This window comes from Brachypodium distachyon, chromosome 2 (assembly GCF_000005505.3).
Source record: "Brachypodium distachyon strain Bd21 chromosome 2, Brachypodium_distachyon_v3.0, whole genome shotgun sequence".
NCBI classification, from domain to species: Eukaryota; Viridiplantae; Streptophyta; class Magnoliopsida; order Poales; family Poaceae; genus Brachypodium; species Brachypodium distachyon.
In genome coordinates this window covers 44152538-44274433 of record NC_016132.3, presented here as the reverse complement: position 1 = coordinate 44274433, position 121896 = coordinate 44152538, and the positions used below count along the sequence as shown (strand labels likewise).

The 121896-nt window shown below is 45.0% G+C and overlaps 12 protein-coding genes and 2 long non-coding RNA genes across 27 annotated transcripts; 9 read left to right on the top strand and 5 right to left on the bottom strand.

The window, feature by feature from the left end:
• Window positions 1–1646: 1646 nt before the first annotated feature.
• Window positions 1647–2697, bottom strand: LOC100837876 (desiccation protectant protein Lea14 homolog). The gene is made up of 2 exons (XM_003569344.4): window positions 2131–2697; window positions 1647–2042 (listed from the first exon to the last, which is right to left on the bottom strand). Exons 1-2 carry the CDS (start codon window positions 2412–2414, stop codon window positions 1793–1795), a joined length of 534 nt encoding a protein of 177 aa, XP_003569392.1. The 5' UTR covers window positions 2415–2697; the 3' UTR covers window positions 1647–1792.
• Window positions 2698–2730: 33 nt separating this feature from the next.
• Window positions 2731–5472, top strand: LOC104582813. Its single transcript, XR_730839.3, has 2 exons — window positions 2731–3279; window positions 5187–5472. It is a non-coding gene; the product is annotated as an uncharacterized LOC104582813 (long non-coding RNA).
• Window positions 5473–7587: 2115 nt separating this feature from the next.
• On the top strand, window positions 7588–13951 carry LOC100837567 (neutral ceramidase). Of its 2 annotated transcripts, none has more exons than XM_010233742.3 (10): window positions 7588–8002; window positions 8843–9268; window positions 9665–9873; window positions 10376–10744; window positions 10842–11097; window positions 11185–11455; window positions 11534–11659; window positions 12107–12170; window positions 12490–12659; window positions 13146–13951. In XM_010233742.3, the coding sequence occupies exons 2-10, from the start codon at window positions 8922–8924 to the stop codon at window positions 13689–13691; spliced, it is 2358 nt and encodes a 785-aa protein (XP_010232044.1). In that variant the 5' UTR covers window positions 7588–8002; window positions 8843–8921; the 3' UTR covers window positions 13692–13951. The 2 variants fall into 2 exon arrangements, with proteins under 2 accessions (XP_010232044.1, XP_014755071.1); XM_014899585.2 differs by lacking the exon at window positions 7588–8002 and adding an exon at window positions 8146–8510.
• A 3263-nt stretch (window positions 13952–17214) lies between these two features.
• LOC100837260 lies at window positions 17215–18908 on the bottom strand. Of its 2 annotated transcripts, none has more exons than XM_024458361.1 (2): window positions 17798–18908; window positions 17215–17713 (listed from the first exon to the last, which is right to left on the bottom strand). In XM_024458361.1, exons 1-2 carry the CDS (start codon window positions 18631–18633, stop codon window positions 17545–17547), a joined length of 1005 nt encoding a protein of 334 aa, XP_024314129.1. In that variant the 5' UTR covers window positions 18634–18908; the 3' UTR covers window positions 17215–17544. The 2 variants fall into 2 exon arrangements, with proteins under 2 accessions (XP_024314129.1, XP_003569390.1); XM_003569342.4 differs by having other exon boundaries at window positions 17805–18907.
• Window positions 18909–24599: 5691 nt separating this feature from the next.
• LOC100836955 (cell division control protein 48 homolog C) lies at window positions 24600–29909 on the bottom strand. The gene is made up of 15 exons (XM_003569341.4): window positions 29467–29909; window positions 29075–29196; window positions 28900–28988; window positions 28777–28812; window positions 28279–28372; window positions 28012–28054; window positions 27830–27924; window positions 27166–27224; window positions 26578–27077; window positions 26432–26510; window positions 25774–26342; window positions 25543–25678; window positions 25384–25452; window positions 25086–25262; window positions 24600–24983 (listed from the first exon to the last, which is right to left on the bottom strand). The coding sequence occupies exons 1-15, from the start codon at window positions 29688–29690 to the stop codon at window positions 24870–24872; spliced, it is 2406 nt and encodes an 801-aa protein (XP_003569389.1). The 5' UTR covers window positions 29691–29909; the 3' UTR covers window positions 24600–24869.
• A 4066-nt stretch (window positions 29910–33975) lies between these two features.
• On the top strand, window positions 33976–36977 carry LOC100823870. The gene is made up of 2 exons (XR_002964032.1): window positions 33976–35994; window positions 36651–36977. It is a non-coding gene; the product is annotated as an uncharacterized LOC100823870 (long non-coding RNA).
• Window positions 36978–38290: 1313 nt separating this feature from the next.
• Window positions 38291–44650, bottom strand: LOC100823563. Of its 3 annotated transcripts, none has more exons than XR_002962871.1 (5): window positions 44256–44650; window positions 44028–44116; window positions 40683–40902; window positions 40111–40271; window positions 38291–38612 (listed from the first exon to the last, which is right to left on the bottom strand). XR_002962871.1 is itself a non-coding variant. In XM_010233741.3 (5 exons), the coding sequence occupies exons 3-5, from the start codon at window positions 40882–40884 to the stop codon at window positions 38601–38603; spliced, it is 480 nt and encodes a 159-aa protein (XP_010232043.1). In that variant the 5' UTR covers window positions 40885–40902; window positions 44028–44116; window positions 44256–44650; the 3' UTR covers window positions 38291–38600. The 3 variants fall into 3 exon arrangements, 2 of the variants coding, with proteins under 2 accessions (XP_010232043.1, XP_014753920.1); XM_010233741.3 differs by having other exon boundaries at window positions 40078–40271; window positions 40611–40902; XM_014898434.2 differs by having other exon boundaries at window positions 40611–40902.
• A 10266-nt stretch (window positions 44651–54916) lies between these two features.
• Window positions 54917–62871, top strand: LOC100836457 (S-type anion channel SLAH2). Of its 6 annotated transcripts, XM_024460323.1 has the most exons (5): window positions 54917–55207; window positions 55998–56096; window positions 60350–61083; window positions 61178–61945; window positions 62047–62871. In XM_024460323.1, the coding sequence occupies exons 3-5, from the start codon at window positions 60364–60366 to the stop codon at window positions 62461–62463; spliced, it is 1905 nt and encodes a 634-aa protein (XP_024316091.1). In that variant the 5' UTR covers window positions 54917–55207; window positions 55998–56096; window positions 60350–60363; the 3' UTR covers window positions 62464–62871. The 6 variants fall into 6 exon arrangements, with proteins under 6 accessions (XP_024316091.1, XP_014753859.1, XP_024316090.1 ...); XM_014898373.2 differs by lacking the exon at window positions 55998–56096; XM_024460322.1 differs by lacking the exons at window positions 54917–55207; window positions 55998–56096 and adding an exon at window positions 58260–58687.
• Window positions 62872–70343: 7472 nt separating this feature from the next.
• Window positions 70344–72324, top strand: LOC100823253 (protein TOO MANY MOUTHS). The gene has a single exon (XM_003566851.4). The coding sequence runs from the start codon at window positions 70702–70704 to the stop codon at window positions 72178–72180; it is 1479 nt and encodes a 492-aa protein (XP_003566899.1). The 5' UTR covers window positions 70344–70701; the 3' UTR covers window positions 72181–72324.
• A 2214-nt stretch (window positions 72325–74538) lies between these two features.
• Window positions 74539–77763, top strand: LOC100836151 (probable protein ABIL1). Its single transcript, XM_003569339.4, has 9 exons — window positions 74539–74851; window positions 75035–75117; window positions 76011–76161; window positions 76244–76343; window positions 76429–76512; window positions 76592–76664; window positions 76740–76798; window positions 76980–77068; window positions 77263–77763. Exons 1-9 carry the CDS (start codon window positions 74726–74728, stop codon window positions 77416–77418), a joined length of 921 nt encoding a protein of 306 aa, XP_003569387.1. The 5' UTR covers window positions 74539–74725; the 3' UTR covers window positions 77419–77763.
• A 2790-nt stretch (window positions 77764–80553) lies between these two features.
• Window positions 80554–83948, top strand: LOC100822947 (protein NRT1/ PTR FAMILY 8.3). Its single transcript, XM_003566850.4, has 3 exons — window positions 80554–81101; window positions 81865–82000; window positions 82124–83948. Exons 1-3 carry the CDS (start codon window positions 80808–80810, stop codon window positions 83674–83676), a joined length of 1983 nt encoding a protein of 660 aa, XP_003566898.2. The 5' UTR covers window positions 80554–80807; the 3' UTR covers window positions 83677–83948.
• Window positions 83949–84749: 801 nt separating this feature from the next.
• LOC100835847 (calcium-dependent protein kinase 1) lies at window positions 84750–88483 on the bottom strand. The gene is made up of 8 exons (XM_003569338.4): window positions 87691–88483; window positions 86942–87085; window positions 86686–86838; window positions 86256–86371; window positions 85998–86165; window positions 85510–85637; window positions 85327–85426; window positions 84750–85091 (listed from the first exon to the last, which is right to left on the bottom strand). The coding sequence occupies exons 1-8, from the start codon at window positions 88373–88375 to the stop codon at window positions 85005–85007; spliced, it is 1581 nt and encodes a 526-aa protein (XP_003569386.1). The 5' UTR covers window positions 88376–88483; the 3' UTR covers window positions 84750–85004.
• A 13535-nt stretch (window positions 88484–102018) lies between these two features.
• Window positions 102019–105776, top strand: LOC100835226 (uroporphyrinogen decarboxylase 1, chloroplastic). The gene is made up of 5 exons (XM_003569336.4): window positions 102019–102205; window positions 102289–102677; window positions 103759–104043; window positions 104683–104918; window positions 105382–105776. Exons 1-5 carry the CDS (start codon window positions 102079–102081, stop codon window positions 105545–105547), a joined length of 1203 nt encoding a protein of 400 aa, XP_003569384.1. The 5' UTR covers window positions 102019–102078; the 3' UTR covers window positions 105548–105776.
• Window positions 105777–112487: 6711 nt separating this feature from the next.
• On the top strand, window positions 112488–121451 carry LOC100822323. 5 transcript variants are annotated; one of them, XM_014899747.2, is made up of 14 exons: window positions 112491–113148; window positions 113270–113356; window positions 115544–115653; window positions 115782–115832; window positions 115971–116142; window positions 116248–116577; window positions 116683–116883; window positions 116999–117487; window positions 117573–117800; window positions 118734–118922; window positions 119330–119493; window positions 119813–119971; window positions 120308–120386; window positions 120674–121451. In XM_014899747.2, the coding sequence occupies exons 1-14, from the start codon at window positions 112666–112668 to the stop codon at window positions 121112–121114; spliced, it is 3183 nt and encodes a 1060-aa protein (XP_014755233.1). In that variant the 5' UTR covers window positions 112491–112665; the 3' UTR covers window positions 121115–121451. The 5 variants fall into 5 exon arrangements, 4 of the variants coding, with proteins under 4 accessions (XP_014755233.1, XP_024314230.1, XP_014755234.1 ...); XM_024458462.1 differs by having other exon boundaries at window positions 119327–119493; XM_014899748.2 differs by having other exon boundaries at window positions 112492–113148; window positions 117591–117800.
• Window positions 121452–121896: the final 445 nt, after the last annotated feature.

The window sequence follows — 121896 nt, the reverse complement described above, 5'->3', positions numbered from 1 at the left end:
TTCTTTAGCTTGGACAGTTGACAGGAAATACTTAGAGCCAGGATTAGACCTCCTAAGTTTCTGGCCATAATCCCACAGCAAACTGAACTGCAATGCCTCATCACCATGAATCTGTTGCAAGGCAGCCTTTTTTGCCCTTCCTAGCTTCCACCTGTTAGGTGTCATGTTGAATTCTCTACAGAGAAGTTAGAACCTACAGAGAAGATGAAAAGATGTGCAAATGAGATGGCCATATAGCTAGAACCTACAGAGAAGCTACATGATGACATTGTTTCCTATATCCTTTACTGGACTGGATGCAGAGTACAGGTTCATTTGTGTCTTCCATGTCCACCAAAACCGATCTATATAATCAAGCTATATGAACGTTCCTAAAAAAACAGATTGGAACTTCAAAATTTTGGAGAACCACATTATTCGTCTTCGGTGGACAATGCTTCCTGAGGCACGATTTGGAGGTCATGGTGGCAGGAGAGAATATCTAGTGTACCACTCATTTGGGTGAGTTCAGTACACATGTGTCTAGAATCTCACAAAATTTCTGATACAAATTCGTTTTACACTAAGAGAAAAAAACAAGATAAATCCAAACACGAGTAGTGTCTGAAATCTATATAACCTACAAAGTTGATCCTCACAAAATGCAGTTAATGTTTGCAAGCTTAACATGCAAAGTGTCGACATCATCATCCACATCATGCGCATTCAAAAGCTCCACATCACCATCCACATCATGTGTTGTAGTTGATCCCCACTAAATACAATTAATGTTTGCAAACTTGACATGCAAGGTGTCCACATCATGCACATCATGCGCATTCAAAAGCTCCACATCACCATCCACATCATGTGTTGTTGTATTCTAGGAATCCAAAGGCTCCACATCACCATCCACATCATGTGTTGTTGTACACTAAGAATCCATTTTGGTGGTCCATTCGAATTTAATATTTTCATACCTAAGATTTTTTGTCTCCACGATGCATGTGAATATTTCACCAAACACACATATTTTCATGATATGTATGTCAATTTTACTAAGATATGCAAATATTCAGGTTGACAAAACTTCACTTTTCGATTTCTTTGAAATTGTTAATGTTCAGGCACATCAAAATTACACTTATTATTTTGTTGCGTAGGTGTTATGAATGATTAAATCATTTTTCCTACAATATTCATATTTATTTTACATTAAATCATATTATTATCATTTGTTTCTGAAATCATATTCAGACGTGCATATAGAATTGCCGCGGGGAATCACCTAGTTTTTGTATTTATGCTTTTGTCCTTTTGACACTATTCATGTATGTATTTGTTTTTCATTTCTTCACAATTATAATAATTTGGATTCGAGAATTTATGAGATTGTAAACCCACACCTAACGACTCATTCAAGTTCTTAAATAAAATTAAAAATATTTAGAGATGCTATCTGGTAGCACCTAAAAGGATGGGGGCACATGATAGTCTTTTTCTCATGGTAGCAGAGGATGTCACAACGGTCATCATCATGGGTCGTGCGGACAATGAATGGTGGCAATTACCATTAAGCTCGATCGCCTGTTATACCGATATAAAGAACACATTTTGCCTGCCGATGGAAGAATGGAGCTTTGGGCAAATGCAGAAAAATGCTCAGATTCGCAATAAGAATCTAATTTCAAGGGGCATCCACGCGCAGAGGAAACAACGAAGACTCGTACAAGTTTAAAATGATCCTTATAATTGCCATCAGAATCAAAATCTAAGAAATGAGCAAACAAACCATCCTGTGCAGCCAAATTACTCAAAACAAGTCCCGGAACGTGGGGAGCTTCATCTCTCCCTGGGTGGTGACAGGGATGGTGAAGCTGCCGATGACGGGGAGGTCGATGATGATCCCGACCTCCAGCACGTAGTCGATGTCCCAGTCTCCGCCCAGATCCTTCATCAGCGACATGACGAAGTCGTAGGGCACATTCACCGGCAGCTCCAGCTGCGTCGCGCCGCTCGCGCCGATCCACCCCGGGTCAGGCATCGTGCCTGAGGCTATCACCCTGAAGAAGAAGAAAGAGATTCAATTCGATGGCCGAGCGAGCGACAGCAACATGCAATGCATTGCACGCACGGATCTACTCCACTTACTTGCCGTCGCTCTTGAAGGTGTAGGTGAGCTCGCAGATGGGGATGCGGTTCGCGTAGGGGTTGCTGATGTCGATGTGGCTGTGGAGCGTGATGCCCTCGCGGCTGACGCTCTGGAACGCGACCCGGTCCAGCGACGCCTCGGGCCTGGGGATCTGCGCGATCTTCTCCGCCACGAACCCCCTGGCCTTGCCCACCAGGCTCGCCACCACGCCTCCTCCGGCCTCCTGATCCTCAATGTCTTCTTCGGCGCCGCCGAATCTCTGTGCTTCCTCTCCGGTGCCCATTGTTGGGGCGCTGGATCGAATTAACGCCTCGCGGAGGTCTTGAAATTGGACGGATGGGGAGAGGAATGAGCGCGGAGATAGAAGAGCCAAGGGAGCCGCGCGCGTTTATGGCTTGCGCTTTATGGCACGCGGAGAACGCCGGTGACATCTAAATTAAGGAAAGAGAAGAAAGCTCTATCTTCCCAGAGATATACGACTCATAGCTCACTGCCCTATGCCATCGATCTAGTGCGGCACTTCCCTGCCTGCGATACTGCATTCTCGTTGTCTCTCCCAGTCGTTCCCTACCACGCCGGCGCCTCCCGGGAAGCCGGGATGAGCAGCGACCTCGTCGACGGGCCGCGCCGGTTGAGGCGCACACACGCATATCCGTTCCTGTACCGCACCCGAGCACTCTCACCTTCCTTTCCATCCCGGATGCTTCTGGTTAGATCCCCTCCCGAATTCCGCATATGCGCACACTTTTCTCTTGCGATTTGTTGTTGAAATTGAATTTATGATTTGATATGAATTGTGGAAATCTCTTCCTCTGTCTGCGTATGAACTGAGCTCGTTGCTTTCTTAAGGGAATCCGTTTTAACCGAGGTACTCGCTCCGACCGGTATTCCTCGTCTCAAATTTGCCCAAATACAGATGTATTTATGTGTAAAAAGCATTTAGATAAATGTAATATTTGACGAGTAATTTCATCCGGAGGGAGTAAAACAAAATTCATAACGGAATCGGTGTCAGATTCGGCCTGCGCAGAACAAAAGAGCTTCACACTCAAGACTCGCCGCCAACCAACCGCCGTCAGCAATTATTGTCTGAATCCGACCGAGGGTGCCCCAAATCACCGCCCCAGATCTCTCAATCAATCGCCGCGGTGAGGTTTTGCTTCTGCTCTCCAATCCCCTGTTTGATCGTGATGTCCTTGTGTAGCCATGCTTGCTCATGATATGTTTGTGATATTGCCTTGCCGAGAATATGTTTCTAGTATTTCCCTCATCTGTCTAAAATTAAGTATTATGCATGCTTATAGTTCTAAATAGCGTTGTACATGTTTTGAGTTATCTTGATGTGACTTGTGAGTGAAACAAAATCATGGTTTAGGTACTATAATTGCTCAAGATTTCATGTGAATTTGGATGGTACGCTGTAGGCATTAACTAAAGTTTAAACTCTTGAGATGGCAAGGCATATGAAACGGATGGTATTACAAAAAAAAAAAGTTCATTTGATGCATCATTTCCCTGCAACGATATTTAATCCACAAGACGGATCTCAATCTTCTCCTTTTGTTCCTGCAATTAGTCTATTTGTATATTTTTTTGAGGACGCAGTCTATTTGTATATATGCATGCCTTTTTGTTGTTGTGTGGTCGATACAGGTATATGCAACACCTCCCCACAAAAAAAAAGATACAGGTATATGCACTATGTCTGAACATTAATGATTTTTCCTATCAAGACTAAATTCAGTCTTGCTGGTCATTAGTAGCATGTGTGAAGCCCATAATGTCACTGTAGCTACTTGCTAGCTTCGTCAGTTTGTTTGTCCCTTTGCTCATAACCAGTAATACGTGTTTAGTTCCTATCCTACAGCTACAACTGATCATGTTCTCTTATATTAATTAATCTATGAGAATTGAGCATTCAGTAGTTTAATTTTGTCTTGTAAAACATGATTATGGGGTTATGAATGACAAAACTGCAGTAAGGATTGATGCTGCTGGTGGTTGAAATTCTTTTCGGTTCAATTTTAATTGGAAATTTCCACATGATAGAAAATATTCAGGAAATTATAGAAAATATCTTATGGCTTATCTTTCCTATATTACTTTGGTTTCCTCCCCACCCAATAAGTCTATCCAGCAGCGTCTTCTTAATGCTTCGATCAAGTCTTATAATATGCCAAGCTTGGATTTTAATCATCTTTATCTGTTTTTCTGGTTTCTTTTGTCGTGATTGTCCTATTTTTTGTTTATGCCAAGAAAGGGTATCGCCCTCAGAAATCTGTTTTGCTCAGCTGCATTTTAATACATGCACAGGTCTTTTTTTTTGCGAATATACATGCCCAGGTCATAACCTATGAACCTAGATGTGTTACAGGTTGTTCTGTCGTATACGTGAGATGGCATCAGGAAGTTTAAGGCTGTTACTCAAATATAGCAAATTCAAATCAACTTGTAGATGCACATACAATTTTTTGTTACCAGTTTATATTGGTTGCATGTGCTTTTGCAAATCCATGCACCTGCCAATGAAACTTATCCTTGTAATTGGTTTTCATTTGTCACATTCTGGACTGATCATTTACAATGCATATTTGCCATAGGCTAACAGTTGTTCAGGACGAGCTTTTTCAGAAAGTTTTTTCAAAGGCAATCAGTCGTTGCACAAAAGGAAGTGCAGAATCCAAAGTTTTATCTCAGTTTGAGAAGTGCAGAAAACACGATAATATGCGCTATTGTAAAATAATGACAGTAAATTTTAAGTTATTTAAAGTTGATATTTCTAATCTCGTTTGTGGTTAAGATCAACTTAAACTCATGTTTCCTCTATATATTTTCAACTGGTTCCTGGACGTGGCTCAACATGTACCCATGTTAGTCACTGCAATTCCTGGTTGTTGGCTTGTGATTATTTTTATTACAAGGTAGTATGCTAACACTTTCAAGTAAATTTAGTACAAATTTAGAATATCTTATGGCTAGATCAAAGTAATGGGTGACACTTGTAGAATGGCATTAATTTTGATCAAGGTCCAATATGTTCATCTTGTTGCTGCAGGGGAGCTTAAGATGATAGTGTCTATGGTGGCAAGGCTGGAGCAGAGGCTGTTGTTCTTGGGCAAGGAGAAGAGGGATAATGACCACCTCTACATGGTTGGGGTGAGGGACAAGGACAAAGTGCTGCTCCTTTAGGATGCATAACTAAAGTTACTATACACAGGTAGGCGAATTCTGCAGTGCCATTCCAAGTGCTGAATTGGTAGTGCTATTGGAATGAGGTTATGTATTTTGAATTGCATGCAGAAAAATGATTTTTATAGTGAATTGATGGTGCTATTTTGAAAGGTTTGGAATTGATCTAATGCCATGATATGTGTCTGCCTAATCACCATTTACCATCATCCGGAGGAAATGATGGGGAATGCAATGTCTAGGTCACCGCGGAGTAATGCTGTTCACACACAACGTACATCACCAGCTCGTCGGGACAACCTTACAGTGAGTGCTAAACCAGGCACTGGTTCTGCATGCATCTACAGAAAGCCAAGGCCAAAAATCTGACTAGTATGGACGGGTTTTTTTTCGAGAAAAGGCCATAACCCTTACAAAACTATTTTTAAAATAAAATAAAATTACACGCAAGTTATTATAGACAAACGTCGTTGTCTTCGGTCTTCCTCTTGCACTCGCAGGTGGCGCGTCGTGAGTGAAGCTCGATGCTGCCTCTGGACCTGAACCACGTCGGAGCTAGAAAATCGTTGTTGACATAGTAGCCGACAAGTCGCCGGTCGGAGTTAGAAGACGCCGGTGACAGTGATATGAGAAACAGACCACCATCGCGGAGAAGAAAACGTCGAAGAGGGTTGGATGACCATCCCAGATCTGGCCAGACGGATCTACCAAGACCTGACCGCATTAACTGCACGATGAGGTCGAAGATGACCGAGTCTCATCGATCAGAAAAGGAACCAATAAACTGATACGTGTGCCGACTTGCAAAGCATAAACACAATACCAGATCCACCACTTCGGAAGAGTAGCGACCAACCGTGCCACACTCTCCTCCGCCACCGGCAGGATCGCCGTCGAGGTGGATGAGGAGTCGAGAAAAACTTATTATTGATTGGCATAGTGCCACCATCACCACCATAATTCGGCTGCTGATTGACCAAACCTAATTTTGGAAAACATACTAAATAACTAAACGTAGAAAAAACAGGGACGTCTTTCCCGACCGGCCAGAAGACGAGATCGAGCTGTAGGCGGACGGCGGTGGCGGCTAAGGCCGGAGTCTTTTTCCTATCGGGAATAAGTGCCAGGTTTCCGTTCTACAGTATCGTGGACTAGCATGGACGTTGAACCAGTCTGCCAGCGATGTGTGTCATTAATTGTGAGTTCATGCTTCGTTGAAACGGGACTACGTGGGGACCCTGGATGCTCATCATTTTCCACGTCTTGTTATTGCGCTGGGCCACGCTGAAGCGTGCTCTGATCCTGCACCTGGAAGAACGAAGCTGGCAGAAGTGCAGAGCACGGGATGCACTCTGAAGCTCTGAAGTGAGCAATCGTGAGGACGTAGACCTAGATGTTTCGGCCAGGCGTGAAACCGAGAAAACCAAGTACTAATCGATCTGCATCGCTTCCTCTCATAGTATCATGGAAGAAATGCGCGTCGTCCCTACTCAGCACAAGAGTGGGTCACTTCGGCAGAATGCCATGAATCTGGCAGCAAAACCATTTGTCCACATCGAACATTCTGGTGACCCGTGTGAACACGTCACGACGGTGTACTCACCGCTTGATACGCCTGCGTAGCGTACAAGTTGGAGGACAGCTGATAAATACGACAAGGAACTAGTAATGATTAATCACCAGTAGCAATGAGAATGTAGCACCAGTCAGTCTTTGTCTCCGGGAATCACAGTAATCTGAAGGGCCAGTCCACTGTGTTTCTCGGTGCATGTCGGTGAATCTCTGAGTAGTAGGAACATGTCCTAGTCTGAATCGACCGAATTGGTGAAACAGCAGGCTGCGGCTGCCGCACGACCCTGCGCGCCCCCGTCCGGCCGGCTGATCTCTCCCAGGCTTTGGCCGCCGCGTGTCTGCAGCACCCTTCGCCCCGGTCCCCGGCGGCATCTTTAATCACGTCGGCTCCTCTCAACGGATCAGGTTGTCTGATGTGAGTACTTCCACAACCACCACCTACAGTACTATCCCGATTCACCAAATAATGATCTCGTATGGCCGTACAGAAGAAGTCATTAAGACTTCCTAGTCCTGCAGTTCCACTTCATTTAGTAAAGCATGCTGTCATCTTCTAGAGGGCGGGATGGACCAGATCTGATCTACCAAATCGATAGCCATAGCTCCTTGTTGGCCCACCCTGCATACTCTCAACACTCCCGGTTGCCCCCCAGTCCCACCAGAAAGCTCAGGTACCCGCAGTTTCCTCCCATCCCCAACCCGCATACACACGTTGAGTTGTTGACACACAAACAACGGAGGCCACGCCACGGCTAACGCCACCTCTCCTCTTCCCCAGCCGTGCCTTGGACGCTTCACCCTGTGCGCCTCCGTCCGTCCTTCGTGGTCTTCGCCACTTCGCCCCCCCGTCTCCACCACGACCCGTCCCCCTCAACGCTCGCCTGATTTGACACCGCCTCGGCCTCGCCCCTGAAGTACTACTACGGCAGCATAAGTTTAAACTGAGAACCCAAGTACACCCTGCGCTAGGACTACGAGGCGCCCTGCTCTTGGAGTCCCCAGTCGGTCGCGTCGTGTCTGCGGTTGCGCTATTAAATGGCGGCGGGCGGAGGCGACTAGCCAGTGCAGCAACTGAAAGCCGCCGGGGGAGTGGGATTCGCCGTTCGTGGGGTGAGTTCGCTTCCTTCAGTCTCCCCCCGCTTTCCTTCCAGTTCCAGGCAGGTCGCGTCGGTCGTTCCCATTTTGTTTCCCGATTTGCCGTTATTTTGAAGTGTTTTGTTGGATAAGGAAATTAAATTGCGCAATTGTCCTAGGGTTTGAGCATAATTGATGCGGAATTTGGGTTGATTTCGTGATCCAATGAGGGCGCGTTGTCTGCTCTGCTGTTGACTTAGTGTTGTAACTTGTACGTGCCCCCCGACTGTTACACTCTGCAATTGTTGCTTGTTTGGTTTGTTTGGTGAGAGAGTGGCTGCAACGATTGCTGCTTTGCTGCGGCTTTGCTTTTGCAATTTGGTATAGTGAGCGTTACAGGGGTTGCGTGCCTTGTGAGTGAAGCTGCCGTCGCCTGGGTGGTGTGATCCCTGTTTTAAGGATTTAAGGTGCGTGGTGGTTTACAGAAGAAAATGCAGTGCAGGGCTACATTCAGGCCTAAATGGTGCAATTATAGTACGATCAGGTCAGCTCTATATTCGGCATGATTTTATCGCTTGTGCCATGACAAGTTTGAGGAGTCCTTATGCTTGGCGACATAAATTCTTGGTGTTCAATAGATCTGCTCATATTGTGTTCATGACAATTGACAAAACTTTCTTGATGCTCAATAGGTCTGCTGATAGCTGTTTTTTGAAGAACACGGTGAAATTGCTTTGTCACTGTTTACTGTATTTTTCTTTCCAGAAAGAGATGGGCATGCTCTTGTGTCAGATAGTAATAGTATACACCCATTCCTTTGCATCATTATGATATAATGTTTGGCAATTTTTTAATAGGTCATGTTCTCTTTTGCAGTGTGTAGCTAATCATTTATTCTCCCGAGATTTTGGACTTGCATGAGTTGATCAACAAATCCATTATTCTCTGGTTCCTGATGGAGGCATCATCTTGCTTGCGCTACCAAGTCCATGGTGTTGGTTTGTGCAGGATATGGCTATGTCTTCTTCTAGTTCTTGTTCTTCAGAATTGCAGCCCAGTGCTCTCAGATTCTCCTTATTTGGTCGGAATGGGGAGCTATGACATAACGGGGCCTGCAGCAGACGTTAACATGATGGGATATGCAAATACTGAGCAGATCGCATCAGGAATTCACTTCAGGCTAAAGTCACGCGCGTTTATTGTTGCTGAGCCTAATGGAAAGCGTGTTGTGTTTGTGAACCTTGACGCTTGCATGGCATCACAGCTTGTGAATATAAAGGTGCTTGAAAGGCTAAAAGCAAGGTAAGAGTCAGCCCCCCTTGGATTTCACTGTCAGAAAATCCTGAAATGTTGGTTGCAACTGTGTGCATGATGTCTATTTGTAGATTGTGCATAAGGTTGAGCTTCCTATCATCCTTTGTACATTTACCTCTCTTCAAATATTAATGACATTATGAATTTATTTACTTAGTTATACCATGCTTACTTTCTTGATTGTGTTAAGCCATGATTTACTCATTGATGTATTTATGTGCATTATTTAGATTATTGAACTGAGATACTACCTCTTAGCATCCTTAGCCATTTCACAATGTACATACATACATACTGTACAAAGGCACTAGATGACATATTTTTTTAATTAGATTCTGCCTTGCATGCTCATGTAGCTGAGTTGGTTGTGCCTCAATTTGGCAGGTATGGTGATCTTTATAATGAGAATAACGTGGCTATCAGTGGCATCCATACCCATGCTGGGCCTGGAGGTTACCTGCAGTATATAGTGTATATCGTCACATCTCTTGGGTTTGTTCGCCAGTCATTTGATGTAATTGTCGATGGCATTGAGCAAAGCATTGTTGAAGCTCATAACAACCTTCGTCCTGGGGAAATCTATGTGAATAAAGGTATAAAAAAATGTATTTTCTTGGAGGTTTTTCAAACCACCATTGGTACTAATCTCACACATCCAATTGTTTGGTTTATTTGTAATTTCTTCCAACTTGATCTATGTATAATGCCATTTAGTTTCAAATTGGCTATAAATGTTGCTCAAGTATGGCTGCATTTTTTTTCTTTCCCAAAACCATATAATAATTTGTGAAATTTTACACGTACATAGAACATCACTTCTCCAGCATATCCTATTTTTCAGGACTTTTTTTAAACTTTCCAGTGATTTACATGGAATTGTCACCGTAAAGGTGGTTTTCACCGAGTACGCCGTCATAATAATACATGTCAGAGGGTATTACTTTATATTTCTATTTTCCATACGATGTCTTGTCCATTTTTTCCCCATATGATGCATGCTCTTGTTTTCTTTGAACAGTCTTGTGATGCCTGCTAATCTTAGTTGCTGCAAGCCTGCAAAGATTTCATTATCAACCTTAGACACTTGATTTTCAGGCGAACTTCTTGATGCCGGTGTGAATCGCAGTCCAAGTGGATATCTGAATAACCCTGCTGAAGAGAGAAGGAAATATCAATATAATGTTGATACAGAAATGACCCTCGTTAAGTTTGTAGATAATGAATTGGGTCCAGTTGGAAGTTTTAATTGGTTTGCAACTCATGGAACATCAATGAGTCGTACAAATTCCTTGATAAGTGGTGATAACAAAGGAGCAGCTGCACGTTTCATGGAAGACTGGGCTGAACAAAATGGCCTTCCAAAGCAGATGGGTCAAGCAAATTCTAATGAGTTTGGATCTTTGCACCTGGGATCTGTACTTCCGAGAAGAGTCTCTACAATAATTCCGGAACCAAATGAGATAAGTATGTTTCATGATTCTCACACTATTTGATAAGAGTATTGAAATGAAACATGTTAGGTTGTGCCTTAACTATTATTTTTTCATTTGCTTTTGATCAGCTGATGACTTAATGCAATTGGCATCGTCCTATGAGGCCTCAGGTGGCAGACGACTGGCAAGTTCGAATATCACTAAGCGCATTAGAAGCAGTCGAGAAAACAATGCCAAATTTGTTTCTGCATTTTGCCAGTCGAATTGTGGAGATGTTAGTCCAAATGTCCTGGGAACGTTTTGCATAGACACCCATCTTCCTTGTGACTTCAATCACAGCACATGTAATGGGAAGAACGAACTTTGCTACGGACGAGGCCCAGGGTATTCATCATGCATAAGTTAATAACTTTCCGTGCACATTAGCAACAGTATTTATAAATGAAGTTTTCAAATATTGCTGTCTTGCAGATATCCTAATGAGTTCGAAAGTACCCGTATAATTGGGAATAGGCAATTTCTCAAGGCTGTAGATCTCTTTAATTCAGCTTCTGAGGAGATACAGGGAAAAATTGACTATCGGCACACTTATTTAGATTTCTCGCAACTCGAAGTTAGTGTTCCTACAAGTACGGGTGGTCAGAAGGTGGTGAAAACATGCCCAGCAGCCATGGGGTTTGCATTTGCTGCTGGAACCACGGATGGCCCTGGAGCTTTTGATTTCAAACAAGGGGATGCCAAGGTTCAGTATATCGATTAAATACTTGCTTCAAAACTTTAGATGATGTGCTATTCACTGATTTCTACCTTCGCTGATCAGGGAAACCCTTTCTGGAGATTAGTGAGGAACGTACTAAAGACACCAGGGAAAGAGCAAGTCGAGTGCCAAGCTCCAAAACCAATATTGCTGGACACTGGTGAAATGAAGGAACCATATGATTGGGCGGTATGATTTTCTTTTTTCAATAATCATATGCAGACTTGTGACATTGTACTCTTCTATGTCTTTGTTATTTCACTTGGTATTTGACACCAAGATCACCAACAATAAGGACCAACTGTTGCTGCATCAAATTTGTACTGCATAGGCTGATATAACATATAATTCTCTGCATTACGGCGTTTGTCGCATTCCTTATTTTCCATGTGAAGCTGTGAGTTGTACAGCTTAAAATCATAGCCAATAATCCAATATCAACATATTTAATATTAACTAGGTTTTTGTGGTAGAGGTGATTGGATCAAATGGGTTGTCACTTGTGAACTGTAGGCCACCTGTTTTGTTTAAGCTCCGCAATGTGGTCAAATCAGAACCAAGATCTAGAAACCAACTTACTGAATTTACACAAGTTCTGTTTGTTGGCCTTGTATTGACTTCTGTTATCTTATGCAGCCTGCGATACTCCCCATTCAGATCATAAGAATTGGCCAGCTGGTTATCTTGTGTGTTCCTGGAGGTATATTCCATTTCTTCAATCCTAGAATGTCTGTCAAGTTAAAAGTGCATGTTTGAGTTACTGTTCTTTCTCAGCAAGAGTAACAACATCAGCATGCATGTCTGGCTTGTTTCTCTACTTTGATTTGCTACTGCTAGGCACTAGCCCACGTGAGCAATAGCTAAAGGAAGCAAAGCTAATGAATCTTGTGTGCAGAGGCTGGGGGTAATAAAGCTTCCATTTCTAAAAAAAAAATTGCTTGGGCTACAGCGCTAACAAGTTCATGCTCAGCAGCAATAAGCACAGCACTTCCCTAATTCTTTGGTTATTTTTGGATCAGAATTTACGACAATGGCTGGCAGACGGCTACGCGATGCTGTAAAAAATGTACTGATAAGTGGCAGCAATGGTGAATTTGATAACAATATTCATGTTGTTCTCGCTGGGCTGACAAACACATACTCTCAGTATATTACAACATTCGAAGAATACGAGATCCAAAGATACGAGGTATGTATCGGCATCTTTTCTGTCGTGGATAAAAAGAGAAAATGAAGTTGCATTTTTTTTGTAGTTGTTGTTTCACTGTGTGGTTAATTGATAGGAGTATGACTAAATGCCTAAATATGCACTTTGTCCTATGTCATATGGCAGTTCTTATATATACACAAATAAGCGTACTGTTATGATTTATTTTTTCATGTCCCTGCTCGATCTAGAAGTGTCAAAATATTAGTCCTCTACTCTTTCACTTGTTTGCATGTCTGCACTAGAATTAAGTTATTATATTCAAGCTGCCTTGCAATGGTTTCATGCAAACAAAAGGAAAATATATATTTGTTTGGTACTTCTTACAGTTATATCAATTGGCTTTCATTGACGTGTGCTAGCTAAAGATCATATATTTTTAATTATCTTTCTGTCTAATATATTAAGTAGTTCCACTTGGATATGTTTCAATGCATGAAATTCATTGGAATGAATATGTTCTTGCAGGGAGCATCAACATTGTATGGTCCACATACCTTGAGTGCATACATTCAAGAGTTTCAGAAACTTGCCACAGCTATGGTTGCAAACAAAGAGGTCCAAACAAACATCCAACCTCCTGACATGTTGGACAGGCAAATCGGACTACTGCCAGGTGTTATGTTTGACTCAACTCCTCCTGGTGTTAAATTTGGAGATGTCAGCTTGGATGTTTCTGCAAACTCAACCTTCAGGAAGGGCAGCACTGTGAACGCCACATTCTATTCAGCCTGTCCAAGGAATGACCTTCTTACTGATGGTACCTTCGCACTTGTCGAGAAGCTAAATGGTAACGACTGGATTCCTGTCTATGATGATGATGATTGGTCATTGCAATTCAAGTGGTCAAGGCCTTCAAAACTAAGCCCAAGAAGTTTCGCGACTCTGGAGTGGACCATTCCTGAAGATGCTGCCTCTGGCGTTTACAGATTGAGGCATTTTGGTGCCTCGAAGCCATTGATAGGATCAATCAAGCATTTTACAGGGACCTCTCGCGCATTTGCAGTGCGTTAGGCAGCACACCAGTAGCTTTTGATGGAGTACCTGTCAGAATTTACAGCCAGAAACCTTTTGGACTGTAAACGCGTTACTCCACCTACATGATTTTTCCCCTTTGGTATTTACATGTATCTCAGTGTCTGGAGTTGTAGCAATGTCTAATCATACGAAACTGCTGTCACTATATGCTTGTTTCAAGTGAAATACGAAGTATTATGTACATAAGTATACACTGTTGATATATGCTGAAAAGAGACTTCAGGATTTCTGTTTTACCTGCGATTCTCCCATATTACAGTCTTGTATAAGAGGTACATGTCTTAATAAAGGGCTAGTGACTTGACTTGTGCCAGTCGCTCTGGTATGAACTTCCTGATGACTGGTCTCTTCAGAATGAACCAGCGTGTATCCTACACGATGGGAAGGGCTCGGGTACTACGTACTCGCTTGGCCGAGGAAGATACAACATAATATTTCTGCTACCAACTAATGGTTGGGTATATATCTTCAGGCTGTTCTGTACTGATAACTGAACCCATCAACAGTTTAGAGCGATCTAAATGCTTTTCTTTTAAAAAAAAGTGCAGATGCGGAATTATTTGGAGATCACCCTGACCTAACTTGGGTTACAATGGTACCGCTCATCTCCGTTTTAAAGGAAAGGGCAGCCATTGATTCAGTAAACCAAATGCTATAAAAAAAATCAGTAAACCAATAAAATCCAAAATACAAGACGGTTCAGCCCATCTTCTTCCTGAAGCATCAAGTACACTGAATTGTATGATGTGGGTGGCAACACTACCACTCATCTCCATTTTAAAGGAAAGGGCAGCCATCGATTCAGTAAACCAATTGCTATAAGAAAAGATTCAGTAAATCAATAACATCCAAAATACATGACTGCTCAGCCCACCTTCATCCTCAAGAATCAAGTAAACTAGATTGAGTAATTTCAGTTCAAGGTTCAGAATTTTGGACTGGATATATTTGGACTTGCATTTTTTTCCAAACTTCAAATTCAGATTTTACAAAGCTTGTGAGGACGGGAAGATTTTTCGTGGCACCATCTGACGTCCACGCATCGCAGGAGCGAAGGGCGAGCTTTCCACGTGCAATTCTGTACTATTCGTAATCCAAAGCAAGCCCATTTTTTTCTTGAAAGTAACTTTTTAAAAATTGCAATTTGACTTTATTTATTCGACAAACAAACTAGGTTACAAAATAGATCGAGAATAAAATAAACATGAAGGACAAATATCCCTAATAACGGTCCAAAACAAATTAGAGTACAATTAATGTTTTATATATCCATATATTTGCATCACTCTTTCGTTCAAAATGACGGGTGTGGCAACAGGTGCCATCATAATCTAGAACATTTAACGGCTCATAAAAGAGATTGTCCTAAAAATTACAGTCCTATCTGCTACCGAGCAGCCGATAGAATGCATAAGTAACTCGCGTGACAAAATAACAGTTCGTTTAACGAAGTCTAATGATCGAGACCAATGTTGACCACCCGCAAGGAACAAAAGCAAGCACTCCTACATTAGTACTTGCAACACACACGTTAAAGAAAGAGCGTGCACGTTGTCCTCTCTAGACGAGGAGAAAGGATGGAGGCGCGGAAGAATTGGACGACACTTTGGGAAAAGCAAAAGAAAGAAAAGAAGGTTGAAATTCCTAGGCCGAAGGTAAAATGCTGCTTCTTGTTCTAAACATGTGGAGAGCAGAGGCACAGGTTGCCGCCTTTTCAAGCCAATCCATTACAGTGTAAGGTGCAATGGAGAGCCGAACTGTTAATGTAGCATTCCAAGGAACCCGCGCGAGCAATTTCTTGGCTTTGGGGAAGACTAGATCCTCTTATCATCCCGGTCCCATCCCTGTCCGCGAAACAGAAGCACGTCTTGCATTTAGAAATTCGAACTTGAGCAGTGTGGTCTTACCCGATGTGACAAGTGTTCATGCACCTCTGGAACGCCCCCAAACTCGCACAGAAACGAAGGTCCAAACACTTTGGTTACACACCAAGATGCATGCATATCCAAGGAGTCTGCCGGTTGTTCTGAAACAAGCTGATAGACTATTAGGCGGCCCCTCTGAATTTTGCTACCATCGTGTCTTCCGGCTCCTGTCGAGAACGAGCAAGATGAACATGACGAATGTGCTCCTTTCCTTTGAAAACATGTGCAGGCTCACGAACGAGACAACACCCCACGGGGGGAAAAAATCAGCATTGCACGCAAACGGGGGCCACAGGAAACACATCAGGAGCGAGATGCAATAATGCTTTCGCCGTTCGTTTGATGCATAAACTGACGGTTTGGATAAAATCGCATCAGGATTGCACGGCAGCAGATGTCATCATAGCCGCTCCCAGCTACTATCTCCTACAGTACCTACTGGCTACTACTACTCCGTCGTTCCACAGCCCCTACCGAAGCAGAGCATCTCCCTCGTCTCCAAGCAGTCAAGATCCGCGAATCCTACCCATCACATTTCATGATTGCGCCGGCCCTTGCAAGTCTCTGCAGGGGGTTGCAGTTTTGTCATCAGTAGAAAGGGCACGAACAAGAAAACCAAAAACCAAAACAGAAACTCCCCTTTCACAGCTTAATAAAGAAAATTTTCCCACGGCCATCATGCTCGTGTGGACCCCCACCGCAGACGCACGCCAGGCCAAGGCAAAGCTCCTCCTCGGATTCGCTGCTAATGCTGACGGCAGTGCACAGCACAAGTCACGCAGCTTTTGCAAACACTTTGGTTAGCTACGCCATGGCTTTCCTAATTACAACGGGATTAAAGGCCCAAAGCCGAGGCAAAGGTCAGACTAAACATATGCTTTTCCCACCCTCCCTTTTTCCCCGTCAAAGCTAGTGTAGCTTTGGGCCATTCTCGCGACCTTTTCCCGTCGCCTCCCTCTCCCCTCGCAGAGTCGCACACAGACAGACACAGACACAGGCCATGGGGGCTGTGGTGAACAGGTAAACGAAAGGCGCAGCACCGAAAAGAAAGCACGGCCTGGCAGCGGGTGCTGGACGGGAGATAAACAAAGCCGAAAGAAACGGGGCGCGGCGCGGTTCCCCGAGCGGCCGTGAATCATGCACAGATCTTTGTCTTCACCGCCACCCACATCGTACGTACGCACATCGCTCGATTTCTCCCTTGCATTTCTATGCCTCCCCGGTTCATCATGGCGCTGCAACGTGACGGGGCCCAGGCCCCGAGCTTTTCCGAGATCCCAACTTCCGTCCGTCTTCATCTGCTTTGCAGTTTGCAGTGCACTTGCGGAGAAACTTAACGACTTCCTTGCGTGCAGAAGACACCGGGCTACACACACATTTAGAACACATCGTACCGTCTGCCTTGCATTATACGGTGCGGATTATTGACCGTCTTGTTGCTAAGTGTGGTCAACCCGCCTGTTCGATATATAGTGATAGGAATTTGAAGGAGATACCATGATTCATGCTCCGTCCTCGTATAATATAATGGTAAACGACAGGTAGTAGCGAGAGAATCTGATGACAGTCAATAATAGGCAAAGAATGTAGGATTGGATCGAGGGCCTAACTACATGTCGTGTTGCTGCAAATCTCTTGTGTACAAGGCAGAGGAAGAAAAGAAAAGGTTTGAACTGACACATCTGCTGCACGCTTGTACATGTGGGAGGTGGCTAAAGGAGCCTAAAAGGAGCTCTTTCCCCACGCCTAAACTACTGCAAAAGAACTCACTCCATCACACAAACACACCACACAAAAAGACGGTTAAAGGTCTCTGGCTTGCTAAACCACCGCATGTTCGTCAAGCTTTAACAATTTGTACTTGGGGAGGATTCTTCGTCTTTTCCTTGCTTCCTTTGCGAAATTCAGCGCGAAGCTTCGGTCACAGCCGCTTCCTCCGGAACCAGAATTCCGAAGCGAAATGGTGAGAATGCAAGGCAAAAACCCATGGCTACATCAACGCTTGGAAGGGCGTTTATGTTCCTGGATCGCTCCGCGAACGCAGCAGCGATGAGTCGCACTCCGACACGGACGCTGCACGGTGCAAGTGAGACGCTCGTCAGAAAGTCTTTCCAGTTTTAATGCAAAGGAATTGAGTGGAAACGGTCACGAACATACTACGTACCACGGTGCAGCGACTCCTTGCAGTGCGCGATGGCGCTCGCAATGCCGTCCTGCTTCTCGAGGAGCGAGTCGTCCCGTCGAGGCGGCGACGACGATAACGATTGGGCCGCCGCCGAGGTCTGCGCCGCGGAAGCCGAGCGGCTCTTCCGAAGCCGGAGATCCCCGGCGGCGGCTGCGCCGGGCGCCACCCTCCGCAGCCGCCTCGAGATCTTCTTCAGGTACCGCCTGAACACGTCACGCGAGGCCGAGGAGGGCGGGCCCTGGGCTTCGTCCGCCTCTTGGTCCGGCAAGGGCGAGCCGCCATGCCCGCCATACGCCGCCGCGAAGAAGAGCCTCGCGCTTCTGGAGCTCCGGGAGAAGCTGGCGCGGCCGCCGTAGAAGGCGGCCTTGGCAGACCCGAAGCTGAGCGTGCGCAGCTTCCCCCCGCGCCTGCAGCTCGCGCTGAACCGTGCCGCGGCATCGTTGGGCTCTGACGCGCAGAATTTCAGTCTCGCCGGTGGGGGCGCCCAACCGCAGCCGCCGAAGGAGAGGCGCTCGTAGGACGACGACGAGTGTGAAGCGGAGCTGCGGCTCCGTTGCAGCGAGATGACGAAGTCGGCCTCGGCGGCGGCGCAGGAGGAGGAGTCCTCGGACTCGGAGCCGGACTCGGCGCTGGACGCCGGCGCGGAGCAGCAGGAGGAGAGGTCGAGGTCGAAGAACGGGCCCTCGTCCTCGCCGTAGCCGTAATAGCCGCAGCCGCACGGGGTGGCCGGCGCCGTCGCGCTCGCGGTGATCGTCGACACCGCGCGGCGCCGGAAACGCCGCGCCGCCAGCAGCCGGAGGACCTGCATTGCGTACGTGCCGCCGTGCCCGTGCGTGCGCGTTCTGTCCGGTTGGCTTTGAGGCGTGGGGACTGGGGAGAGAGCTCGGCGTTTAGATTGACAATTTGGTGGTGCCCTGGTGGTGGTAGTAGTGGCTTTTAAACGGGAGCGGCAAAGGCAGCGACGTGTGTAATGTAACGAAAGGTTCGGGGTTGTTCTTTCTTTGATTTGGCGGTGTTTGCGGGGTGATGTGCCCACTCACTCCACATGTGTACGTGTAGAGCCTTGGCACGGGCGGATTCTTTGGACATTTGGTGTGGTGCGGGTCACCGGGTGTTTAGGCTAGTCATAAGTTAGAGTACCTTAGATAGTAACATAAGATGCTAACTAAACATTTTGGTGATATAGCATGATATTAAATGAAGAAAGAGAGGAAGGTGATAATTAGATATGTTACCATAACATCACACGAATCAAGGTAAGATGAGTCTACAAACTAATAAATAATACTATGCATGACACCACATATATGTTACTATCCATTATGAAAGTAGTAATTTAAACTAATAACATATACATGTTACTATTATAAGTTACTCCTCACTACGACCAGTCTTAGGATCCGCCGCACGGGCCTTGGCTGGCAAAGGAACATGGCGACGTACACTACGAATAAGATAGAGTCAGAGATCGGCAAGGATGAAATATACTTCGATATTTCGATGTTGCGCGTTTCAGGTGATTAATTTTTTTTTCCCGGAATCGGTGAGGCTCACAAGAAATGCTGCGTGTGATTTTAGTATCAGCGGACAACCGGTGCCAAATTGTCAATGCCCCTGATTTTACTTTTGTCTCTTGCTCACCAACCTGAAATGAATCCAGATGATGCCTACCGCTTACCATTCCGCATTGTTATAATCATGTTGGTTACCGACTAACTAAGCAAAGTCCGAAAAATAAATTATGCAAAGTGAAGTACACGTGTCCATACTCATACGCACTCATTTTCTCGAAAGAAAAAAAAAGCACATACGCACTCTTCGATAGTACCGGTACTACTTGTCAATCTTTTCGAATTCTTTTCGCACCTTTTGTTTTTATTTTTATTTGGGAACAAAGGCGATCCGGCGATGTACGCTTGATTGTTTATAACTCCTCATGAGTCCTCATCTTATGATCGATACTAATGACTAGCGGCAGAAAGTTGATGCTAAACATAACCACTATCCATTCGAAGGGAAGCCGCACTTCTCACTTTCTTATAAAAATCATGGCTACGTTCAAATGATATTCTTGGGTTCCTGGACCCTGGGACTACTTATGTCCTCGTCCTGTGCATGGGAAAAGACTCGAGAGAGCCCATCCGAGGCACAAGTTGCTACAAGGCCACACACACACACCCAACATAGAAGCTTCACAAAAGTCTGCGAACAGGTTTTGCAAAGGAACGGAGGAGTGTGGGCAGCGAAAGAGCGAGCTGCTGCTCTGCACCACTCGATCGATGACTGGCGATGGGAATTGACGGGCACCAGCACCAGGGCGCAGCGCAGTGCAGACGGAGCGCAGCATCATGCCATGCCATGCCATGCACAGATGCACTTGAGAGTCGTTGAGAGATGATGAGTCCAAGTCCATAGCGTAAGCTTTTACAGCCTTTCTCGCCTGCGCGCCCGGTCTTCCCTCCCCCGTCTGGTCCAGCCCATCTACAGTATCCTCGGGTCCAAAACTCAAATTATTCTGCTTGACCGATCCAGCCGGTCGTCGAAGCGCGGCCAGCTCTTCTCATTCAAGACCAGAATATCGTTTCTGTGCGGTACAGTACGGTACTACTCCCCGGGATCTGTGGTGAGTTAGAAGTACAATCGTATGCAATGTTTAATTTCGTGGGTTCGCCGAGGTTATTTGACCCTAACATTGTTGTGATGTGGTCATGGCATGCTACGTTTACCGTTTGCTTAAGGAAGATTTGAAGATACGCGATGGATCATGAGTTGAAGCCAGCTCCGGCACACCCTTTCGTACACAACAATTTAGCTTGGAGCTGGGGCTAGAAGTATGGCTTTTATTTCGTCTGGGCAGTTCATTTTTGTCAGGGAATAGTTGGGGGAATTAATCCAAAGCCCAGATTTGTTCCTTTCTTGTGGATAATTGTTTGTTTATCGTTTTGTGAGGTGTACCGAAAAGAAGTTAGATGCGTGATATGTCACGTGGATAGATTAGTCTTTAAAACTAATCTCAGAGCATTAGGAGTGAGAAAAAAGAAAAATAATAATCATGATAATAATGCAGTGGATTTCTCACGTGGCACAAGATGGACATGATTTTTCAGCCTCAAGGATAGACCAGGTCTTTTGTGCGCTCACCGGAGATAAATCCCAGATTTGACATCTTGTTTTGCTTGATTTTAGTTATACTAGTACATTGCCCGTGCGTTGCCACGGCCTTTAAACATATGCACACGAAAATTCACGTTTATAGAAAAGATGGAAAGGAGAAAAAAATGAACTAATCTCAGCATCACGTATATCCTTAGTTAACCTGAACAGTGTGTGCCAAGGGCAATGTTGACCTCTTATCTCCTATAGAAAGCAAACCCAAGCTTATCCCTAATGATCCAAATACTATCTCATCGAAGTCATGTCTGTAATTAAGGACATAAAGGCAAGCACCTAACTGCCACAAATAACTGAGAAGCAAAGGTACCGGCAAGTCTGGCATACATATAACATGTGCACAAATTACAGTGAGATGATAATTGGCGAGTTGTGAGACATGTAGCTTTGCCTATCTTATAGGCAGGGAGCTAATGGAATGAATTTCTGATACATCATCGGCTATCTTATCAAAAGAAAAAAAAACCATCGGTTCAAATCATTGTTGTTCTCATGTAGTTCCATACTTCCATATTTTTATCTCTAGAAAGTTCACCTTTAAATAGTGGCATTTTACTAAATCTGAGACACTTATTATAGATCAGAGGGAATATTTGTTTACTTTTGGCCATTGTGATGTCGATGGGTTATATCAGTGCTGGATGAACATCTTTAGTAGTTTACATTCCTCGAAAAAATAGCTTGTTAGTCATACAACATGAACATGCGGTGTAAAAAGCAAGCGATGGTTCTAATGCCCTACGCCTCAGAAAAATAATACAAATCCAAATCTACAAAAAAGCAATCTATCAGTTAAGAAAATTCAAGTTACCTGGTGAAGTTCTTCTAGAGTAACAACAACCGAAGCTGCATATCGTGCAGATGACTCACTTAGTGGTGTACTAAGTATTGAAATTCTAACTTCACAAAATACAGTGACTGTGAACTGAATTTTTAGTTGTATTTAGCAGTCCCTATTGTAACTTGAACTAATCAAACAGAGTGAGAAACAACACCACATATAAAGCCACTAATACAAGATGTTCAGAAATTAGGAGAGGAAGTGCATTGTCTGAGAGTTGTTCTGATACTTTAGAAATTTATTTTCAGAGATGGAAGCATCAAATCACATTTTGATTTTGATGAACACACAATATCTTGCATCTTCAAGATCACATCTCTCGATCGACAAATCCACCGAGCCAACACATGGTATCTTGCACCACCAAGATCACAACACCTCAATTGACAGATCACACACCCAACACATGAAGAATGGAATTGCACATAGAGAAAGAACCTATCCATCAGCTCTTGGACCTTGGCGAGGTCCTCCTAGGCGCAGTCACCACCTCTGCAGCCTTCCTGTTCAGTGACTTCTTCGCCGGAGCTTCAGCAGCTGGAACAGAAGCCTCCACGAAAACAGCCGTCGTCTTCAAAGACTTGTTCGCCGGCGTCACAGTGGGCTGCTTCTTCCCGTCCGACTCGCCGGACTCCGAGTGCTCCTGACATCGACGACCTCGCGGCTCGAGCCTCTGGACCTGCTCCTGGGACTTGACATCCTCCTCCTCGTCCGTCGAATTGGCATCATAGTCGGAGCTGAACGGATCTAGTGAGGCTGGCTTCAGGCCGGTGACGCGGGACTTTGCCTTGGCCATGGCCAACACCCCGACGTCGCGGCGCGCGCTGCCGCAGATCTTGATGAGGTTACCCTTGATGGGCACAGCCCTGCAGACAGAGGCGCTCGGAGATGAGACCGCCCATGGTCCAGTGCGCCCCGCGCGCCCACACGAGGAGTAGGTCGGTGACCGGCGCCGGCAGGTCCATGCAGGGCCCACGAAGTGGGCGGTGGCGGTGGGTGAGGAGCTGAACCGGTGACGGGGCTGCGGAGGTGCTTGAGGAGCCGGCAGTAGGAGTCTGCCGGAGGGAGGTGCGGTGAGGGCGCAGCTACGGGAGGGCAGCCGAAGGAAGGTGCGGGCGAGCTACGGAAGGGAAGAGGCGACGTGAAATCAGGAAAATTGGGACGGACACGAAAATTGATGCATGACGGACGATGAAAGAAATGTTTCTTTTTATTATTAGGTGAGATTTTTTTCAGTAAGTTGCACGTACTAGCGAGGTGAGAATGATAAATTGTCAATCCTAAGACACTCCACAAGTCTGAGCAGGAGTGCGTCTGTACATGGCGTCCGTGGATGTGTAAGGGTCTATGTTGTCAGTGTCAAGTAAAACGGCCGATACACCGTGCATGAACTTTTACCGGAAGGAGAACAGAAGCAGCAAGCTGCTTTTGCTTGTCAGCTCGTGCATTACTTAAGAAAAATAAATAGAGAAAAAATGATCCTAATTGGACCCACTCAGTGGATTGCATGTGCTCGACATAAGATAAGATGGTCTAAATCACCGGAGCTCGAAGTGTCACCTTCGTTTCCTGCTGGTTTCGTGCAAACTGTGGGTACTTCCGTCGCCGAGGTTCTGCTCGTGAGATTCACAGGACAGAATACATCAGCAACAGAAGAACACAGTCGACAGCACCTAGAAACGTTTGCACAGGCTTTCAAAATTTTGGTCTTGAAGATGGGCAACGCGAACAGCTCAAACGGGCAGGCTACGTCTTGGTCCTGGACAGCGCAAAGCAGAGCAATAAATAGATCCAACGACGAATGACATGCTGTCCAGGGTCAAATATTGAAGCTCGCCGTCATCCACAGCTCAAACACTGCCAAAAGTACCGGCAGTTACTCCTGTCAGTTGGTAGTACAACTGTTGGTGAAGTCATGGTTGTAATCCGCCCTTCCGTTTGGAAGTGATGGAAGCCGAATGAAGGACCGGTGTACTGCTGCACTTCCCGCGCTTAATCCGAAATGGCAGGGATAATGATGATGCAGTTGTTGGCGCAGGTCAAAACGGAGACTCCAGGATCCTAGGCATGACTCAGGAGAAGGGACACCTGCAATTCCGGTCATGAACTATGAACCACACACTCCAACAAGGCCATTATGTTGGTGTTCTCCTTCTTCTTAACTGTAAATACTAAGAAAAAAAGGTTTGCCTAGAAAAAACATAACTGTCGCGCGCAGAAGGGGTGCAGCCCCTCGCGGGTCAGTGCAGCCCCTCTAAGGGTGGCTTTTGGCCTTTTTTTTTCCTTCTCTATTCTACATCGAAAATTCAAAACCTTTTGGATAGAAAACCAAACTACAATTCGGTTTTAACCTTTTGCTTTCTGGCTTCAAAACTAAATATCTTGTCGATTTCTTTGGAAAACAAATTATGGTGTTTTTGTATAACGTCCCATGATTATCCGATCCAACGGTCTTACAATTATCCTGCCTTGTGTCTTTGTCATGTGCTGTGTCTTACTGTTGTCTTGCCTTTTTATGTGCCATAATTAGAGTAGACCACATTACAGGTTAGGGTTCAACATATGTACCAGTTTAGGCTAGGGTTTCCCGTCGTAGGTTGGCTCCTGTCACCATCACGCTGCTGGATCTCCACGTCCACGCTGGATCCCGTTGCCACAGCCGCCTTGAATAAGTAACCTTGTGACCCCAAGGAAACACATCCTGAATTTCGTTAAACTCGTGACAACTGACAAGTGAATGTAAAATACGCCTTCCTCTACTCTGCAGGAACTTGTGGGAACTTTAAGCTCCAATGATGCATCCCCCAAAACACGATTCAACATTATTCAATCAACATAAGGGAATTTTCCCAACCAATTAGTACATGGTGTAGTGAGACCTATCCCTAATTGAATAGCCTCCGATGAATCCACGGGTGAACCTAAACATCGCTTGACAGCATTTTCATCTGCTCTCCAGGTGCAGGACAATACGAAAGAAGGCCAAATGACATACGGCACATACATCTGTATATACAAATCTGAATCCTCCACTACAAGAAGTATGTGAGTTGCTCCTTCTTTCTCGACCCGCCCTTGCCGTAGAGCTCGTTCCATTGCTTGATGGCATTCATGACAGCGCCTTCACTAGCCAAGCTCGCCCCAACCTGCTCGTAGGATCAAATTTATGCTTGTTTGTTTAGCTTAGCAGTCTATATTTGGGGTGATGACAGCAAAATTGAAAAGAAAACGAGTCAACAGGAACTTACTTGATCCTTTGCATTTCTCAAGTCGTCCATGGTCAGCGACCTGAGAGCAACAGTCTCTCCAGTTTGGCCTTGCATGCCTTTCTCTCCTTGCTTGCTTTCCGAGTTCTCCACGCTCTCTTGATTTTTGGGGTTCGCTCCTGGCTCCCCCTTCACCTCCAGTGCGTTTCCTTTCTTATCCTGGGGCATCAAATTATCTATCATTAGCTGATGTAACTGAGATGATGTAGTTGGTACAAGAGACATGATAATATGTGAGCTCGTCAAATTTGGTTGAGGGAATTGTTTCTCTTGGTCTCACCCCCTTCTTCTTTTGTTCTTCCTGAATTAGCTCTCTGACAGGGCGGTAAGCAGCTGTCACGCAAAGATTCTGGAAAAGAAAAGAGTTTTGGTCAGTCAGAGAGTGACCACCGAATACATCGTTCCTCATTCTTAACACCAATGGTTAAAGAAAGTGTACCTTCAGATCACTTCCACTGTAACCTTCAGTCAATGTTGCAAGCTCCTTAAAATCGATACTTTCAACCTTCTCTTTCGACAGGAGCTTCTTCAAAATCAACTCTCTACTGTCCAGAGTTGGGAGGCCGACCATTATTCTGTTGGGCACAATATGAAACATCAACTCATCTAGATACAGCTAAGTTTCTTCAAGACAGAGTTTTTCATATAAAAACAACACGTTTAAACACACCTGTGCTCAAACCTCCTGATGATTGCTTCATCAAGGTCAAACGGTCTGTTCGTTGCAGCAAGGACAAGAATTCTTTCAGTCGACTTCGATAAGAGTCCATCCCAGTGAGTCATGAACTCATTCTTGACTCTTCGCGGCAGCTCATGTTCATTGGGGTTATCGCGTTGCCCTAACATGCTGTCCACCTCATCCACGAAAACGATAGCTGGTGCAATTTTAGCAGCCAGACTGAACAAAGCCCGGGTAATCTTCTCGGCCTCTCCAAACCATTTCGACAGGATGGTGGACATGGAGATGTTCAAGAAGCTAGCACCAGCTTCGTTTGCAATAGCCTTGGCAAGCATCGTTTTCCCGGTTCCAGGAGGTCCAAATAGTAGAATTCCCCTGCATGGCTTCAGGAGACCGCCACCATTGAAAAGCTCAGGCCGCTGAAGTGGAAGCATGACAAGCTCCTGAAGTGACTCTTTGATATCAGCCAGTGCTCCGATGTCATCAAATGTCACTCCTATTTGATTGGCCGGTATAACGGTTGGTCTGATCAGCTTTTCGAATTCATTGTCTGGAGCACTCTGCAAGTTAAGATGGCAAAAATGTAAATTACTCGTACTAAGTAAATTAGTACTGGCCAAAGATGATTGCTAGTTGGAAATATGGATACCTTCTTTGTGTCATCCTTCGGTTCCACAGTATCTTTCCCAAGGTTGCTCTCTTGGAAAATGCTTAATCCATGAGATAAGCTGTCAAAGAATCATGTTAAGAAAAGCTGGAGAAAGAGCAATGGACCAGCTTGATAAATTAGCTAACCTCTCAGAAGAAATAATGAGCTTTCCGTTTCTGTATTCAGGGTCCTTGTTATTCATCAAATGGTAAGAGACTGCTGGGGCCATAATTTCTCCAATGTAGCTTCCAACAGCTGTTAAATTGTCATCCGGATCAAATGAGTTTAAATCATCACACTCCAGACTGTTGGCTGAGAGCACATCTGCAATTATATTTTTAGCTTTTTGGCCCTCGGTTTTCTTAGTATCTTCTTCCATTTGGGTTTTCCATTGTGCAAGATGGGTCTCCTCTTTGGGGGGCTTAGTCTCCAGAATGTACGGGAATAGAGCACTGACATCCTCATCAACATCATAACTATCTTCATCAGATTCGAGGAACTGCGAACCAATTATCAACACTTGTCCAGACAATTTGCTCAACATTTTCTGGAACATGGAATGTGCTCTATCTGAAATACCAAGTAATATGTTGACATCCCTTATGTAAAGAATAACTGGATTGCATTCAGAAACGGAAATTATGATCTGCAAAAGGAAAATCAATAATATCAGCTCATAAGTTATCACATAAGGAATGCACTTCATCGATGAGGCAGCTGAATGCCTGAATTACCTTGTAAAGGGACTGTATAAGAATTTTCTCATCTAAATTCCAGCTCTCTGTAACTGACTCTGCATCAAAAAAGGAATTGTAAGTAACTCGTGCAAGCAGAATCATTATAAATCATGTCATGAAGTGAAAATTTCTATTTTCTTGACAACATTGACCGAAAATACATCTATCTTTTCACCAAGTTTTAAACCATCCACGCCTCATGAAATAAAAAAATACAAATCCAGCTTGGAATAGTGCAAATTCAAGTTTCTCTACTATTCACGGCAAAAGTTTTCTTTTTCTTTCTATATATATGGACTGGATTTGGATTGCAATGTTTTATAGACAAATAGATGCATGTTATGCCAATAATTCTTCATAATCATTAGATATGCTATCAGATATCAAGTACATTATCTAAAACAGATATCTAGTACATTGCCATCAAAAGAGATCACAGCGTTGATAGAGAGATCATAGATAAATAGAGCAGGTGGTGGCCTTAAGCTTCCCAACTACAGTTGGATGAATGATAAATCAATATGGAGAACACATTTTAATTTTACGAATAATGCATTAATGAGACTGTTTGAATTTCTGTGGCTGGTCGAAGGATTTAGATCAACAAACACGTGAACTGTGGCATAAGTGATGAGAAAATATTAAAATACAGACAACTCACCAAACTCTTCCAAAGAATCTGAGTCATGGCCAAGGGCGCCAGGTAATAAAGATACATGTACTCGAACAGAAGGTGTGTAACTAGCACAGCAATTACTGCAGAAGCAATAGGGAAAATATTGATTAGAGAATCAACAAAATAATATTTGTCTCAAGTTTAATAGTCTCATGTTGATGTATTACCCCGTCCTTAAATCCAGAATGTTCTTTCCATGATTCAATGATTCTGCATTAGTGTTTCATCAAAACAAAATCAGAACAGAAACAAAAATTGCAGCAAGTGTGGTGCATCACATGCGCAGTTAATAACAGAAGGGAGAATATAGCAAGTTTGATAGGAATAAACCATGCCAAAACAAATAGAGCACATAGTGGAGCTTCCGTAAATACCAGCTTACAAACGATAAATTAGTTTGGTTTCTCAAAAACTGAAAATGTTGATTTTCATACCTGTTGGTTCATCTTTCTTGCGGAAAAAGTTGAAAGATCCAACCAGACCAGACACTTTGTCCAAAGCTGCCTCAGTTAACGATCTTTTACGGACCTTTATCAAAGAGCAAATCATCAGAAATCCGATGCTTTTGCAATCTAGTAGATGCAACAAATGCTCCTATGCGGTACAAAATGTACCCTAACGATATACCTAGTAGTTGAACTAAATCCATGACAAGAATTTAGGAACGGAGGGAGTAACATTTAAGGACGACCCTTCTTAACTTCCACGTTTTGTTTCCTGAAGGAAGAAATGACCAATGGCCAAAAACCTGGCCGCCGAAGGCCGTGGTACAGGGGCCTCAATGTACTAAAGATAAAAATTGCAGGTCCACACAACAACTGATGCACTCACTGAAAATTCGGAATGCTCTCTGTCCCCCACAATATGAAGCAATACCATACAAACATGGATATGAAAACTAATAATAATAATAAGGAATTTAACAAACCTACCAGGCTACTGCTTGCGCTCCCGTATTTGTGTTCGATCTGCAATGGCATTCAGTGAAACAGTTTAGAATCAACTAGAACAATGCATCCGCAAAATTACAATTGTCTAAGTAGTTTCAAACTGACCCGGCGAGAGAATTGGGGAACATCTAAGAGCAGCAGGCGAGCGTTGAAGTGGTATGCCAGAGCCTTCGAGAGCGACTGAAGGTATGGTTCTGCAACAAGAGACGGGACATGTAAAAAGGGACAACCTTTGGCGATTCAAAGAAGCAACGTTGGGATGTGCTGTTTCGAGGCGAACCTGAGGGGCCGCAGAGCAGTATGGTTCGGCTGGCTGCGGAAAGGACCCGGATGTGCTTGGGCAAGCTCATCTTGCTCAGGTAGGCGTACGCGGCGCTCGTGAGTGCTAGCTTCGTCTCCTCGCTGCAATTAAACCATGGAACACATGTGTGATGATCAGCTGCTTTTCACCAAACGCGTTCTAAAATTTCTGTTGACGGAATAACACCTATAACATGACTTGCATTGACGCCAACAATAAAGAAATCGTCTGATCCTACCCACTAAATACCAGCCAAGTCATATACTAATCGCTCCCCGCCCCTACCAATCGAACGAAGGGGAAACATCGCTGCTTCTTTAATTTAATGGAGATCTTTAATCTCGAGAAGCTGCGCGGAGAGCCCCACGGACCTGAGGTAGTACGGGAACTCGTCGAAGGTGACGCCGGTCTCGCGCCCGTCGACCACAAGCCGCCGCAGCTCCGCTTCCACCTCCGCGCCCGCAGCGCCGCCGCCGCCGCCAGCGCCGCCGCCTGGGGTCGGGGAGGCCGTCAACCGGGCCGACACGAGGCCGAGGCCGACGCCCACGCCCACGCCGACGGCGGACGCGAAGAGGCTCCCGTGCCCGTGCTCCATGTGGTCACAGCCGCCGCAACGCCCAAACCCGACCGCCGCCGCCTCTTCTTCACGCGCGTCTGCCTACTTGGAGAGAAGCATGCAACTTTTGGGTTGGGCGAGGGGCGGATCGATCCGGAGGGTGGGTGGCGGTGCTGACGTTTATATAGAGTCAACAAGTCTACTACGCGGCTACGCCGTGGTCGGCCTCTGCGGAGGATTCCGCAAAAACGGTGAAATTTCCCGAGGCTCCGTTTGGGTTGTGCGGCGTTGGACTGCGGATGGATGGATGGGCTGGTCCCGGTGTTCTTGCAAGAGTTGGTTTACATCCGGGATCTGGTCATATGTCTTGGGTTTGATCTCCTGCGTCATAAGTTGCTCAAGCGTCCGTGAATTACTACAAAGAAAAGACTTGAAACACAGAAAATATGAAAAGTAGAAAAGTTTAAATGAACATATTTTATCCCTCTAAACACAACTCTGCCCAAAGATTGATTCTAGGTCGTCTCTTCAACACACTTGATTGTTGTTGCGAGTGGATCCAACTGATCAGATACATACGGCAGGCTTGGATGACCAAAGACATGGTTGAGTGTGCAACGTTACGCATAAGGTACCGCTGCTTTTTAGTTCCACGGTTTGTTTTTAGCGGACGTGGTTAAAGATACGCTAGAACTGAGTCATCTAAGACGTTTCTTACGTTACCATACTTGTGGCCCATGTGTTTTGGGATTTTGGCGCCTTTGGTCATTGTTGGATGTAATGGACATATGTCATATGAGTTGATATTTTCATAGAAAAATCATAGTCGATTGGGCTTTTATCTCACACAAAACACAAAATCCATTTAATTAGTGCACTGTATATGGTTGGATTAGTAGAAAAATAGCACAATAATACCCTTCTACTCTATCTAGACCACCCACTATGTAGACCAGTACACTAGCCTACTTCCACACCTAGAATGAGCAGGGTAGCCCCATAACTAACCAAATAAAAAAAAACTCTGCAAATTTATCACTCATGGATCTATTAACAATATTCATCTCTTGCACTACTAATGAATTTTAACTTTCATCTTCGATGTCCCGATATATTTGTGCTAGTTCTATCACTCTATCGTGCAAATTGACATGTGCGACAACGTGCACCATTATAATCTTATTATACATTAAAGGAGCACTATCTTTTACTAAGCATCATTCTTTCTTGGTAACACTTTCTGGTGAGAAGATATACGACTTTCATGTGTGTACATTTTGACGCTTATTGCCTTGCATTCACATCCCCTTCCCCGTTCTACCCATTGATGTCATACATAGTTAAATTGAGGCAAGTAGAAGACAATCTTGACTCTCTTGAAAGATTACATGTTCGGTCTTGTTGGTGTCAAGAGGGAGGGGTTCACAGAGGTACATTGTTTTGTTTCATAGATAGTTTAGTCTTTATATGTCTGGTTAGGTTACAGGGTTTTGATTTCGTCACATTTTCAGGGAACGAAATTCTATAAGACTGGGCACACAGAGCCCCGTGAGGACCTTCCTCGATCATTGAAATTCCGATTTTTATTAATATTTTTTATTAATTTTAGAGGATCTTCACTAAAATTTCACCAGTTCCACTCTAATTTCACATTCAAAGTGGATTTATACCAATATATTAAATTGGAGTTGGTGGTGATGGTACGGTCGCCGTCGTAAATTAACTTCGTGAAAATTATAACCAATATGCCACTGTCCGTTATTTTTTTTCCTTCAGTTTTTTTCACGATTTCTCCTACTCCGTCTTACAACCGACGCCACCACACCCGCATGCCGACCTCGACGGCGCCATGAGTTGCCTACACAGAAAATAAAAATAAATAGTTTGTGATTTTGTTGACCCGTAGCAACGCGCGGGCATACCTGCTAGTATGTAGAAATCTTAGTGAAAAGAAAATAAAATTTTAGTGAAACTATAATGACCCATTAATAAATTTGAAAATTCTAATTTTAGTACTACACCTATTTCACTACGGTTTTACTAGTACTAAATTTGAGTAACACCGAGAGGAGCCCGTGGAAAACACGTGAGACCCCATCCCACCATCCCGATTTTTTTACTGTATCTGCAGCGACCCTCATGCTAATGGCAGAGCACAAAATAAAAGTTCTTCATGTATCGGTAGCAACACTCATACTCGTGGCTTCATGATAAACAATCTTTAGTTTTTCCTCTCCAACGATGTGACCACGTTCTAGATGTCGGTGAAACCGAGCACTTTATATTGCGCCTACATCTTGAAAGAAGCAGAAGCAGACAAAAGGATGTACCATACGGACATTGATCAAGGGGCCACCATAATTCATGAACGCGTGTGAGGTCCTAATGGCGTATGACACGCACTGACTTTGTCACTTGTCTCCTCCTCCAAACTGAACCTGCGAGAATACAAGGCGTATCTACTCCGTTGTCTGTTACGTCAGTCAGGGCAATTCGTTGTCAAGTCCATGCAGCAAAATTAATTCTATCCTCCGAAAATTCAGGGTGTATTCTCAGGCTCCATGGAATTGGTGGAGCTGGTCATTCATGTCTCTGCTTTTGGGGTAATTTCGAAGATATTTAGTAGTTCTATCTTGTTGCATTTTTGAGGTAATCACAACTCCACCTACATAAAAATAAGCGGAGCTATCAATGACCACCTCCATCAAATCCATGTAACTGGAATTGTCTCAAACAAACCTTTAAAATACACCTTAAAGTTACGATCTTTGCGTAATACATTTGTCATTGGGTGGTCCTCACGAAGGATAGTTTGGTCAAACACAAATAGAAATGCAGCGAGCTATGCCGCTTTTGCGATTAAGATAGACCATTCAGCATCTCTTCTCGATTACATATGGCTCGGATTGTATCGCGAGTCATTTTTGTCGCATATAATCTTCCACCGCCAAGTTCTTTTTCCAATATGTGGTTATCAGGGTCATCTAGAAGTTCATCGCTTACCCTGAATGAAGCGTGTACTACGTATTGGTCTATTTTTAACTATCACAATGATTTGGTATATCCCATAAGAAAAAGTTCCCATTTTTCGGATCATTTTTCAAGCATTGCATCGGTGTCGGGGGGATGACCCCGGGTAGGGTCAAGACGACACACATTAGCCGAAATGACGAGAGCAAAGCCGGCACAGGCATGTACGCCGGCATCCTTAAGCCGAACTAATACCAGGCCGGCATACCAAATGTATGCCGGCGTGTCTATTTTGTCTTATGTGATTGCAGGATATGCACGAGCAGTCCTATCTCGGCAAGCGTCGAGACGCGTCAATGGTCTTGTGATGTCCACGAGGTACTTAAAAACTGATAGGTACTTGTGATGTCCTCATCTCATCAGTTCATGTACACGAGGTATTTCAAAACTTATAAGGTACATGTGATGTATCATTTGATGTGCTCGTCTCATAAGTCCATGTACAAGAGGTATTTAAAAATTGATAAGGTACATGTCATATATCATAATGTACTAAATATTGACGAGTAACTAAGTATTGACGAGGTATTTTTTTTGTAAAAATAAAAAAATAAAAAAATCTGGGTGTCCGACGAAAAGCGAGAGAGAAAGAATAACAAAAGTTGACAGGAATCCCACTGTTAATTCTCACTTTTAGCCTAAAACATAATAATTAACTAGAAGAAAGAATAAAAGGGAGTTGGAAACTTGTGGACAGAAAAGATGGGACTAGATAGTTCTGGTGTCACAGGCTCCGCATTACATGTCCAAGCACCAGTCCAGAGCCCAGAGAAACGACGTTCATGACTCTGCCACTCACCACAACGCACGGGCATCGGCGCATCGCGGTAGGCTTCCGACGGCGGTGGAGATATGCATCCCTGTAGATAATGCGGACGCGCTATACACCTTCCCTAGGATAAACCATCCCTGCTTGCCCGAAACGAATGATCCAACAACCACGACCACTGTTGACGAACGTGGCCAGCGATCATCAAACGCCTACGCAAGCTTGGCCAACGTCATCACCGCTCATCAAGTTGGAATCAACGCAAGCCAACTGTGCCTCCAGGATTTTTAATGAGCAACTGGACGTAAATTAGCGAGTAGCGACAGCCGACAAGACATCCCGAGGATGATTTCCCCTTCGTGTATGGCTGGGCCTGTCTAGCGGATCCGTTGGGTTGTGTAAACGGGCTAGGTGTTGTGATGCCTTAGCAGGCCTACAGGCTTCCTCTCAAAAAAAAAGAGCAGGCCTACAGGCGACGGAGACAGAGCGGAGGGGCCTAAGCCCTAAAGGCTAGCGTCGAGTCTGGGTCTTTTCCAAAACCTAGTGCTACCTTTTTTCCTAAAAAAAAAAACTACTGCTATCTTCTCCGGCGGCGACGGCCGTACGAATTATTGTTCCGCACGGATCCGCTGCAGAAACCCTTGGAGGAAGACGAGACGAGGAGGATTACCGGGGCGACGTCTCCGGAGAGTTTCAACCGGCGCGCTGCGCCAAAGAAGGAGGCGACGCACAGCGCACCTTGTGCGTGCTCGCCGCACGGCTTCTCCAGCCACCGACGCCACCTCTGCCGCCGAGGCGATCTGATCCATCCACAATCCATCTTTGGCTCTGCCCCTGTTGTGATTTGTTTCTTGGTTCGGCTTGATTTGAGGTTAAGCTGCGGAGCAGAACTAGCAAGGCGAATTGGATTGACTGGAGGACCAAGAACAAGTGGTGAAGGAGTCGGATAAGGAAAATCGGCACACCAGTTAGGCCAAGCGTTGCGGCAGATTCTGTTTTCGTAGGCTGCTCTGCTCCTCCTCCGGCCGTAGGCACAGCCTGGTCTTCCTGAGGAGTCCCCGCCGAAGACGTCTTGTCCAGCCGCCGCTCCGCCCAAACCACAAAAGGAGAAAAGTAAGCAGTACCTTGCCCTTGATTACTGGTTTCTCGATTCAGTTTCGTCTTTGTTGTCCTTCCGGAAACAAATTTGGTGGATGAGATGGATTAGGATACAGACCTTAGCGCTGCAGCAACTTGGCATGAAACTTGCGTCAGTCTGCCCGTTCTGGTAGTGTTATTTTGCTTTTTGAAATAAAAGAAGAGCGAAACGATACATCGACCATGGATCGATCTCAAGGGATTTACCCACCTGGGGGAAGTAATTCGGTGGAGAAACAGGATCCAGCTCCAGCACCTGACCGTGATTGGTCTGCGCTCCCGGCGGACCTGCTGATCCGCATACGAATTGTGCCTTCTCCTGGCAGGAACCAGAGCCCTTGCCTGCTGTACTCCTCCAATGATCGTGAGCTTGCCACAGCCACCCTGCACAGGCTCTCCACGAATAAGCTCTACCACATTGTGCTCCCTTGACCCAACACTCCGCAGCTGCTTTATAGCCGGTTCCTCTCATGGTTGGCTTGTTATAGCCGACGAGCGGTCCAACCTCCTCCTTGTCAACCCGATCACTCGTGCTCAGATCGTGCTCCCACCGGCCGTAACTATCAAGAATGTGCAAGGTTGTTATACTGCAGAGGGAGTCCTTGATAGCTACACTCTTCTTGATCTTGATCTTGATCTTGAAACCCAGGGCTGCAACCTGCAAGCTTGCACATGTGACCTCTCGCTAGAGGAAGGTCGCTTCTTCTTCTACTGGAGGGTTGCCATGTCCGCTGATCCATCCAGTGGGAATTGCATCGTCATGATCTTACACATGCCTGAGAAACACATCTCATTCACCCGGGTTGGGGACACACAATGGACATGGATAAATGTGCATCCAGACTGCTTCGACTATTGTGATGTTTTCTATAATGACTCCGACGGCCTGTTCTACGCCATGCGACGCAGTGGTGAGGTTCACACCATTGATGTCAATGGACCTTATCCGGTGGTGAAGGTCATATTAAATCCCATGACGCGCTCCAGGGATAGCAGCAGGTACATTGTGCAAGCACCATGGGGTGCCATCCTTCAGGTTTGGAGGAATGACCAACCCATAAGGAGAGGGGAGTATCGATCGGACTGTCAAGCTTGAGGTGTACACGGTGGATCTATTTGGGCAAAAGCTTCTCGAAATAAAGAACTTGCAGGACCATGTGTTGTTCATTGGTTTCAACACCCCGTTCTTCCTTCCTGCAAAGGAGTTCCCCATGTTAACCCCAAATTGCATCTACCTGACAGATGACAACATGGCCTGCATCTATTCCCATAGATTTGCTCCACGCCAGGTGGTTGTTTTCAACATGGAGGATAGAAGCTTCACTGATCTGTTGCCTGTTTCCAACTCACGGCTGAATTGGCCAGTTCCAATTTGGATTAGACCATCGTGTAATCAGTACAATAAAGGTTAGTGCAGATTTATCCCGAAAATATATTATTTGGGCTCTTTTCTTCTATGCTTCTCTAGTTGTGGAACATGCAGGAGCTATTAGCATTTATTTCTTAGATATTTGTTATTTATGTTTTGTACTAGTTAAATCCATAAACACCACCTGAATATTTGTGCTTACTTGAGCACTTATTCTATAAAATAAGCATCAACATTATCGTATGTAGCAAGAAAAGCTGGTTTATTTTTCTAAGCAACTTTCCAAGCACTTGCATTGTACACACCCTAAGAAAAGAGGCAGCGCCCAAGTTCCATTGGGTATATATTCTTATTACCTGACTGGGTTATACTGCTATGTCTTTTTATTTTATGAATATCCACCTTCTTGTTGGGTAAAAGGTCAACTTTTTACCAGATCGCTAGAAAGTCTAGCTAACAAGACACCTTCAGTATGCTTCTTCTGAAATTTCGTGTCTACATTTGTCTTTGAGAAACTGCTAGTTGTTACGTTGGTGTGCAAATCCATTATTGTTCCATCAGTCACTAGACCTAACCCTTTTATGTTCGTAATCAATTATTACAATTATTTTTATTCGCTTTCTCTTAAAATAAATTGCTCATCACATAGATCTGCACATGATTATGCACTAACTTAGCCCTTTAATGTGCTCAGGTCGAGATATGAAATAAGCTGGCAAACCAGCAGTTAGTTTGTTGAGGGTATCTGGTTGTTTCAAAGGTTGCCTTCAAAAGTAATCTAACCAATATGACCCCCACCATCGGCGCCCCCAAACTCAATTGTTCTTGATTGGATGAGTAACATTGCATCTTGCACATGTGAACTTTTATGGTTCTATTTATTATTTATTTATTTATTTATTTATAGGACGGTTAAATAATTGGTCTTGTGCTCCTCATGGGTTGTCTAACATGGTTGCCAGCTTTGTAATGATTCCAAATTACACGGCAACAGTTAAAGTTACTCCCTCCGTTCCTTAAAGAATGGCATATTCGCTTTCATTAAGGCAAGCCTTTAACCACAAATTAATATGTTAAAGTGTGGTTTATATGACATGAAACCATAAGTATCATAAAGTACTTTTGATAACGAAACTAGTTATACTAATTTAATGTCATATAAACCACACCTTGGCATAGTAATTTGTGGTCAAAACTTTTGTCTTAATGAAAACTAATATGCCAATCTTTAAGAAACGGAAGGAGTATTTTTTTAAGTTATACTAATTCCATCGTGAAAAACAGAAGGTCCTGATTGGATGCTGTATGCGGATGCATGCTTTTCATTTCTCTTTGGACAGCAAATCAAATTTTTGATAGGATTTATTTGGTTCAAAAATAATGTTTGTGTGCCACGTGTTTTTGTAGACCAAGACATATCTAAAGAAATGATGCCTTCATAGAAGAAATGGGATAGGGTGTAAGTGTGACTGCGCGAAATTTAAGATTGAATTTTTTTTATCCAATTTCGTGCGACCTAAACAAGTTGGTTCCCTTAAAATTACATGATTCTAGGTTCATATGATAGGAACCAAACAAGCTCTCTCTCTTACAGTTGTTTCGTTGCGTTTTGCATGACGGTGTATCACCATGTTCAATGATTTTTGTTGAACCATTTTAAATAGTTTTTCACTTAGCTATTTGTTTTTGGTACAATCTGGCCAATTCGGCTATTGACTTGAAGGATGGAACGGCTGCATGGTTAGGCACATTATATTTGGTAGCGTCGCCCTTGTAAATATACCATTGGAAATAAACATCCCTATATTAATGAAGATGACACAGTTTTGCCCACGTAGCTACAATCTGACCCCTGGGAACAGTTCACATGTTGAGCCTTGTCCAAACAAGAAAATTACTAAAAGCTTGTTTGAGAGGAAATTGCACGTGATCATGGCAACGAATGTTCAGTTTCATTCATTAACTTGAAAAGCGGCTCCGTAAACTTGGTAGGTTGGTACATTTTAGTCCCGATCGACGAATTTCGGCATAATTAGGACAGTTGACATGGACGACTTGGCCGGCTCGGGGGTCCTTTTCACAAATTTCCATATTCTGGAATCTTGTGTTTAGCCCCTGGAACAATAAGATATCCTTTTGTTTCGGGTTTTTATGGATCTCCGCTTGTTTCAGGTTATCCAGGGTTAATCCCCTGGCCAATCGGCCATGAGCCCCTAAAAGATGGGGCTAACCGAACAAAGTGGCTCAGATCTTTACTCTGGTTTTCTTTTGTGGGGGTTGGCAGTGGCACGATCGAGTGTTTTCTTTCCAATGCTACGGCGTCATATAGAAAAATGAGAACCAACGCAACTGCCATTTAAGAGCCGAAATGAAACATGTGAAAAGCTGATTAGCCTGTAGTACAGACCTCAGGTCATCATTAGCTTAACAAACAAAAAGTTTCCACCATCCATCTTTTGTGCTGTACTATCAGTCTCCACGATTTCCATAATGCACGATGAGATCAGAAATATTCGAGTGACAAGACACTGCATAAGCAATGACAGGAACACCCATGTCTTGTTAGTCAACCGCTTGTCAAGCCTTTACATCATTATGACTCTCGCTCTGGAAGGAAACGCCCGCTTGTCGTGCATTCACATCATTAGGACTCGCTCTGGAAAATATGAAGACAAGTTAGTCCTCTTCTGAGCCAAATAATGCACCAGTGAAATGATATTATAGAACACATGGGAATTACGTTTAACAGTTCAACGCTAGGCCAGTTCTCTTTCAGCCAGATAACACAGCAAAATGAAATAAAACACAAGGGAACTAAAATAAAAGTACAGGAACTACATTGAACGGTGGAATAACACTAATACGTAAAATGAATGATTTATATTCCTTTATTTCATAAAAGTAAATGTTATGGACAATTTGAAGTACTCCATTACAATTGTTTCCAAGACACCTGGAGTATATGTATTAGTAATTCATTACCAAATGTGCGATACTAGGGAATGCAGATGGTCAGGTTTTGCCACCAAATGGGTCAAGGTGCCACACAAGAAAACAAGGGGTCTAATAGGGGAAAACCTTACGACCCTACTTCCAAATCGTCAACTAACATACAAAGGCAAGGTTTTCAAACAAAGGAGGCAGCGTCATCCGCCACACCACCTGTGCGACGTTAACCACCTACAGCAGCACTCTCCACCAACCCCCTAACTTCTGCAGCACCAGCGCTCCCTCCAGGCGTCCTAAATTTCAGCAAACACTAAGCTCATGATCGGAAATTCGGAATCAAGTTCGCTCCCTCCCGACAGCTCGTGTTTAATCCACCTGTCCAAGTCAACTGCGGTTGGCCAGTCGGAGTACATACCGGTCTGTCTTCTATAGCATATGCTCTTGCATATGCCAGATAGAACTAGAGCCACCTTCGCTTTCACCAATCTTTTGATCAACGTTTGTGAAAGTACAAGAAATTGATGGAAGTGAAGAGAAAAGTTGGATAAATCAATAGAGGTGAAGAGAAAGGATGAGAAATCAATAGAAGTGAAGAAGGATGAGAAAAGGAACCGAAAGGTAGCTAGTTTGTGTCTATTTTATAACATAACTTTTTTTGGTTATTGTGTTCAGCTGATCTTGTGGTATATTTGCTAGTGTGCTGGCTGTGCAACTAGCTACTGACAGGTGGCAGTCATAGCGGTGCAAGTGCAACTAACTAATATAGCTACTAGCAGCCATCAAATAGGGACGAACAAGCCAGCAGAAACTACCGAGACAACAGATCCTAAAGGCATGTAAGTTTAATTACTAAATTGTTACATGAGGTGTGGGCAAATCCTGTCATACAACCAATAAACAGGCAGGATTAACTGCCATGCATAAATGTTATGGAGTAAAAGGCATCCGACAACACGACAAGATAGGCAAATAAAGGAACAGGATAAGAGAAGGAATAATGTATTTGGACCTTGGGAGTTCAGGTAGAGGAAATAAGAATATTGAGTAAAAATGAAAAATGGGCAGTGCAAATCATCAATTTGAAGCTAGTTCTTACAGAAAAAGATCTAAGGTATACTCAATGTGTTCCAAGTTCCAACTATCAAACAGACCAACAGATATACAAATGTTACCTTGGAAGAATTCAGGTCTTTGTGAATACTTACATGGTGAATATCATGAAGTGCAGATGTCAAAAAGACATTCCCACAGGCTGCACAAGTTGCTCCTCTCTTCATGATTGTTTTGTGGATAGCACGAACAAGATCAACCATACCTTCAGCTGTATAGAAGTCATCTGTAACCCAAACCAGTTCATTCTTTGCATCTGCAAATCATTGTGCAACAATGATGAGAGGAAGAAGCAACTGGGAGTGCTGATGTTGTTGCCTAGGTCAATGAAATAACAGCAAAAGGAACTTATGAAATTTCTAGGGAAGTGAATATGGTACATAAATTTTTTACTTATCTACTTTTACAAAGATGTACTTTCAATATATTCTGTTCACAATGATTAGAGTTCATTATACGAATACGAAGGAAACATGTACAGGATTCTTATATTCTTCGTAACAGGCATCTGAGAAGTTCTGTCATACTTTAAAGGCAAATAAAATAAATTGTACCACTCCGCGCACTTCCCACAAATGCAATTTACAGTTCATACCTCTGTTCTGCAATTTTAATTTATTACCAATAATATATTTGGCGAACATGAGAACAGGATTAGATATAGTACTTCTCAAGCAGCATATCAAACAAGGCTTTTCGCCTTTCATCTTTGCTTTGTCATATAAGCTCTGAATTAATGTGAGTTCTGCCTTTTCCTGGTCAACTTCAACATCATCAAGCTTGTAGGCTGGAACATTGTTGTGAAGTTTTGGGTCCCAGAGCCAGATGACTGTGGGGTCAAATGCATCTTCATCATCAGAGGACGACATGAGGACAAGAGGAATGTCCTACATACAGCAGTGCACAGTCAATTCATGAACTACAAGCACCAGTATTCATTATTTGCGTCTAGCAAAGCACAATGTTAAACATGACTAATTCTATTACATAGATAAGAAAGTGGACAGTAGGCATCATGAAGAAAAATATAAAAGTAGACAGTTCCACAAATTCGACCTCATAGTTCTGTTTGACTGAATAAATTCTTCATAACATAATAATGTCAAAATTGCACATGAAATGAAATTAGCCAAAGTAACCCAGACTACAGATGGGCGTGCATTTATGGTGCACTGATAACATGATGGAGAGTTTGAGAAAAAAGTATGATGGATCCTAATAATAACATTCTGGCAGAAACCAGAAAGTATGATAGATCATTTTTTTTCCTCGAACACACCGAGCGGCGCGTCATTTTCATTGAGAAGAAAGCGCAAGTACGAACCGGCAGCCCAAAGAGCAAAAAGGTCAAAAGAAAACAAAACAAAAACCAGAAAGAAAGCAAAAGAAGGCCTTTGGCCACTATACAGGGATAGAACTAGGCCCAACATCTGGGGGACGCGCGTGACATACAATTAGATCATAGTTCACAATTTCTGTGTAAAGAAAACGAGCACACATGCCATCAACCATTCAAATCATGTACATATATGAGAAGTAACAAAGTCCCCTCTCAGTTTGTTGACTTTCTTTCAGAGATTACAAGCTTCGTAAAATCCTCAATTGTCACGAAATTCATATCAGGAACAGATTTCAGGGAAGAAATCACATGCTATTTTCTTTTGTGGGAACCCAAAAGAGTATAGAATTGATAGGTTACAGGTTACAAGCATATGGGCCGATCCAAAGTGTAAGATCCCAAGCTGGTATGACTGAAGTTATATTATGTTTTTACTTTTTAGTGAGTTAATTCACTGTACAGGTGAACCTCTATCATGTGTTGAGTTATTGAAACAAAAAGGCCGTGTACTACCACATTACACGAACGGAGCCTGTCTAGTCTATAAATCCTTGCACAATGCACATTGATTAAGTAGATAACTAAATACCGATCGATCAACATGTCAGACTTGCAGGGAGAAGTAAAACAGGGCCATGTTTCCCAGGATGTCCCAAGAGGCCCAGACCTACCAACAGCAGTTCCAACCCAAGTGTTCAAGGGTCAAAGGTAGAGCTATAAGGTCAGAGATGAGCATCAAAAGATTCATCGCTTCAAACCAGGGGATTGCCATCAGGCTGCCTGCTCGCATAGCACGTTCTGCTACGACAATGGTGATGTCATAGTGGTTGCAATATATGTCTTTGATGTGAAGGACAGCGCTATTCAACCAGATCCAATACATAAAGGGCAATTAATATAAGCTTAACTCATCCAAACTCAATATGACATCAGCATATTTACTATATTACTAATTTTTTGGACAATGAACTGCTAACATATTGATCCTTCTTAGTGAATTGCTTAAGATTTCTTCTTAGCTGGCATCAAGAGAGGCCAGCAAATGTACAGGTTTGATGTTGATGAGCCATATTGGAACATCTTCATTGCCATAAGCAGTGGGGTGGCAAGGCAGCTCCAGAGTCAAAATGACAGAAGAGGAAATAATTCGCATCGGTCATGAGGGGAAATAGTTCACGTCGGCCATTGTACTGCTCAGCCAGCCTCTTGGATTTCTAGTTTTCTGAAGAAGACACAAAGAGAATGTTGTGCATATATTGCAGTGAATGCAGGAAAGAGTTCCGGCTTACGTGCCCTCACAAATGATGCAATAGCAAGTGCAGACCATGTCTCAAGAGAGGAAGCTAAGAGTCCCAAGCATAACAGAGATGAGTTGGGTGTACTTACTCCAAGCCATATTTACATCCTAGGAATTTGCATGGTGTGGTTACATCCTAGGAATTTGCGTGGCTAGAAACGGTTCGCAGATAAATAACAAAGAAATCAAACTACTGATCAGTTAATTTACATGAACTGCAGAACCTTTCCAATGATGATAATAAAGCCTCTCTTTATTGCTTATATTTGCTTTTCCTTCTAGACTAGTGATGTTTCATATTAAACAATGATTTATCTATTCAAACAATATGCTTACAAAAATTTAAGAAAGGGTAGATTGTACAATGGCAACTCTTCTTCAGAACTGTTAACTCTTTGTATCTTCAGAAAACTAGAAATCATTTTCACAACATGTTAACTCTTGTTATGCCACCGTACAAGAGATACAATTTTCATACTCTTATGATAAGGGCAAGCCATCACTGAGATGCAGAAATGACAACCACCATTTCAAAGATCGACTACGTAAATTGGATATCCAAAGATATATTTACAAAATAACACAAGCTGCTAAGGAGCTAGAGACATTTTTTCTGTATAAGAAACAAAACATCGTGTTATGTGTTCGTCATAGAATCACAGAATGCAAAGCTAACAAGGTTCTTGTACACTGAACATGGACAAAACATCTTTATTATAGCTTATTTTTGTTCCATACATTGTTGGCAATTATTTGAAAGGCATTTATAATATTTCAATCGATGTTATGCAAACATATAGCCTAGCATCTACTCCCTTAGTTCCGTTTTAATTGAATTGGTTCTCCAAAATGTCAATTAAAACGGAACAGAGGTAGTAGTAAATTATTATCAAGAGTATATTGTACATCACAAGGGATACATGGGACTTATCTGACGGTATTTGAAGCATCAATGTTCTAAACTGTTTCAACCAAAGCACAATGATGGATATTCAGCAAAATAACTCATAACCAATAATGTTTACTTTCTCATATTTGGTTGCAACTCCTAACAGCCCCTAACACGGCCTTTTGGGTCCAGTCTCCATAATAGGATCAACGTACTACAGATGAACAACTTCAAAAAACTTTGATAGATGTTCCATAAAGGCCTGCAATCCTGGTCTCTCGAAAGTTCCCATCCTCTCATGCACTAGACAGTATACACATGAACTACACCCAGCCGTCTCACCAAAAATACGATTGTCATATCTCCCCAAGTCAAATTTCCTAATCTCATATGAGTACATCAAGACTTATCTTCATAATCGCTTATGCATTCACGGCTTCACGCTACTAACCAAAAATCAAGTTGAGAACGCAAGTTAGTGTATTACCTCAGAGCTGGACAGATCAGCAGAAACGACCTGCTTGGAATTCTCCTGGAAATTCCGCCACACTTGCTCGATCTCATCGACAGAATAGCCTAAGTACAAACACAAGGAAAACAAAACGAGAACGCGTAATCAAATACTCAAAAGGAGATCAAACTAAACCCGTGTCACATGAAAGGAGAGCAGAATAATAGCGAGATCCCCCGGAATGCTAGGGATCAGGGACCGCACCTTGGGTAACGTAGCCGATACTGCCAAGTGCGGCGGTGATGGCGATGAGGATCCCGGTCTTGACTCTTGAGCGGACCGAACGGCTTGCGTGCCCTCGGAGACGGCGCAGCGTAGAGGGTACCCACACCGCCAGATGATGACGCCGAGGCGGCGAGCGCCTCCCTGGTAGGCAAGGACGATGCGGCGGCGGCGGAGGTCCTCCGAAGGAGCGCCAGGGAAAGGCACGACCTCGCGATGCGTGACATGGCGTGGCTTGCGAAAGAAGGTATGGGATGCGCCAGGGAAAGGACTGGTTTGGCCGTTGCGGGAGGGTTTAATGAGGAGAGATGAAGGTCGGGAGGAGGCCCAAGGAGGAGGGGGAAGGAGGGGGGTGGAAGGGAGGAGATTGTGGTAGAGTGTCTCGGTATTCGAGTCTTCCGAATGGGGTTAAAAAAAAGCCAGACGCGATATTATTACGTCAAAGAAATTACCTTTTCTTAAGGAGAAATTCTTTAACTTTTTTTAGAACGGGAGAAATTCTACTTTTTTTTAGGGAAGAAGGCGCCACTTTATTATAAGATCAAATCGAGGGGATACAATTGGGATTTGGCGACTCTAAAAACCATACATAACGTCCAACGTGCCTGAAGGTGCTGGCGCGCAAGAGAAATTCTACCTTGCATACAATGTTTTTACTTACCCCGCAATTTTTGCGCTATGGCCCATGAAATTTGTCTCGGGGCCTCCATACTTACTGCAGTCCATGGCTACCGATCAGTTGGCCCGACTGCTCTATGGCTACAGGTGGACATCTGGGCTGGGCCGCTTCAAAATGCCCCAGGCATTGAGGCCCGGCACGGCACATGGTTAAACGGTGTGTGCCACTCCGCGATCCTATTGGGCCGTTCCTAGGCCTCGGCCTAGCAGGTTCGCACGCCTCGGCCCATTTAGCATTTTTTTTTTAAGAAAACACACTTTTCTTTCGTAATTTTCTCGCGGGCTGGCACGGCCTAGATCGTTTATAAACAGTCTCAGGGCCCGACTATTGGCCAGCTATGTCTATTATGACTGGTCCCAAGGCCATACATCAGTAAGCCATTCTCAAAGAAACCATAGCCGCCAGAGAGAGAAAAATCCCGTTTCGATCTTCATCGGTTCCCCTCGCTTCCGATAGCCTATTGGGCATCAAGAGGTGAGGGGAACCACGGATCAACATCTAGCATCGTTTCAGTACCTTCTTTGTAAGGTTTTCCGTGTCCTTGGCGGCGGCGTCCTGACGGTGGAGGCGGCGACGTGCGGATTTTTGGTCTCCCAGCTTCATCCCCGTTATGGCGTGTCTATCATGGTCTACTCCATGGAGTTTTGGGATCTCACGGCTCGTAATTTCGTGCTTTTGGTCATCTCCCTCATCGGTTCGGCGATGATTCAATGGTTCGACAACCTGTCTTGCGAGGGGTGTGTCTCCGGCTACCACGCGTTCAACGATATTAAGATCTTACCCACTGGGGTGGGCGGCTCATGCGGCTCAGTAAAACCTACAAGGTTAGTTTAGCTTATGCAGGTTTGGTCTTCTATTGTTTCGTCGCCAGAGATTTGGAGAAATATCAAGATGCGATTGGCGCAGCTAGAGAAGTTGGCTTCAAAGATTTTTTTTATGTAACTTTCGGTTTATCCGAAATCTTTGTTGTCGTTTTAGTTTGTTTGATCAGCTGTAATACGTTCGTTGAATAAATAAAGTCAGATCGTTGTTCTAAAAAAAAGTAATCGATCATTAATTTGGTGTTCTTTAAAATAATATATCTTTGCAAGCTATAAATAAAGGTCTGTAAAAAAGTTTCCCGCGCAAAGGACACCATGCTAGTTCATATCTATTATATACTAAAAGCAATATGAGGAGTACCGAGGGGAAGCTCTACGTTGATCCACATCATCTTAATTAATTTGACCATTGTCTACTATATACTAAAAGCAATATGAGGGGTACCGAGGGGAGGCTCCATGTTGATCCACATCATCTGAATTAATTGACCATTGTCTATTATATACTAAAAGCAATATGAGGGGTACCGAGGGGAGGCTCCACATTGATCCTCATCATCTGAATTAATTTGACCATTGGATCTTATATCTAATGGGTCAGAATTACTCAGAGGCATGTTTGATGGGCTATTACTAAACATTAAAGTTGTATTAGGCCCAACAGTGACATTAGAGATAATTAGAGGTGTATTTGTTAGGCTCTAATAAAGATTAAAATAGTTTCAGGCCCAAGTAGGCCCAATTTATTGTAATTAGTGGTAATTAAGTTAAATTTGTTTTTTGGTGCCAAACATAACATATTCTCTTACACGACAACATTTCAACTTTACTTCCGTTGTTTTCCTTCATAGGTCATGAAAAAAAAACATAATAATCTAAGTGTTTGTTTTTATGGTGCCAACTGTAACATAATCTACACGACGATATTTCAACTTTATTTTTCTTCACAGGTCATGAAATATTAAATAGTAAACTAAAAGCAATACGAGGGGTACGGAGGGAAGCCTCCACCTTGATCCACATCATCCGAATTAATTTAACTGTTGGATCTGATATCTAATGGCTCTTATTTAATGAGAAGGTATATTTGATGGGCTACCAATAAACAATAAAGTGATTTCAGGCCAAGTAGACCTAGTTTGTGGCTACCAACAAAACATCAAAATAAATTAAAATCCACTGAGGCCCAATACAAATCAATACATGTCCAATATGGACACAGATTGCTGATCGCAGGACATCTCATTGGTTCCCTTTGCCGTATGATATAAAACAAATAAATCAGATGGTTCGATTAAGAAAAAGAATCCGCTAAAAATAGATTAAGAAAAAAATGAGGGAAACCGAGGGGAGATGCCACATTGATCCACATCACCTAGATTATAGTGGCAATCGGATCTTATATTTTAATGGTTAAGATTTAATGAGAAGTATATGTCGCTTGGCTACGAACTGGTTATATACTAAAAACAATATGAGAGGTACCGAGGGAGGCCTCACGTTGATCCACATCACCTCAATTTTCTGATCTTGAATCCGAGAGTTGTTGATACACGGCCGTTAGATCTACGTGACACAAAAATTTGCTTTCAAATCGTGCGTTACATATACGTGACACGTAAATTTGCTAACGTGAAGCAACTAAATGACAGGTGAATCTTTTTTAACCTAAACGAACTCTTACATGCACATTTATTTTCCATAAAGTCTGCGCGGCATGCCTTCGCTGGAGCCGCCACGCTTGCTGCTGGAGCGCCCGCTACATGCCTTCGCTGGTGACGAGGTAAGCCAAGCTTTGGAAGGGAATCGTCGAGGCCACATCCATGATGAAAAATGTCTACGGATATGCCTGAACAATGTTGCATTGCAGCAATTCATCGAGATCAAATAAATTAATACTACAACAAAGTCAGTCTTACGCACTTTTGGTGTCCTATCATTATTAACTGGATTTGTTACATTCATGTGTAATTAGCGATTTAACGAAGTGTCATCTAAGAGTTCGGTGGTAATTAGTGGTCTAATCTTCTTCTCCGCGTGGGCTCATTTCCCTTATCATGCAAAGTTTTTTGTGAGTCCCATTTACGTGCAAAGTTTGGCATCGCAGCACGGCGGCCTTGCAGGTTGCACGCGTGCGCTCAGAGCACCGCGCGGTCGCACCGCCCGTTGCTGTGATCAGCTGCCCTAGCACCATCAGTCGTTGTTACCGTGATCCGTCCTCGTCGAGTGCACCACTCTATCAGCCGTCACCGGACGCCGCCTCGCTCACTCGCTGCATCGCGCGCCCGCTCCCAAGGAATGCTTGCCGCATCATCCGGCCAAAACAATAATTATATATTAAAAATATATAGTTTGTGACAGATGTGCAAAAGAAAAATTAAAAATTATATAAAATAATATCGCACAAAGTAAAATGTAGCAGAGGCATAAGTTCCTTATTCAAGCTCAACACTTTTATATTGCATATAATGTTAATTAAATACAAATTTGTTGCTAAAAAAGTATAATGTGTTATTGAATCAATCTAATGATGTAGAATATTCCATCTTATCATTTCAAAAGATTTGTTTTCATGAAAAACAAATAAAAAAAGCTATACATATATATTTTGGTTAAGTAAAATATATAAGAAATCAAATATTTCTAGCCGCGCAATCTGCACGGGTCACCCCAATTATTTTCAGCCGTTAGATATGAGATCTACGAGTGCTACAAGCAATATGTGTGGTACCGACGGAGCCTCCACGTTGTTCCACGTCAGCCCAATTATTTCCAGCCGTTAGATATGCGATCTAGGAGTCCTACAAATCGTTCATTTGATGTTACGTTCGGCTGAACCTCTAAAAAGAAAACACCGAGCCCAAATTAACAGCAGGAAGCAGTGGCAGGAGGCGCCAAGCAGAGCAGCAACGGACATGGGTGGGAGTACTGTGGCGGTTGTGGCCTAGCCGCCTAGGGGATTTGGGGAATGAGAGGCTCATGTGAGGGATTACACAATGTAGGTACGGAGCTATATCCCTTAGAGCCTCCACAGTGGTGCCGGGCACAGCGGGAGACAGTGTAGGGGTGCGCGTGGAGGGGCGGAGGCGCTGTTGGGCGAGCGTGGCGTAGGGGCACTAGTGGAGGCGGTGCAGAGAGTGCGTAGGAAGGGCGGAAGTAGTGCAGAGGCGTGCAGCGGAGGAGTGGAGGAGGGACAGGGCCGTGAGTGGAGGTGGTCCCGTGGGGCGTTGGTGGAGTTGGGGTCCGAGGATTTGATAGGAAAGTGAGGTTGGGGAAGAAGAAAAGATAAGGGAAATGGGTAATTAATTAATTTTTTTTGTGAGTCCCATTTACGTGCAAAGTTTGGCATAATTTCCCTGCATGAAAACTAAAATTTAGCATCAATGCCAAATTGGATCTATGTGACAAATTTGGCTTTTGGCACGCCGTGGAAGCCTTTAGGTATACAAATCTCATATCTTCGATTTTAGAATGAAAAATACGAGCGAACTGAGCGTAGCTCAGGTGGTTGGTTCCTAAATACCAGGAGGTGCTCTTAAGGGTAGGGTGTGCGTGCGTGGGTTCATAGAGGTGAGTGTGTGTGTGCGTACTTGTGAGCGTATGCGTCTGTGTTTCCTAAAAAAGAGAATAAAAAATATAATAAATAGATACGTATCGGACAAAATCCATTATCAGTGAATTATACTCACTCCATCCGGATTTATAAAACCTGCATTGAATTTTGTGCCAAACTTTGACGAACAATTATACAAAGAAATGCAGGTATATAAACATATACAATTGATTGTGTTTTCCAATACGAATACAACGATATCTCATTTGTGCCAAACTTTGACGAACAATTATTAAAAAAAATGCAGGTATATAAACATGTACAGTTGATTGTCATATTATCAAGTAATGTTTCTTCAAAGTCCCTTATAAAATCCCGAGCGAGCCTTATAAACCCGGCCAGAGAGAGTATACTAGTATGGTAGGGAATCAAAGAAGGTACAAAATGAAAAAGTCATCAGCACACGCATAAAAAAATAATATAAGAACGATCATCAGGTCTAGCCCGCACATTTCGTGCCGACCACCATGCTAGTTAAGATAGAAGTGATTCATTCTATTCCACTTCACTCTGGACCAAACAACACCGTTACTCGTCCGCTTTCCATCGGGCTGAAAAAAGGTTAAAAGCCAAAAGGAAGGAAAAGAAAAGAAACGAGAAGAATGAAGTGGAATGGACTACTAGCTGCTCTAGCGGCCACTACTGACCACCGATGCGTGAAAGCTCCTCGCCCATCCATTATAATTTCCAAGGCCTCTTCACCGTACCGCGGCACCGCCGCGTCGTCGGCCCTTTAGCACAGCGGCCAATTTGGACCTCTCTCCACAATTCCACGATGAATTGCCGGGTGGTGTCAAGTGTCAACCACGCGCAGGCGCAGAGCACTTGGTACTGCAGCTCGTTCAATTCTCTCCCGTGTTCAGTGCTCTATCATCGAACTGTTCCTACGATAAGTATATGCATGGAAGGAGATTGATGGAGTATATGGGCCAGCCTCGATCGTCCAGCTCCTTCGATTGCAGGAATGTGTGGAAGGGTTGGACACCATGATTCGCATGTGACTTGCGCACTTGTGCCGCTGTGCGGGGGACTAGCTGAACGTGCAAGGATCGTTGTTGCACGTACATACTATCCCTTGATGAGTTAGGCAGGCATGCACACCGCAAACTGGCCGCGCGCGCGCGCGTCGGTCCGATCAATATCCATACGTCTTGTCAGCGAAACGAACGGAGTGGCCCTGTACGCTTGTAGCATTACGGTGTCTGCATGTTTAGGGGTGGCAATAGGTCTGCGCCTGTTCGGAGATCGTCATTTCTTCCGTATCCACATGTAGTAAAATCATTCCGTCTCAATCCTCATTCCCTACCTCGTGGATCAATTTTTCCCATTCTCATCACCCATCGGGCGCACCAGACGCACGGTTCCCTATCCCTGAGTAAACAACTTTAAATTAACAAGTAACTATCGTTACCATGACGGCGATAAGGGTAAAAATAAATGTTTGACTGAGAATAAATAAATGGGAGTGACTACAGCTCAGGCGAGAATTTCTCGGTCGACCGGCTGGATTTGCATGCCCTACGCCCCTACCTTCTTCCTATGAGCTGATTTCATTTTTTTTTTTGTCTCAAGCACTAGTTGGCTGGTGGCTAGATTGGTAAGTGCACACCTAAGTTGCAATTATGAGTAATATAAGAACATCAACTTCCAAAATTTAGCACACGACTTGGCAACAAATTGCGCTTGCAAAAATTTGCATACAAAATTTCACGTGCAATTATAAGTATTATTTGACATCAACTTTATGCACGTTCTAAAAATTGCAAGTGAAATTTTACAGGCGATTCTAAAAATTACAGGTGAAATTTTACGCGTGATTCTAAAATTGCAGTTAAAATTTTATCGTGATTCAAAAAATTACAAGAAAATTTATGCGCGATTGTAAAAATTGCAGGTGAAATTTTGTCCGTCTGGAAGCGCACGGATGCAGGAGATACAACGCCAACAAGGAAAAACAATAAAATAAAATAAACCGTAGGTATAAATAAGAAACAAAAACAACGATAAGGTATAAATAAGAAACAAAAAAACAAAAAACAACACAAAAATGGACTGCAAGAGATGAACCTCCGAACCGCATGCAAGGAAACAATGCTAATCACAAACCTCCAAACCAGCTAGCTGACGTAGGCCGGTAGGAAACATGCAGTTGGACCACCTTTATCTCTCGTACAACTCCATCGACCGAGAAAAATAGTTTCTCAGTCGACTGCTCCCTGGCAATCTCGTAAATATATATAGTGGGAGAACTGAATGGCAAGTCATCTTATTAGCGCATTAGTTGGATACCATGTCACCTGATTAGTGAAATTTACCTGATTTACTAAATCTGGACCATACGATGTATGTTAACCGGGTCCCTGTGGGATTTGAATATGAAAACTAATTATGTATCGCATTCGTGAACGGCTCCCATTGGCATCCCTCGCATGCTTCCTTTGCTTCTTTTACTACAGTGCCGCATCGCAAGGAGGCACGGAGTGAGCGAGTGACCCGTGAATAGATGAGCCATGCGCGTGCCATTGGCAAAGTGCGCCGCGATCGAGCTACCCGGCGCCAGTTGGTTTTATCTCTTGGCTATAGCCTGTAGCCAGCTCCCCCAGGCGCGCGCATTTGCCGCACGCTGCAGAGCCGATTTCGTGCCTGCCATCATCATGTTCAACTCCTCGCTCATGTACATACCGATCGGCTGGTATAGCATGCATTATCTTGTGCCGTACCGTTGAATAAAGTATAGCTAGCAGCATTACACAATGAACTTTAATTTGTGCGGTCACATGCATGCTGCATTTTCAAAAACATAATTGCTTTCCTGGTAACTGACTAACTGTACATTATTTTCTATATGCGGCAGTTGAATGAGCTCGCTCCGGTACATGCATGAAAAACGTTGCATGCATGCACCTATTGTCGTGATCACATTACTGTTACGATATGCATGTAGTGCTCGTTAGGCTATCTATCACCCCGCATTATCTTGAGTTATCTAAAACAGCAGCATTATATATGCTGCTATGAGCTTATTTTTAGGGAAAGGCAGGTCACATGCCGCATTGTTGGCTTTGATATATTGTATACATATATTTATATGTGTGTAAAACCGAATCCTGACACTGATGAAAGGGAAAAAATAATGTGCACATGCGTATCTTCTATATCTAAATAGCATATCATCGTTACTCCCTCGGTCCAACAAAAAATATCTCAAGTTTGTCAAAATTTGGATATATGTACTTATGTAGACATGACTTAGTGTATAGATATATTCAAATTTAGTCAAAGTTGAGACATCCTTTGTTGGACGAAGAAAGTACATGATTTCTCTCAACGTGCAAATATGCATATCATCAAGCACATCACATGCAAATCATGCATGTCATCTCTAATGCATGTATCATTTTTTAAGCCTTGGATGTATTCTTTTACATTTTTGTACGCCCTCCAACCCAAATTAACTAACGTGGATTTGCATAAAAATCTATACAAATCCAAGTCAGTTAATTCGGGATGGAGGGAGTATTATTTGTTTTAACATGTTCCCAATCAACGTGCGGGTATCATCTAGTATGTACTCCCTCCAAGCCATAATTAATAAGTGTCGTTGATTTATTGGAAAATTGTATTAGGGTTAGTTCAAAACTGCGACACTTATTCTAAATCAGGGGATATAAACTAGCGTGTCGAACTCATGCATGGTAGGCGGATCAGACGCATATCCACTTCTGAATCGGCTATAGTTGACATGAACGGGTTGTAAAGCGCCGGCGATCAGATACGCTATCAGATAACCCGTCGATCGGACCGGTCGATACATAAATTACATATGCGTGCAGCGTGCGTCAGCGTCACCAATTTCTAGTACCGAATAGTCGCATTATGAGTCCCACTGGAGGCTGGAGCCGGCCTTGATATAGCAAAGGAAACCCAGGAGATCAGAGATGGCTCGTCCAGTCGCAAGAGGCCACGGTTCTTCATACGGAGTACTTTATTAGGTCACGTATACAAATACCACCGACCTTCAGAATGGATCCGAACCCTGCACCCAATCTAAAGTATTACGTACGTGTGATTCCATTAGGAGTTACTAACCCTAATGCACTTAAAAATTTGTTTAAAGAGTGTAAAGCAGGGGCAGGGACCTAATCACCTAACTAGTCGAAGTGTACATCCACGTGAAACGATAGGTCGATTGGATCCCACGTATGCATCAAATTAGCATAGTTAATTAGCTTCCTTTCGACTTTGGTAAGTAAATTTAGAACTGGAGTTATTTCTTACTCACTCGTTCCCAATCCCCGTCAATCTTCAGGGAACAGGGCGAGTAGTCAACAATCATAGCGTTCCGATTAAAAATTTGTCATCCTTTGTAATTACACGAATCTTAATGATTGGGTCGAACAGTTGATAGCATTAACTTAGAAGTTAGAAATAGTTATTTTTTAGCAGGTTTAGAAATAGCAAAACCGTTTCAAAATGGAATAAGATCTACAAGCCTGGCATCTGATTTCTAGCTTACAAAGCGAACTGTTCGTTGCCATCTGATTTTGATATTGAGGTGAATTATGATAACGTAAACTTTTCAACTCGCTTCTGCCTTTTCTGTTTGACGAACCAAGTTTTTTATGTGTCTCTTTTCACAACTGATTATAAAATAACTTTGCATCGCACACTTTAGCAATCCTGAATCGAGTCTAATATGAGAGAATGGGTAGCAGGACTGCGTGAGGAAGAACGAGGAGGTCAGGAGGGGGGGGTGGAGATGAGCCGGGCGATGATCACTGCCAAAGCTAGCGATAACAGGATTCCCCGTGTCGTCAGCGCAAAATACAGTTCCACGGGGATGCCGTCTACTGCACGTTCGCGTTGGAGTAGTAGAAAGTACCGGATTTAGTTTCTACTCCAGAATCACCATGGAAGGTCGGATCCTGGCTTGTGGACCTGTGGTGTTAACGGGTTTCAGACCGACAAAGTGTCTGAGTGCACGGCGCCTTTTGGTGCATTTCGTCCTTGACGATACCCATGTCCACGAATCCAATCCCCCCCACTGCATCCGGAACTACTTTTTCACGGCCCTCGACGTCGGAGTTCACGCTGAAACGACCATCGAATCTCAATCCAATCCAATAGCTTTTCGATCCTGCTGGGAAATTCCCCTGTGTGCCACTGCCACAACCAACCTGCCCGAGTTGAACCCTGCACGTACATACGTACATCCGTACGTAGTATAGCGTTCAGCAACTAGATCCTACTCAGCGGTTGGCACCCACAAACTGGGCCATCAATTTGGCCTCTGACGAAGATTGGTGGCGGCGGCCACCCGCCACTGACGTCGTCGTACAATCTCCGCCATGCCGCACAGCACACCCCATCGTGCGTGACCTAAAAAAACCCTCGCTAATATGTCTCTTTGGATCGGCCGGTCGTGTCTGCACAATCATGCGCATTCATTCCCTGATCGACGACGTCGTCGCTGCTAATCTTTATGGCCTCCCTATAAAAGCACGGTTCTCTGGAACTCAGTCAGGGTCAGGGGAGTGCGAGAACCACTAGTGAGTGCCACTCACCTAGCTCTAGCGCTTGCTCGCCTCCTTTCCATTTTTCCCAACACGCCCCAGTCTGCAGCGGCGGAGCTAGGAGCCATCCATCCAAGAAGAACTCGCACCTCATTTGCTCGTCGGATCAAAACCCGGCCTTATTGCCGTCGTTTTCGCGTCGATCTCGCGGCTTCGCTATATCGATCGGCGCCGGCCGCCGCCCCCCGGGCGTCGCACGCAGCCCGTACGTCAAACTTGGAGCCTAGCGGCCGGGTACTACTAGACAGGTATGTGCGTACCGTAATCTATACTTCCCCTTCTTTGGATTTACTAGCCGTGACGGATGCATGTGCATGGATACCTCCCGCGTGCTGCTTTTGTTTATGCGCCCTGGGGTTTACGCGACGGGGATCGACGTGGACGTGGACGATCCACGGCGAAAGGATCGGGTGCTATTCTGCTTGTCGTTTACGCGCAGATATACATGATCAAAATCCAAAAAATAAGGATCCGAATTGGGTCGACCGATCGAGCCGCAGCAGCAGCACCGTCCTGTCCGTTGTCCGCTTGCTCGATCGAGCTGTGGGCTTTGTTTAATTTCGTGGATCGTACGGAAAGTACTCTTACCGTAAGTTAATCATGCGTGATAGCTGGCCGCGACTGGCTAGCACTGATCCCACGGTCGATGTGCATCGGATTGTGCATAATAAACTGGCTATAGCTAGCTACAGGTCAGGTCGATTAGTCACTGTCGATCTCTCGGTGATGGTGTATGTCGAACCAAAATTTACTTGGCGGGGCTTGCTCCGTGGGACGTAGTCACGTAAACGTAGGGGACTGGTTATTTCTAGCAAATGAAATCGTTAACTTCTTATTGTGGACAATGGAATTAATGTTTGAATGGTCAATGCATATCGTGATAAACCAAGGTTTAGTCAGTACGTAGCAGAAGCAGGAACTATAGGTGATTCAATAATGGAGTATTCACGAGAGAGTAAAGTGTGTTTAATATTAATATTGCTTCAAATCCAAAGGTTAAATGCGAACTCTCATGTGGTTGGTTCTTTGTGGTGGAAGAAATCCACATAGGTTGAAGTCTCCGACTTGATCGCATTTTCATGGATTTAATCTAACTTCGTCAATCTCAAGATGATGTGCCGGCCCAGTCTATCGAAGGTACTCGTAGGGGTAGGGCGTGCGTGTGTGCATTCATAAGAGTGTTTGTGAGCGTAAAAAAAATTCCAAAGGTTAAATCATAAAAACTTTTACAATCCCCGCAAAAAAAATATTTAGAATACCTGAATATAAGTTGTACATTTTCTTTGATCTAAGAATACAGATTAAATGATACTCTTAATATTTTATAAGCATAATTAGTCTCCTTTGCTGGGTTTAGGAGTTTTATAGGCATCATTAGTCTACTTGAAGGCAAAAATTTCCATGCTAATTAAAAGTGAATACAAAAATGTCCGGGGAAGTAAAAATCAAACAGATTTTTTTTTGTTCATATAATCTCTCTGTTCACCCAGAAACGAATAAGTTGGTAAAATGTTTACTGAAAAAATACTCTTAATATTCTACCATTTAATATTTGCATATACTAGCACTAGTTAGTCCATATCTACACGTGTTCAGTGCTTGTTGGAAGACTTGCCAAGTTGTAATATTAAAAGCTTCTTGGAGCTAGGCTGACTATAACAGAGCAGGCAGTCCTCGCTTGTCCCTATGAACTGTTCGGTACTATTAATTTTATAAATATAAGAGCATCACGTTGTGGTCAAACAATTTGGTTGCGCGTGGTTGGTCGGAGATCTACATTTTCTGAAATGAGTCCAAATATCGATCAACTCAGGGGTCTCCCCTTCATATTTTATTGATTCAGAACATCCAGTTGCCACCTCTTTACCAATATGGCCTAAATTGGAATTTACTCTAGTTTATTGAGCGATCTGCATCTGTCACTGTCCAGTGGGATTAGTTTGAGGTTACACTCGTTTTCTCGATGTTCTTACGCTCCAAACAAGCTAGCACCAGCAGCTTTCAGGTCCTCTAATCAAAATTTGATACTCACTCTGTCCAATATTAAGTATCAGAATATTACATGTATCTAAACGTATTTTACTATATGAATACGTCAATGTTTAAACAAATTTAAATCACTTGATATGATACGGAGGAGTACGATTAACTCTACCTAATCATGCTACAGTCACTATTTAGCTCTTTTCCTTCTCTGCAGACGATTTTTTTACAGCACAGCATAGTAGTCTACAGGTCTACACGACACTGACGCAGTGTACTGTAGTACACATGGGTGGTATATAGTGTCGTCTGTTTTACCTCTTGGCATAGTAGTGGCACCAAAGAAAGAGAATGATGAATACTAGCCACGCCCCGATCTTCAACTGATGTACATGTCAGTTTTGGTTCTTGAATAAGATGGTTGTAAATATCGGAACATCGATCGAAAAGACGGTCGAGTTGAATTCTGCACTACTCCTGTATTAAAGTATGTGACCGATCCTTAACAGACAAGAAAACATGAGTGATTCCGGAGAAGAAAAATCTAGTAGACTAATGCGCGCTCTAACAGAACATTCACTGAAATAATATCTCCCTCATACAAATTTTCTCGGACGAAAAATTCCAGCGACACTTTTTTTGTCCAAAGGAATGTAGGAGTACAAGTTTTTTGGAGAATCTTTAGGAATTTTTCCTTTAGAAATTTTTTCCATGTACTTCGCTTGATTTGCATTGGTATCTTTAGGATTTGGATCTTAAAGTTCATGTGTACTTCATTTGGAAGAAGATCTCCATCTACTCAAACTCAAGCCTCTTGATAGCATTCACTCGTTTTCCTTGTGATGTGTCAAACACTCGTTGTCTTTGTAGGGAGAAAAAAAAAATGATTGATGCATCAAAATTGACGCACCTCTGAAAACTGGAATAATCCTTAATTCGGCCCCGTTCTTAGGTTCCTGGTGCGTGCGTGCGGAGAAGAGACCGTGCATAGGTAGCACATAGCCACATACTGAATACGGCATTCAGTTTGGATCAAGCACGTATTTGTTTCATCCAGAAGTTGAGTAGTAGAACCGGCCGTCGGCGTCGATCCACGGAAAAACTCCTGCCTTCCGTGCGCGTGACATGTCGGAAAGACTCGCATCCAGGGTTCGGAAACCAGAAAAGGGAGTGCGTTTTACTTGTACAAGATGGTGAAACGCACCACGATTTCGCAGGCACGCGGGCCAGTGGTCATGGCTTAGTACAGAGACCTGTGCACGGAAATATCGTGGAGTATACACGCACACGCACTCACACTGTCGGACAGGGCAGGCTAAGCATCCATTCCACTGGTCAAGGCGACAGAGCCTGGATCTGGGCCCGATGAGCAGACGGACACAGCTGCCCGGCACGCGCGCGCTTTGACTCGCCACATTTCTGCCTCCACTGTGTCAGTCTGTCTTTCCAGTTCCCACAATCGGCACCGTACCGTTCCATTTCTTTTCTTCCTCCCACCAATTATTTTCCTCATTTTCGAAATAATAAGACAAGGACCAGCTAAGCTGGGCCTATCCCTATATATACACACACACACCAATGGCAGCATTGTAGGTACACATCAGCTTCCCCCAATACTCATCTGCGAGTAGCTTCCATTGTTTGGTTGCTTGCTAGCTACAGCCAGTAAAGCTCCTCTCCCAATAGTCCCATTTCCTTTCCTTCATTTCCCATCTCTTCCGTGAATCGATTTTCAAGGCCAAGAGGTAATGGATATGCATGAATCTGTTATATTGTATTTTAGGCTTGTGTATGCGTGCAATATAATTTGCCCATGCTGGTGCCCATGCTTTTCTGCCATCTGTTTTGCTGGCACTTTAAATTTGTGGCCTCTAGCAAAACCGAAGGCCGGGTTCTTTCTCCTACTTTTTTCCAGTTGTAGTTTTTGGATATATTTGCTTTTTTTTATTTACGGGAAGCTACAACTAGCGCTGCTGCCCTGTCGCCCTGTCGGGTTCTCTGCTCATTGTTGAGTGACTCATCCGCGCGTGTCATGTGGCGGTGCATGCCATGCATGGATTGCTAGCCACCAACCTAGCTGACAATGCTAAATTTTTTTTTGAAGAAGAACAAATTTTAGATGATCAAGAAGAAGAACAATACCTAGTTGGCTTGGCCTAAGCTGCCTACCATCGAGGCAAGATGTAGGAGTAGCTAGCTAGGATAGGTGTGTTGTTGTCTAGGTTCCTCGGTCACATCTGAGGACGGTACGTCCAATCCGGGAGTACAGGAAACGCCGGTCTGCTAGCTGATCGATGGACCGTGACGTGCCTCCGTAGAATACAGGAGTACTAGACAGTAGAGTCATTAGCTTTTAAGATCGCAACGTCACACTCCCCAGTAATTAATCTCGGCGCATGACTGCAGCAAGTCAAAGATATTACCGTATCTGACATATTACGTCTTGTCCGGCTGTAGCTGGCCATGAGTACATGTTCGGTTTCCACACGAGTCTCGTGACCGGCCCAGGTAGCTTCTCCGATTCCTATGGCCACCTTTCTGAATTAACGCACTTTGCAGCGGAAAAACGTCAAGTCCCCGGGCCCCGGCTTTGACTCTACGTGCGTCGCGTCCATCCGGCCGGCGAAAGCATGCGCATGTACGAAAGCCGCCTGTCTCGTACTACCTGCATCCCTCTGGCCAAGCAGAGGATCGAAAGTGGCAGGAAAAGGTTTATTCCACTGCTTTTGGTGTGCCGTACTAGTACTGTACCATGGAAGGAGACCGTAAAGATCGTCTTGGGACTGCATGGAGAGGAGGAGGAAGTGTCAAAGTTTGACAAGAAAACAACAGGGGAGTTTTCCCACGGCCGAGGGCGACGCGCGTTGGCGGTACACCGAACCTTCGCGATGTATTGGCAACTGCATGCGGCCAGCAGCGCCGACCCGTCGCCCTCACCGGCCGGCGGCGTGCCCTGCCGCTCCACTGGCATGCACCACTCGCGCGCGAGCAGGAAAGGGAATCGTAGTTTTGGCGCATTCCCCACCCGCGCTAGCTCTCTATAAATCGACAGCACCTCCCTTGCGGAGCCGAAATGCAACTTGAGTCCCATACTCCGGGGGAACACGTAGGGGGGGCTAAAAATAACACGATCGGCTGTCGTTTCTTATTAGGGAGATCGGAACCGCTTGAGGGTATACGATTCGCACGATCGCACAATTAGTAGTCGAGGTAAGAATATGCTAGCAATAGGAGTTTGGGTCGATATGGCCAGGGTCGCCGTACGAGAATGCCCAGCCGTGCTTCGGCCGAATTGGCGTGTCTGGTATTGGATACTCGACTTCCGTGTCTTTTGGGAGTTTATTGCTGGTGCCGTAGTTCTCCCCTGCATTTCTTTGCTAAGTGGAGTGCTATGTCTGATCGTGCAGGTTCCTTGATTGGCATGGAGTACGGCAGAGACGACGTCCAAATCCAGATGACCGGCGGCCAGCTGAACGAGCAAACGTCCCGAGGGGAAGCTCTTCCGGCGCTGCTCATCCAGGTTCCTTCGCGGACCATCGCCGGCTTCGACTGCGTTGGCGGCGAAGCGACTGCTACTCTGCAGCACGAGCAGCACAAGGGAGTACTACAGGGCGCGTATACGGAAACTGTCATTAGCATCCCGGCGCCGGCGACCCCACCACCGGCTGCCCCCGTGCCCGTGTACGACGCCATCCCGTACTCCCTTTCGCTCAGCATGCCGGCGTCGCCGTCGGGGTTCCACTTCTCGCAATTCCGGACGGCGTCCGTGCACCGCCAGGACGCGCCGCCAGCCGAGACCAAGCCCGGCGTCGAAGGCGTTCAGGCGGTTGCGCATGGCCCACTGCTGCTGAAGCAGACGCGGTTCCACTCGCAGCCCATCCTCCACGCGTCCCTGCAGAACAACAACGAGGGGCTGCGGCGGGCCGACAGCACGCGCGACAAGCGGTTCGACCCTTTCAAGACCTTCTCCGGCCGCCTCGAGCGGCAGCTCTCCAACCTGCGGGGCCGGCCGCTGGACCCCATCGATCTCGAGTCCTCCCAGTCCAAGATCTCGGAGGAGACCGAGACCGAGACCGACCAGGTCCCCGGCGCCGACCGCTACTTCGACGCCCTCGAAGGCCCCGAGCTCGACACTCTCAGGGTAATTATTAAGCAAATGGCTAATTTAGCGACAGAGACACTAAGTAGTGGCGATCTCGTTTTAGTTAGTAGGCTAAAAGTGCTTTTCTGTGCAGGCGACAGAGGTGGCGGTGCTACCGAGTGACGAGAAGTGGCCGTTCCTGCTGCGGTTCCCGATCAGCGCGTTCGGGATGTGCCTCGGGGTGAGCAGCCAGGCGATCCTGTGGAAGACGCTGGCGTCGGCGCCGCCGACGGCGTTCCTCCACGTGAGCCCCGTGGTGACCCACGTGCTGTGGTACATCTCGCTGGCGCTCATGGGGCTCGTCTCCTTCATCTACCTGCTCAAGGTGGTCTTCTACTTCGAGGCGGTCCGGCGCGAGTTCTACCACCCGATCCGCGCAAACTTCTTCTTCGCGCCGTGGATCGCGTGCCTCTTCCTGGTGCAGGGCGCGCCCATGCCGGTGGCCGAGGTGCACCACGGCGTCTGGTACGTGCTCATGGCGCCCATCTTCTGCCTCGAGCTCAAGATCTACGGGCAGTGGATGTCCGGCGGCCAGCGCCGGCTCTCCAAGGTGGCCAACCCGTCCAACCACCTGTCCATCGTCGGCAACTTTGTCGGCGCGCTGCTCGGGGCCAAGATGGGCCTGCGGGAGGGGCCCGTCTTCTTTTTCGCTGTCGGCCTGGCCCACTACATTGTCCTCTTCGTCACGCTCTACCAGCGGCTCCCCACCAACGTCACGCTCCCCAAGGAGCTCCACCCGGTCTTCTTCCTCTTCGTCGCCGCCCCCAGCGTCGCCTCCATGGCCTGGGCCAAGATCAACGGTCGCTTCGACAACGGCGCCCGGATCGCCTACTTCATCGCGCTCTTCCTCTACATGTCGCTGGTACGTATATTTGTACGTGACCAAACTTCCCATGTACGCACGTAAATTAACTAGCGTTTTGCAGTGATTCTGATTTTGTCTTGTCACGAATTAACGAGCAGGCTGTGCGGATCAACTTCTTCAGAGGATTCCGGTTCTCCCTGGCGTGGTGGGCGTACACGTTCCCGATGACGGGCGCGTCGATCGCGACCATCACGTACGCCACGGAGGTGACCAACGTGCTGACGCGGACGCTATCCATCGGGCTCTCGGGCATCGCCACCGTCACGGTGGCCGGCCTCCTGGTCACCACCATGTTCCACGCCTTCGTGCTCAGGGACCTCTTCCCCAACGACGTCTCCATCGCCATCACCCGGAGGAAGCCCAAGTTCAGCAAGATCCTCGCGCACTTCCGCTCCGACATGAAGGAGCTCGTGCTCTCCGTCTCCAAGTCGCCCAACTCTGACTCCGACACGTCCGTCTCAGGCTCCACTACTGATACCGACCCGTCCGTCACCAAAGGCAAAGCAGAACCTTAAACTAGAGCAACACGCCGCGCGCGCGCGTTCTCTGTCACGTATAGCTCCATAGCTGTACATTTCATAGTTTTTTGTCGTATTTTTAGTTCAAATTTGGAATAGTTTCGATCATCTCGGCAAGGACTGCAAGATAGCCTTGCAGAGCAGATTGGAACATGCATGCACGCATGCAGCGGGTCGGCCGGTCGGTGTAATTACAATGGGTGGAAGCACAAACCGTAGGGAGAGCATGGATCGATGGATTCCTCACCAAAAAAAAAACATGAATCGATAGATATATCCTTGGAGCAAAATTTGTGATGATGAGGATATAATGTGAAGGAGTAGGCTGATCGATCAATGTGTAAATCTACGGATATGTATATTTGAAACAAGAATAATAAAACAGATGACGTTTGTGATCGACCATGCAGATTGGAACTGATCGAGATCTCGGTTGACTGATCCATCAACCTCGGTTGACTGATCCATCAACGTACGACATTAGTACGTTTGTTCATCCGTGCAATTTGGTGTCGCAAGCTAAGAGCAACTCCGGTAGTTACCGAAAAATCTGACCCGAAAAAACGATAATTCGGTCTATTGAATCAGTTTTTTCGGATTCAAGTTTGCGCGGCCAGAACAGAATCTGAAAACTGAAACGAAAACAAGGTATGCGGTACCTGTTCTACCCCAGTCCATGCAAAACCGAAACACGTACCGAATCGTTAAAATCGATAGTTCGTCAGATACAAATCGACAGTTCGTCGTCCGACAAATAGAGTTCTCCAAATTGCACAACAAAATAAAAAGATTAACAAATCAAGCGTGAAATTAGTCTCCTTTGCCATCACCATTTGCCACGGCATCTCCATTTCCGCAATCACCGCCATGAGTGGCTCTGGCAGTGGCGGCGGCTACGGATGCCTCTGCGGCGGCCGAAGCTTCCGCTGCCGCCTTCTCTTTCTCAGCGGCAGCTTCGCGGCGACGCTGGAGGATGTCCTTTCTTTGAAGCTCCCACCACTCCCTTGCAAGTGGATCAAGGCTACTCGGATCCATGAGCATGATCTTGTTCTCCTCCGCAAGCACAAGCGCCGTTGCCTTTTCCTCTTCAGTTTTTGCCTTGCGCGCGTCGACAATGATTTTTTGGAGCTCCACCTTCCCCAATAGCTTGCAGCTTACGCAGTTTCTGTTCATGCTTTTTCTCGGCATTGATCTTTTTAAGCTCCAATTTGGCGATCCGAAGCGATCTCTTTGGACTGGATCAATTCATCAAACTTGGAATTCAAAATTGACGTCTCGGCTATCTTCTTAAGCTTCTCTTCTCCTTCTTCCTTCCATCCATCCTCTTGTAGTTATGCCCACCATTCGGTGTATCACTTTCTTCATCATCATCATCGTCCAATTGGACGAATGCCCCTTTCTTCGGTGTTGCGTTTTGGTCCCTCAACAGCCATTTCTCACTACACTCCAACACCTTCCAACAATGATGAAGTGTAAATGGCCTCCCCTTGGAACCCGGCATGGCTTTGTACCTTTGCATTGCAATTTTGTCCTGCAAAGCAAAGATTAGCAACAATGAACAATTGAATCGACAATTGAACCAAGTAGAGAAAGCAACTTCGGGCTAACTGAACTCACATATTCATCAATGGTGCATCCACTCGGCGGGGCATTCCTCACTTGCTCCAAGGTGGCGCTCCAACGGCTACAAAAAGATTTGATCGACTTGAATCGACCTTGCAGTGACCTCAAAGTGCGTGAGGAATAATTTGGCGGCATGAGTCGGTAAAATTTATCCTCAATTCACTTGCCAATCCTTCTTGGTTGCTTTTGTTGGGATCCATCGAACACACCCTCATCAATTTCTTCCAAATCGTTTTCTTCTTCCCCCTCCGTCCCCTCAGCCCCCTCCGCACCCATGCCGACATCAAAATCCTCTAGCGGTGCCGAATCATTGTTGACCACATTCTCAGCTAACAATTCCGCATAAGACGAGGGAAGTGTATTATAATCGAAGCTACAAGAACGGAACAGAAAGCAATTTCATCGATTCACCCTAAATTTCGCTGGAAAAGATACTAAGGGCTGAAAATTTACCTGTCGGGCGTATCGTCGAACAGTTGTGGGGCGACCGACTGCTGGGTCGGAAGTGCGGCCGCTGGAGCAGGTGGACGAGGGGGGGGGGGGGGGCTCGGGAGGCCGCCATCTTCCTCTTAAGCCCGGGCGTCATCTTCACCCGCCCTCCGTTTGCCTCGGGCATGGCGGAGGGAGCGGCCGCAGGCGCTTGACGCGGGATGGAAGTTGTCCTTGCGGTCAGGGCTTGTCCCTACCCCGTCTGGTTTCCCTACTTCTTCCGTTTGGAAGCAGCGAACACAGGGTTGCCGACGGAGGCGAGGAAGGCGCCGCCAAAAGCCGCAGGAGGGTTGGCGCCGTCGATCCGCAGTACGGCGATTTGGGGTACTCCATGCCGGACTTTGTGAGGCAGTGTTTTGCCGGATGGAGCTCGGACGAGGAGATCGGCGATGGCGACGGCAAGTGGTTGGAGCTTGGGCGCGCAGCGGAAATTTCCCTCCCGCCAATGAGTTCAGCTGAGTTTCGGTTCGATGCCAATCCGATCTCCATCCCGCGTATATTGGGATTTCTCGCCTGGGAGATCGAATCCCCGAAAACTTTTTTCGGATCAGGGTCCGTTTTCGGTATGTAGTCGGGTCTCTTTTTTACCCACCGAATCCGAAAAGCGGCTGTTATTTTTCGGATCGGGGCTGTATTCGGTATCAGCTAGAGATGCTCTAAGTAGGAGTATATTATAGCGAATCAAAATGTTGTGGCCCATTTTCATTTAAGGCTTTGATCAGTCGTCGCCAAAAAAAGGGTTACTGCAGGCTGCTTCCGGGTTTCTGATTCCGATCTTAGAGAAGGGGAAACCGATCGAGCACACAGCCAGACAGCATGCCCATGCTCGGAGGAAGTGCATTTCACAGGTTGCTGCATATTCTCTTCTGGAAAGGGTCGCTAATGTCGATAGGTTTCTGATCTGTAAATGATCGAATTCAGATAGAGATGTCATGTCAGTAGTAGTATACGCTGCATACCAAGCGAGCCCGCCGAACACTTTCTGCATTATATGCATGGTTATCTGCCCACGGACCAATACAAGCGCACAAAGCCTTTTGATTGTGCTACTCACGCGTGCATGTTGAGATATGTGTAGGAGTAAAGTTATATTGTAATTGGACTTGGAATTAGCGGAGAGTTAGGTGTTGTAGTCTAACGGTGTAACCATGAATATATAAAGGCATCACGGGATAGCCAAAAAGATTATGACAACATCATATCAATAGGCTCGAAGGAGGAGCCGGCGGCTTGTGTCGGCGTCCAGGTTGGCCGGTGTTGCGGTATTATGGAAAGGAACACCCATAGTCATGCCCCGGAAATGTAGGCTTCGGTAAAACCTCGTTAGCTCGATCGAATTCCTGAGGAGATCCTATTTACAGTTAGCACAACTACTGCAAAGCTATTCGCAATAGCATTTTGTTAAAATAGATTTTTTTAATTAAAGATACACGTGATGGTAAAAGAGCATATTTAGATAAATTAGATAACCATGAGCATATTTAGATAAATTGATTTTTAATTAAGTATACACGTGATCTTTGCAGCATGCACAATTGAAGTTGTATAGAGTACCAGGGGAATATCAGGGCTATGTATAACGTATTCGGAAAATGCTTTGTGAAATTATGCGTACAAAGGAGATAGTTAAAGATGCTGAAGAATTTATGACCGTTCTTACTTTTAAATAAACAATGTGATCAAGGATTATTTATCCAAGAAAATTAGGTAATTACTTGTCTACATAATTTTGTAGCTTAACTAAGTGCAGACATGGTTGACTGAGGGTTAAATTTGGATGTCGATCCATATAATATTCTTAGAACAACGGCCGATCTGGTTTTATTGATTTATGAAATAAAATAAATTAGATTGATATAATCGAAGCGAGCATAAACAGCAGGGATTCAATAGAACTAAATTATAATCCATCATGGTCTTTCCTGTTGAAACATAAGTGGGTTGCTATTTTTCTACATCAGCTTGAACTGTTGGGCGAACTGCTTTTTTTCATGAAACTCTTCATTTCAAAATCAACGTCTAGATGCCCCTTTCCAATTTTGACGTTTCTCTGTGTAATCAGACTTGTAGAATACGGACTAACCTCATAAAAATTGCATTTCTTCGTATTGACCAGGATGGGCCTGCATGTGTAAGTGTAAGCCCATGCGTGGACGTCTGTTGGTCAATTAATGGGATTGACAGATTTTTTGTGCTAAAGTCGGGAAACATGATTCACCTAACGAAGCAAGATTTTTTGCCGAGGAAGATGTGGGTCTTCACGGTCAATGCAAGGATACCACAAGAGCCCTCCGTCGATTTCTCTAGTCGTCCATTCGTCTTTTCCAGCGACGTCCCTAACGAAGGAGGAGAAGATCTGAAAATGTTGGCGCACATGATGCTACATTGTTTGCCACTGCTGGGTTTCCGATTAAGATTTCGGAAAGGGCAGTGAAACGGAGCAACAAGCAGAACAGGTATGCAGTAGCGAAGCGCATGCATTGCTAGTTATTGACTTCAAGTCTTGAACCGGATTTCTCACAGTCACAGGAAACGCATGCATTATTATTTTTCTACTTCAACCTCGATTTCTCTGTGGAAATGTGCATGTACACATCGGCTCTGATCTTGAAACGATAACGCCGTCGAATTCAGATAGGAACATTTAGGTTCCTACGTGGTGCTAGTACTAAAGTGCAGTACGTGCAGACAGGCTTTGACTGCTGCTCGCCTCTGTACATTTCGACGTCAGTTTTGACTCTTGGATGTATACGGCTCCATCGGCATGCTTTCTGCAAGCCAGCAGCCAGCTGAGCTGACTCGCAAGTGGGGCCGGAGATCTTGAATTTTGTAGAGGTTACCGTTGATTATTCAGCAGGGCCGTCGATTAGCAGGGGCAGGATGGGCGACCGCACAGGGCCTCCAAAATCTAGGGGCCCCCAATTTTTAAGCAGATCGAAGATGTGTGTTTTGTGCCACACCATGAAAGATGATATGGTTCTCGTTAGATCTGAGGACGAAGAAAAATCGTAACGGACGAAACGAAGCGAACAGTGTAGTTATACATGGTGGGTCTAGTGCCGGTAAGCCTGATTTGGGCTTCGGCCTCCCAAAAAGCACAAATCGTGATGACGGAAGATGGTAAAATTGTGAGTTGTGACGCGGCTGCCGCGGTTCTGAACTTGCGACAATGTGCATTGAGCAGCAGCATGCATGTTGCCAAATGCTAATCCTGATTAGAGTTCCAATCATGTTTGTCTTTTGACAAGATGTAATACTTCCACACACAAAAATGTATACGAGGCCTTGTTTGATTGTTTTGCACAGGGCCACCAATTTCTCCGGTACGGCCCAGCATTTCGCTTCTCCAAAGCATGTCATGTAGCGTGACTGCGATGCACAATCCTAGGGTAAGATCTTGTTAGCCTGCTTACATTTAAATAGCTTTCTGGATAATGCATGATAATCTAAAAAAAAATCTGTTCGATATCGGTAACTGATAAGCACGTTTTCAGCTTAGGTGCAGAGCCCCTGCAAAAAGTTAGGACTGGATCCAGTCAGAAACTACGTACCTATCTCAATTTGTAGCGTACATTGGGCAAAATAATAGAGCATGCATATGTTACATATGTAATAATTGAAGAGAAATTTTATAAGGGACCGAGACATATTAAATACTAGTTGATTTTCGGCACGTTGCGGCGGACAATTTGTTTGCATATCTGAACATAATGTTAGAAACAAATGATGATAATACGATCAAATACAAAAGAAATATGAATACCACGGGGCTAAACGATTTTATCATCCATAACACATATGCAACAAAAAGAGAGTAATTTGATGTAAATGCACATTAATAACTTCGAGAAAACCGAAAAATAGAAAGATCGACATACATATTATATACGACATGAAGGCGAAAAGTTTTAGGAGCTAAAATTTGAATCGCCAAAGGGGCCACCAAAATGAATTGCTAGTGCGGCCGCAGCATATGATACATACGGTGATATGGACATTTTGCATGCACATGATGTGGATTAGTGGGAAACAACTTGATGATGTGGACATTTTGCATGTTGTGCTTAGCGAAAATCAACTTAATGATGTGGACATCTTGTATATGTTGTGCTTGCAAACATTAATGATTCTCAGTGAGGATTAACTTTATAGAGATTATAGATTTATGTTTGACAAGGGAGTGTCTATTTTTTAGACTCTGAAATGATTTTTTTTTGTAGGAAAGAAATGATTATTTTCCCAGTCAACATTTATAGTGGTCCTATGAAAAATCGTTCCATTGCTTTGTACTGCCACGATCTAAATATCAGGTCGGTTGGTTTCTAACTTTCTATCATCAGCTTAAAAATAGTTATTCCTACCTGTTCCAGAAATAAGAAAGCCATTTTGAGAAATATTCCTCCGATCCATATTACTTGTCTCAAATTTGCCTAAATATGAATGAATCTATGTTTAAAAAGCATCTAGATGCATATAATATTTCGACAAATAATATGAATTGGAGAGAGTATTTACCAAGACACTGTTTTTTTTTACAAGGACTTTGTTTGGAGTCTTTGGACAATGGACTTTTGGTTTTCGGGCGACAGGTAGTCCGTAACCTCGCAGTTCAGGTCCGGAACTGATCATGCACATATATGGGCAAAATATGCGAAGCTCGGAATTTCCGCAGTTCAGCTTTTATATGTTGTACATGTACATATCTGAACTCGTAGCGCACTAGAGGCAGTGGTGGGTCCATGTTGAAGACCGGGGGTTCCGATGAACACACATAAATTCTGAAAACTTATACATGTATTAATATTTGTAAGGGAAAAAAAAAATTGAAACTAAACAAGTTTCAAGACACCGAACCCACATTATTTCATTTCTGGATCTGATACTGACTAGAGGTGTATGCACATATGGGCAAAATAATAGGGTCATGTACAACATATTGAATAATTTTAGAGAAATTTTATCAAGAAAAGAGACTGGCTATTTTTTTTTTTGAGAAATATATATTCTCCACTTAAAAGGCGCTAAAATCATATACTAGTAAAAAAAAACTTTGTTTGTTCATACTAGACCATTTGGCCTTTGGGCTTATATTGATGAGCGCGTAAGGTCAATTTCGTTGACGAAGACACTACTGGGCCTGGTACTGGGCTTCTATGATTTTACTTACATTTCGTTCGTCCATTCTGTCTGGTCTGTGCAAGAACAGCCGCACCTGAGAGGTTGAAAAACGTCAGGACATATACCAATGAACTGTTCATCTTCTTGATTTTCAGAGCAGACAGACTGAAAGGAAGACTCTTGCATTTGTTCATTGCCCTTGCGTTTTTACTGTGTTTTGAAGACTTGAACCTTTGGCCAATCATTTCTCACCTTGCTGTCCTAGTAAAGAGTCTAGACAGCATCATTTCAGTTTCAGAAATGGCTATAAAGTTTGCAGGATGCCAGAACAGAGCAGTGAACCCGAGTGTCAGGATTGCAGTATGACAGATGAACAAAGTATCGCATCACCGTTACTAGTACCAGCTACACCATGCACGTCGGCCAAAATCCAGATCGTTACCAGGCATGCAACCAATCCAGATCGGTACGCACTCGACAGTCCTGAATTTTGATCAAGAATTAGTACTCAGCGTCGTCTCGTTCTCGTGTGTAGCTCTAGCTTGGTGAGTGATCAGCTTGGTTAAGTTACTGAATACCTTTTTCTTTTTTCGTGAAGCTGTTGATTCACATTGGCGAATGCTGCAACAAACGAAACGGGGTACTGCCACAGAATCCAGGCAGCGCACGCTCGAATCGAACGCTAGCAGTCCCATGCCACTGACGAATGCTGCAACATTTGCTTCGTCCCGACCGATTTCCCGTGAAGCCAATTGAATGCAAGCAAATCCTCAGTTCATTCACTCCATTTCTCCACCATCCCGTGACCAACATTTAATCATCAGCCCCGCATTCAATCGCCACTGCGTCGCGCCTCTGCGCCTCCTCTGACACTATAAAACCTGCGGCGTCTGCCATCTTCTTTCCCTCCATTTCCAACGGTCGTGGCATTCCCGGTGAAAAGAAAGAGAGAGTAGTAAACGTGCGAGATTGCGCGGCAGAGTCAGACACGTTGTGATCAGATCGATGGCTTCGGTGCTTTCCGTGCTGATCGTCGTGGCGACGGTGACGCTGGCCGGCGCAGGCCGCTGGACGTGCCGTGCCGAGTTCACGGTGGTGGTGCCGGACTCGGCGGTGGCCGGCGCGCTGGTGGACGCGCCGCAGACTGGGTTCTCGGACCGGGCGCGCACCGACCCGGCCGAGCAGCGCGCCGTGCAGGACGTGATGGCGGCCACGGGGAACGGCTGGGCGTCGGGCATCGCGGACGTGTGCCGCGGCAGATGGCACGGCATCGAGTGTGTGCCGGACCGCGGCGACGTCTACCACGTCGTCTCCCTCTCCTTCGGCGCGCTCTCCGACGACACCGCCTTCCCGGCCTGCGACGCGGCCCACGCCACGCTGTCCCCGGCCGTGCTCGCGCTCCCGCACCTCCGCTCCCTCTTCTTCTACCGCTGCTTCTCGGCCAACCCGCAGCCGATCCCGGCGTTCCTCGGCCGCCTCGGCCCCGCGTTCCGGTCGCTCGTGCTACGGCAAAACGGCCACGTCGGCCCGATCCCCATGGAGATCGGCAGCCTCACGGCGCTGCGCGTGCTCGACCTCCACGGCAACCACCTCACATCTGCCATCCCGGCCACCCTCCAGTCCTTGAAGCACCTCCAGCTGCTCGACCTCAGCTACAACCGGCTTGCGGGCCAGGTGCCCAGCTTCAAGTTCCAGCACCTCAGCATCCTGGACCTCAGCCACAACTACTTGCAGGGCCACGTCCCGGCGAGCTTCGGGCAATGCCGGTCCCTGCTGAAGCTCGACCTCGGCCAGAACCGCCTGGCCGGCACGATCCCCGACGCGCTCGGCGACCTGTCAGAGCTCATCCTGCTCGACCTCAGCCACAACGCGCTGTCCGGCCCGATCCCTGCCGCGATCGGACGGCTGTCGGCGCTGCGGTCGCTGATCCTCGGGGACAACCGGATGCAGTTCTCGACGGTCCCGGAAGACTTGTTCACGGGGCTCAAGGCACTCACGACGCTGGTTCTCTCCCGCATGGGGCTGGAAGGATTGTTGCCGGAGTCCATCGGGGAGCTGAGCGAGCTCCGGGTGCTGCGGCTGGACGGCAACGGGTTCACCGGCGTGATACCGGCGAGCTTCCGGCGGCTGGGGAAGGCCAGCGAGCTCCGCGTGGACGGCAACCGGCTCGTGGGGCCGATACCGTTCGGGAAGCAGATGATGTGGAGGCTCGGCAAGAAGCTGCGCGTCGGCGGTAACGAGGGGCTGTGCTACGACGCCAGGCAAGAAGGGCTGCAGGGCGTCGTGGCGCTGGCCGGCGTCGCGGACTGCGACAGCGTCAGGAGCCGGACCACGCAGCACTTGAGCTCGAACCGGAAGAGTGGCGGCACGGTGGCTAACGTGAGCACGTCGGCTGCGAATTCTGGATGCAACGGTGCGGCTCGCGTCGAGAGTCTGCACGTTGTCTTGGGCGTATTGGTGTTCTTGCGGCTTGCATTGTTGTAGTGTAGGTAGAACAGCTGGGTTTGGGACTTTTGGCGATTGCTAGTACGTAGATTAATAAGTGTGGAGTTGTTTTCATCGGGAGCAATTGTACAAAGTGTTGCTGGTGATTGACTGATAGGAATTTCGATATTCCATTTGCGCCTAGCACTTGTTTTGCACCGTACTCAGACCTTCTACATTTGTCCTTCCATGTTGCATGGAATGAGTCATTGCCCGCATGTAACAATCGTCTCAAATTTAGAACATTCCACTCTCTCGATTCAAAAAGTATGTACATTTAGGTTTTTCACTTGTCAAACTTTGTCAACTTTGACTAAATTTATAGAAAAACACTAATATATACTCTCTCCGTTTCATAATTCTTGTCTCCAATTTACCAAAAATTGGATGTATCTATTCCTAAAAAGTGTCTAGATACATGTAAGATTTCGACAAGAATTATGAAACAGAGGGAGTATAAACCAAACTAGTATCATTAGGACTATTATCAAATTATATTCATATTGCATTTGTTTAGTGTTACATACATTGACTACTGGTTTGTCGGATTGCTAGTTGGATCCTGATACACCGATTCCCTTCCCAGATTTGCTATTTCTCGGTCGAAGAAGAAATAATTATTCTCGGTCGATTTGGAGAACTGTCGGATCAACTTCTAAGATGGGTGCCTCTATATTTTTGGCCCATGCAGTAAAACAGGTTCTGTGCCTTTTGTCCCACGGCTGTCTTGGCCTGGGCCTTTCCTTTATCAAGTTCAGTCCAAGTTCGGGGCAGTAGCAAGGGTGTTTGTGCTTTTTTCTTGCTGCACTCGAGGGTGAGTTACCTACTCCAGGACCATGTGTATTTTTTTCAGTTTTTTTATGACTAGATGGACTATATTTTTTTTTGTATATTTATAAACTAGATAGGCGAGTTGCACTTTTGACACCTAAAATTGCGCATAATTTTGTTTGTGCAACTTTCGATTTCAAAATGCGGAATTGGGTTGCCGCACATTACGAAGCTTGATTTGCAATTAACTTTGGGCATAAGAATTTCAAAATGTGGAATTGGGTTGCCGCACATTATGAAGCCTAAGTTCGCATGTAAACATTTTGTGCAACTTTGGATTTATAAATGTACAATTGGCTAGTTGTTTCAGACAACTAAAGTTGCAAGTAAAATTTATGTGCAATTTTTTAATTAGAAATGTGGATTTTTGTATTTGATACCATCCAATTATTTTCGGTGGGCTATTGACCAATAATATTATTTATTTTTAAAAATGCAGTTTTTTATAAGCAGCATAAGTCGAGTGGATCTATGAGCCCAAGCCTACTTATTCCTTGACCGGGATTTGGATCTGGCTAACGACATGCAAAGGGCAAGAAGTTGGCATGAAACAACCCTTCCACACATCCTTCCCATCCTCCCAACCCTAGTCGAATCCTTCTCCTCCTTTAAACCATTGGACAAAGTTGCCGCGGGTAAGTGAGATTGTTGAGGTGGTTGGGCGCATGACGGGTCTAGTGAGGCCCCGTTCGGATCTACCCTTCCCGGTCGGGATCAACGGGGAACGATCCAATTTTGGTTCAACTTCTCCCAATCCGCTCCGATACCTGCGGGGCTCACTGCAAACGAACGGGTCTAAATGGCTAAATGGGACCGGTACACAATCCTGGTGGGGAAAGCCTTAGCGGGTTGAGAGATCGTGGTCATGGTTTTCTACCTGGTTCTCTCTAATTAACTAAGCTTCTTGTAAGGCTCGTTTTAAGCTCTTCTTAATGGATCAATCTACTCCAACGGAACACAGAAGGGACCAACGAAACGAGTACACTATCCTGGTGGGGAAAACCTTAGCTGATTGAGAGATCATGGTCATGGTTTCTGAGCCTGAGTTCCCTCCAATTAACTAAGCTTCTTGTAAGGCTCGTTTTAATCTCTTCTTAATGAGACAATCTACTCCAACGGAACACAGAAGGTACCGACCAAACTAATGACTACAGAACCAAAAAGAAACAATCAATGTGTAAAAGAAGAAGAAAACAATCAAGTGTAAAGGACGATCGGCCATCCGAAACCGAATGTACCCCCAAGTGGTCGAAAACGACGCGACAAACACACTTTTTCTTGTAAAATCAAGCTCCACCGAACCACTCAATTAAACTAGGCCGGCCAGCAATGCACTAGCAGAGGCCACCAGATCAGCAGATCAGGGTGAGGTACTGGTAAAGCTTCCCACTCGATTCCCCTAATCTGCTGCCGTCATTTGCCAACGTCGCAGGCGCCTGCGCTGCGGCCCCCACGTTGACTAGAACTAAAGCAACCAGTTAACCACCACCAGGAGCAGGACCCGGCCGTCGCCATCCGCGCCCACCTCACCCCACCCGCCTCCACTCCACAGGCGGGGCTACCTCCGATACGCGAGCCCCTGCTGCCTGCACCCGCCAGCCGGGCGAGCATCGCTTCCTTCCTTCCTCCGCACGTGCCTTGGCATCCCCGCTTCCCATTCCTCCCCGTCCCACCGAACAAGGGTCGCCGAGATTAGAAGCCAGACGAGGAGGCGATGCAGCAGCCGCAGTCGTGGCTGGCTGCCGGTGCCGGCCCCGCCACCGGAGCGGGCCTCCCTGCCCCAGCCACCTTCGAGGAGGCGTCCATGGAGCGCAGCAAGAGCTTCGTCAAGGCGCTCCAGGTACGCGCCGCCGGCTCGGATCCGGGAGATCCCCCCGCTGGCCGAGTCTGTTTTCGTCTGAAGTGGCGTACGTGCAGAGATCCGTGTTTTGCGGGGAGCCGTGAAATTTACTTGCAAGCTGCCTGTTGTTTTGTTTGGCTGACCGTTGACACTACTACATGCTTGCGTTTGTTGCGCGTGCAGGAGCTCAAGAACCTCAGGCCGCAGCTCTACTCTGCATCAGAATACTGCGAGAAGTCGTACCTCCACAGCGAGCAGAAGCAGATGTGAGATATTATCTTTTCCTTTCTCTCTGCACTTCCCTGTTCTATTAGGAAACTCTGTAGCTGCTCTGTCTTGGAGTAACAACAACTTGTGCATATGTAGTAGTAATTGTTGTTTACTACTCGTACTTGTTGTTCGTAGGGGAAAGAGTACTCTAGGGGAAACTATAAAGTCTATAATCCCAACTAGTTGCGCCCGCACCCCATACTGCAAGTGGCTTTTCTAAGTTTCTAAAAAAATGTGAAAATAATAATCAATGTAGATTAGGCTAGATCTTGAGCACCTGCAAAATTCATCCAATAATATGACCATTTGTGATCTGCTTGTTCCTAATCTGGGTTTTAACTGAATTTCCTGTCTAGGAATTTCCTGTCTAGATACAATTTTAGTGCTGCAAGTCTACGAATTGTGTGCAATAGGCTTATAACTACTATTTTGGTGTTGCATTGATGCAGTAGTATAACTTAGCTTATCGGCATTCAGCATAGGCATGTGCGATAATGGAGTAAACACTCCAGGTGTCGAGGCTTAAATGCTGAGAAACCAATAGAAAATTAAGTTTGGCAATGAAGGTTGTGGTTTTCTTTTGTTTCCTTGCATAAGGGTCCATAGTTTTTATAGTATTTTAGTTTATTAGAAGTTCTGATTTTTTTTACAATACCTATTACCACGCACTCTGAAGAACTGCTGTGTACTGATCATTGCAAAAGAAGGGTAAAACACTGCAGATGAATGTATGTGTCTGTCTTCTGGACTAACTACACTATGAAATAAATAAATATTCTATAAATATTGATGAACAAAGCAACTTAACAAATTTCTGCTAGGTGATCACTGTGCTGGAACATTCACTGGGAGATTGTCTGATCCATTTTCACATGCCTCTTGTTGTCAGGGTGCTGGACAACTTGAAAGATTATGCGGTCAGGGCCCTGGTCAACGCGGTGGATCACCTTGGCACCGTTGCCTACAAATTGACAGATCTGTATGAACAACAGGCTTCAGAGGTCTCAACTCTCGAGCTGAAAGTGGCATCCTTAAACCAGGTATCTTAGCACAGGAATTTCTTCTGATAGACCTACAGGGATTACAAGTGAGTAAGTGACATTCTTATTTTTCAACATTTAGCAAGTTCTCGCCTGCCAAACTTACACGGATAAAGAAGGCCTTAGGCAGCAGCAAATGATCGGAACCGTCACAAGGCACCACAAACATTACATCGTACCATGTAAGGATGTGTAATACAAAGGCGTAATTCTCAGCCCAAGAATTGGTTAGCGCCTAACATAACTTGCTAATTTTCTCGGAACTAGCTGCGGGAAACAAAAGAATGCAGGCCTTTTCCGAGATGCAAACAGATGCTGAGCTTGACTTGAGACCTAGACCTTATCCCTCAGGTGCAGTGTCTTGCTTCTGCGCAGACATTTCTTGACATCCAGTACTTAGTTTAATAACACCAAATGTTTTCCTCTACAGAGAAGACCCTTTACTGGCACTTGGCTTCGGAGAAGAACTCCAAAACCAATGGAGTACGTGAATCTGAATTTGCGTAAGTCTATCACCTCCATTTTGCTTCACTCTTTCTAAATGGAGCATTTGATCACATTTGGTCATGTTTTTGCAGCCATGGAGAAACAAAAACTACCAAGCCTAGTACATCCAGTGGTGGCTTCCACCTTCCAGGTATTTTATTTATTTGATTGCTTATAGGGCATGCTCAGTTCTGTGATTTACTTTTATGGTTGGTACTTAGTGTAGTGTGTCTCATTATTCGTTTGCATAGTCTATATCTTTATGTACAGACAGCAAACCTTTCGTTTAAAAAAAAAACAAAACATTTTATATAGAACTGCTTATGTTTCAGGTAAGGAGTCATCTGCATCTCCCTTGCCCAAGCGGTTACAGTCGAATGTCTCCAGCTCGGCCATTGTTATACGTAACAGTGGCATGAAGGTAAACCACAATATGATGATATATGTGTTTAATATTAAGGCTTAAAATTTATTTGGTGTTGTAAAACCTCCTAATCTTCATCATGTCATTTAGGTCCTTTTTGTGGCGGTGGTTAAAAGTAGTCTACTTCCCCCGAAAGGCCACATATCTTTGCCTTGATTATATACTGAAATTTGCCTGATTTGCTTTTTCAGGATCAGCCTGGTGCAAGGCCTTTGTCATCATTCAGTTCTTTTGACAATCCAAGAGGGCGCCAAATCCAAAAGGCTCCCCTTCGCACCAAAAGTATGCTGGCAGCTTTCTTTGTCAGGCACAGATCTGGAAAGATGAAAAACGTCTCTGTTCGTTGATCAACGACAAACCTGCAGTTCACTCCAGCAGCTCCACCCTAGTACATCCGAGAAACTCAGTCCAAACTCTGTTACTCCCTCCATCCGTCCGGAAATATCATATACTCCCTCCGACCCATATTACTTGTCACAGATTTAGTAATATGGGTTGGAGGGAGTAGTATTTGTATTTTGTATATTAGTGTTCTAGAGATAAATCATTTTTAAGCCCTTAGCATATCTGATCTTAATGTCATCTTGGTAATGACAAAATTTTATATGGATATAGAATTACAGTTTTATACCATTGTGTTAAGTCACTAGCCGGAAGGTTTGAGTATAATAAATGGAGGAAATGGACGCATACAACAGTGAGTGTGCCAGTGTTGACGTGCCTCATGCTGCCACCGACGGGAGGTCATGAGCTAGATAAACTCTGAAGCCCTTTGAGATCTGAAGTATACTCTCCTTTGGAAATATCATTAAGTGAGAAATGTCATCAGGCGCCCCTCTGAGAATGGGCCGTAGCAACCGAAGTGAAAGTGACCGGGAGACAAGGACGATAACCTGTCGAGGTTACAGATGACGCCTAGGCTATAGACGAGAAAACAAAGTCGTAGTTGAAGAATTTTCGTCAGCGTGGAATATTTGCATCAATCAGGTGGTGAGGTGGTGCAGAGTAGCATTGCATGACGGGTAAAAAATGGATCGATGCAAATAGCCATCATATTATTAAAATCTCCACCATCTAAAACTTTTAAGGTTTGCAATTCAAATAAAAGCGAGAATAAAACAGATCACCCCCATCTATCCTATAGCCAGCGCGCCACCCAAACCGTGCAATTGTCTTTCGTTGGTTGTACCCTTGTCCTCTGTTCCAAGGAACAGAGACCAAATATGGAGAGTGCGCTGCCCGAAAAACAACCTGCAAAAAAAAAACTTTTGCCTTATTAAAAATCAAGTCATTCATGCTGTTCAGATTTTCATTTGAAGAGAAATTTTAAGTTTCATGTAGTACATGGATGCGTACTCAACGTACACAAGAATGAAACGAGGAGCTAAAGAGTGCCAACACTAGAAGATTGTTAAATTCAATGTTAAGTAAACTATGAATTGACGGTCGCTTTCAATGATCCAACTTAGAATAAGGAAGTATGGTCATGTTAGCAACCAAAGTAAAGATGCATAAAACTTTTACGTCGGTTTCAGTTCTTTGTTTCGGAGGTAGCTGTTTCGTTGTTGTAATGGATAAGAGTGACACGATGGTCTACGGTTCAATAGAATTTATAGAATACTACTTCCTGTGGTCCTAAATTTTTGACTCAAATTTGCCCAAATATGAATTTATCTATTCTTAAAAGCGAATAGATACATGTAATATTTCGACAACAATTTAGAATCGAAAGGAGTATATCGATAAGATACATATTTTTTTTGATAGAATTTATAGACTATTGCACTAAGATGCATATATTTTTGTGAAAACCCATCTCGATAGAACCTCTCAGTTAGACATGCTTGACGGGGAGCAATGGTGGAACTAGTGACCTCCGGTAAGATTCCGGAGGAGTGCTTGGCCAAGAGCAACATGTGGCGTTACAATGAGTGGGAAAACTATTCTCAGGAGACAAAATTTTACTCTACAACATGCCTTGCTCTTTTTTTTTTTACCACAACATGGCTTACTTAATTTGAATGGCCTTCGAAGGACAATAGCATATACTCCAGTTAATAGCATATAGTTAATCGGAATTTTATACCGTGAGAATGTTTTCCCGTTTGCTTCCTGGTGCGACCTTTTGCATGTCATCCAATATGATGGCGCCAGTCGATGCAATCATGCCATGTGGCGCCGTCTTCCGTGTCACACACGTCGCGCCAGCGTGGCGGTGTCTGGTCCCATGAACTAAGCAGTATCCTAGCATACCGTTGGTTGCTGATCGGACGGTGGGGCGATTCACATAGTGGTTCGAATTGGAGCCACGCCCGCTGTCCACCATGGCAACTTTCTTTTTCCTTGCCCTGACAACTTTTCCTGCCTGTGCCTGGCAGCCTGGCTTTACGTCGCCCTGCCATGCGCACGCGCATTTTTCGTCATGCTTGCGTGTCGCTGCATGCGTTATAAATGTCACGGCGTAGTCCCCCCGATAGTTAATACTCAAGTTTTTTTTTCAAAAAAACTGACGTATTTCGTTAAGACAAAATTTTGATCAAGAATAACTAATTTGTGATTTATATGATAGCAAACACAGTTATCAACTAAAACTTTTGAAGATGAAATCACATTAATAAAGTAATTCTATTGATATAAGTTAATTTTAGTATCACACACTGTAATAAGCACTAACTACTCTACTCTAAGGAGGTCCCATGATTAAATAGACTCTTTAGGGGAAAGAAAAGGAAATAAGACGTATATATCCAGCCATTACTTATTGATTGTGCAAGGTTTTCAAGTGGCTTGTGGTCCACAAACGATGCTTGACTGCGGACAATTTGGAGCGACGGGGCTGGCCTCATAAGTCATAACCCCACTTGCTCTACATGTTCTTCTGACAATGAGACTGCACCCATTTGTTCCTGCACTGTTGTTTCTCGCAGCAGATATGACTCCGTCACCAACGATGGTCCAAGGCGATCTTTTCCAGCCCTGACCGAAGATTGGTGGATCACGGCAAGGAAGCATGCTCCAAAAAAAATTCAATCTGATTTTGACACCATGGATTTGGAAGGAACGAAATTCCAGACTTTTCCATCAGGAGATCAATTCAGTGGACAGAGTTTTTGACCTCATCTGAGGACCTTCATTCCTGGAGGACTGCAGGCTGCGTAGTGGCTATTAATTTGAGTTTTTCCTTTTCTTTCGCTTGTCACCTGTTTCAAGTTGAGTTTCTGACTCTCCAGGCTGTATCTGCTCCTGTACTGTCCTTCTTCTACACTATCTAAATTTTTTTTCGGCCCCTGGCCCTTCGAATTACTGATTGATTATCTAGCACAGACGTCGCAAGAAACACCCTTCTGCGTGCCTGCCCGGGAACTTCCCACTCCCGGTATGGCGTGTGGCGACCAAGTCTGATCGAGTCAGCATCATCAGTATGTACGCATGCGGACTGCTATAATATCCATGATTTAAGTATCACTACCAACCAACCTCTTGATGATGCTGTGCAGGAAGTACACCCTTTTGATGTTTTGAAGCGTTCTCGCGCCATTATTTACCTCCCACTTGCCCACCATTAGTAGTACTAGTAGACTATTCTGCATCGGGAGACAGCTAACCATCACGTGCTGCGGCGCGATAGCAAAGCTAACTCGATCTGCAGCGGCGCCCGCCCGCTATATAATCAGCGCGCGGCACGGGTGCCTGGAAATCGGGCAGAAGAGAGTGACTCTCCTAACCTGAGGCAGCTATGGAGCGAGCAAGTAATTCTACTACTCCAGAATCTAGAGATCGGAGAGGAATCATGACTAGCCTACCATCGCCGAGGCCGGAGCGAGCAAGTAATTCTACTACTCCAGAAGCTAGAGATCGGAGAGGAGCCATGAATAGCCTGCGAATACCATCGCCGAGGCCGGATATCTTCATGCGAGCAGCATCGCCGAGGCCGGATATCTTCATGCGAGCGTCATCGCCGAGGCCGGATATCGTCATGGACGCCGCCGCCGACATGGAAATAGGCGTGCGCGCGCCGCTCCTTCGCCAGGTACGTGTAGCAGCCATACTTCTGTGTCCTGTCATCATCCACATCGATCAATCCCTTGTTAATTTGCAAATGGAATTTGGCGGAGAATCGATCATGTGTTTATCGCCGTTTAATTTCTGGCGGTTCAGCTTTAGTCTGATCGTCAGTTCATCACCATCGTGAGATTGGGGATGCAGATGACTGGTTCAAAGACTGTTTCCGGCGTCCGAATTTATTTAGTGTGCATCTTTTCTACCGCGTGACGGCGATTTGCCGCCACCATGGACCAAGTCTAATCTAATAAATCACGATTAGGAGACTGGCTACATTGGTCAAGTCATTGATGAATAGATATGCATTGATGCATCGAGGTGTTTCCATTGATGGAGTAGGTCCGGAGAATCGGTCGGAACCCCCCACCAACCGCAGGCAGAAACAGACTCCTCAGATCGAGATGTTTCGTCTTGCTTTCTTCCAAATTTTACAATTATATTTCTCTTTTATCATGCATATAAAATCATATGACGCAGGCTTTACAGTCAGACTCTTGTAAAATAAGTATGACGGCTCACTACCGATCTGTGCATGCAAATTGGCTCTACTTGTATCAGTACTAACTTAAGAGCTTTCCGACACGCGGATGTACATAAAGAATTCGATGATTCTGCCGCCAGCTAATTAAAATTTGAGGAACGTGTCCTGTACGTACGTACGTACGGAGTACGTATTATTTTTCTTCAGTTGTTTGATCGGCTTTGTAGTGATACATTTGAACCAAACGCAGCTCACCTTCCGTCGTTCGTTCAAAAGAAGCAAGAGTCTGGTGCCAAGGATTGACGAGGAGAACCAAATTGAAGCGCCGCCACCCGTCGATGATGAGAAGGAAAAACCCAGCAGCAAGGCACCATTTGTAGTCCTAGGTGAAACAATTATACTCCAAAATGTCAATCTCACTGTTCTATGAACAATCATGATAACATAAGTTCGAGGGGAATCAACCACAAGAGATGGAATGTGACTTGATGCTGCTGCTGCTGCTGCAGGTTTCGAGTGCCTGGAGAGCACGGCGTTCAATGGCATCTCGACGAACCTGGTGGTGTACCTGGAGACGGTGCTCCGCGGCAGCAACGTGAGCAGCGCGTCCAACGTGACCACGTGGTTCGGCACGAGCTACCTCACCCCGATCATCGGGGCCGTCGTCGCCGACAGCTTCTGGGGCAACTACAACACCATCGTCGTCTCCCTCGTCGTCTACCTCCTCGGGATGCTCCTGGTCACCTTCTCCGCGTTCCTCCCGGTGGTCGCCTCCCCGCTGTTCATCAGCACCAAGACGCTGGCCTTCGTGGGGCTCTACCTCGTGGCGCTCGGCAGCGGCGGGATCCGGTCCTCGCTGCTGCCCTTCGGCGCGGAGCAGTTCGACGACACGAGCGCGGCCGACAGGGAGAACAAGGCGGCATTCTTCAGCTGGTTCTACCTCTGCGTCGACTTCGGCCCCATCGTGTCCGGCCTCTTCATCGTGTGGATCCAGGAGAACATCAGCTGGGGCCTGGGATTCGGGATCTCCACGGCATGCATCGCGCTCGCCTTGGGCGCATTCCTGCTCGCCACGCCCATGTACAAGCGCAGCACGCCCACGGGCACGCCGCTCAAGAGCCTGTGCCAGGTGGTCGTGGCCGCCTGCAGGAAGGTCAACCTCAGGATGCCCTCCGACGCCGGGCTTCTCTACGAGGTCAGCGACAAGGCGGACTTGCAGCCCAGGATCGCGCACACCAGTGAGTTCAGGTTTCTCGACAGAGCGGCCATCTTCTCGGAGCTGGATGACCCGGAACAGAAGCTGGTCGACGCGACGGGGGCGAGCGCGTCCTGGAAGCTCTGCACGGTCACGCAGGTGGAGGAGCTGAAGATTCTCCTGCGGCTGCTGCCGGTGTGGGCGACCAGCATCATCGTCTCCGCGGCCTACTCCCAGATGAACACCACATTCATCCAGCAGGGCAGCGTTATGGACATGAACATCCTGTCCTTCTCCGTGCCGGCCGCGGCGCTGCTCTCGTTCGAGGTGCTCTTCGTGATCGCGTGGGTGATCCTCTACGGCAGCGTCATCGTGCCCGTGCTGAGCGCCTTCTCCGTCGAAGAGCCGTCGCAGCTGCGGAGGATGGGCGCCGGGCGCGTGCTCATGGCCATCTCCATGTCGCTGGCGGCGCTCGTGGAGATGAGCCGCCTCAGCAGCGCGGCGCGCGGCGAGGAGATCACCATCGCCTGGCAGCTGCCGCAGTACTTCTTCCTGGCCGGCGGGGAGGTCTTCTGCTACATCGCGCAGCTCGAGTTCTTCTACAACGAGGCGCCGGACGCCATGAAGAGCACGTGCACGTCGCTGGCCCTGCTCACCATCGCGCTGGGGAGCTACATGAGCTCGCTCATTTACGGAATCATCGAGGTGTTCACGGCCACGGCGGACAGCCCTGGCTGGATCTCCGACGACCTCAACAAGGGCCACCTCGACTACTTCTTCTGGATCATGGCCGCCATTTCCATGATCAACTTCTTCGTCTACACCGCGTTTGCAAAGAACTACAAGCTCAAGACGGTCCTGTCGTGATCTCGTCGCTGTTTGTTTGCTCTGCTTTTTTCTGTCGTCGTTACACGAAGAATTCCACTGCACCACACAAGCGCTAGTATTTTGTTTGTACATAATACACGAAACACCAAGGCTTCGTTTCGATGTCGGTATTGTGAGCTTGGAATTGAATTGGGGTAGAACGCCAAATCAGTTTGTAATGAAATGGGCCGTAATACCAATTTTGTTGTTGGCTTGCAAAATATTGTTTGTCGGGACAAAAGGAAACAGTCAACTGCAATTTCTTGTTTGGATGTACAGAGTATTGAATTGTGTTCTTCCTCGCGCAGTGGCCGGATTGGGCGGCGGGAGCTACAGGCGGCTGCGACTGGTATCCGTGTTTGTCAGTGTGATGTGAGTAACAAGAGCCAATGACAATTAGTTCGATGTGCTAGTACTACCGTTCCTCTTTGCTTGACAAATGAACCTCCGTTAGAAAATTAGATACATGGCTAGTGTTTGTCAGTGTGATGTGAGTAACAAGAGCCGATTCATGTTCTGATGGGAGAAGCAAGACTAGTAGTGCATGCCAGATTGAAAGGATAAGAAAAGTGGATGAACAGTTGTTGTCAATTTTCGATGATGTTTTAGACGTCATAAGTAGAGAACCAGCTCAACCCTCGGCAAGCGGTTAGTTTCCCAGAACACCAAAAGTCCAAAAGCAATGTTCCCAGAGCGGCATTTCGCTTTGACTCTTCAGTGGTCCACGTAGCCTGTGCTAGTTGAGTTGGATTGTGCTAGGCGCTTTCTATGGTACTGGCAACTGACAGGGACAGATCATCTCTTATGTTTCTTATCAACGAGATCAAGTGGTTATTGCTTGATGGAAGGGCGTTTAAAGTTTGCAAAGATCAGTACAGATCTCAAGACATAGCGAGTCACACTTTAGCCAATATTTGGAGACGTGAGGGGAGGACAGCAGTTTAGCTGGTTTCCGGTCCGGAGGATGAGGTGTTGGCCGTGTTAAACACAGAGTGTAATGACCATGTTAACGCCCCGCAAAAAAAGGAGCAGCATTTCGCAGCTGGCAAATTCAGAAGAAAATTTGGGTTGTGTTCGTCCAGAATAAAAGTCTTGCTTGATATTATCATTAAAAGCTGTTTTACAATGTATATGTTCTAATAAATGGTCCAGAGGCAGCAAGTATATGATCACAGCATACTCGGTACAGCATATGATCGAGGATACACGCCAAAAGAAAAGATGGGGGACGATGGCATGAAAGTAGCACACCCCTCAGAAATGTTTTTCAGAGATAATGGGGCCACGAAGGTGTCTGGGCAGTATCAATTTACTAACTGCAGAGAAATTTAAAACATGCGTCTCCGATTTGGAACAATCTCAGGGCTGTTGTTTCTCATCATAGCAACGAACTCCTGGTAGTTGATTCTTCCGTCCTGGACATAAATAGAACATAACTATTAGCACCTTCGCTATTTCAGTTCTAACACTTGTGAAGATATACTGCGTGCATTTATATCAGAGCTTGACTCTTGTACAATTTATCTCACGTGAATTTACTTCACTATGTGTACATAGATCAGTAATATAAATCGGTGAGATCACTCCATGCAAAAACTCAAAAGGAGATGATGGTATATGGAAACATGTCAACATGTTCACACAACTTACATTATCTGTATCTACTTCAGCAATGATTTCTTTAATTGTTTTATCGTCCCCCATGTCATATTTCTTCAGAGCTTCTTCCAACTCATCTACTGTTATGTATCTGCACAAGAAGATTTAAGCAATCAGAAAATCAATGCAAACAGTCAAAACTATTATTATATGCCAAGTTCAAAGTTCAGTTACCCGCTGTGGTCCTTATCAAAGTATTCAAATGCTTTAAGTATGTGGTCTTCCTTCTCCAATCTATTCATGTGCATTGTCGCCGATACAAACTCAGAATAATCAATGGTCCCATTTCCATCAACATCAGCCTGTTTGGGTAATGAAGAAAACAGAATAAGGACACAAATCAGCTTGTGCTAGAAGCACAGAACTGCCTCCGGGTCAGTTGCAAAACTCTTCATTCTGAAATTTCATTCAAACGAGCACACATGGTGTTTTGTGGTCTACAAACTCTACATTCATACGACATCGAAGATCATAAAGAAAACTATGTGAACTGAATGCTCTCTTTTTTCTTTCAAAGTAGGGTAGTTGCTTCTAAACTTCCAAACCAGAGAAGTGGTTTGGGTTAGACATATGAAACTTATATGCTACGAATAACAAAATGTAGTCAAATTTATGTTTTCAAGTCATGAGTATGAGCCTGTGGAGTCAGAATACAAACATACCGCCTCCATCAGTTGTGTAATTTCTGATTCAGATATTTTGGTGCCAAGTTTTGGTAAACCAGATCGTAGCTCTTCAAGAGTAATTGTCCCGCTGTTATCAGTATCCAGGGATCTGAACATTTCTTTCAAGCCTGTAATCTCTTCCTCAGACAAGTTCTCTGCAACAATCTGGTCATAGTGAACAAAAAGATTAACTTGTCTGCTACTGAAACTCAAGTGTTAGGAGCAAACTTGAATAATCCCAAAACATTCAATCACCTTCAGTGCAACTTTCTTAAGCTTGTTCATCGCCCTGAACTGCTTCATTCTACTGATAACTGTAATGTCAAGTGGCTTATCCGGGGCCTCTCCATCTTCCTTAATCCATGGGTGGTCTGAATGCTTAAATCGTTAGATGAAGAATATATTTGCAGAAAAGAAATGAATGACTGATGTTCATACAGTAAGCAGACAGGTCTTTGACAACAAGAAAGAAACTTGGTAGTTACTGTCTGCGCTACTACTAGAACGCTTTAACACTTTTGTATAAAAAAATGTTCAGAAAATGGAAGAAACTACGACGAATGACAAATGTAGATTGCTACTAAACTACTATGCAAGTGGACATATTTTAATAAATATAAGCATGAGATCTTATGAAATGTGAGTGTGCAATTAGACAAGAAAGAAAGAGAAGTTGAATGATTACCTAAAATCTCTGCAGCAGTTAAGCGCTCTTTGGGGTCTTGTCGCAGCATCTTCTTGACCAAATCTTTCGCGGGATTAGAAATTGAAGGCCAGGGGTCAGACGAGAAATCAATGTGACCAAGCAAAACAGCCTTAAATATGCCATCCTCATTATCTGGAAAATGGAGTGATGGATATGACAAATAGAACATAAGTGTCAGGGGGATAAAGGAAGAAAAAGAAAAAACCTGGCAGAAATGATAATTAGCAAACAGCACCTGCCCAAAAAGGAGGAACACCAGACAGAAGGATGTAAAGAATAACCCCTGCACTCCATATGTCAGCTTCTGCTCCATAGTGCCGTTTCAGCACCTCAGGAGCAACATAATATGCGCTTCCAACAAGATCCTTAAACTGCTCCCCTGTAGAATCCACAGTAGCTCTTCACTCAATTTGAGCATGCGATGAATACAAAGAAAAGAAACCAAAGAAAATAACAGCCAACTTAATGTCCTATTTTCTAGTGATGAACAGCAAAACACCGTCCGTGTGGCGACAACAAGAATCCTCCCCACTGCCAACAGTTTACATGACAAAGCATATTGGTTTCATCAAATAGTAGTTTGTAGTGCCATTTTTACATACATGTGTGCATGATTTACAGGGCTATACATATCCTTCTTTCTTAACTGCCAGTAACGGAAATAATAATGTGCTTGGTGTAAATAATACAAACCTACAATACCATTTCATTGACACCATACTGCACAAAGCCAATACTTGTTCAAGTACTAGGAATTAGGCTGTTGATCCCAAAACTAACACCGGCAGCACATAACAAGAGTGAAGGCAAAATAAACCAGCCAATGGATGTCTTATATCTAGTTCTAATTTTAGCAATGCCAACTTCAACCTGTCAATTGCAGCAAATCGGTTAAAGTAAAACCGAATTCTACATCAAGGCAAACACCTGATCAATCTCACACAGTTCATTCTCGACTCAGGTAGTCAAATAAAGCGCGCTCACCATGCTTGAAGAAGACGGAGAGGCCAAAGTCAGTGGCCTTGAGTGGCGAGTCTTCCTTGTTATTCAGAAACAGAAAGTTCTCAGGCTTGAGATCCCGATGGAAAACCCCCATCGAGTGGCAGCTGTGCACGACGGAGACCATCTCGCGGCAGAGCACGGCGGCGGCTCGCTCGGAGTAGTGGCCCCGCGCGATGATGCGGTCGAACAGCTCCCCGCCCTCGCAGAGCTCCATGACGAGGTTGACCGAGTGGCGGTCCTCGTAGGCGCCGCGGAGCTCGACGATGTTGCGGTGGCCCGTGAGGTGGTGCATGATCTGCACCTCCCGCTGCACGTCCTCGATGTCGTCGCGGTGGACGAGCTTCCGCGTGGCGATGGACTTGCAGGCGAAGCGCTGGCCCGTGGCCTTGTGCGTGACGAGGTAGGTGACCCCGAACTGGCCCCGGCCGAGCTCGCGGCCGAAGGTGTAGGTCGCGCGCACGTCCTCCATCGGCCGCCCCAGCACGCGCCCCATCGCCACCACGCCCGCTTCCACCGCCGGGGCGGGGGGCGGCTGGGGCTTCGGCTGCGGCCAGTGGAGCGTCTGCTGTTGCGGCTCGGGTTTGGGCTGGGCCGGCGGCGGGGACGGAACCGGCGTCGGCTGCTCGGCGGCGGCGGCGCGGCGGTGCCGCGAGGTGCGGTTGCCCATTGTGTGCCGATGTGTTTGACAAGACGAGATCGAGCCGATTGGGGGGACTTGGGTTGAAGAAAGCAAGACTAGAGTGGGGGGAGTTTGGGGGAGGAGAAGACCGTGCAGACCGTGAGCTGCGCTGCGGTGTTGGGATGACCGGGTTCCGGGTAAACGCGGACGCCGACGTGGGACTCCGGATTGCAATGGGTACCGGATACCCGCATACCCGACGGGTATGTACCGGTTTAAGATACGGGTATGGTAAAAAATACCCGCGGTATGTAATTGGTAAAATCCTGTACCCGATGGGTTTGACGGGTACGGGTATGGTATTGGGGTACCCAAACCCGTGTACCCGCACAACCCACTTCAAAAGCCCAGTAAATCTTGTTTAGGCCCAATCCAATAACATTGATATATAATTCCGGAATCTCCACTCTCCAGACCTAACCCTAAATCCTTCACCAGACGCCAGTACGCCACGCGCCCACGCGCCCACGCGCTCCCGCGGGCGGGCCACGGCCGCCTCCTCCCTCCACCCTCCTCTTCCCTCCGCCGTCGCCAGGGGCCCAGTGCTAGCCGTCCGTCGACCGTCGCCCCGCCTCCTCCCCGTCCACCGTCGCCCCGCCTTCTGCCCTTCTCCCTCCTCCACGGGCCATGGCTCCCTCCGCCGAAGCCCCGGGCCCCACCACCCCCACTGCTCCCTCCGTGACCGGCTGACCGGCGAGCCCGCCTCCTCCCTCCTCCAGTCCGACCGGCAATGACATGGACATCGACTTCGAGCTCGAAGGCAGCGACACCGGCGACGACTTCGGTTGCTGATTTCTGAATGTTGCTGCTTGGTGGGTCAAGTAAAAATACCTGCGGGTAACCCGTACCCGTGGCGGGTGGCGGGTATGGTAAAATTTCATACCCGACCACGGGTACGGGTACGGGTAGCGGTTGAGGGTCGGGTCGCCGGGTACGGGTATGGTAGAGCCGTACCTGTACCCGAACCCGTCGGGTGCCATCCGGACGTGGGACCGCATCACAACGACAAAGCATGTCTGAGTGTGGGCTTGTCGTTGTCGATCTGGGCTAGGCCGCTTCGGGGTAAACCCGGACGCGCAGAGATTTGCGGCCCGTGAACGGGGTCTCGGCTAGTCGGCGTGGTCCGTGGACGGGAACAGGGGCATGGGTCTCGGCGACGTGTTGACTTGATCCTCTGCCGTAAACGTCGTCTCAAGCAGTGGCAGAGCTAGTATTTCCAAAAAGGGTATGCAAGGTTGAGTTTTTTTCTTGTTACACACTACATAAACACAATATAATCCTACAAAGGATCAATTAATAACTTGTGGATCATCCCTATTCTTAATCACAATTGGGGAAAACACAAGATCTTACGTGCGCCAACGATCATATCAGTACTGCAGAGATCAGAGTAGAGGACATGCTGTATGCGCTGCAGTTTTGTTTGTGTGTTCTTCAGGCGAGCAGGTGACAATCCGATGCATCAATGCTTACCTGCCTCGTTGGTTAACGAGCAGCCAAGGAGAATTCACAAAGGCGCAAGTGACCTAGTGTCGAAGTGATCATGAGGCATAGCTTTGAAACTGAGGACGTGAGAGGCTAGGAATAGATCAGAATTTCTTCTTTTCTTATGTGGTACACATATATGGACATTTATACTGTTTTTTGTTTGGAAAAAAACATGGGTGTGCCTTGCATACCCAGGCATTACTCTAGCTCCGCCCCTGGTCTCAAGCTTGTCCCAGGCCGGGTCTCACCAAAAGAAACATTGAATTATTACCATGTGCATGTTTAACAACCACATGGTGGCATACGTGATGAGCAGTCTCAAATCGACAAAATGTGCATTCCTAGCCTAACTCTTCTGCGACTTTTAGTCCATAGGTTATGTATGGAATGAGACGAGAGTGACGCTCGGATGTTAGACTAAAGATTTAGGAATACAGGTGACTCTTTTTTGTGGGAAAAAAAATATATTCATCATTACATCAAATAGGAGTTACAAAGTTGTAGACCAACATATCAATTGGACTGACAGCAAACCGTGTGCCGGCTCATTCTAGCAAACTCGTGGTTACTCTCTCCGATCCATAATAAGTGTCTCAGATTTTGTACTCTTAACTTATTATTTCCTCCATCCCATAATATGAGACACGCACGTATTCCTAGATCATCAATTTGATCAATTAAATATATATTTTTCTTAACAAGAGTACATCATTATGAAAAAAAATTTGTAATGGTATAATTTTTTAATTTATATTTAATTAGCTAAATTGACGATGTAGAAATGTGCGCGTGCCTCATATGATGGGACAGAGGGAGTACAAAATCTCCTATACCTAAATAGGGGGTGCCCACTACTTAACTTTCCTGGATTCTCCTGCTGCCACGTCATCCCTTTTTAAATACAGGGCTCAAACCCTCAATTCCGCCTAGAAGAGGCGCACGGCTGACGACGGAGCTCCTAGGCAATGGAGCGAGACATCTAGACAATAGAGACCGTGGAGGGGCGCCGCGGGCGGAGGCGGCACATCCAGTCGAAGGCGAGGAAGAACGAGGTACGCAGGACCGTGCAGAGCAGGAAAGAGCACGGAGGAGGGACGATGAAGAGGCGTAGGGCCGCAAGGGCCGGCGATCAGTGGACAGTCATGGAGCAAGCGCGGGATTGCAAGGCTCAGGAGTCATCCCCGTCCGGCTGCTGTGGCCCGTCCGCCCAGACGCGCTGCCACCAACGCCGATGCAGTGAAGGTCTTGGTGGTGGCGCTGCTGGATGGAGTTGGTCAGTTGCGTGTGCCCCCGTAGGTGATGCTTGCCGCCACTGCTACTACCCCCTAGCGCCACATCCGATAAGAAACAGTGGGTGCACGTGAGAAATCCTTCATTCCAATTATTTGCAGCATATGTGTGTGATGACCCCAACTTGGAGTGTGATCACAGAGGGGATGAGAAGCAGATAGTGGAATTTGGGATGAGAGGAGCACAGGAGGAAGAGCAGGATTTACTTTTCAATTTAATCAACAATGGAGCTACAAGAATCCAAGGAACTTATAACAGCACTCGGCCAACACACACACCTCCAAAGACCTTACAAGAGGTACCCAAGACCCAGTCAACTACTCGAGTAACACACGTCAGCCTCAACAATACAGCGTGTTACACTTGCCCCCCCTTTAGATTGAAACACCCTCCCAGCAAACGGCTTCAGGAAAACGATCACGAAAGTAGTTTTCCCAGGTAGCATCAGTTTCAGGCAAGGAAGACCACTTGACAAGAACTTGAACAGTAGGGGCATTGTTCTTTTTCACCAAACGACGTTCAATAATCTTCTCAGGAACCACGGTCTCAGAATGGATTCCACCTGGCAATGGAATCTCAGAAAACACTGGAGAATACTTGGGAATGTAAGATTTCAACTGAGAAACATGAAACACAGGATGCACCTTGGAACCAGCAGGCAAATCCAATTTGTAAGCCATAGCACCCATTCTGGCCAGGATCTTGAAGGGGCCGAAAAACTTAAAGGCAAGCTTGTGACAAGGGCGATTCACCACACATGATTGAGCATAAGGTTGTAGTTTCAACAAGACAGAATCACCCACACCGAACTCACGATCAGTGAGGTGTTTGTCAGCTTGGGGTTTGAACCTGGACTGAGCACGCGCAAGCTGAGAACGGAGCAATTCAGTTAACGATTGCCGTTCAGTCATCATGTCAAACACAGGAGAGTCCGACGCCACAGAAACATTTGGCATAGCACCCAGTGGTGGTTCAACTCCATAAAGAGCTTTGAAAGGAGAACAACCCAAGGAGGAGTGAACAGAGGAATTATACCAGAATTCTGCCATCGCTAACCAATGGCGCCATTTAGTTGGTCGATCTTGCACTGCACCACGAAGATACTGCTCCAAACACTGATTTACGCGTTCACTCTGACCATCAGTTTGGGGGTGATGAGCCGTGCTATAATTTAAGGTGGTGCCGACAGCCTTCATGATATCTCGCCACATTATACCGGTGAAAATAGCATCTCAGTCAGAAACAATGGAAGCTGGAACGCCATGTAACCGAACCACATTGTCCAAGAACAGATGAGCCACTTGTTGTGCAGTATAAGGATGGCGAAGAGCAAGGAAATGTGCATACTTAGTTAGACGATCGACCACGACCAGAATGACATCAGCCCCATCTAAGAGAGGAAGACCCTCTATAAAATCCATTGTGACATGTTGCCAAATCTCATTTGGAATAGAAAGGGGTTGTAACTTGCCAGCAGGGTGAGTGTGCCCATGCTTTGCTTGCTGACATGTAAGGCACTGCTTAACATACTCATCCACTGTAACTTTGAGTCCTGGCCAAAAGAACAGTTTGTGGACACGCAGGTAAGTAGCATGAATCCTAGAGTGGCCACCCGCAGCACTGTCATGCAAGTTAGAGATCAACTTAATTTGCAGAGCAGTATTGGCACCAATGTAAACACGGCCTTGATATTTAATCAAGCCCTGTTCCAAAGCATAACCCTTTCATTTGGACTAGACACAGCCAATTCTGTGAGAAGAGCTTGAGCAGTGCTATCCAACTCATAGGAGTGACACACCTCGTTGACCCAATCCGTACGACAAGTGGTGAGGGACTCCATTTGTAAAACATGAGCAACACACGACAATGAATCTGCCGCGGTATTCTCAGCCCCACGCCGGTACTGAAATGTGTATTGCAACCCCATCAATGTGGAAATAGCTTTGCGTTGTAAGTCAGAATGCAACTGCTGCTCAGTCAGGTTGCAGAGACTCTTATGATCAGTTAAAATAGTAAACTGACCACGTTGTAGGTAAGGGCGCCAACGATCGATGGCCATCATCACAACGAGGAATTCTTTTTCGTAGATTGAGAGGTTGTTGTTTTGCTGGCCAAGAGCTTTGCTTAAGTATGCCACGGGATGCCCTTGCTGCATTAACACAGCACCAATACCAGTGTCACAGGCGTCTGTTTCCACCGTGAAGGGCAGAGTAAAGTTGGGTAAGGCAAGAACTGGGGTGCGCATCAATGCGTGCTTGAGAAGATGGAAAGCCTCTGTAGCCTGATTGGACCATGCGAAGCCCTTCTTGGTGAGAAGATTAGTGAGAGGCTTTGCTAGCAGACCATAATTCTTGACAAATTTGCGGTAATAACCTGTTAAGCCCAAGAAACCCCTTAATTCAGTGATAGTAGCAGGCAATGGCCACTTTTCGATTGCAGCAGTCTTGTCAGGTTCAGTAGAGACACCCTCAGCAGAAATAACATGGCCCAAATAATTGATAGAAGTTTGACCAAAACTGCACTTAGACATCTTGGCAAAGAATTGCTTCTGCCTCAAAGTATCCAATACGGCTTGCAAGTGTAATAAATGCTCAGGCCAAGAGTTATTATATATGAGAATGTCATTCAGGAACACAATGACAAATTTGCGAATGTAAGGAGCAAAAATATCAGTCATGATGCACTGAAAGGTTGCCGAAGCATTAGTCAAACCGAAAGGCATCACACGGAATTGGAAATGGCCATGGTGAGTTTTAAAGGCCGTCTTCGGCTCATCTTGCTCACACATGCGAATCTGATGATAACCAGCTCGCAAGTCCAGTTTGGAGAAATACCTTGTACTAGCCAGCTCATCCAAGAGTTCATCTACAATGGGTAGAGGAAACTTATTTTTGATGGTGATATCATTCAGGCGTCTGTAATCCACACAGAAACGCCATGTTCCATCTTTCTTTTGCACAAGTAAGACCGGTGAGGCATAGGGACTCAAACTTCGTGTAATGACACCCGATTGCAGCATTGATGTGACCCGTCGTTCAATCTCATCCTTTTGCAGGGGAGAATAACGATAAGGACGAGAATTCACAGGCTTAGCTGCAGGGTCCAGAGGAACAGCATGGTCAAACTCACGTTGGGGTGATAATGAAGAGGGTTCTTCCAAAACATCATTGTACTCTACTAACAACTGCGACATCTCATCAGGCACCATGGTGTTAACCGGTAAAGGAGCAGTAGAGGCCACTGATTCAATCATAGCAAAAGACCACACCTCATTACTCTTAATCCAATCTGCAATTTCTCCAATTCTATGGCTTGAAGTATCTGCCGGTCCTTTGGAATAACTCCTTGTAACACAATGTCCTGTCCGTTATAAGCAAATTTGATCATCTTATGCTTCCAACGACAAGTCATAGGATCAAATAGCTCCAACCAGTCCATTCCCAAAATGGCGTCATAAGCACCCAACGCAAGCAGACACATATCATGGGAAAATGTATTGCCTTGAATCCACCAAGAGAATGCATGTGACACTTTAGAGGAATACATGCTCTGATTGTTGGCAACCTTCACAGGTACTTGACATATTGTCTGGACCGTAGCCCCCACACGTCGGGCAAAATCGGCATTGACAAAACTACGTGAGCTGCCAGAATCTACAAGTATCAGGCAAACCTGGTTTCCCACCATGGCTCACAACTGGAATGAATTACTGGATTCGGTGCCAGCAAGCGCATGAACAGAAATGTGACAACATTCGGCGGTTGGTGCAGATGTCTCCAAAAGTTCCAAAGCATGCACTGTATCGTCCGTCAGGATCTCTCCATAATCCCCAAGCTGGATAGTAAGAAGGTGAGAGACTTGTTTACATTGGTGCTCTTTGGAGTACTTATCTCCACAGCGAAAACACAGCCCATTGGCTCTTCTGAAATCCCGCAACTGCCTTTCCCGAGAGAAATCGTCAGTGTGACGCTTAGCTGGAGCAGCGCCAACCATGGCAATGGAAACAGGAGCAACCGGAACAAGTTTGGACATGGTGGTAGCACGAGCACAGAAACGAGGTTGTTGTTCTTGCTGATTCTCCAACTCCTCCTGAATGCGGGCCTAGGATGCGGCACGAGAGACACTGGTGGGAGCATGAATGCGAACTGCTGCACGAATATCAGAGCGCAAACCAAGCACAAAACGGGAGACAACGAATTTTGTGTTCAAGGCAGGATCTAAGGAGATCAGATAATACATGCAGGTTTCGAATTCCTTGCGATAGTCAGCAACTGAACCGGTTTGCTTCAACTATTGGAGTTTGCACATTTGACCATCATACTCATCATCACCAAACTCAGCAAGCACATCGGCCGAAAATTGATCCCAGTTACCCAGAACAGTGCGGCGCTTGTGAGCCTGTAACCAAAGCGCAGCATGCCCCTCCATGTACAAAAGTGCGGTGCTAACACGCTGATGCCCCGGGGTTTGGTACATGGAAAAGTAATTCTCACAGAGATCTAACCACAGGGAAGGGTTGTCACCTAAACTTGGGACAATGATGCTTGGGTAGTTTCGCCGCATAGCGCCCGGAAGTGTGGTCAGCCCTTCCGTCGAACACGTCGTCAGCGTCCCCAGGGCTAGACATGAGGGGTGGTCCGTTGTTGACCAACGCCGGCCGCGGACCACCAGCCGCGTGCCCATGTGCGCCCGGCGGGCGCGCGCCTCCAAACGCCACTGTACCACGCCTGCCTGCTGTGCCCTGACCACCCGTCGTGTTGGTGATGTCACGGAATGGCCCCATAGCCGCAGTAAACTCCACCTGAGAACGCTTGACGGCATCCACGCCATCTTGAACGTCGGCGACGTGGGTCGCCAACTACTTCACCTCCGTGGAGATAGAGTCAAATTTCTCCTTGACCTGGGCCGCCAGATCCTCAATCGCTTTCTGAACGACCTCCATAGCCTCGAGCACGAAACGAGTTTGGGTGCACGGCTTGGTCTGACGCGGAGCCATTGCTGCTGCCCTTGAATCACACGAACGCCAATCTCGGATTTACAGGAGATGAAGCCCGAAAGCAACCTCCAACCGATTGGTCGATGTTACCGTGATGATCTCGGGAGAAAGAAGCGCAAACGGATCGAACAAAGCTGCTGATACCAATTTGTGATGACCCCAACTTGGAGTGCGATCACAGAGGGGATGAGAAGCAGATAATGGAATTTGGGATGAGAGGAGCACAGGAGGATGAGAGCAGGATTTACTTTTCAATTTAATCAACAATGAAGCTACAGGAATCCAGGGAGCTTATAACAGCGCTCGGCCAACACACACACACCTCCAAAGACCTTACAAGAGGGACCCAAGACCCAGTCAATTACTCGAGTAACACACGTCAGCCTCAACAAGACAGCGTGTTACAATGTGCGGAGCAAGCCTAACTAAAAGCAAAACAGAAAAAGGCGCACGACTCCCGTGCCCTAGCCGCCACCAAGGATCCAGCCGATCGCATCGTCCTCCGGCCGGCCGGAGGACAAGCAACACGTCTCCACCTCCTTTCCTTGCCGCTCACGCGGTTGGTGCTATAGTAGATCCACAGAAGTTAGGGTTTGGTCAACCAACAGCAGCGTTATGGTGGTGATGGCAGCACTGTGAGGGTCAAGAATAAAGTTTTCCCGACTCCTCGTCCACCTCGTCGACGGCGATCTTGCCGGTGGCATTGAGGAGTACGTTTTGGTTGGTCGCTGCTCTTCTGGAGTGGTTGATCTAGATTTGTGTTTGTGCTTGGCAGGTAGTCTGCGTGTCTCGTTTTCTTGGTTCTTTTTCCATCGGCGAGGCTCGGTCAGCTTCGACCTCATCGTGGATTTAGGGAGGCCAGGTCTTCTTGGACCCGTCTGGCTGGATCTGGGATGGTCATCCAACCCTCTTCGTCGCCTTCTTCTCTAGGACGGTGGTCTGTGTTGGAAATATGCCCTAGAGGCAATAATAAATTTGTTATTATCATATTTCATTGTTCTTGATAAATGTTTATTGCCCATGCTATAATTGTATTGATTGGAAACTCAAATACATGTGTGGATAAATAAACAAATACCGTGTCCCTAATACGCCTCTACTAGATTAGCTCGTTGATTAAAGATGGTTAAGGTTTCCTAACCATAGACATGTGTTGTCATTTAATAACGAGGTCATATCATTAGGAGAATGATGTGATGGACAGACCCAAACCTAAACATAGCTTTTGATCGTGTCGCTTAAGTTTAAGTTGCTTATGTTTTATTATGTCAAGTATTATTTCTTTAGACCATGAGATCATGCCACTCCCTAGTACCGGAAGAATACTTTGTGGGCATCAACCGTCATCTCGTAACTGGGTGATCATAAAGGTGTTTTTCAGGTATCCCAGAAGGTGCTTGTTGGGTTGTATGGATCAAGACTGGGATTTGTCACTCCTTGTGACGGAGAGATATCTCTGGGCCCTCTCGGTAATATAACATCCTAATGAGCTTGCAAGCATGTGACTAATGTGTTTAGTTGCGGGGGTATTATATTACGGAACGAGTAAAGAGAACTTGCCGGTAACGAGATTAAACTAGGTATGGCGATACCGACGATCAAATCTCGGGCAAGTAATATATCGCGAGACAAAGAGAATTGGATACTGGATTAATTGAATCCTCGACATAGTGGTTCAACCGATGAGATCTTCGTGGAATATGTGGGAACTATTATGGACATCCAGGTCCCGCTATTGGTTATTGATATTTGATCATGTCCACATGTTCTCGAACCCGTAGGGTCACACACTTAACGTTTCATGTTGCTTGGGTTAGATGAGATAAATGATGATGATATCGAATTATGATTCGGAGTCTTGGATGGGATCCTAGACGCAACGAGGAGCTCCGGAATGTTCCGGAGATAAAGATTTATATATGGAAAGTTGTTTTCAGGGTTCTGGAAAGTTTGGAATATTTCCCGGTTTTGACCGGGAAGCTTCTAGAAGGTTCCGGAGGGATCCGGAGGGTTCCACCTTGAGGCCCACCTATCCCTGGGCTAAATGGGCCTGTGAGGGAGCACCCTGGCCTTAATGGGCCGAGGGGCTAGCCCACAGGGCCCATGCGGCCAGGAGGAGAGTCCTGGCCGCGGGAGAGTCCTGGCCGCCGGAGAGTCCTGGCCGCGGGATAGTCCTGGCCGGCCACGCCTCCTCTACCCCTATATAAATAGAAGGGGGGGGCAAGGGAGAGAGACACCCCAAGCTTTCAGTTGGATCTCTCTCCCCTGAGCCCTCCTCTCCTCCTCTTCTCACGCGCACGGCATAGCCCTGCCCGTGAGAATATTCACCATAGTCACCACGCCGTCGTGCTGCCGGGATCTCGTCTACCTCTCCCTCTCGCTTGCTGGATCGAGGAAGGAGGAGACAACGTGAAGCTGAACGTGTGGATACCAAGGAGGTGCTGTCCGTTCGGCACTGAGATTGATCTCATTGAAAGTTCCACTACACCAACAACGATCTCGTGATCGTAACGCTTAGCGGTCTACGAGGGTATGGTGTTCATGATCCCTCTCGTTACATACATCTAGTATATATATTCTTGGGTTTTCTTCCGCACTTCTCGTAGGAAAATTTTTGTTTCCTATGCAACGAACCCAACAGTCTGTTTCTCAGATCATTGTCGCCGGCATCTTCTGGCTTCGACCGGTGACTTCCCGGCTGCTACATCAACAATGTTTTCCTAGCACCGACGTAGTTCGGAGGTCCAGAGGCAGCATCGAGCTTCGCTCATGGCGCGCCACCGGCGAGTGCAGGAGCTAGAAGACGGCGTTTACCCACAAGAACTTGCGTGTAATTTTATTTTACTTGGATGGTTCTATAAGGGTTGGTTGATTTAATGCACGGCCTTTTGTCCTTTCTGCAAAAATATATATTTATTTGCAGCACAACATCAATTTGTTTCATTCGATCTGAACTGTTAACGAGAATTTTGTAGTGTTCTTATGTTCTCAAACCATTATGCAATGTGGTTATTCTACGATTCACATTTGAGTTGGGTAGTGGTGGTTTTCACAAGTCGCTTCATTGCTTGATTCATAAAGCTCACTTTCAGAAAAGAGAAAACAAATATCCTTTGAGGATGTTGACGGAGATATCTGATGAGGGGGTGACTTCGACAATGCCCATGTTGAGGGGCTTTGTGTTTAGGGAGAGCGACATGCATGTGCGTTGGCGATCCCGTCGGCTAACAAGGACACAGGGACACGGTTTTACCCAGGTCGGGCGCCCTCGGAAGGTAATACCCTTACGTCCTGCTTGTCTGATCTGGTATTGATGGAGAGATTACAAGGTTGCCGCGGAGGCTAGAGTGCGCAGATTGGATCTGGCGAGTGCGTCTAGGCGGCTTCTATGAGGGATTTTGTCTCTCAGGGGAGAGAGTTGTGTGTTGTCCTCCTTGGCTCCCCCTCCTGGTCCTTTATATATGTAGGAGGCCAGGTCTCGGGTGGAGTCCAAGTCGGTTATATCATAGAGATATACTATGTTTAAGCTTTCTTATCTTGAGTCGCAAGATTAGACATCTGGACTCCTAGAGTCATAGTAGGCTTCCGAGTGAGCTTCATGCTAAACCGTAGTGGGTATACCAAAAATGAGGACCCGGTGGGTCACTCCCACGTCAATATCCCAGCTGGGTAGCCGAGTGCCGAGTGGTCTAAGCCATTAAGTCGGACACTCTGCCACTCGGCATGACAAAGCATCGTTTAGAAGAAGGAAGGCGCCTTACCAAAGAAGGAAGCCTAGTGTAGGATTTAGTATGTATCAATCTTGTATAGGAAGGATGCCATGCGCATATCTTATAAAGGAAGAATCCTTGTAGAATAGAAGGCGGAGTCCTAGTTGGGTACGAACCTGTCTCTGTCTCAAACCCTAGCTACTCGACTATATAAAATCAAGCCAGGGCCCTCTCGATGGGCAGAACACAACTTGTAATATGATACACAAATATTAGATTGCCAACATGACGTAGGTTTATCTCCACGAGAAGGGATAAACTGAACCTGTATAAACCTTGTCTCTTTCATTACTCGTCGGATCCATCTTCCTCCTCCATCTACTCTCTCGTCGGCCGTGCTCTACGATCATCCTAAATGACGGTATATGTCTTTGAGATTAATCGACATATGCAGATAAATGAGTTAAGCATGACCGCATGAGTTTCAAAAGAGACAGACAAACTGCATAGATGTTTGGTTTCACGCTGGTCTGTTTTAGAGGCCTAACTTAGAAGTTAAGCTAAAATAGCTCCACTTATTCAATTACTTAGCACTATCTTCTCAAAACTAATATAGAGGTATCATGAGAGTTTCGTTCATGTACTAGGTGCAGATTTTATATATATATATATATATATATATATATATATATATATATATATATATATATATATATATATCAAGGTTTTCTAAGGACAATGAATCGCATTCATATTAAAGTAAGTTGTGCTTATTATGTTGAACATTGATTAACATGAAAAACACTTCCCGCAGCAACGCGCGGGGCATCATCTAGTTGTATTAAAACTGAGACAATTATTATGGATCGGAGGGAGTACCATTTTTTTATTTCTATAAATTTTCTTGATCATAATCTCCCTCGTGGTGTGATTGGACATATCCTCTCCGGCTCTCCGCTATCCGTGATCAGGGAGATCGTCATGCAGCAATCAAATCTAGATGACTCGATGTGAAGAAAACTTTGGTTAACTTTGGCTCAATTTGTTAACACTAATTTGTTTGGGACAGCTCCAACTTCACAGATTTGGTGGAGCCGGTCTCACATCTCCACTTTTTCATGGAGCCGCAACTGTGAATATTTGTGAGATGTCTCGTAGTCTTATCTTACTTCATTCTTGAATTAATCACAACTTCAACTCCACAAAAAAATAAAACTATGAATGACCTGCTCCACCAACTCCGTGGAGCTGGAGTTATCACAAACACACACTAAAATATGTCATGATAGACTCAATTTTTTATTTGTTGTGGAAAAACAACCACAAGAATAGGAAAAAGTTGGAAAACATGCACATGGTAGCCATAGTTTTGAAAGTTCTTTTTTGAAAACTATTATTTGAGATGAATCTACACAAGCACATGGTAGCCATAGTTTTGAAAGTTCTTTTTTTCCTAACAAAAAGTTTTGAAAATTTCACTTCATCTTCATCATGTTTTATAAGAAAAGGAGTGAGTATCTTGAAACCGAAACACTTAGTGTACGACGCAATAGATTGCGTTTTTGTATGATGATTTTGTCATGGTGGACATATTGTGTACTAACAACAAAATCGCACCAAGTTTGTAGTAAGTGAAGCAGTGCTCATCTTGAAATATGGTTTTTTCATAAATTGATGAAACATGACTCTATTTTTAAAGATTAAATAATGTCTTATCTGGTTGAAGCTTTTCTTAATTTTAGAAGGCGGGGCACCTATTCTGATTTTTTCCTGAGTGTATCAAGTTTGTCCATCTCATACAAATTCCTAAGTTTTGATTTTCTCTTTCAGCGTTCCAAACAGAGCCCTGAAATTTTTCTTATGCTTTGCGTTCCTTTGTTTTCAATAAGACTTTTAAATTTATTTGTTCCGAACGGAGCCTAAATAGTCGCGACTGTGATTGTGCCAGGCTCTTCACTCGTCACAACTCACAACGCGGCGAGACGGTGACAACTAACAAGGCGAATAGTCAGTAGTTACTGGTGACCCGGGCACCTTGCAGGCCTTCTTCGTCTGTGCGGCTGCACACGAGGACGCGGGTCCACGGGCTCCAGACCGGCCGTTGGGCCCCCGCTCTGCACTCCATCGCCACCCCAAAACCCAAATTGCCATCCCAAAACAAGATCAGATAGCAAGAACAGCCACCTCGCTGGCAGCGCAGCACCACGATGTCCCCGACGACCTCCGCCACGGCCACCGCCTTCCTCTCCACGGCGCCGGCCTCTTCATCCTCCACCTACCGCCGGCGTAGCCGTCTCCCCGCCATCTCCGCCTCCCTCCCGTCCTCCTTGTCCGGTAAAACCAACCGCTCTAGTACTGCATACTCTCCCTCCCCACCATTTCCGCCCTAATCTGAACAGCATCCATTGCATCTCCAGAAGAGCCGCTGCTGATACGCGCGGCGAGGGGCGAGGATGGGCTGCCGCGGCCGCCGGCGTGGATGATGCGCCAGGCGGGGCGGTACATGGCATCTTACCAGGCGCTGTCCAAGCGCCACCCGTCGTTCCGGGAGCGGTCCGAGAACACCGACCTCATCGTTGAAATCACACTGCAGCCCTGGCACGCCTTCGCACCAGACGGCGTCATCCTTTTCTCGGACATACTCACGCCGCTGCCGGCAATTGGGGTGCCATTCGATATATCGGAATCCAAGGGACCGGTGATCCAGTCGCCCGTGCGGACGGAGGAGCAGGTTAGGGAGCTTGTCCCCATAGATCTCGATAAGCTCCAGTTCGTCGGGGAGTCGCTCAAGATTCTGCGCAGCGAGGTAATGCCAATACATTTTTCTGTTAATATCTTGGTGGAATAATTTGCGATTGGGGTGAATTGGTGCTAGCTATATATGTTTAGAAAGTTGTGAAAAATCAACCTTGCATATAGATTATAGGATTTGAGCATTGGTTCAGTTTTGTGCTATGCAAATGCCACTATGGCATAAAACTGTTGGTTGCTAGAGATATTGTGGTGCAGTTATCATGACTCATATAAGAGGGTTTCATAAGAGAGTTGCATTTTGTTAATGAATTCACGCCCCGGTCATTAGTCGGTGTATCCAATAGGTGACGTATTAGTATGTGTATTTGCTTGCAGCTTGTTTTGTTCATTGGCTAAAGTGATTTGTAATAGTGGTTGCATGCTTGACATCAAGCTCACAGTGTAGCATCGGCAAAAAACAAAACTGGTGTTACATTTAGTAGCTTCTGTTTAATCGTCATGCTATGCATCACTACTAGCTGAAATAAAATGTCAGAAAAAATTATTGATACATAATGTGCAAATGGCAAAAACCTGGATAGTTTGGGTAGCCATCTTCGTACAACCCACACTGTTGGGGATGTAAATTGGAGGCTGCAAAAGAAATGAAACTATGGAACCTGTTGAGTTTACCAGCGTTTGAAATGTTAGTAGGCAGGCTATGACACTGCCTTCTTTGCATTCTAGACGTTGATTATGTATAGTGTAGCTACTATCATTGCTCTCCTATTTTCATGCTTGGAAAGAAATGTTTATGATATTAGTTGTTTCATCTCTGGTTCAATTCAAAATCCAAACCTTCCAGCAAGCAGTATATTGTGTCGTCTTTGTGGTCAAACACCAGTAAATGATGTTTGTGTATTACAGCTATTAGTCTATAGTTATCATACTTTACTTGGTTTGTTTGTTCAGTGGTTTAGCTGTGACTGTTTTACACTCTGTCAGGTAATATTTTCAATTCTCATAAACATCGGCCAGTTGTGTATAAGTAGCCCTTTGTGAAAAGAATTGAATTGAACTGGGTTTACCTATGCATTGTGCATTGGATTTCCTCTTGATGCTCATACACCTTTGTTCCCTCCTGTACCCTCTAGATTGATGGAAAAGCTGCTTTGCTAGGATTCGTGGGGGCCCCATGGACAATTGCAACATATGTTGTTGAAGGGGGGATGACCAACACTTATACAAATATAAAGCGCATGTGCCACACTGCACCAAATGTCTTGAGGGGCCTTCTCTCTCACCTTGCAGAAGCAATATCTGACTATATTATCTACCAAGTAAACTCTGGTGCTCAATGTATACAGATATTTGATTCATGGGGTGGGCAACTTCCACCTCATGTGTGGGAGCAATGGTCAAAACCATATATCAAACAGGTAGCTGTTCCTCCCCGTTCTTGCTCTTATATATGTCCTTATGACATGGTGGGTGGTGTCTGTACTCTGTAGTGTCAAGTTTTCAGCCAGATTGGAGCTGCATTGTACAATAGAAAATTAATGATTGTGGGTGCTATTTTTCCAAGTTTGCCAACTATTGAAAAATTGTGTTATTTATGTTTACACTCAAATACTTCAGACGTGACCTGCTACTTTTAACTCTTTGCAACTGCTGATACACCATACACATTCTATGAGACTGTACAGTTATGATTACAAGTTCCTTCATGACCTGATAAAGAAGACACGAGGAACATAGTACAAATCAGTCTTTTAGAAACAGTCATAAACTATGTTCATGTCAGCAAAGTGTTCATACACACAAGCATTTTGATACTGTTTTGTGCTATACTTGACTTTGCGTATTTCAAGACTGTAACCACCCTTAGTGCATGTTGTTGACTTAATCTTGACCATAGATGGTGATTTTCTTAAAGTTCTGTGACTTTAAAAGGAATATGTAATTCAAGCTAATAGTCTTAACTTCATCTTTTGAGATTCATAGCTTGTAATTTTGCAAGAGTTGAGTTTACTGTTGATTCTCTTCTTTGGATCTTGATGAAACTATTTCATGGGCAGATTGTAAATAAGATCAAGACAAAATGCCCGCATGTACCACTTGTGCTGTATATAAATGGAAATGGGGGGTTGCTCGAGCGCATGAAGGACATAGGGGTTGATGTTATTGGGCTTGACTGGACAGTGGACATGGCAGATGGGAGGAGGCGCGTTGGTGATGGAATTAGTGTTCAAGGGAATGTGGACCCAGCATATCTATTTTCCCCATTACCAGTGTTGACTGATGAAATTCATAGGTTAGTTTAAACTCCATCATTTACTTGTTCATGTTAGTTTCATTTTTGATGATACATATGCGGACGATCACCGGTGAGTCTTCACAACTTCTGTCAGTAACAGATACTCATGTGAAATATCCACATGTCTGATCTTCTTTCCTATTGATGCCTTCTTTGTCCATCTCAGTCCAAACTCTGCATCTTGTGCAACTGAATTCATTGATGAACCCTACAGAATGAAAATAATTCATTTGGTTGCAACTGAACAGATGCTTCAGAAATGAATTCTTTTTTTTTCTAAATGTCTTCCAATCTTACCATTTTTTTTATGTCATATGAGTCTGTATTAGTTGATGCACAATCATCTAACTAGGCTGCACCATTCACTCATTATTTTTGAAGTACATTTCTTTTTTTTAACTGTACATTTCTAGGAACTGCTCAATGCTAATGATTGTCTCCCTCGTTTAATACTCTCTAGGGTTGTGAAATCAGCTGGTCCGAAAGGTCATATACTTAATTTGGGCCATGGTGTTCTTGTAAAAACACCAGAAGAAGCTGTAGCGCATTTCTTTGATGTCACGAGGAGCTTGAGATATGACACCATTTTCCAGGGTCATGTCACTGAAGAATTGCAGCATGTTTGATGATGGTCAATAGCATTGCCACCTTTTGTATCATCTTAACGTCTGCAACTCAGTACCTTCTACATTTTAGCTTTTGCTTGAGCTGTTCCTTATAGAGATACCACGACCAAATCAATGCAGTCTTGTTCATTATGTATCTGCATATTTCGTTCATTCATCTACTCAGTAAAGAAAAAGGAGGCCACATGCTTTCAGAAGGAAGCTGGAGTGGATTCGAGTGGTTGTTCAATTGTTTCTTTTTTAGCTCCGTGCATTGGTTATTGCTCCAGTTGGAATGAAAATGTTGCAGGTATTGCAGTTTTATACTCCCTCCGTCTTAGTCTCATATTAAGTGACTTTCTATTACATGTATCTATTGAGTCACTTAATATGGGACGGAGGGAGTATGTTTTTTTTTGTGTGTGTTAGTGAGCAATTGCCTATCATATTTTAGGGTAGCTACACGGGCCATTTATCTGGACTGATACCTGCAGTATTTTAACCTTCTAGGCTACGATCCATCTTGGAAATTAATTGTTGCGGTGTCAGTTATCCCATATGCTGACATGCCGTCTAGTTTTAACTGTCTGGGCAAAAACCAAAAAGGAGGGTGTAGCAACAAATCTTTACTACCCTTCAAAACATCTATAGCACTTGCTTGTGGCATCGAGTGGAGGTCATCTGTTATCTTGACTCATCCTATTCATCTTATTAACAGCGCAGACTTTATTCTGAACAGCGAATTTCCCTATACATTGGTTTATTATACTCCTCCGTCCCAAAATAAGTGATGTGGAATTGTATAGATTCTTATACAAATCCACGTCACTTATTTTGGGACGGAGTGAGTATAATTTTTTAAAGATGATACGACTGGCTGGCTCGGTTGGTCATGGGAAGCCAACTGCTGGTCACCTCTCGTCTCTTATTTTGAGTGTAGTCTGTGCTTGTTCCTGGTTTTAGCGGTTCCCATTTGAAACCCCGTCGTGTTTGGTCTAGTTTCCCTTATAAACAGGGCCAGTTCTCTTTTTTTCTTCTTCAGTGAATTCCACTTTCCACGAACACTGATGATGGTGACTTGAGATCTTCTCACTTCCCCCCCTTTATCCAATTGAGATATCAAATAGCTGGAATTACTTAACTTATTGCAGGATATGGTGTATGACGTCCAGAATTTGTGTGTGCGCAGCCTCCGTGACTGGGTCTGCTTTCCTGGACAGGGAATAATGAGCAGTCCAGCATTGTTCCATCTTCCGGGCAGCCAAAGTTGAGCAGGAACTGCAAGTGTCAGCAACTTTGTGATGTGTGGGTCGCCCTGATGTCTTGATCAATCAGATATGAAAGCCTTTTCTGATACAGCACAATGGACCATATGATGTTGATTCGAGTAGGGGCATTGCTCCCATATCCGTTTACTGTAGATCTTTCCAGCCCTGCATTAGTGGTACTGGGCCATGCATTACAGTGAAAAGAAAACGCAGGTGGTCTTGGTTGAAATGATGGATGGCGCGTGGTGTTGTTGCAGACTCAGTTCTGAGTTTCCATTGGTTGAGTGCACATATGAATTGATAAGTTGATTGGTTCAAGCTACATGATGGAGACACCCCGTTGGACATATCATTGTTTTTGGATTGCAATGATTAAATTTTTGTTGTTGCTTGATTGCAAAGCGAGGTGATGGGATTCTCAGCAAGCAGTCAGCGGATTTAGTGCAACAGCTGATCTGATATAGAATAGGTCATGAAAATCTGTAGTTTTGGTCGAAATGACTGGTACTCCCTCGTAATGAAGAAAAACAAGCAAATATCGAAATTTCAGCTGCCATGTGCGGATTATTACTGTCGTTTTACATGCTGTATGTCTTATGAGCAACAGCTTTGATTCTGATCAATCCTGCAATAGGATACAACTGCTTGGAGATGGAGGCGTCAGCCAGAAATTTTTGGAATACTAGCTGAATGTACGATTTGCTACATAATTAAAAATATATATTGCATGCATCAGTTTTAAAAATATTTGTATGCTCGTATTTTTTTTCAATTTTATGCTACAGTACATAAGAATTCTCTAAAAATATTTAGTTGAGAAAACAATTATCTCAAAAGTATATGTCAAACCAATCAAAGATCACAATACATATGTACCATACTAAATGGGGAACGTCAAGTTATTCTCTAACAAGTCAGAGAGTAATCTCGGTGGGGTGAACGGCAAGATTATCAACTTGGATCTTTGTAAGTGTACAAAGATTCTACAATTATACGTGGAATTCTCTCTGATTCTCCATTATGCGTTGATATGTATTTGAACCTTAAATACCACATTGTTCAACGCAGGATTTCAAGTCTTTGGCCATCTTACACATACAAGGGTGTGTTTGGTTTGGCCCAAAATTGACTTATGAATTTTTTGACAACTTATGATATGTCGGTCTTTCTTGGTTGGTAGACAAAATTTTAGTTGTCAATTTAATCTTGCCAACCATCTCACATCTCTCTTCACAATTTTCGTTAACCATGTGTCAACAAATCTTTAACCAATTTTTGTTGGTTCTAAGCTTGTAAATAGGATCCAATATAGTGCATGAATGATTTTAGGTGTCACTCTCCTTTTATTTTCTCTATCTTTCCAACCTTGTTGTCTCTATGGTGGATGAGATCTCGTATAATTGCTTCCTGCTGCGGATATTGCCCCCAAACACCGGCCATATGTCAAACCCATGTTCATCTAATTAGAAAAGATAACTCCATCCACCATATATTTGTGAAACCGCATGTGTTAATACTTATTTATGAAATAAAAAAATGCAAAATTTGGTTATAAAAACATTTGGTAAATGGTTGTATCGTATATCTCTCGCCTGACAAAAAAGGGGATGTGGTACCCAAAACCTTGGCCAAGACCCAGATGGTATGTGACCGGGACAGGCCCAAGCTGGGTGAATTGGTGGGACACGCCCAACCCAATTTTTTTTAATCCCTTTTATATTAGTATAACTTATTAAAAAAAAGGAAAAAACTGCGGTGCCTTTACCCAAACAATACTGGAACACACTGTTTGTGAAAGCACGAAAGTCTGAGGACGTAGAGAACCAGAGGGGTGGAGAGCAGATGAAAAGGCGGAAAACACGAGCTCGTCGTGCCGGCGAAGCAGCAACGCTGGTCAGTGATCGGTGGCAACGTTGTGTAAGTCTGAATAATGTGGGATCGCGATGTGCTATTAAGAAGATTTAAGAGACATATTAGGTATTTAGGTTTACGATGGGATTGACGTGGATGTGCTTGGGTTAGGCCGAACTAAACTAGCATACATAAACGGAATTCAACACATACGGATACAGAAAATTCCTTTTCGCCATTAAACATTATTTTGTTTTCATTTCTGCGAATCAGATTCCATTTTAATTTCCGTTTTAATATTGGCCCCCTTCTTTTCGGCCGGAGCTTATCTGTAAGCCGGCTTCAGCTTAATTTCTAGGAGAAACAGCTGCCACAGGAAGTCCTGACAAGCTATTCTATTGCCTTCTTTTTAGTTTCTGGAAATGCAACTTGGTGTATGATGTTTGTATGAAAGGACCGTGTTGCCCTTGAGATGTTGATGTGACTTGTTTGGTTCTCAATATGAATATGTTAGACTGTTTTTCCGCATAAATAAAAATTAAAATAAAAATTGAACATAATAAAGTGGTACATATTACGAGTCTAACAAACGAAAAGGTCTTAATTATCTGATCCTACACAAAAGGAGTTTGATCATACACAAAAGGTCATTCATTAGCATCACTCAAGCTACCAAACCCGCTGCAATACCATCACGTATCGTCCCCATGGTGCCATCATCGGGTCCAATTAAAGTGTCAACGCCAGTCAGGCCATCCTCCCGCACATAGGCCCCCATCTCAAATCGGTCAAAGTGCTCATCACGTAGCTTACTGTCACGAATGTAGTTATGCAAACTGAAAGATCGAGTATGTCAAAAAAACGGGGGGGGGGGGGGGTTGAATGTGACTAGTTTTAATTCTTTCTTCAAAAATGAAGACTGAAAACAGTCATAGTACTTCAACAATTTAGATTACACTTATCAATTTTAGAGTTGCAGCGGAAAGAAGAAAGATGAACAGGTTTAGCAGCAGCAATGAAGACAGAACACAATGAAACAGTTATACTTCACAGAGAGTAAAGGTTGAGGAACGAAATCACCAAGACTGAAGACACAGGGATTTATTTCCGAAGTTCAGATTGTTGGCACAATCTTACGTCTCCGTAGAGGGGGCTGAGTCACACAAGACTCGCGAACACACGAGTCCACCCAATTCTCCTGAGGTAAGACCGAAGTCTCGCCCAGTTACTCGTGGTAGATCTTGAGGTGATCTCCGGACCTTCACAGACTGGTTGATGGCAGATCACAATCTTCGATTGCTCTTCAACACTGACTCCTAGTCGTCTAGGTGATGCCAATCACCAAGAGTAACAAGCTTCAAGTGCTCAGCTAGAGAGGGGATCCAATTCTTCACGCTCAGTTCAGCTCTAAGGTTTTTATCAGGTGTTCTTCAAAACAACTCACTCGGGATCACCACCGAATTCCTTCGGGATGGGTCGTCTTATATAGCCTTAGCCACGACTGATCTAACCGTTGTGACCCGTTGGATAGAGTGAACTTTGAGCCTCCAGCTCACACTTTATCACTTTGTCTCACAACAGTTAGATTAGGAGGTCAAGCACGAAAGCGACAGATTTTCAAACACATTTGAACTCAGAGTAAAAACTTCACGCGGAAGTTTCTGTGAAGCCTGAAATGCTTCATTCTTCACTCCGACGAAAAACACTCACACAGAAAATGGTTTTCGCCTAAGCTGAACATTAAGAATAAGGTTTCACCTAACCAACTCCACACTTCAAACACCCCCTTAATAGTACGGCGTTCCTATACTCAAGTGAAAGAAAAAGCTACGGAAAGACCTATGAAGAATGACATGCTTCACGTTCTTCACCGTTCTTCACTGAGTTATTCATACTTCACACCAGTACCTGTACTTCAATTTTTAGGGGTCATCGATGCTGGTTAAACCAACTCTTCTGAGAAACTAAAACCTGAAACACTCAGTGTAACTCATTAGTTCCTCAACCATGTTGTCATCATTCATCAAAACCCATACAGGGACAAGGTTTCCCTTTCACAAACACATGCATGCAGTAATTATCATCTTTTGCTTCAACGGTAGGTAGCCCGGTATGCCTAGAAGAATTCGCCACTTCATCTTGAGTACACCAAATGCTCTTTTGATGACATTTCGTAGAGATGGATGGCAATGGTTGAACGTCTCTTGCATCCCAACAGGAGGAGCATCTTCAAATTCTACTCTAAGCATGCAGTGATTTTCTCACCTTCTTGCGGGATGGGGTAGGCAGCGGCGAGATCCTTGCGAGGGGAGTAGTGGCCGGTGACGAAATCCTTGCGAGGGGAGTAGTGGCCGGCGACGAGCTCCTAAAACCGGCGAGGGTGACCAGACCCAGCAAGCCAGGCCGGCGGGACGGAGAGGGCAGCAGCCGCAGAGGGCCTGGGAAGCAGGCGGCGCAAACGTCGGGGTATGGGAACCGGCGGCGCTGCACGACGGGGTAGGCAGCGGCGGATCCGGTGGTGAAGAGGAGGGTGGCGCCGTGTCGGCCGGGTGCGGGGCGGCGGCGGCAGGGGAAGAGGACGGGCAGCTCGAGGCTAGGGTCTGATTTTTTTTTATCAGAGGAGTCGCGCGGTGGCATTTCGGGAGAAATAACGGTTCGCCCTTGGGGTAATTTTGTATTGCACATGCGGAGAAACTCGGGACCAGTTTCCCCCCACAGCCCAATTTGCACTACGTTTTGGAAAGGCTTGACGAGCTGGGTATAACTTTTGCCTTCTTTTGGGCTTCAGCTGCCTGGGACCTGGAAGCTGGGCTAGAAGCCCAAAAGAAGGAGGCCATTAAGTGATTCAGTATCTATATACTAAATTACGTCTACATACATGTAATATTTGACACTTAATATGGAACGGAGGGAATACAAGTTGTCATATTTTACTTTCTGTTTCTGGCATGACAAATAAAAATATTTTGCTATTCAGTTATAGTCCGGCCGTGTCCCTCTTCTTTTCCTCTGGAGTAGGAAGGACACAGCATGCCTTGCTGATTCCACCGTGTCTCTTGCACTCGAAAGACAGACAATTGAAAGATAACTTCGATTTTTACAGCACATTGAATTGGATATTATTCCTGAAGACCTCCTTTTTCCACACCCACAAACACTGGTTACGTGCTCGCCAAAAAGAAAAACACTTTTTCTGAACCTACTTTCTCGAGAGGAAGAAACCAGCTGTGTATATTACTATGACGCTTTCCGTCCAGCCGCCTCTGTGTTGGCATCTGCAGCGGCGGCGGCGGCATATCTTCTTCTCCCTTTGCCGGAGGCAACGTCCGTTTTGCGACGGCCACGGAGCCGCCCAGCAGGTCCGTGCAAAGACTTTGCGGGCCAACGGGTCAAGGGGGCATCCCTTTTCCCCTGCCACTTTCCCAGGCGTTGCCGTCTTTCCTTTCCTCATTTGCCACCTAATTATTTCGATTAATTATTTCCGTCTGTGGCAACAGCGCACGAGGAAAAACATCTCGCGTGCAACGGTAAAACAGGTTGCACAGGGTACAATATTCACCCCTGAGGATGACAGTGGGACCCAACCGGAAGCGGGCCTACCTTCCATAGAAATGTCGAGGTTGTGACAGCGCGTACGGGCTGGCAATCCCGGAGCCCAAGACGTCGTCCCTCCAGCCCCATTCGTCCTCCCAAGTCCCGGTTCCCAAGAAACGCGGCCCCATGCTCCGGGCCGCTAAACCCCGCTATCCCATATCGGAGCCGTCCGATACATATCCGACGTTCCAGCGCCCCCTTCTTCGCCTTAAACCACCCCGGCCACCTTCGCCCGATCGTCCCCGTCCTCGTCTACTCCCCTCTCCCATCCCTCAGACAAAACGAACGAAACAAACGCCTCGCTAAATACGACTCACGAGTCTTCCACAGTCCGCAACACTCCAGCTCTCCTCAACCACTCCGCTTCTAATCGCTCGCCATGGTCGGTGCCGGCGCGGCGGCCCCTGAACCCTAGGCTGAACGACCATGGGCTCCCTCGACAGCGGCGCCGGTGTGGGGAGCTACAAGCGCGCGGCGGCGGCGGCGCCGCTGCCGCGCGCCTCGGCGGGCGGTGGAGGCGCGGCGCGGAGGCCGGGCCTGAGATCCAGGCTCGCGCGGTTCCTGCTGTTCGAGAAGGTGGACTACCTCCAGTGGATCGGCACCGCCGCGGCCTTCTTCTTCGTCACCATCCTCTTCGTCGCCTTCTTCCCCGGATCGGCCGTCTTCGAGAACCCGATGCTGCTGCTCCCCTCCCGACGCGCCAGCGCGGGCGGGGGCGTGAGACAGAGCAGGACCGAGGTCTTGCTTCCTCGCGACCTCGGCGGGCTGGACACCGGCCAGGGCCTGGTGTTCGAGCCGACAAGACTGCGGGAGAAGTGGGCGAGGGAGCGGAGGGAGGAGGCTGAGAGCTTGGCGAAGCTCGGGAGGCCCGTGAAAAGGGTCGGGGTTCGGAAGCCGCGCCTCGCCTTGGTGAGCTGTTGAGCTGGGTGGTGTTTGTGTGTATGTGTGGTGGGAGGGGGTGGATTTGGGTCCTGTTTTCTCGCGATTATGGTTTTGATTTTTTCGGTATTTGCTTTTACACTTTATTTAGGTGTTTGGGGATCTCTTCCCGGACGCAATGCAGCTTCAGATGGTTAGCGTCGCTTCGGTGCTGGAGGCAATGGGCTACGAAATGAAGGTGCGTGGCCGAACTGGTTTGTTCTGAATGTATTGGCTATGGATTGAACCGGACGCGTGTTACTGTGTCTTTTGTTTTGTTAATTTGTTTGCTTCAACAAGTTGGATATTGAGATTCCTTGATGGTTTACCTGTCCGTGGTTACATTCTATGTCAGATAGCAGGTTTAGATTCCATAACTCATATATCCAGATATGCAAGAGCTGCATTGCTAACCTGTTAGTTCTGACTTACAATGCAAGGTGATTACATTCTGTACCGCATTGCAAGTTCAGATTCCATATCTGATATCCAGTAATGCAAGAGCTACATTGCTAATCTGTTGATTCTGACTTTCAAAGCAAAAGCTAGAATAAAGAATTTGCCCCTGATCATCTAAAAAAAAGCCGGAATAAAGAAGCTAAGTTGTATGCAGTACTTAATTGTATGTAGAGGCGCTTTGATGCTCAAACTTCCTAGTGTCAAACTTTTGTGAAGACAAAGATACCATATCTTGAACTTTTCTACCATGCTTGAGAGGAGCTGTTATCAATTTACCATAGTTTTCTAATCATCTTAGCACATCTACTGTCTATGGAAAATGAATATTGGGGATATCATCTTCTGGACTTGCTGAAGAGAAGATTTCTATCCTTGGAAAGGTGCCATGAGGTTTGTCAGCCTAGCGGAGTATATATTGCGGATATATCTTAACTCTTAGTTGGCTCTTAGTTGACTCTTCGCTAAGAGTCTGATTCTTCGCGAAGAGTCAGCTCGCTTCTCTATCCTTTTTCTCTTTCCTCCACATTAGCAAATTCCAAATAAGAGTCCATTAAGAGTTGATCTTTGTAGATGCCCTTAGTCTTACAGTAAGAGCAACATTTTGATTATGCTAGTTTTTGAGCCCTCAGAGGTGAAATATGATCTTGATTTGAAAGAAAATCTGTCATTTGGTTTCTATTTTTCTTTCTTTCTCCTCTTTCATTGTCAACCAATCCACATACTGCCCATATTTATGTGCCCAACTTGAGCTCGTCTGATCTACTTCCTACAGAGCCGATCTAGCAAATGAAGGTGCCTGTGATTTTCTAACAAATCCAAGATCCGGCAACGATGCTTCTTAACCCACATTTTGCATCTGCAACTCAAAGAACCTGATATATCAACCTTAGTGGCGTGGCTAAACCCAACTAAAAGCTACTTAATATAGAGCCACACAATTGTGGATTGGTCAAATCTTGCATGGCTCTACCTCATGGCCATAGTTCAATTTGTACATTACTCCCAAACAGACATTGCGAGGATGCAGGCGATGAAAAACATGTTACCTTGTGGAAACAACTGCTAGGTACCAGCAGCTTAAATATCCACATCTCGCATGGATAAAAACAGAAAGGAGAAAGAGAAACACATGAGATTTGGGCAATGGTAGTTTCCATAGCATGCTGGGTGCTAGTGTCTTAGCCAACCTTTTCTAATCATTTTATTTGATTTAGCATTCTGCGTACAAAAACGAGTATGTTGATATGGGGAACAAATCTGCTCTTAGGACTATATGCACCCTTTATTGAAATAATCACTTGTACCATTTTGTCCTTTTCATACATTGATCATGCAATCATCATTTTGCACACTTTTTTGCGCATGTACATATGTTCTAACATGTTGTGCTAGGTATGTGAGTCTCGAGTTTAATCGCTGCGGTACCGACGCATAGACTAGTTGCGGATAGTACTCAACTATTTGACTACTAGCTGACTATACTTGCTACCAATACCACACTTCTAGTTTACTACACCACAAAATTTTGAAGGAAGGATGTGAAATACATGGCTACATGCTGCGCAACAATACCTTGCTATGAGATTATCACACTCAGGGAGCTAGGGTTGATCCTCTAGGCTTACCAGGAGGCATATCTCTTTCAGAGTGGGTCAATTTGATGTGGTCTCAATCTTATAGTGGTTTGCACAATTAGTTGAGCTACAGGTTATGCTTGACTAGTTGTGCCTGGTTGACAAGTTACTTGACTGGTCCAGCTAATCAAGTTGAGACTGGACTAGCAACTCATATATTAGTTGAGCGATTCTTAATCACTGTGTTCTTTTTGTGATTTCTTTTGAGTGCATAAGTACCCAAACCAATAATGAAAGATCATAAATCCCTATCTGTATATTGCTCTCATCTGCTTTTCAACTCATCAATGCAGGTTTTCTCATTTGAGGATGGCCCATGTAGTAATATATGGAGGGCCATCGGCGTACCAGTTCAGATCTTACCTGTGGACACGAAGTTACTTATTTCTGTAGATTGGCTAGAGTAAGTTTCTAAAGTATATCTTGTTAGTGATTTGCTTGTATTATTTGCTGTCTATTGTCATAATGTAACATGTTTCCCTTGCATAATATGTGACATTAGCCACACTTGGTTTATTTTCCCTCATGCAGCTATGACGGCATACTTGTAAATTCAGTTGAAGCAAGACCAGTATTTTCAAGGTAGTTATGAAACAAGGGCTGTATGACTATCCATTTCAGATCATTATAGGATGTTTGCCCAGAGTCAGGTGTTTGATTTTGACTGCCTTCCGAATGTTTGCTCAAAGTTAGGTGTTTGATTTTGACCTTTTTCTGCAGTCTTATGCAGGAGCCTTTCAAATCCATACCTGTAATTTGGACTGTGCAAGAGAGTTCCCTTGCTCATCGTATTAGTGAATATAATTCTAGTGAGATGGTTCAGATCCTAGATGGTTGGAAAGAAGTCTTCAGCAGGGCAAATGTTATAGTTTTCCCAAACTATATATTGCCGGTATTCACACCTATTTCCATACTAAACTTTGTTAATTTTCATCTTATGTTTGGAGGTAGAGCCTCCAACTGACATTAGATTATCTAATATATTTATTTCCTGCAGGTAATGTATGCTGCATTTGATTCTGGTAACTATTTTGTGATTCCAGGTTCTCCTAAAGTAGCATTTCAAGCTGATAGATTAGTTGCCAAAAGTTATGACCGAAATGTGAGAATCAGCTTGGGTTTAGGTCCAAGAGATTTTGTAATTGCTATTGTTGGTAGTCAATTTTCATATGGTGGGCATTTGATGGACGAGGCACTTGTGTTGCAAGCAGTGGGGCCTCTTTTACAACATTTACAGCAGTATTCTTCTGAGAATAGCACACAGACAGAACTGAAAGTGAGAATCTTGTCGAGAAATGTAACTGAGAAGCATAGTCCGGCTCTTGACGTATGTTTTACTATCAGGCTATCTTTCATTCTGTAAGTTAGCTATTTCGAGGTCATGAATCGTTAAATTGTATCTAACTGCCTGGTATCACTCTGATTATCATAGGTTATTGCTTTAAATGTTGGCTTCCCAAGAGGTGCAGTGGAGCATGTTGCTGCTGAATATGTGGATAATCTCCTTGGTGTAGCTAGCCTTGTCATATACGGTTCTTGCCTTGATGAGCAATCTTTTCCCAGTGTGTTAGTCCAAGCAATGAGTCTTGAGAAGCTGGTTATAGCTCCGGACCTTGGAATGATCACAAAATATGTATGTTCACGGCATCTCATATTTTATTGGCGCATTTTTTTTAAACTCAAATGCCCACTACTGCACATTTTAACATAAATATGAATATGCTAACACAGTTGACTTGATGGCTTAGATTGATGATGGGGTAAATGGACTTCTTTTCCCAAGAAAGAATATTGCCATGTTAACTCAAGTCCTACTGCAAGCGGTATCAAATGGAGAATTATCCGTTCTAGGGCAAAAAGTTGCATCGGTTGGTAAAATCCACGCCAAGGATCTAATGGCTTCTGAAACTATTGAAGGCTATGCTGTACTATTGCAAAATGTTATCAAGTTTCCTGCTGAAGCACTAACTCCGTTAAGCGCTGGGGAGATACCTTTGGCTTTGAAACAAGAGTGGAAATGGCATCTATTTGAGCATGTGAAGCACTTGTACCATATGAATGAGAGTTTGACTGGCTATAAAATACTCCAGAAAATAGAGGAGGAGTGGCGCAGCAACCAAAAGGACGATGCTCGCGGTAGTACACCAAAGATTGATGAAGCATTCTCTACCATTGCATGGGAGGAAGAGAGAGAAAATAGGATTATGAGCATCAAAATGAGATTGGAAGAAGAGGAGGTAAGCATTGGTGCAAATTTGATAATTACCACATCAGTTTTCTCCTTTTTTTTTAAAGAAACAATGCTTTTAACTTCGTAATCAGAGTGGATTGTTTGTGCAGTTAAAGGATAGGAGTGATCAGACTCATGGAACATGGGAGGAAGTGTATAGAAATGTCAAAAAAGTGGACAGGATGAAGAATGAATTGCATGAAAGAGATGAAAAGGAGCTTGAGCGGACGGGTCAGCCACTGTGTATATACGAGCCATTCTTTGGGGAGGGGACTTGGCCCTTCCTGCATCAAAGCTCCCTGTACCGTGGAATTGGTCTGGTAAGTTGTTGTCAGCTCTTAGCACCGTTATTCAAATTTTAGAATGTCAAATGGTCAGCCTGAATGTTCTAAAATATGTAGCAGACCTTTAAAAAATGGTATTTTGGTATATACCTTGTATCATGTCTGGTTGTACATTTATTTATTTAGGACAGTAAAACTGGGCACTCTTGGAGCTCTCTCATGCATCCAGACACCTGAGCTGTCTGATCTCGTACTTGGGTCATCCCTAGCCATCCGATCGTGTTTGGGGTCATCCCTAGCCATCAGTTCTCCACCGTGTGTCCTAGGAGCTCTCAGACGCATCCAGGCCCCTGCCCCCTGAGCTGTCCTTTTAAAAATGGTACTACCTTGTATCATGGCTGGTTTTCACCAAGTGGGAAGTGTGCTTCCAGCTTTTTGATGAAACCAAGATTTGCATTGAAACAAGCCTTGGCATATGGTGACTTTAAAAGGGGGGAATGTCTAATGCAGACTCATCTCAGTGTTCACATATGAACTGCCATATGTGCCATTCTATCAGATTTGGATGGCTCAGATTTAAAGTCACAGGAGGTGGAGTGAAACCGTCGAACCCCTCATGATTTCTGAACCTGGGGATTATTCTGAAAATATTAATCCATTTAGGCTCAAATAACTTCAGTCTGATCTAACTAATCTTAATATAACAGCCCATGTGGTGACTTTACATGTGGACACAAAGATGTACCTGCGTTACGTATTTTCTCTTTTTCCAAATTACTGTTACTGAATTGCTATATATTGGTTAGCTGCTATATAAGAAAAGATGCTATTAATGGATCGGATGTGGGTATGTCGATTGTTTTTTTTTTGAGAGATCAAGGGGGGGGGGGGGGTATGTCGATTGTCAACGCAAAAAATACAAATATTCCAATGGCTCACATTGATCACATGAAATTTGTCTTTCTTTAGTCTTCAAAAGGTCGAAGACCTGGAGCAGATGACATTGATGCTTCTTCTCGTCTTCCGCTTCTGAACAATGGGTACTACAGAGATATTCTTGGTGAATTTGGAGCTTTCTTTGCCCTGGCTAACAGGATTGACCGGATTCACAAGAATTCTTGGATAGGATTTCAATCCTGGAGGGTGACGGCAAGAAAGGTAATATTCCTCCGTCCAACAAAGGATGTCTCAAATTTGACTAAATTTGAATGCATCTATATACTAAGTCATGTCTAGATACATCCAAATTTTAACAAACTTGAGACATCTTTTATTGGACGGAGGGAGTAGATCATTGCCTTTTATCAAGGAGGTCTATTTACATATTTTTTTTTATTACTGGGTCTCATTGATTTCCCGTCAATATGATTGATATAAGAATCATTAGGCCATATGAAATATCCATCAGTATTCTTTGTACATAACGCGTGCATTGGGTGTCACTGATTAATGTTTATGTCCTCTTAATATAAAGTTTTCTTTGAAAAATGCAATGCAGAGAAATATCCAGGTTGTGCATAATGATTAGCATCTTATTTGTACTCAATATCCAATTTCTGAAGCAGGTAAACTTGTCGAAAAATGCTGAATCTGCGATGTTGGAAGCCATCCAAACTCAAAAGCATGGAGATGCCTTCTATTTTTGGGTTCGAATGGACCAGGATCCAAGAAGTCACGCTAATCAAGATTTCTGGTCCCTGTGTGACACTATCAATGCTGGGAACTGCAGGTTATCCATTTAACAATGTCTCATACGTTGCACCGTTGCATTAAGTTTCAGTGTTGCAAATGCTGTCGTTTTAACAGATTTTGTTTGGATTCAGCAATAGGTTATTCTAAATACATGTTACCAGCCATCATTTATTACAGAATAACATTTCAAACTTACTGCCTTTTTGGCCTACTGTATTAATAGAACTAAGCATGCTATTTAGTAATGATTTCCTTGTTTAAAAGTAATGATCTAATCTAGAATTGTTCATGCTGCTGGCAAACTGAAGTACATGTTATTACATATTAACTAATCTACTTCATTTTCCTGTCCTAAGGTTAGCTGTTTTGGAGGCTTTTCAAAGGATGTATGGCATGCAGCTTGATGAAGATTTGAATTCTCTGCCACATATGCCTAATGCTGGAGGCACGTGGTCTGTGATGCAAAGTTGGGTTTTGCGTACAAGATCATTCCTGGAATTTGTAATGTTCTCAAGGTAAAATCATTGTGTTGAAGTTTTATAGCCAAACTAGGGCTATTAATCTTTTTACCTAGATATGGAAGCCGTGGGTGCACTGGCTAGTTGAACATTTCTTGTTACATCTATTTGAAATGATCTATTTATAATGAGCACCAAAACATAGCTGATATAAATCGTGTCAAAGTTGTACATGCATATTTTAACTGTTAAAGCATAGCCTTACTGTTACATGTATGGGCATTGGTCCAAGGTCCAAAGTGAATGTTGTATTTTTAGTCATCCCACTTGATATGGTTAAACTCAATCTTTTGAGATACTCAGTGTGCGTGTTATGGATATGCTGTTTTTCAGGATGTTCGTAGATGCGCTGGATGCACAAATGTATGACAATCATCATCAAACTGGGCATTGCATCTTGAGTCTCCACAGGGTGAGCGCCCTCTATTACAGTAATACCTTTACCAAGCCCTGTCCCCAGTGCATTACAAGTAACAGCTGAACTCCAAATTACGAAATTTTAATATCCTACATACTTAAGTCTGTGGAATCTGAAATTGTCAAACAACAAAGTTCCTCTGTGTTATTAGCTAAACCTCATCTTGCAATTGGTCAAACCCTAGAAGAAATATAACATACCCCTTGCCATATGCCTGTGATAAATTATACTTATTCTTTTTCTCAAAAATATGTGACAATTGCTCTCATTAATTTGAACAGGACAAGCACTGCTATTCTCGTGTTCTTGAGTTGATCGTGAACGTTTGGGCATTCCACAGTGCACGGAGGATGGTTTTTGTAAACCCAGAGACGGGTGCAATGCATGAGCAGCATCCGCTTGATGGCAGGCGAGGTCAAATGTCAATCCAATGGTTTTCCTATGCAACTCTGAAGAGCATGGACGAAGACTTAGCAGAGGAATATGATGAGGAACACCCTGACAGAAAGTGGCTCTGGCCACAAACCGGCGAAGTCTTCTGGCAAGGTGTGTACGAGAGGGAGAAGAACATGCGGCAGCAGGAGAAGGAGCGGAGGAAGCAACAGACCAAAGACAAGATCCAGAGAATCAAGAAGAGAGCTCGCCAAAAGACGATAGGGAGATATATAAAGCCACTGCCAGATGATGCGGGTCGCTTAAACGACACGAGGACAGGAGATTGAGTAGCGTTTGACCACATACTTAGGGTGACGATTCATTCTGCAGGAAATTTTGTTCATTCTTTGGTTCGGCTAATGTCTTCACTGGTTGCGCCCTGGTGGGTGTGATTGTTCTTGTCCAGTTTTGCCCTGTAACGTAACTAAGCCATCAAGTTGCGAACCTAGTTTCGTAGGTGTAAATATGACTAGGCGATAGATCCTGTTAACTCCTGTTAACGTTTTACTACAACTGGTTTGCACATTACCTGTCATCATTGTGGACATTGAATACTCTTTAGGCACTGTATCAACACAGCACCTTTACACTGAGTTCACTATGAGGCGAAGAAGTGGTGCCACACTTGACCCTTGCATCCCCTCCTTTGCTTTAATTTTGCGAGCCTCGTCTGATCTGTTTAGGCCAGACTGGAGGTGGACTTCAGACTCGAATCTAATGACCGCTCTGAGTGATATCAATAGCCTTGACCTCAAACTGGTGACAGGTGCGACATAAATAGGTTTTCTTTATTTATCGGTTCACTCAAGTGACGTATTTTAGAACGAATGTAGTACGGAGTATGACAGAACCCAAGATCCTGCTTGCAACTGAACTTTCAGATGAGGAGTTTTTTATGGTACCCTGGTACTCTTGGAAGAATTGAGAACACCTCAGACTTTTTTACATGGACGAATTTTGTCTTTTAAACCCAGATAGAATTAACATGATTAGGGCCTCTGCATTCACATGATTTTCAAAACGTAGGTATACAAAGAACACAGTATTAGTGTTGTGCCATCTCTACCTC

What these genes read in the sequence shown, in the direction of transcription:
- LOC100836955 (XM_003569341.4), bottom strand. Translation starts at nt 29,690, where the DNA reads ATGGAGCACGGGCACGGGAGCCTCTTCGCGTCCGCCGTCGGCGTGGGC. An exon ending in CAAGAAAGATGAACCAACAG is followed by an intron (nt 28,055 to 28,278) that starts GTATGAAAATCA and finishes ACACTAATGCAG; the next exon opens with AATCATTGAATCATGGAAAG. An exon ending in ACAGTGGAAGTGATCTGAAG is followed by an intron (nt 25,453 to 25,542) that starts GTACACTTTCTT and finishes TTTCTTTTCCAG; the next exon opens with AATCTTTGCGTGACAGCTGC.
- LOC100822947 (XM_003566850.4), top strand. Translation starts at nt 80,808, where the DNA reads ATGGAGCGAGCAAGTAATTCTACTACTCCAGAATCTAGAGATCGGAGA. An exon ending in GCGCGCCGCTCCTTCGCCAG is followed by an intron (nt 81,102 to 81,864) that starts GTACGTGTAGCA and finishes AACCAAACGCAG; the next exon opens with CTCACCTTCCGTCGTTCGTT. An exon ending in GGCACCATTTGTAGTCCTAG is followed by an intron (nt 82,001 to 82,123) that starts GTGAAACAATTA and finishes CTGCTGCTGCAG; the next exon opens with GTTTCGAGTGCCTGGAGAGC.
- LOC100835226 (XM_003569336.4), top strand. Translation starts at nt 102,079, where the DNA reads ATGTCCCCGACGACCTCCGCCACGGCCACCGCCTTCCTCTCCACGGCG. An exon ending in TCAAGATTCTGCGCAGCGAG is followed by an intron (nt 102,678 to 103,758) that starts GTAATGCCAATA and finishes TGTACCCTCTAG; the next exon opens with ATTGATGGAAAAGCTGCTTT. An exon ending in CAAAACCATATATCAAACAG is followed by an intron (nt 104,044 to 104,682) that starts GTAGCTGTTCCT and finishes TTTCATGGGCAG; the next exon opens with ATTGTAAATAAGATCAAGAC.
- LOC100837260 (XM_024458361.1), bottom strand. Translation starts at nt 18,633, where the DNA reads ATGCAGGTCCTCCGGCTGCTGGCGGCGCGGCGTTTCCGGCGCCGCGCG. An exon ending in TCGCTGCACCGTGGTACGTA is followed by an intron (nt 17,714 to 17,797) that starts GTATGTTCGTGA and finishes TGCACCGTGCAG; the next exon opens with CGTCCGTGTCGGAGTGCGAC.
- LOC100837567 (XM_010233742.3), top strand. Translation starts at nt 8,922, where the DNA reads ATGGAGGCATCATCTTGCTTGCGCTACCAAGTCCATGGTGTTGGTTTG. An exon ending in GGAAATCTATGTGAATAAAG is followed by an intron (nt 9,874 to 10,375) that starts GTATAAAAAAAT and finishes CTTGATTTTCAG; the next exon opens with GCGAACTTCTTGATGCCGGT. An exon ending in TGCTACGGACGAGGCCCAGG is followed by an intron (nt 11,098 to 11,184) that starts GTATTCATCATG and finishes GCTGTCTTGCAG; the next exon opens with ATATCCTAATGAGTTCGAAA.
- LOC100835847 (XM_003569338.4), bottom strand. Translation starts at nt 88,375, where the DNA reads ATGGGCAACCGCACCTCGCGGCACCGCCGCGCCGCCGCCGCCGAGCAG. An exon ending in TTAAGAAAGTTGCACTGAAG is followed by an intron (nt 86,166 to 86,255) that starts GTGATTGAATGT and finishes CACTATGACCAG; the next exon opens with ATTGTTGCAGAGAACTTGTC. An exon ending in TTACACAACTGATGGAGGCG is followed by an intron (nt 85,638 to 85,997) that starts GTATGTTTGTAT and finishes TTACCCAAACAG; the next exon opens with GCTGATGTTGATGGAAATGG.
- LOC100836151 (XM_003569339.4), top strand. Translation starts at nt 74,726, where the DNA reads ATGCAGCAGCCGCAGTCGTGGCTGGCTGCCGGTGCCGGCCCCGCCACC. An exon ending in ACCTAGACCTTATCCCTCAG is followed by an intron (nt 76,513 to 76,591) that starts GTGCAGTGTCTT and finishes TTTCCTCTACAG; the next exon opens with AGAAGACCCTTTACTGGCAC. An exon ending in TACGTAACAGTGGCATGAAG is followed by an intron (nt 77,069 to 77,262) that starts GTAAACCACAAT and finishes TTGCTTTTTCAG; the next exon opens with GATCAGCCTGGTGCAAGGCC.
- LOC100823563 (XM_010233741.3), bottom strand. Translation starts at nt 40,884, where the DNA reads ATGTCGTCCTCTGATGATGAAGATGCATTTGACCCCACAGTCATCTGG. An exon ending in ATTAAAATTGCAGAACAGAG is followed by an intron (nt 40,272 to 40,610) that starts GTATGAACTGTA and finishes AATGATTTGCAG; the next exon opens with ATGCAAAGAATGAACTGGTT.
- LOC100823253 (XM_003566851.4), top strand. Translation starts at nt 70,702, where the DNA reads ATGGCTTCGGTGCTTTCCGTGCTGATCGTCGTGGCGACGGTGACGCTG.
- LOC100837876 (XM_003569344.4), bottom strand. Translation starts at nt 2,414, where the DNA reads ATGGGCACCGGAGAGGAAGCACAGAGATTCGGCGGCGCCGAAGAAGAC. An exon ending in ACCTTCAAGAGCGACGGCAA is followed by an intron (nt 2,043 to 2,130) that starts GTAAGTGGAGTA and finishes CTTCTTCTTCAG; the next exon opens with GGTGATAGCCTCAGGCACGA.
- LOC100822323 (XM_024458462.1), top strand. Translation starts at nt 112,666, where the DNA reads ATGGGCTCCCTCGACAGCGGCGCCGGTGTGGGGAGCTACAAGCGCGCG. An exon ending in TTGGAATGATCACAAAATAT is followed by an intron (nt 116,884 to 116,998) that starts GTATGTTCACGG and finishes TTGATGGCTTAG; the next exon opens with ATTGATGATGGGGTAAATGG. An exon ending in GGAGGGTGACGGCAAGAAAG is followed by an intron (nt 118,923 to 119,326) that starts GTAATATTCCTC and finishes CAATTTCTGAAG; the next exon opens with CAGGTAAACTTGTCGAAAAA.
- LOC100836457 (XM_024460321.1), top strand. Translation starts at nt 60,211, where the DNA reads ATGCCCAGCCGTGCTTCGGCCGAATTGGCGTGTCTGGTATTGGATACT. An exon ending in CCGAGCTCGACACTCTCAGG is followed by an intron (nt 61,084 to 61,177) that starts GTAATTATTAAG and finishes TTTTCTGTGCAG; the next exon opens with GCGACAGAGGTGGCGGTGCT. An exon ending in TCTTCCTCTACATGTCGCTG is followed by an intron (nt 61,946 to 62,046) that starts GTACGTATATTT and finishes ATTAACGAGCAG; the next exon opens with GCTGTGCGGATCAACTTCTT.